Source organism: Orcinus orca, chromosome 14, assembly GCF_937001465.1.
Source record: "Orcinus orca chromosome 14, mOrcOrc1.1, whole genome shotgun sequence".
Classification (NCBI taxonomy): domain Eukaryota; kingdom Metazoa; phylum Chordata; class Mammalia; order Artiodactyla; family Delphinidae; genus Orcinus; species Orcinus orca.
Genome location: NC_064572.1, coordinates 63,089,674 through 63,232,941, shown reverse-complemented (window position 1 = coordinate 63,232,941; position 143,268 = coordinate 63,089,674). Strand labels below are relative to the sequence as shown.

At 50.9% G+C, this 143,268-nt stretch overlaps 1 protein-coding gene across 1 annotated transcript; it reads right to left on the bottom strand.

Moving 5' to 3' along the window:
• Positions 1-31,365: 31,365 nt before the first annotated feature.
• PAX2 (paired box 2) lies at positions 31,366-106,168 on the bottom strand. Its single transcript, XM_033425798.2, is given in 10 exon segments — positions 31,366-32,042; positions 32,541-32,627; positions 34,901-35,002; positions 49,177-49,303; positions 51,504-51,679; positions 76,240-76,359; positions 77,879-77,964; positions 104,996-105,193; positions 105,944-106,134; positions 106,136-106,168. Coding segments are annotated over 10 exon segments (1,242 nt in total). The 3' UTR covers positions 31,366-31,920.
• Between the last annotated feature and the right edge of the window lie 37,100 nt (positions 106,169-143,268).

Here is a 143,268-nt window from a genome sequence, read left to right as displayed (position 1 = left end):
GGTAGGGTCCCTGCCTTCAAGGATTCATAGTCCAATAGAGGAGACAGACGCATAAATAAATGTCATAGGACACTGCTGCACGGATTGCTCTGGGAGCACTGTTCTGGAAGGCCTCCCAGAAGAGGTGGCTTAAAGATAAGAAAGTTTCCAAGTAGAGAAGGAATTGATGGGATTGTGATGTAGGAAGGGCATTCAACCAGAGGGAATAGTATGTGGTGTGTACGGGAAGGCGCGCCTCCCAGGAGGGCAGACCCCAGAGCAAGAAGGATTTTGGGCCCTGCTAAGAAATGTGGACTTTCCCCATATGGTACTGAGTGGGAAGTAACCCTGCCAGGTTTGTGTGTTAGAAAGCCTTCTTTGACTGCTGTGTGGAGGATGGATTGGAGAAGACAAGGGCCAGAGGCAAGGAAACAAGTTACAACCATTGCAAAATCCAGGGGAGAGATTGTGAGGGTCTGAGGGAAGAGGGAAGAGAGAACAGATTAGGTGGAATGGGCAGAATCTTGGGAGGGGGGTAGGGCAGAAAGTACTGAAGGTTTATGAGCATCTTGGTAGTAGGTGATTCCATAAAGGGAGATATTGGAGGAAGAGCAAGTTGGGAGAAAGGGTCTTGAACTTGTAGAGTTTAAGATGAAATTGGTTATCCAGGTTGGGGTATCCAGCTGGCAGCTGGATATGAGTCTGAAAGGTCAGCAGAGAGGTCTGGCCTGGAGACAAAAAGAAAAGAACCATCAGCATGTGTGGGTAGCAAACAACGCCATAGGAATGCATGAGACTAGCCAGGGAAAGTGTGGAGATCAAGAAAAGAAGAGGGTCAAGGACAAAATCCTGGACATCACTCATGTATATGGGACTGGAGGAAGAAAAAGAATCAGGGAAACATGATGAAGAATCAGACAAAACAGAGGAAAACTGAGACAAAGTTAGGAAAGAGAGGAGAATGTTGATGAGAAGTCGAGTTCAGTTTTGGAAACGTTGAGTTTGAGCTTTGCTATGAGACATCCACGTGGAGGTGTCCGGGGGCAGGATTTAGCACTCAGAGCTCTCAGCATGAGTGAAACCTTGGGGATGTGAAAGTTTGTGATGGAATCTGGTATGGCAGGCATATAGGATGAGTGGATAGATATAGAAGACGATGAGACTGGAGAAGTGAGTGGGAGTATATAGGGTTTTGAATACCAATTTATGGGTTAGTAGTTTAATCTGAGGGCAGGAGTTTTTGCCTGTCTTTAATAAGGCAGATGACTTGATCAGATTTTAATTTTAGAGATATCACTCCATATCTAGAGATTCCCCCTAAGTCAGAGCTTGAGACAAAGACTTGGGTGAAGGTAGTTTACTTGGGAGAAGAAAGCTAGTGGCCACTGTGGGCAACTGGTGCTCAGTCCTGGACCCTCTCAGTAATCATGTAGAATGTACTTCAGAATTGTCCCTCTAAAGGATGGAAAGCTGGGCATTTATCTACTGACTGACTGGTTGGAGGTTGCCCCCGGGCCATTACACTCCCTGATTGTTTGACCCGTTGGTTGAAGGTTGCCCCCTGGGCCATTGCATTCCCTTTCTTAGGCAAGCTGCACTGAAATCAGAAGTGGGCTGAGGGGAGGAGATGCTCAGAGCAATAAAAGCATCTGCTTTATTCTGATAGTTACTTGGGAGATGGATTGAAGAGGGAGAGGTTAGAGGTAGATATACCAGTGAGATGATTGCAATGTCCAGACAATCAGAGATGAAGAATGTAGGTAGGAACTGATGGAAGGATCATCTTAGAGGCATCAAATTAATAGGATTTGAAGATAGGGCATTTGGGGTTGGTGGTAGGCAGAATAATGGCCCCTCGATATCCATATCCTAATCCCAGGAACCGGTGAATATGTTGTGTTACATGGCAAGGGGGAATTAAGATTGCAGATGGAATTAAGGTTGATAATCATGTCCAGGAGATTATCTGGGTGGCCCAGTGTACTCACAAGGGCCTTTATAAGTGAAAGGGGAGACAGGAAGGTCAGAGTCAGAGAGTAGCTATGCTACTGGTTTTGAAGATGGAGAAAGGGGCTATGAGCCAAGGAATGTAGGCAGCCTCCAGAAGACGGAAAAGGCAAGGACACAGGTTCTCCCCTACAGCCTCCAAGAAAGAATGTAGCTTTGCCAGCACCTTGGTTTGAATGCAGTGAGACTCCTTTTAGACTTCCGACCTCCATAACTGAAAGACAATAAATCTGTGTTGTTTTAAGGTGAGTTTGTGGTAATTTGTTACAGCAGCAATACAAAACTAATAAAGGGTCCAAGCAAGAGGACTCTCAAATGATTTCCAAGATTTCTAGCTTGGGCCGGATAGGGAGGAATTCATTGAGAAAGACAAGAAAGTAAATTTGGGAGAGAAGCTTCTGAGCTATTTTAACCATGATCTTTGTGTGGCTGGAGGGGCTTCCATGTGGAGCAACCCATATGAAATATGAAGCCAGGGTAGGGAAGATTGGAGGTTGGGGGTCTTCATCAATGTAGTGATATTCGAAGCTGTGGAAGTGGATGAGGTTACCTAGCAGAGGATGAGGACAGAACATTGGGAACATGCCAATGAGTTGAAGTTGATGAAACTGCTGCTGGTGGTGGAGGTCTGTTTATCTGTTTCCTCTTAACGAGCTCTTTGAGTTCCAGTGTGTCTCTGTGACCCCTACTCTTCCTCCTCCACTCTCCCCCACCTTTCCTAGTCCCTTGGATTCTCAGGAGGTAGCCTGTAGGGCCACTCTGTACTGTTGTGCAGGTCGTACATTGCGCAACCCTAAGGGCATCATTTGCCTAGACTTCAACATGAATATGCTGCCCTCTTAGAGTTGTCAGTGTATAACCTTGCCAAAGGTCCATGGAAGCGTGATTGGCCTGTTTAAAGAGACAAGGAAAGAGACTCTTCTTAGCCTCTAATTATATACCCAGAGCCTCAGCCCTGGCTTGAATCCAGGATGGAAAAGAGGTCTCAGGAGCAAGGCCCAGACATAGAATGGGAGCAGCATCAGGAAGGGATGGGGCCCTCGAGGCAGGCTGTCAGGTGTCCAGGCCTGGGCCTCTTGTCAACCCCCATTCCTTGGGAGGACAGCTCTTCCCTCTTCCCCTGGCACCCCACCCCTGTTGACTGCCTTTTGATTAGAATGTGGGCTCTAACTTGGAATTAACCTGATTAATGTAATGAAGGCAGGGCCGGCTCAGCACCGCCTGGTGATGAGGGGAGCTGGATTGGGAGCGAAGGCGCTCGGATGGAGGCGCGGCCGTAATTGCTGCGTTTACTGCTACCTGCCTCGCTGACCCTGCTGTTTAGCCCATTAATGATGATGCACAAGCCTCACTTTCCAGAGATAATGACAGAGGATCTCGGGGGAGGGGATAGGAGGAGGGAAAGGGAACTGGGGGTCTGGGGTCTGAGGGAGACATGGGTCTGAGAATGGGTCCCTGGCGAGGGTGAGAGGATGAGGGGCCTGAGGCACAGAAGCATACAGGGAGACAGAGGGTGCAAAGGTACAAGATGGGGGCTTCTCTAGGCTCCTGCCCCCTTAGGATAATTTAGGATAACTGCCTTGAACAGAGGCTGCTATAGCTGGCAGGGCTCTCTGACTGGGCGGGAGGCCGGCCCCACTGCCTCCTCAATTCAGGAGGGCTTCCTGAAGGAGGGGCCTTCGGAAGAGGAAAGAAAACCCAGGGAGCTAGACAAGGTCAAGCAGTGCCTTTCCCCTTGCCTCTAGCACTGGCCTAGAGCAGGGAGGAAAGCATAGTGGGAGGTCACGCAGAGTCTTAGGGCGTGGTGTGGACATATACACGTGCATTCATGGATTCAGCACAAAGAAATCTGTGTATCAGTCAGTGGGAAGACTTATCACTTTGATTAACTCCTCTTTGATGCCTCAAAGAAGATGAAATGGATGTTCCTGATCTCATCTGCTGCCCCTCCATGTACTTTATCCTCATTCGTGTACGTCATTCATTCATTCATTCATTCTTTCAAGATAGTCAAGGGTTGTCCTGGTTCTGATGCAAACTTGCTGACCCCACTGAGCCCCTTCCCGCTCTGGTCCTCAGTTAGCTACTCTGTAAATGAGGGAATGGAGCAAGTGGTCAGCCCTGACATGTGATAATGCAGGGATGCAGCCTGTCTTTATTGACACCTGTAGTCTGTCCCAGAGTCCCGGTGGGTGGAGGGCCCTCTCAGAGCAGCCCTGAGGACGGTGGGAGTGTCTTTCCTGCCTCTGCTGTACTCCGCCAGGGCTGCGCACACCTATGTCCTAGCTTTTTAGTAGTTGCTTTGAATTTAGTAGTGGCTTTGAGAACCCACATTAAACTCAGGGCAACAGCAACTCCCTGCTTTTTCTCACAGGAGCCGCTGACAAACCCTGACTGTCTCGATGCACTGGGGCAATCAATTTGTAACACAAATCCAGGACTTCACATTTATCCCTTAAATTACATTATGTTAATTTTGATTCATTATTCCAAGCTGTCTGTGAGGCCCTAAGTTTTTCCTCTACCATCTAACGAGCTTTATATCTTCTGATAATCTGATGAGCTTGGAGGTCATTAACAAAAACAGAGAGTAGGAGGGCCAACGGTGGAGTCATGGGAGCAAGCTCTAGAAATTTCTTTTCAACCTTACACCCATCTACTTTTTCCTTTCCTTTCTCCATTTTGACTACTGGTTCTCGGTGAGCCTACCCTGCTTATTACTGTGCACGAATGTTCTCTGTTTAGTCCCCATGCACTGTCAGTAATGCATTTCCCAGCCAGAGTACAAACCCCATGAAGGCAAGGACCACATTTGCCCTGTTTATCACAGAGTCTCCAGTGTCTAGCTCTCTGAGACAGAGGGTGCTCAGTACAGAGTCACTGAGAGAATAAATGACTCTTCTGACAGAAATGAGGGTGATGCGACGGTGCGAAGTGTTAGGAACTTTAGTGTGTGTTACTGCCCCCAGGCACCCACCTTCTGGCCTCTGCCACCAGGCCTTTGATGTGAGGGGGTGGAGAGGAGAGGGAGATTTGGTGGAAAATTTTAACCAAGAACTCCGGGGTACTTCTAAAGAGAGAGAATGTGTGTGTGGAGGTGGGGAAAGAGAGCAAGCAAGCAAGCACGCTTCGGGCAGATTTGGCTTTGAAGTTTGCTTTAGTTATTTATTAGCTGCATAATTGAAGGCTATTGCTTATCATTTCAGAGCCTCCGTTTTTCATCTGTAAAATGGGCATAATAATATCTACCCCCCTCAGTTATTGTGAGGAGTAAACATGACAGAGACAAGCGCCCCCCACCCCCATCCCCGGCTGAGTCTCAGCCCCGTGCCTGTGAACAGGGGCCCCTCCCCTCCCCTCCCTCTTCCTTATAATGGAGACTGAAACTCTCAGGGAAAAAGAGAGAAGAAAGAGTGTGAGGAATGTTATTTGTGCTCCAAAATATCTCTGTACGATTACCAGAGTCTGGGAAGTCAACCTGGACTTGTTCTTTTTTTAAAGCTGTTTTCCCTCATTATATGGGTTATGGATGTTAACCGAAGGAAAACTGGAAAATTCAGATGCGCAAAATAAAACATCACATTTATCCTACCACCCACAAATATGTGTGTGTGTGTGTGTGTGTGTGTGTTTATGGGGGAACAGATTGCACTATTTAGTTTTAAACACATCGAGTTGGGGTTGCAGGGGAGGTGTCCAATAGGCAGATGGACATGTGGGCCTGAACTGGGGGACAGTGAGCCGAGCTGAAGATAACAGGTTAGGAGCTGTCAGTGTGTCTCTGTGACCTTTGCAGCTGTGGGAAGGGCCACGGTGCCTGAGGAGGGGTCTGGGCTGAGGGCTAAGGGTGGGACAGCGGAAAGCACCTTCATGTGAGGGTCAGGTGGAGTTAGAGGAGCCAGTGATTAAGGCTGAGAATCACCATCAGAAAGGCTGGAAGAAACCAGGAGAGTGTCGGAAGCCGAGGGAGAAGAGCAGTTCAAGCGGGTGGGGGTGGGCAGCAGTGTGACCTGCTGCAGGGATTTCAGGCAGGACGGGGCCTCAAAGAGAGCCTCATGGTTTGCAACGGGAGGACATAAAGACCTTGGCTGGCAGTGAGCCACAACTACTGAAGCCTGCGCCCCTAGAGCCCATGCTCCGCAACAGGAGAAGCCACCGCAATGAGAAGCCCGCGCACCGCAATGAAGAGTAGCCCCCTCTCGCCTCAACTAGAGAAAGCCTGAACGCAGCAGTGAAGACCCAACACAGCCAAAAACAAAACTGGAAAAAATAAAAATCAATATGAGATTAAAAAAAAAAAGACTTGGCTGGAACAGTTAGCCTGGGGTAGTGGGGACGGAGGCCAGGTGACAGGGTGGAGAGGGCTGGAGGTGGACGAGGAAAGTAGCAAGTGAGGGGACTCTTCCAGAATGAGTGGTGATGATGGGAAAGGAGACCGTGGGGTCCTGGCCTGGGGGGAGGCAGGGTCAAGAGAAGGTAAACTTATGTGGAGGCTTGGATGGGTGGAGTGAGGGAAGGAGATGGCAGAGAGAGAGAGAGAAGAGAATAGTTGATGCAAAGTCATTATAAAGCATGGCTTATGGTTTGTAAAACATCTCTGCATCTTCCACAAAGTCTGTTGAGGACATTGTCCATTCTGTAGTCCTGTGTCCCTTTCACAGGGAACCATGGGAGAGGCAGTATGGCGTAGAGGTTTGGAGCACAGTCTCTGGGGTTTGCAGACCTAGTTTTGAGCCAAGGTTCAGCCACTTACTGGTTATGGGCACTTGGGCAACCTCTCTGGTCCTCGATTTCTTCACATACAAATTGGGAAAATAATATCTAATTTGCATGATTGCTATGTAAATTAGATGAGGTACCAGACGGTTAGCCTTTCGCCTGGCATCAGGCCTATAGACCTAAGAAGGGGAAGTTATTACATTACTTATGTATCATAAGGAGTTCAGTTGCAGGAAAGGGATTTAATACTGGGAATGTGGGACCTCTAGGCTGATTCTCAGGAATGACTGACTCCCAGGACCATGAAGCTGAAGTGGCCACCAGACCAGGGAAGTGGGAGAGACAAGAGCTTGTGTTTCCCTGACTGAGGCTGTCATGAGCTCTGGGGGCTGGAAATGTAAACTGGTGTCTCTACTAAAGGAGAAGGCAAAAAGGTTAAAAGGTCATCTCGCTGCACTCCTTCCTAGGAACAAGGAAGGAAGGAAAAACTTGGTAATGAAAAGATTCTGAAAGGGAGGCAAAGCCAGGGTGAAATAGCCAACGAGGAGTTGACAGCCCGCACCACCATCACCGAACAGGTGCTAAGAGAGGAAGTGTGCCAGGTTGTCTCACGTAGGGAAGCTCAGAAACAAAGTAGGAAGAATCTTGGAAATTTCCCTCAGAGTAGGTGGTGAGTGACGTACTGGAAGTTCCCTGACAGCGATCCGGAGGACCTTCTGGGGTTTGCATCTGACGTCTGGCAGAACCCTGCCCAGACACGTTCAGACTCTCAGATGGTTTCCGTAGAACTTAGTGGTCCTAGGTAAAGACCCTAAGGAAAGCTGGGTACCCTGGGCTGTGTGGGGAATGAGTTTTCATTTCTTCTGGCATTTGGAGCTCTGCTTCTGGAAGGAAGAATGAAGAAGAGATGTGAGCAGTGAGCTTACAGATGGCGTTAAAGAGTGGGATTTGCTCTGGGAGTGCTGTGCAGGGGTGTTTGGAAAGTTTGGGGAAGAGACCTGCTCCTTGATTAAAAGAGCCATAAACCATAAGTTGATAATAAGCTGTCAGGAAAAGCAAAGTGGAGATAAATCTGTAGAAATGGATGCCACTGGAACTCATGAAAGGAGGAAGGCTCTGTGGTCAGGAAGACCTGGCTTTGAATTTTGCCTTAGTCATTTATTAGCTGCATGGTTGAAGGTGATTATCATTTCAGAGCCTCAGGTTCTCATCTGTAAAATGGGGTGAGTAATATCTACCCCCCTCAGCTGTTGTGAGGATTAAATACAATGACAGAGACAAAGCCCCCGGCTGAAGCTCAGCCCTGTGCCTGTGAGTGGGAGCCTCCAACCCTTTCCCCTCCCCACTTCTTTCCCCTCCCCTTCCCCCCACCCCACCCCCAGCCCCTGTCTTCCTTAGACTGGAGACTGGGACTCTCAGGGAAAAAGAGAGGAGAGTGTGAGGATTGTTACTTCTGCTCCAGGATAGCTCTGTACAGTTACCAGAGTCTGGGACGTCAATCCTGACTCTTTTTAAAAAAGCTTTTTCCCCTCATTACGTAAGTTATGAATGTTAATTGAAGAAAACCTAGACAATTCAGATATGCAAAATAAAACATCATCTGTCATCCTATCACCCAGATTACTACTGTTAACATTTTGGTGTATAGCCTTCCGGACTTTATTTTTACGCATATAATCATTTTTTTAAACAAAATGGTATTATATAATGTTGTTTTGGAAACTTTTTTTCACTTAACAATACATATTCAGGGACTTCCCTGGTGGCGCAGTGGTTAAGAATCCGCCTGCTAATGCAGAGCACATGGGTTCGATCCCTGGTCCGGGAAGATCCCACACGCCCCGGAGCAACTAAACCCATGTGCCACAACTACTGAAGCCCATGCGCCTAGAGCCCGTGCTCCACAACAAGAGAAGCCACCACAATAAGAAGCCTGCACACTGCAAGGAAGAGTAGAGTTGCTGCAACTAGAGAAAAGCCCATGCACAGTGAAGAAAACCCAACACAACCAAAAACAAATAAATTAAATAAATAAATTTTTAAAAACCCCAAAACATATTCATGACAATAACTATAGTTCTATAATCTATACCAATGTCGTTAATGGTTGCATAGTAGTCTACTATAAAGGATAATAAAGGACAGCTTTATTGAATAATCTGTTATTGATGGACACTTGCATGCTTTCTGTTTTTATAAACAATAACGTAAGGAACATCCCTGAACATGTATCCAAGAGAAGTATGGGAGAATACAAATGTGACTGCCTGGGAAGATATCTAATGAGGTCAGATTGATAAGGCCTTGCATACAGCCTGGAAGGAAGGAAGAGTGACCAGGGAGAGGGACACCAGATTGGCAACACACTGTGAGAAGCACCTGAAAGGTTAGAGCTTGAAAAGAGCGAAGGTTGATAATAACCCCTTTGTACATCTATCCTATAGACAACCACAGAGGGAGGCATTGCCAGGTACTGACACGGGGGCTCATCAGGTATATTTTTGAATGAGAACAGCAAGTTACAGAACAAAATATTTGTCATTTGTGTATATAAAGGCATCATACCTCTTTGTTTTTCAAGGAAAATAAAAAGTTTAAGAAGGTAAAAACAAGATTCTCCCTGAATTTCTCCGTATGTCGCAGGACTCAATATAAATAAGAATCTTGGTGCTGAAAAGTTTTAAAAATATATACCTTTCCTTTTTTATTGTGGTAAAAATATGTATAATTCACTATTTAACCATTTTAAAGTGTACAATTCAGTGGCATTAATTATATTCACAATGTTATGCAGCCGTCACCACTAACTATTTTTAAGATTTTCTCATCATCCCAAACAGAAACTCTGTACCTGTTAAACAATAACTCCACATTCCCCTCTCTCGTAAGCTCCTGGTAACCTCTAGTCTACTTTATTCTGTCTCTATGAATTTGCCTATATTTCATATAAAAGAAATCATACAATATTTGTCTTTTTGTATTTGGCTTCTTTCACTGAGCATGATGTTTTCGAGATGCATCCACATTGTAGCATATATCAGAACTTCATTCCTTTCTATGACCGAGTGATATTCCATTGTATGGATATACCACATTTTGTTTATCCCTTTGCCTGTTGATGGACAGGCATTTTCCCTCTTAAATCAGAAATCCATTTATTCAAATCAAACATTCTTTGTGAAAATACTAACTAGGAGCCTGTTTTCCATTATTTAAAATGGGAAAAATTGTAACAGATTATGGGTCAACTTGAATCTCTTAACAGATTTCCTAAAATGTAACTAAGTCCCAGTAAATGCCTATATAGAATTAACATAGTATGACGTTAGGATGTAAAATGCTCAGAATATTGCTTCCTGGTTACCAAACAACAAACAAGTCTGTAATGAACGGTTGCTTTGTTAGCAATAATACGGCCTCTCAGCGTCAGCCACACTCCAGGCTCACATTCTCTTTGTTGACCCTTTTCAAAATGTCATGTGATTCTGACACCTTACCAATTCTATCTGAAATGTAATTTGGGATTTTTCCCATCCATTATTATGTTTAGAATGCCATATTGAGCTTTGGGGATGCAAATACTGTATATATTTTCCCTATATAAGCAACAACTGAGAAACATTATTGTGAGATACACGTGTACTATAAAGTTTGGGTACTAAAAGCCTAGAGATGTTCTGCCAGGAAAATGTTAATGGGGAATATGTTCTACAGGATATGCCAACACAGTTAAACAAGAAAACCAAAGTATACGTTCTTTATGTACATATATGTGTGTAAATGCTTAGAGGAATATACACCAAGCTAATAACAATAAAGAATGGGCAGAGACCTAAAGAGACATTTCTCCAAAGAAGACATACAGATGGCCAAGAGGCACATGAAAAGATGTTTAACATTGCTAATTATTAGAGAAATGCAAATCAAAACTACAATGAGAGGGCTTCCCTAGTGGTGCAGTGGTTGAGAGTCTGCCTGCCATGCAGGGGGCATGGGTTCGTGCCCCGGTCTGGGAAGATCCCACATGCTGCGGAGCGGCTGGGCCCGTGAGTCATGGCCACTGGGCCTGCACACCCAGAGCCTGTGCTCTACAACGGGAGAGGCCACAACAGTGAGAGGCCCACGTACGGCAAAAAAAAAACAACTACAATGAGATATCACCTCACAGCAGTCAGAATGGCCATCATCAAAAAATCAGCAAACAGTAAATGCTAGAGAGGGTGTGGAGAAAAGGGAACTCTCCTACACTGTTGGTGGGAATGTAAACTGGTACAGCCACTATGGAGAACAGTATGGAGGTTCCTTAAAAAACTAAAACTAGGGGCTTCCCTGGTGGCGCAGTGGTTGAGAGTCTGCCTGCTAATGCAGGGGACACGGGTTCGAGCCCTGGTCTGGGAGGATCCCACATGCCACGGAGCAGCTGGGCCCATGAGCCACAACTACTGAGCCTGCACGTCTGGAGCCTGTGCTCCGCAACAAGAGAGGCCGCGATAGTGAGAGGCCCGCGCACCGCGATGAAGAGTGGCCCCCGCTTGCCACAACTGGAGAAAGCCCTCGCACAGAAACGAAGACCCAACACAGCAAAAATAAATTAATTAATTAATAAACTCCTACCCCCAACATCTTCTTTAAAAAAAAACAAAAAACTAAAACTAGAGCTACCATATGATCTGGCAATCCCGCTTTTGGGCATATATCTGGAGAAGAACATGGTTTGAAAGGATACATGCACCCCAATGTTCATTGCAGCAATGTTTACAATAGCCAAGACATGGAAAAAACCTAAATGTCCATCAACAGATGAATGGATAAAGAAGGTGTGGTACATATATACAATGGAATATTACTCAGCTGTTGAAAAGAATGAAAATAATGCCATTTGCAGGAGCATGGATGGACCTGGAGATTATCATACTAAGTAAGTCAGTCAGAGTAAGACAAATATCATACGATATTGCTTATATTCAGAATCTAAAAGGAAATATACAAATGAACTTATTTACAGAACAGAAACAGACTCACAGACTTAGAGATTGAACTTATGATTCCCAGGAGGGAAGGGTGGTGGGAGGGATAGATTGGGAGTTTGGGACTGACATGTACATACTGCTATATTTAAAATAAAATGTCTTTCCCAAAATAAAAATAAAATAAAATAAAAATAAGAAATATACAAAATGATTATAAAAAACAGAATGGACTAGAATTAGAACTGATCAATGATAGCTTTATCTTTATCTGTAATATTTGCATGTTAATAAGTATATATTACTTGTGTGATTAAAAATAAATGAATGAATGGATGGATGGATGAATTAATGAATGAATAAATAAGTAAATAAATTTTAAAAAATGTGTTTAATACCCAGAACAACCTTTGGGGTAGAAGATCATGTATGATGTTAACCAAATACAGAGAAAAGAGCTGCTACCTATCCTTTTTCCTTCTTTCTAGAGTGTTGAGAAGAATGACTTCAAGTCAGAAATAGTAGGAAAATTTTTTGATAAAAAGATCCAGATCCAGAAAGGTGTCAAAATCACATGTGATCAGGAATCTGCTTTCAGTGATCTTTGGGGAATCATGGAGGATCAGAGAGGTGCTATGGGATGGAAATGGACAAGTACTACCAATATACTCAGCGAGAAGTACACAGTGGATTTGGAAATTAAAGATTGTCAAGATTGATACTGATTCTTGGCAAAATTCTAGAAATGATTATTATATACGGGGTGTGGCAACGCCTAACAAGGAAAACAGGTCTACCTTTTGGCAAGCCAGCATGAGCTCTTTAAGAACACATGCCAAAGAGCAGAATATCATGCTTCTTTTGTTGATAAGGACACTGAATGAGGAGTTTAGGGGAATGCTGAAGATACTGTTTTTTGCTTTCAACAGTTTGTCATATTATCCTTGTGGATTCAATGAAGAAATGTGAGCTGATGATGACCCTGCTTGGAGGATTCATAACTGGTGACTCACTGTACCCAAAGAGGTGTGATGAGGGTAGGGTTTATATCTTCCCAGTAGGAGGTCTTTGAATCTGTGACTCAGCCCTGGTCATGTGATGTTTCTATCAGTGGCTCAAATGAAGATGTAGGAGCCCAGCTCATCACACTTCCAGATCACACAAAGAGGAGCAGGATCGCTAATAGACTGGATGACAGAACTGTGATTAGAAATGATCTTGACAAGTTGGAACAAGGATCCTACATGAACAAATAATATTTGGAGGAGGGTGGATGTGGAGTCCTACAGGCAGATTAAAAAGATCAGAGGCACAAATATAGGGCTGGGAGCCCTGGTTTAGAAATGAATCACTTGAAAAAGACAGAGTTTATGTGACAGCTATGAGTAGACTGACCATAAAATATTACCTAAACTGGGATACATTTAAGAGTAAAAGAAATTGTCATTGGGGCTTCCCTGGTGGCGCAGTGGTTAAGACTTCACGTTCCCAGTGCAGGGGGCCCGGGTTCGATCCCTGGTCAGGGAACTAGATCCCACATGCATGCCACAACTAAGAGTTCACATGCCACAACTGAGTTCACATGCCGCAACTAAGAGTTCACATGCCACAACTAAGGAGTCCGAGTGCCACAACTAAGACTGGGTGCAACCAAATAAATGAATATTTTTTAAAAAAGAAAGTGTTATTAACAACTGCAATGTATAATAATTTTACTTTTGAGGCATCATTGGAAGAACTGGGACTTTTTGTACTAGAAAAGAAAAAAAAAGAATACTAATAGCCAAATCGCTGTCGTATGAGAAGGGGACTAGATTTCTATGGCCTATTATTTTCTAAAATTATTATTTAAAAACTAATATCTTCTCATTGAAAAAAATTCAAATGATAGCCAACTCTTTTCTGTCAAATGGGGACAATACTAGTATCCACCTCAGACTATTATGAGGATTAAATGAACAGTGCATGGCGTAAGAATTTATAAGATAAAATTAAAAATATAACTGTTTAAAATTAAAAAAAGTTCTCCCTTTTCCCATTACCTTCCATCCCCTATGTCAGTCATGTGCTTCAGAGGTAGCCATATTATTAATTTGTTGTGTGTATTCTAAACATTTGTTAATTTAAAAAATTTAAACTAATATGCTTACATGAAGCAAATGTAGCAAAATCTTGGTATTGGCTAGCTCTGAATGATTAGAATATGGGAATTCATTGTACTCTTCTATTTTCATGTATCTTTGAAATTTCCATGAAAGATAGTTATTTATGTAACTCAGAAATTAAACTAATGCAACGTTGTAGCTTTCTCCTATTAGCTCCCCATAGGCTACCATTTTAAAATTGTTTAGCTACATCTTCTGATATTTGCTTCCCTATTTCTATTAAAATATCATGTTTATCTTGCTTTTTTGACTTTTCATTTTTTAGATACTTTTATTGACAGTCTATTATGGAAGATGAGAATTGGGCTCTCTTATACCACCATCTATATTCATTTTATCTTTGTTCATTCTCTCAATATACTTAATCACAATTTGGAGTAAAATCAATATTTTGTGTTTATGCATATAAATGTGTAAATATTTCTTTTCTTTCTTCTTTTTAAACAGCTGAGTCATGCTGTGACTTTCATTACATTTTATTTCTTGCATAACTTTTTGTTTTTTCTGGAGTTAATAATAGCTTCGGGGGCTTCCCTGGTGGCACAGTGGTTGAGAGTCTGCCTGCCAATGCAGGGGACACAGGTTCAAGCCCTGGTCTGGGAAGATCCCACGTGCCGCGGAGCAACTGGGCCCGTGCGCCACAACTACTGAGCCTGTGCGTCTGGAGCTTGTGCTCCGCAACAAGAGAGGCCGTGACAGTGAGAGGCCCGCGCACCGTGAGGAAGAGTGGCCCCCACTCGCTGCAATTAGAGAAAGCCCTCCCACAGAAACGAAGACCCAACACAGCCAAAAATAAATAAATAAATAAATAGATTTTAAAAAAATAGCTTCAGGTCCTCCCCCGCCCCGCCCCCACCAGTTGTTTGCTAAGTTTCCTAGTTACTTATTCCTAATTCATGTCCAAATTCCCAGCAGAAATATAAAACATTTTATTTTTGTCAAGCATATTTTGTAATCTATTGATACCATATTTTTATTGGTGGCATCCTTTTTGGACCTACAGTTTTTCCATTCAGAGCCATCACTAACACAAATGTCCCTTTCAAGTAAATTTTTTTAAAGGGCACCCCTTCTAGACAGATGGATTGTAAAAAGGAGCTTCCTGGGATGACAAATTACAGAATAGTGCTATCTTTGTGAAGATCAATTAGTAAGAGTGTGTTCTTCCTCTAGGTTTGATGCAGCCCTTCATCACGAATGTGGCTTGGCAAGCAAAGTGCAAGATGGACTTTGGTTCTCATTTATGGCCCCCAAATGAGACATCTTGTGTCAGTGAACAATTTACACAACTGTATGTAGTATACCTGTTCTAGTTCCTATCTGTACTGGTTACTCCATGGATATGTTGTATACCTATCATTACAGATTTTTTCCTTCTCCATCATTTTGGGAATTCCCCTCGCTCTTCTCCTGTGTTACAGCTTTTGCTTACTGAGTCCCGAGTATTCTTCTTTCTTGGTTTAGTCATTCATTTTTGACGAAGGACATTATCCAGTAATTTTTAAAGGAAGAATGCATGGGAAATTTTGGGATATTTGCAAGTTTGAAAAATACTTTATTTTAATCTCACAGTTGATTGATATTTTGGCTGAGTATAGAATTCTAAACTTGAAATCATTTTTTTCCTAAGAATTTTGAAGGTATTGCTCCTTTAATAGTTGCATTGTTGCTGTTGAGAAGTTTGCTGCCAATGTTATTTCCAAATTGTTGTATTTCCCCTCTTTCTCTCTTTCTGGAAGCTTCTCTTTATCCTTTGGTGTTCTAAAATTTTATGATTATGTGTTTTGATGTGGGAATTTGTAAATCCTTCATGCTGGGTATTTGATAGTCCATTGCAATCTAGAAATTCATGCCCTTCAATTTGGGAAAATTTATGGAATTATTTTTAAAATAATTTTCTCATCTTCCTTTTCTTTTTTTTCTGGTCACGTCACCTGGCTTGTGGAATCTTAGTTCCCTGACCAGGGATTGAACCTGAGCCCTTGGCAGCGGAAGTCCAGAGTCCTAACTGCTGGACCACCTTCATTTTCTTTGTCCTCTTTTTCGGAGACTTCCATTAGTCAGATGTTTATACTTTATACTGTATCTGTATACTGTATCTATCCTCTTATTTTTCTTATTTTTTCTTTTCTAATTTTATCTCTGAGGCTATTATTCATTCTACTTTGTGGATATTTTCTCAACTTTACCTTGAAAACCTTCTATTAAATATTTTTACTTTTGATATCATATTTATATCAATACATATACACATATTCATATATGCACATATACATATGTATTAGTTTCTAGGAGTTTAAAAATTATTCTTCTTCTCTGAATGTACCTTAAAAATACACTATTTATGCTTCATAGATATGAGTTTCTTTTCCTATCTGAGGCTATTAATCGTAGGTTTTTTGGGGCGGGATTGTTTTTAGTTTTCTTCTCTTCCCTGAATTGGCTTTGGTTCTTTCAAGCTTTTTTTCTTGTGGTAGTTAATTCTGTCCTTTATTTTTCATGTTAGAAGCTTATTTTAAACCATTAGTATCCTTTCCAGTCCATCAACACACAAAAGTAAAGCAGTAAAAGACTGGAAACTCTGCGTGCACGTTTGGGATCTGTTGATTAGTAGATATCACTGAAAAGTGGGAAGGTGGGGACCCAGACTTTCGTGGAAGACCCAACTGCCAGAATCTGGAGGTATTTTCTTTTGGGCTGGTCATGTCTCCATCCTGGACAGCTAAGCAATTGAATTTCTGAAAGTCAAGGTGGGGGTGATGGCAATCCCCAAATTTATTTAACTAGTTCATTTTAATATAACAATGGTTTAAAATTTTTATTGTTGAAAATTTCAAACATATATAAAAATATGCTACTATAAACCCAACTCTAACAATTATCAATTACTAGCCAGTGTTATTTTATATAGTTCCCAACCACTCCAACCCCCAGATTATTTTATAGCAAATCCCAGACATCATATCATATAATCTATAAATATTTGTTTACATTTCTAAAATAAAATCACTTTTAAAAATGATCATAATATCACTAGCACAGCTAAAAATTTCATAATGTGCAATTAGCGTGGTATTTACATTTCCTTGGTTACCTCATAACTTCTCCTCTTCCTGCTCCTCCTCTTCTTTTTAACTACTTGCAGGATTCAATTATATTGCAGTTAGTTGATATGTTTCTTAAGTCTCTTTTCCCCTTTGCTATTTCTTCATTGAAGAAGCTGATTATTTGCACTAAAGTTTCTCACAATCTGTGTAAACTATACAAGCAAGAGCTTGGATCAGATTGCATCCTTGTGGTTTCTTTGTTTTTTGTGTTTTTTTTTTTGCCGTACGCGGGCCTCTCACTGCTGTGGCCTCTCCCGTTGCAGGGCACAGGCTCCGGACGCGCAGCCTCAGCGGCCATGGCTCACGGGCCCAGCCGCTCCGCGGCCTGTGGGATCTTCCCGGACCGGGGCACGAACCTGTGTCCCCTGCATCGGCAGGCGGACTCTCAACCACTGCGCCACCAGGGAAGCCCCGGTTTCTTTGTTTATAGTATTTTCTGTAAAATGGTAGTTACATCTAAAGGCTTGATCAAATTCAGGTTTGATTTTTTTTGGAAATACTACTTTTAAGGATTTTTCGTTTTGTTTTTTGTTTCTTTGTATTTTCATCAAGAGACACATAGTTGTCTGTCGTTACTCTTTTCGTGAAATTAACAGCCATTGATGATCATTGCCCAGATCTATTATTCCATTAGGTGTTGCAAAGTGGTGATATTCTAATTCTATCCATTCCTTATTCATTTATTAGTTGGAAGACTTCTATAAAGAGAAATGTCCCTTCACCCACTATTTGATTTTCCTGAGGTACAGTTCTTATAAGAAAGGCAGTAGAAATGCTTGATTCTTTCATTTATCAGTTTTCCAAATAATGAGTTAGTTCCCTCCCTCCTCTAAAGAAGATCAAAAAGGTTTTTCTTTTAAGTATAATTATGTACTAATGATTTAGATATATTTGATGAGTTTCAATCAGTTGCAGCTATTATTCTCATTGATGCTCAGTTATCTCATCATTGGTCAGTGGGAGCCTCTAACTGGCACCTAGGTCCTTTTGACATGACCCTTGTAGTCTTTAATAGATTCCTTGCTTTCTGTTATGACAAGATTTCCAGGATCATCTTGTACATTTCCTGTTTCAGACTTGACATCTTCCATTTCCCCAAAGAGTCCTGGTTCCTTTTAGTGCAAAGTGGTATTTAAAGACCACAATCTGGGGACTAGAGGTGCTTACTGCTACCGAGTTAGTCAGTTTCTTGTCCTTTTCAGTGCACAGAGCCAGGAAATGACTGTTTTAAAAGTTAGAATGCATCAAGAGCTACTAGTAATACATCCAATTAAATCCAGGACTATAGGGATTTTACTTCTCTTCCTTGATCTTCCATCTGGTATTGTTTGTTTCTCCCACATCAAAAAAACTCCAAGAATATAAATATCATTACTTATTTGCTTTGTCGGTGTATGCCCCACTAGGCAATGTATATATAGTCAACTACTAGGTTTTAAATTACTTGGAATAATTTCTATGTGGTTATGATACCAGCTCAATAGAGAGTTAGGTTCATTTGTTTTTATTTTGCTTTTGCTTCTTTGGGGATTGCTTATTTATTTACTTAATTTTGTTGTGACATTATGTAAAATATTTACATGGTTCTAAAGTCAAATCTGCAATATGAGATATCAGTGATATCAACCTTCTACCCTGTCCTTTCCATTTTGTTTCCTCCCTTCTTCAATAGATGAACTTAAAAAAAAACCTTCTTTGTTTATTTTTCCATTTTGTAAAATGTAAGTTAAAAAGTATATGCATTCATATTCCTCCTTTCTTAGATAAATGTTTGCCTATTATACACATTTTTATCCACCTTAATATTAGTCTTTTAATAAAACTTATGTCCAGGAATATGTTCCATGTTTATGTTGTGACTCAGCCTGCTCCCTGTTTTGCTTCTTACCTAAGGGCATGCACTTCTTAAAGCAGATACCCAACGTCAAGGTATGGATGTACTTTAAAAGGGAAATGGACCTGGGTTTGAATTCCACCTCTACTTGTTACTTGCTGTGTGACTTTGGGCAAATATGTTAATATGTCTTGGTCTCATTATCTTTATCTGTAAAATAGAAATAATAAAACCTTCTTAATAGGGTTATTGTGGATAATGCAGGAAGAACACTGAGCTCAGTGCCTAGCCCATACTAAAGGTTGGATAAATGTGAGTTGTTTTCAATCATGCTATTATTAGCTCTGAGCTTTCTTTCCTATTTTTGTCAACTTGATGATTCCAAGAATCTTACAATTACTGAATGTGATTTACCATCCCTTTAGTTTCAGAAGAAGCAGATACCACTTGGGCCACGTGAGTACTCAGAGCACTGAATGCTGTCAGGGCTGCTCAGATACTACTCTGCAGTTAGGGGCTGTGTCCTTCGGACCCCAGCCTGGGCCCCTGCATTCTGGCCAGCCTCAGAGAGCTGTGTCCTGGCCTGCAAAACCCGACAGGGGCCACTATTTCTTGCTTCCCCAACTTCCCTTCTTGACTCAGCTCTTTCTTGTCCCAGGCTGCATCATCCCTGCAGAAGCTGCTTCCAGACCTCTGCTGTTTCCTGAGGAAGCTTCTTTTCAAACTTAGAAAGAGCTCTCTCCCTCCATTCTCAGGGCCTTGGGCTCAGGATAAGTGTTCCTCTTCCCTTCCACTGTCCTTGAGGCTTTATTATTGTGTGACATCATCACCATTCTGACGTCACTATATTAGTACAGTGTTACTGAGTTAACATGATTACACTGTAAGTTGGTCGTTTCATTGATTGGTTGCATGGTTTTTACAGTCATTTCAGCCCTAAGGTGTCCCTGATTACAGGGTTACCGCATTACCACAATATAGCCCCATTTGTTAACCAGTAAATCATTTCCTGGTTGATATTAGTAAATTATTGTATGGTTATCCTGTTTCTGGATTACACCATTACAGCCCTACCCTATCACTTAATACCTGGTGACACATCTTTACTGCATTATATTATTGTAGAACCACTTTGTTTCAGTATTATACTACTACTTTGTCACAAAATTACATTGGCTCATCCAAACTAAAATACAAATTTGGAGGATAGGAGAGTGAGAGCAGGAAAGTATATCTCCCAATTCTACATCCCAAAGCCGATTCGCTCCCTATAATTCTGTCTATTGGACACCATGCCCACGTATGTTGCTCAGACGCGTACACTCAGCATACAAAGTCATGCTCATTGTTTCTAGTCCCAAGGTGGCCTCTCTTCTTACCTCTGCTGATAGCCCAATCAGCCACCCAGCTTCTTGGAAGCAGTTATCTTTGCCCTATCTCTCTTCCTCACCTTCAGGTCCAATTGGTAGCCAGGTCCAGATATGCCATCCCAGTGAGGCTGTCACTAGACCTTCTTGGGCAGCTTGATGGAGTCCACTCGGTTCACCTCATCCCCCTCTGTCCCTCGTGGGAGACTTCTCCATCACAAACCTTCCTTCCACAAGTCAATCTCTCTTCCTCATTTCTCATAACTGCACCAGCCTCCTAAAGTTCTCCTTGCCTTAACCTTTCCCTTCAACCACTCTGTCTGGCATCCAGAATTACCTTTGCAAACAAAACTTTGCATCTGGCCGTCTTAAGAAGCAACCAGTGACCCCCTTCCTCATCAAGGGCAGGAGAAAGGCCAAACTTAGCCTGGCACTCATTGCCCTTCACAAACTGGTCTCCCTTTCCTTCATCCTTTTCATCCAATCAGTATCCTCGTCCTGTCAGTTCAAACTTAGGTAAATATATCAAAATCAGTTTTGGAAAGTTCGCTCTCCAACTGTTTCTCCCTCTCCTCCACTGGTCAGCCCCATGTTTCGCATGCACCTAACTCGCTGCACAGGGCATGCTTCTTCCAGATCCTGGGCTTTGCTCTTCTAGCAAGTCCTTCCGGTCATTCTCTCTACCATTCTAACCTCCAACTGTCTGCAGCCTCATCTGAACCCACCCAGCACAGCTGGCTTAAGTCAGTCTGATGGGCTCACAGGTTGACTGAGTGTTCTCTGAGGGTTTCTTATCTTCCCAGCCACCCCAACATGTCTTGGGCTGCCAGGAGAGATCTGACTCTGGGGATCTTGACCCCAGAGTCAGGCCAGGGATAGAGCCAAGACAAGATTAGGCCTTTATTCATTCATTTATTTATTCACCAAGTATTTTCTGGTATCCACTAAGTTCCAGACTCGAAGGATAAAGACACAGACTCCATTCCTGTGAAACTTAACATTTGGTGGACAGAGAGACAATGCACAAGTACGGTGACATGTTGATGAATGGGGAAGTTTGGGAGCTGTAAAAGCACCTCATGGGTTCAGGGAAGGCTTCCTGGAGGGAGTGACATTTAATCTGAAATCTCAAGGATGAATAGGAGTTAGTCAAGTGAGTAGTGAGTGTGGCAAGGTAGAATTTTTCAGGCTTCGAGAAGAACATCATGTGCAAAGGCAGGAGGGGAAGGTCAGTGGGGCTGGAGCAGAGAGAGCAGGGGAAGCGTGCTGGAGGCAAGGCTGGGCTAGTGGCAGAGGTCGGGGCTTTGTGGCTTGTGAGTCAGGAGTTTGGACTTGACCCCCTGCAGGCCCATGGGGGTCCATCAAAGAGTGTTAAACCGGAAGTTAGTGTGTATGTGTATGAGTGTGGTGGGGTACATCAGGATATTATTTGCATTGTAAAAGATAACATTAGCTACAAGAAAGAGCCTAAATCAGGAGAGCAGGCAGAGTCGCTGATGGTGGCGAGGGGGAGCTAGAAGCAGGTGGCCCAGATTTGCTATGTTTCCGGGAGGCTGAACTGACAGGACTTGGATTCTGATTGGCTGAGTGGGATGAGGGAGAGGGAGGGGTCAAAGACGACTTGTGGGATTCTGACTTAAGTAGTTGAGTGGGAAATGGTGCCGTTCCCTCAGATTAGGATCAACGGTTGGGACAATCACACCTTGGACTCTGCACAAAGAGTCACCCAAGATGGTTGAGGGTAATGATGGGGGGCACAGGAAGTTATGGGGCCTAACGCAGTCAAGGGGCCAAAGAAGCCTTCCTGATTAAGAGAGCTGATGGCAAGGCCTTGACTAAATGTGGCTGAGGGTCTAAGACATGAGGTTGGGCCTAGGGCTGGGATCTGGGGGCACCTGGAAGCTGAGGGAGCAGGACGCCTGGAGACTTGGAAGTGGACGTAGAGTGGCCAAGTCCTAGGTGACTCTAGCCTTGGTTGGTGACAGACGGCTGGGCTGGGCTGGGCTGCCCTCTCCTCCTCCGATAATTAATCCCGCACGGGGGCCGCGGGCGATGACAGGGCTGTCTAGCGTGCACTTAAGCATTAAATGACCAATTTCTGTCAGACTAACTTCCCCAGCCTCCCCGTCCCCTCCTCTGCCGCCCACCCCCCGCCTGCACCCCCTCCCTCTGCTCCCTGCACTGAGTTTTTCAGCAACTGATGGCTCCTGGTTCATTTCTGTGGAATTAATTGGTCCCTGAATGAATTCTGTTGACAGGGCAATTTATCATGTGTTTGGGCTGACAGTGTGGGTGTCGGGGGGCAGGGGGGTGGAGAGATGAATCGGGGGGGCTGAGATGAAGGGGAGGAGGGTGTCTGGGTTGGGGTGAGTATTGACCATAGATAGGGACCTGAGAATTGTCAGCCCAAGGGTTTGGGGTGCCCTAGAGCACCCCAATCATGGCTGCATGCTTTGATACACATCCTTGATCCCACAAGTTTGAGAGAAAACACTAAATTGGAGAGGACCCTCCAAACTTTTTCTGACTCCTTCCCGATCCTTCAATCATCTCAGATAGGGTATCTTCATTGGGGGAATTCAGCACCACCCTACCTTAACCCTCTGAAGGCTGGAATGGGGCCTGGGGCTCTGGGAGAGAATAAGGGAGTGTGTGTCTGTATGTGTGTGTGTGTATGCATGCATGTGTGTGTGCATGTTCGTGCACTCAAGGAGCAAAGGGACTGATTAGTCTGGGGGGTAAGGGGGCTGGTCCCCAGGGAGTTGGGCGCTCAGCCGGCCTGGCTAACAGGGGCCTAAGGGACTGGCTAATTAGGGTACTGGAATGGTTTGGGCAGGCGGGGGTGTTGGGAGGAGGCAGGAAATGTAGTTGGCCCCAAATAGCTGCTTCCTTTGTCTCCCTCCCATAGTCCCCTACCCTGCACCCTCAATGGTCCCCACCATTCTCCTAGAGATCCCTGGGCAGATTCTGGGAAGAGAGACAGCAAAAGGAAGTACTGACTCCCAGGTGGAAGAAATGGCAACAAATTAATAAATCCATGCCTCCTTTTGTAGCTTAAAAAGTCCCCCGTCCCCTTCCCCATCTGAATGTATCCACCCCACTTCCACAGAGCTTTCTTGGACTTCTCTGGGCCACAGCGATTGCCAGGCCACCTACCATATACAACTGCAGAAGCTTAGAATGTCAAAGTGGGAAGGAGTCCTAGAGGCTGGTTTTACACACGAGGAAACTGAGGCATGGATAGAGGGAGGGGCTTGTTGAAGGTCACACAGTGGTCTTGTGAGCCAACTTCTGGGTCCCTTCTGCTTTCGGCTTGGAGAGGCCTCCATACACACATGCTTTTTGCTCTGCTTCTAGGTTGCATCTGGGGGCTGAGAATTCCTTAGGGAGGGGGTGGCTCTTCTACCAGGAAATTGAGGCTGAGCCTGGGCACTTGGGGATGGACAGTCACAAAGGTCAGACCATGGGAATGGGCCCAAGGTGCTGCTGGGGTTCAATCAGGTAGGGAGGCCAAATGGAGGAGTGGGATGGGAGAGGGGAGAGCAGTGTAATCTCGGGCCCTGAACCCTGAGTCCTGAGAGATGGAGCCAGCCAGGGTGAGGGGAGCCCTGGATCAAGGCAAGGGTCCACCACCCATGTGTGCTCTCCCTGCTGCAGCCTGGCAAAGTGCTCCTTCTGCCCTCACAGACTACCTTCTAAATCGCCCAGAAAGATTCTTCCAAAACTCTTTACCCTCCACAAGGCAGGGCCCAGCCCTTCTCCCCCCACTCTCAGCAGATAGCAACTGTGTCTCCTGCACTCTCTCTGAGCAGCGATAGGAGCTCCTAACCCCTCATGATCTGCCTCTCCCCGCAGAATTCTCGGCTTCTCCCCATCCCTCACCCCTATGCCTCCACCCCATTCCTTCAGGCTTCTTTCCATAAGCCCCTCAGTCCATCTCTGAACAACCCCTCTTCCCCCGCCCAGTCTCCATCCTCTGCGCAGCCACAGGCCCGCGCACTTAGCCTTAGCCTGAAAGGACCCTCCCTTGATCTCATTGACTGCAGCATCTCCCGACCCTTCTTGTGTTCCCTTCCCTTCCAAACTTTTCTAAAGAATTGTTTACACTCTGCCTCCATCTACTTCCCCAGTTCTCAGCCACCCCTCCCCCTGCAGCTCTCCCTCCACCTTCAGAAAGCACTAGCTTTCTGGTCGCCAGGTGGCCCCTATTCACCAAATCCAATGGTCTTTCCCTCAGTCATGCAATAAAAAAAGCAAAATCTAGTTTATTCATCAAACAATTATGCTTATCTGTGTCAAGGAGCTGGTTGTCTCTTTACTTTTTTTTTAATTTAAAATTTTTAAGCTCAAAACTACATTAAGAAAGTGTACTCACAGAAATCTCACCCTTACCTAGTCCCCATCCACACTGTTCCCTGTTCAGAGATAACCATTTTTTATTAGATTATTAATCTTTTCAATGTTTGTTATGTATATATAAGCAAATGTGGTAAAATCCTTATTTTCCCTCTTTCTCACACAGTGTGTCCACTGTTCTGTACTTTTCTTCTTTTACTTAAAATTCTAACCTTGTTGTGTCTCCAAGTCAGTGTCCTCGCTGAGCTAATCCTTAGCATGGACCCCTTCCTTTTGCCTGGACCATTGCAGTGGGCTCGTACAGGTCTCCCCATACCCACTGTCTCTCCTTGCATCCCACTCCTCACATTGAAGACAGAGAGCTCCTCGAGAAATGAGGGTCTATTACTCCGCTCTCTCTTGCTCAAAAACTTTCCATGACCCTCTTTGCCTATAGAAAAAAATTAAAATTCTTAAGAGGGCATCCATGCCCCCCAGAACTGTTTAAGTCAGAACTTTGGGGTTACAATTGGTAGACACTCAACACATTTGCTTAAGTGAAAAAAAAAAAGGAGAAGGTACTGGCTTACGACCCTGGAAGTCCCAAAGTGGCCTTGCTTTAGGCCGAGCTGGCTCCAGAGGCTTGAATGATATCGCCAGAGCTCTCCTTCTGTCTCCCTCTCAGCTCTGCGTGTCCCTGCTTGACTCTGAATGTGACTGCACTGAGCTCTCAGGCAGGGACTCTCCACATGGTGGGAAGCTGTCCCTAGGGGTCCAAAGCCCTATCGTTGCAGCTCACAGACCAAAGGAAGAAGAGGCCCTCTCTCTTCCAGTCCCCAGTAAAAAGCCTTCTAAGAGGACTCTTCATAACTTGAAATCTACGTGCTTTGAACTGGGATATGGGGTCCCCATTGGCCAGACATAGGTCTCAGGCCCACATCTATGGTCAGGAGCTGATGGGGCATTCTGATTGACAGTCCCATAAGAACTACACAGGATGGGGGAGGGACAGTTTCAAATGGAGGGGGGGTGCGGAGATCTTAAGGAAGTGGGGGAGCCAGTCATGGGGCTGCTAGGGGGAAAAGGCACATCAAGAGCAAATGTCTTGGGCATTCCTGGTGGTGTAGTTGTTAAGAATCCGCCTGCCAATGCAGGGGACACGTGTTCGAGCCCTGGTCCAGGAAGATCCCACGTGCCGCAGAGCAACCAAGCCCGTGCACCACAGCTACTGAGCCCGCGCACCACAGCTACTGAAGCCCATGCGCCTAGAGCCCATGCTGTGCAGCAAGAGAAGCCACTGCAACGATAAGCCCGCGCACCATGCTGAAGAGCAGCCCCTGCTCGCCACAAGTAGAGAAAGCCCGCGCGCAGCAATGAAGACCCAACGCAGCCAAAAATAAATAAATAAAATAATTCATTAAAAAGATAAAAATACTGGATGCTCTTTCTTAAAAAAAAAAAAAGAGCAAATGTCTTGGGACTTCCCTGGTGGTGCAGTGGTTAAGACTCCACGCTCCCAATGCAGGGGGTCCGGGTTCAGTCCCTGGTCAGGGAACTAGATCCCATATGCATGCTGCAACTAAGAGTTCGCATGCCACAACTAAGGAGCCGGAGCAACCAAATAAATTTTAAAAAACCAAAAACCTCAAAAAAAAAAAGAGCAAATGTCTTGAGAATTCCCTGGTGGTCCAGTGGTTGGAACTCTGCGCTTCCTCTGCAGGGGGCACGGGTTTGTTCCCTGGTCAGGGAACTAAGATCCCACATGCCACTTGGCGTGGCCAAAAAAAAAAAAAAGCAAATGTCTTGAGAAGGCTCATGCTTGGTGTAGGCGAAGCGCGGCACAGAGGGCAACAGGCTCAGAGCACAGTGAGCTGGGGGGAGTTGTAGGGGTGGAGGTGGGGTGACAGGGGACACTCAGAACACGCAGGACCTTATAGATCAGTTTTAGCATTCTGACTATGATGGAGAAAGGGAGCCTCTGGGGGGCTCTGAGCAGAGGAGGAGCATGCTCTACTTTACATTTTGGAGAGTCACTCTGCTGATGGGAAGAGAGTCGACTGGGGTAGGTGGGGCAAAGATGGAAACAGGAAGGCCAATTAGAACTTTTTTGCAAATCGAGGTGAAGGATTTTACTGGCTTGAACTGGGATGGTAGAGTGCAGATCACCAGAAGTGGTCAAATTCTGGATCTTTTAAAGGTAGAACTGTCTGGTTTTGCTGGTGGATCAGATATGTGATGGGAGAGACAGGAGGAGTCAGGGAAGATTTGGGGTTTTGGCTTGAGTGACTGGTAGAATGGAGTTGTCCTTGACTGAGAAGAAGAAGACTGGGGAATCCCCTCAGGGCCTCCGTTGGGCTTTGACTTTCATGGTAAATGGCCTCTTTCTCTCTGTACTTCCTAGTTCTGTGTCCTGAGAGAGGGGGACTAATTGGCTTAGCTTGGATTTGTGCATGAGTCCAATTCTAGTAACAGAGTTATTGGTGGATACACGGGCAGGAAGGGATGTGAGTGGGGCAGCTTCCTTAAAGTAGCTGTCAAGTGATGGATACCATTTGGACATTTCTAGTGTCCTGGCTCTCAACTACCTTTAAGCTTCATCTCCTGTCACCTCTCCCAACCCCCTCTGTCTTTCACCAGGCAGCTTATACCTCAGCCACATTTTTTTTTTCTTTTGCGGTATGCGGGCCTCTTACTGTTGTGGCCTCTCCCATTGCGGAGCACAGGCTCCGGACGCGCTGGCTCAGCGGCCATGGCTCACGGGCCCAGCCGCTCCGCGGAATGCAGGATCTTCCCAGACCGGGGCACGAACCCGTGTCCCCTGCATCGGCAGGCAGACTGTCAACCACTGCGCCACCAGGGAAGCCCTCCAACCACATTTTGTCTGGTATATTTCCATGCCTCCATGTCTTTGCTCCTACCGTTCCCCCAACCCAGGACAGTTTCTAACTGTCATACTTGGTGAACCTCAGCTGGGAACTCTGTGGGAGTAGGGTGGGGGGACAGCGCTAGCAGAGTCAGAATTAGGTGAGTTCTGAGGAACAACGAGGCTGGAGAATAGGCCCTGTTTGTGTTTGGGGTGGGTAAATGGGACTGCAGTTAGAACAGGCAACTGGTCAAAGATTGTAGAACATGTTTTGGGGGCCCTCTGGCTGATTCCAAGCAGAAATCAGCACCCCAGGAGCGACACAGCATGAAAGCTGGGCAGTGGTGGTTACTGTTGACAGCGGATCCTCGCTGTCCAATTTGGTATGAAGGAGACCAGAAATAGAATAGAAGGTAAGAAGTTCTGGTGGGACCCAGGTAAGAGGCCCTGGCTCCCAATCTGATGAATTGGGCAGGCCAGGGCTCCCATTCTGGGGGCACCTGGAGGCAAAGCCGGGCAGTTGGGGCCAGATAGCCTACTCTACGGGATGAACGCAGCATTGACTGGGCCAACCCAGTGCCCTGACGACCTCCAGGAATTCACTCGCTGTGCACCAGGCAATAATCAGGAGTTCTGCCATGCTGGATTTCCATGGGTTCTGAGCAGGCTCTCTGAAGTGGGGTGCACATCTTCCAGGGGGAGCAAGATTATTTATGCATGAGAAGAGAACACTGGAATTTCTATGTATTCTAATCTCATCCTTTTTCTATTTTATGTCTTGTAAGATTCATAATATGTTAGTCTAGTAGTACATTTATGGAATTTGTAAACAAGTAACTATACTTATATTGCAAGTACATATTTACTTCCTTTTACTGATAGGGTGTATGATCAAAGAAGTTTGAAGACCACTCTTCTAAGAGACTGGTGATTAAAAGGAGCAGCACTGGGCAGGATGGAAGGTGGGACTGTCATTTGCTAAGATGGGAATAGGGAGGAGACACAAGTGGGGAGGGAGAAGGAAGGGGATGGACTTGATTAAGGGCTTGCTGATTTGTTGGGGGTCCCACAGTGTCATGATATGAGTAGGCTGGGCAAATAGGCTTGGGGAAAGACAGGCCTGTTGGAATCATGATGGAAAGGAGGTGCCTGGGAGACACTGACCGCAGCCAATGGGAAAGGTCATTCCTAGGTCTGCCTCTAGGCTCTGCTTGCAGCTGCCCAGCCACCCCTGGCAGCGCAGAGCTTCAAGAGGCTTTCAACTGGGAGGAGACAGAGATGGAAGCTGAGCTGGAAAGGTTTCCCAGGGGCAGAGAAGGAAAGTATCCAAGGGCGGAGAACAGGTGGAGGCCGTGGCCTTTGTGGGAGGGCTGGAACTGGGAGGCTGCTGAAGGGATGGAGAGCAAACCCCTTCCAAGTATCTTAGAAGCAGCCTGGACAATCACTCCATTTCTCCCCCAAACAGGAACAGAGAGACCCAGGGACAGACACTCATCCTTCACTGGACACCCGGGCACAAGAACAGTAAGGGTGTCTGAGAAAACCAACAGTTCTCCCACTTCCCCACCCTCAGACTCACACAGGGACACGTAGACCCACGCAGACCAACAGAAATGGGAGCCAGCGACCAACCAACCGACCCACAATATAGGCGCCTGTATGCCCTCAAGATACACCCGGACTGCACCAATCCTAGCAGCTGCTCGCCCAGGCCAGGACTCCACCAGAATCAGGGGGTGCGCGAGGTCGCTTGAGCCCTCTGGTTCTTCCCCGGTCTCTGCAGGGCTGGATGCTGTCCCGGCCCGGAAATAAATGAGCAGCGAGGAAACTGGTGGCAAGCGTCTGTGGTATCTGTGCGGCCTGGGGGATAAAAATTGAGGCACGGAGGAGGGAGACAGGACAGCAGACAACCCCCCACCCATGTGGAGAGGACCTCCGACGTCGCATTCTGAGAGCCTGCACCCTAAGTTTGGGTGTGGTTGGAGAGGTAGGGAGACCAAATCACTCACTCGAAGGTAGTCCCAAGTTTTGCAAAGCGAAAACTCCTCGCCCCGAAGGGGAGGTGGGGGGCAGGCAGACTCGTCTGGGCCATTGCCGGCTTTCGGCTGCCGATGAGAGGGTCCGAAAAGGGGTGGGAGGAGGGTCTCAGCAAAGGGGTGGCAGGGTGGTCGCAATGGAAGTGCCCTTGGGAGGATTATTGAGGGTTTATTTGAGATCGAACAGTGTGAGGGAAGGCCTGTCTCAGAGACAGGTAGAGACAAACCTGGAGCCATGGGGAGTGACATACAAAATTTTATTTTTATTATTATTTATTATTATTATTTATTTGTCATGTGCAAAAAAAAAAAAAAAAAAAAAAAAGGAAAAGAATCAAAACGAACCGACGCGCTGAAAGTGGCCAAGGAGACCAGAGCCATCGGGGGATCTTCCGAGGGTTCGGCTGGGTCCTGGGTCTGGGTCCCCTGTCGCGCCAGCCCCACAGGGACTGGAATGGGACGGGCCTCGGAGTTTGAACCTCGGCTCCCTCGCTGCCCGGCTCGGGCCACTGGAGCCTGGCTGGGCACCGGCAGTTCCCTTAACTATTCTCTTCTCTCTCGTTTTCCTTTTCAAAAAAAAAGGCTCCAAGGGAAGAGAGATCTGGGCGAGGACTCCAAGCCTTTTCGGATTTGTTCAAGGATTTTTATTTATTTATTTATTTTTTCACTTTTATTGACTTTGTTTCTGTTATTTCGAGTCGTCACGATCCACGGGTGAGGAGACATGCAGGGCGCATCGCCGCTACCAAGAGAGCAACTACGGGGCAGGGCGGCCTGGCCGCCGGCGCCCCAGGGCGCGCGGGGCACGGCCTCGAGGGGCGAGCCTGGGGGCTGGAGCTGCCACCTCTGATCTAGTCTCAGGGGGCAAGGCAGCCAGGGCAGGGCTGGGGAGAGAGGCCAAGGGAGGGAGCGAGACAAGAGAGACGAAGACTGAGAGAGACAGAGTCAGGGGGAGAGAAGCAGAGAAGAGAGATGGAGAGGGGAGAGATGCAGAGGAGAGAGATGAGAGAGCGAAAACAGGGAATTACATTGAAATAGCCAACAAAACAGAGGCGAGAGGAGTCCACAGGACCATGTTCGTCATTTTGCATAGAGATTTCTTTTCTTTCGTAATTTTTTGTAACAGAAAAAAAAAAGCCCCCCTCCCCCAGGACGTGCTGTGCTTTAGTGGGCGTGTAGCTGTGTCCCCCCCTCCCCCCCAGCGAGCGGCGACTCTCACAGCACAGACAGCAGGGCGTATCTACAGGCAGGACGGGCGGGCAACTGGGACTCTACCCGGCGGGGCGGGGCGGGGTGGACGGGGTGGGGTTATATACACAGGGGTTCGCCTTCACACGACACACACCGTCTTTCTACGAAGCAGCAGCCTGTTGGGTTTTTGTTTTTGTTTTCCTCTTTTGCAAAGACCATCATATTAAATAAATGTAGACTTTTTGCGGCCCTGGTCATTTCCTGCCAGAGGAGGAGGCTGGACGTGGGTGGGAGGGGGTGGAGTGGGCAGCCCCCCACCTCCCACCCCGCGCAGCTCATACGCCAGCTCAGACCCTGCTCCCACCACCTGCAGATGGAGAGTGTGTCGGGGGAGTGGGGGGGCATCAAGCAACCGCTCGGGGAAGACCAGTGCCGCGGCCTGCGGAAACTAGTCCTGAGGCAGGCACGGAAGAGCCTCCGGCGGGGCAGCGAGTTAGGGAGGAGAGATGCAGAGCGTCGTGGGCTGGGAAAAGGACGGGCAGGAGGGGGAAGTGCGAGGTCGGCAGATGGAAGAGACGCTGAGGTAGGGGCAAGGCGGGGCTGAGAGTCTGGTCACTGGTAGGAGATGCCTGGGCCCTGGGGAACTGGTTAATTCAGGTGGAGTAGGGAAGAGCCAAGAGCCGGGCTCCGTGGGTGCGGGCTGCTGAGGCCTGCGTGCCTTGGGTCACAACCTTGGAAACACCTGACAACCCAGCCCCCCCCCCCGCCCCCGTCCCCGTCCCTAGAGCCCGGCCCTCACGCCCCCATTCCATTCCACCTTCTGGGCAGAGGTGGGAGCAGTCCGGTTGGCGCCGGGGTGCGGACTTTTTCCCGGGGACTTGGTGGGAGGCTGTTCCCCCTTCTGCAGAACATCGTTTTGTTCTTAATTTCCTTTGCCCAGCGAAGCCTCCCGGCGCCGGAGCGTCCGAGGCGGGCTGCTCCGGGGCTGGGCCGCGCTGCAGTCCGCGCTGATTGTGTGTCACAGAAACGTGTCCCCCGCGCAGCGGCGGGCCCGGCCAGAGTCCGGCGGTGTGGCTGGTCGACTCCCGGGTCGGCTCGGGCGAGGCGGGGATGAGCTGTGTCGGACCCTCCTCGCGACGCCGCGTTGTCCAGGCAGGCGGGGAGGGGCGGCGGGCGGGATTGGGGGCGGCGGGCCCGGGCCTGAGGGTCCCGCCCGCGGCTCCACCCGTCCTGTCCGGCCTTCGACGGGGTGAAGTGAAGGGCTGTAGGGGTCCTGGGATGGGGTGGGTCTGGGGCGGTGGCCGGGAGGCTTCTTGTCGCGTCGATCCTCCCTCCCTCCGGGGTGGGCGGTCAGACGGGGACGATGTGGAGGCCAAAGCTGTCGGCCTGAAGCTTGATGTGGTCCCCGCGGTAACTAGTGGCGGTCATAGGCAGCGGCAGCAGCGGCAGGGGCGGAGCCCCGGGGGGCGGCACTATAATAATAAGGGGAACCTGGAAGTTAACACAGGAGAAGAATGGGCTGGGTGAGAGGACAAACAGGAGAACAAAAAAGGAAAGAAAAGCAAAGCAAAGACCTCCCCGGTCCGGGGTCTAGCAGGGTCCGGGCAGGGAGGCATTGGCTGGGCTGCGGGGCTGGTTGCCCCCAGGAGAGCTGCATTCACCGGGTGGGAGAGGGACCCGACCGGTGTCGGCCGCCGCCCGACTGCTGACCTTCAGGGGGCCCGAGGGTGGGGGCGGTGCAGAGCCTTCCAGCGACGGGGAAGGGAGCGGAGGGGAGAGTTAGGAAGGAGCGGGAGGCGCGGGCGTCCTCTAGGGATCCCGGGGCCTCAGTGCTGCACTAACAAGCCTGCCGGGCTGGGCACCCAAAGGGCGGGTCGCGGGGAATCGGACCCGCGTCCGGAAGCACTGCCGAGCTGGCCGGGGGGCGGACGGAAGCGCTGAGCCGCCGGCCAGCCAGGTGGCGTACTCACTTAGTAAGGCGGGGTTGCTGAATCTCCAAGCCTCGTTGTAGGCCGTGTACTGGGGATGGCTGTACGGGTTGCCGGAGAACTCGCTCCCTGCGGGAGGGCGAGGGAGTGGGGATCAGACTCGGCGCAACGCCAGAGCGGACCCGACGTGCCCGGCCAGCGGCCTCCCTCGTCTCTCCGAGGTTCAGGTGCAGCGGGCAGGGTAATGCCCACTGCGGGCGGACGGCAGGGTGGAGGCGGAACAATCCACCTGGTCCAAATGGGGGGAGCCCATGGGGTGTGTGTATGCGTGTGCGCGCAAAAGCACTGACCCGCCTCGCACACCGGCGTGGAGGTAACTGCGGGGCGGTGCCCGCCTGGGGCTCCCCCCGCGGAGGCGCTCCGGGCCACCTAGGAAGGGTTTGTTCCGGGTCCAGGAGCGCCTACGCCGCTGCGTTGGGGGCCAGCGTCTCTTTAGTGGAAACTCCGGTTCTAGGAGCCACAGCCCCACAGGGTGGAAGCGGGGGAGGGTGGCGAAGACAGGCCCTCGGGACACTCTGTCCCAGAAAGTCCTGAGAATGGCATCTCAGCATGGTGCCAGTACAAGGGGTGGGGGCTCTGCTGGGAAACACCCCCCTCCCTCCTTTCCCTCTAGAGATTTGATAGGTGGGCCACGCAGCAGGGGAAGGAGGCGGCGGGAGGCAGGTGGACTGCCCGCCGGTTCTCAAGCGGTGAGCGGAGGGCCCCGTGGGCTGGGAGCCGTCGGAAGCTGCTTCCCTCCCTTCGCGGGAGAAAGGCCAGGCCTCCGGGTTTCCCCCTCGCCCTTTCTCCTGTGTGATGACCCCAGACTGTTTACAGTGATCCCTAACCGCGGGTTAAGTAGAGGAGAAGGGGCCCCTCTCGGAGAGGGAGCTGGGGTGGGGGTGGGGGATGCAGCCACTGGAAAGCCTGTTTATTGACGAGGAGGGAAAGCATGCGTGCAGCAGGATAATGAGCTTCTGAGCTCAACTGTGACCAAGAGGAACTGAGCTATCTCCTTCCCCATCGCTAATGAAACAAGTGTAATTTCCTCATCAGCACTAGATTCTGTTTAACGACTCCCCCCTTGCCACCATGAGCTCTCTGAGGCTCCCCTCATCCCCATCCCCTTGCAGACTCCCCCCTCCCTCACCCCCGCCTCTCTAAGACCTCCTCCAGCCTCCACCTGCTCACTGCTGGAACCTTCCCTGAAGAACCTCCTGGCACCCAACACTTCCATTCGCCCCACCCCAAATCTGGGCAGGGATACCCTCACCCACACCAGCAGCTCTCCTTACCCAGTTCCTCCAACTCCCTTCAGCCCCTATTCTACAACACCCAGCAGCAGTCTCCCTCTTGGCCAGCCCCCTACATCCACCTCTGCTTACCCAGTGCTGTCCCTGAATGAACGGTCCAGGAATGGGGCCAGTCACCCTACTCTATCTTCCCCCGCATGAGAGCTGAGCTTCAGGGAAGGGGCACACAGAGGGCAGCCAGCAGGACAGGAAGCAGGCCCAGTGAGTCTCATCCTCTTTAAGACAAGAGTTTTTTGGTGCTTCTGTGAATAGGAACTTCAACTCTCTTTGGCTTCAAGCCCAGCTCCCAATCTGGGGTGAGGGGTTGGGGAGAGCACAACCTCCAGCTGCAGTCACCAGACCCCAAATATGGCCTCTGTCTCTCTGATCCACACAGCCCAAACCCAGCTCCTCTCAGATGGGGACGGGTCAGAGCCCCCAGGAGCAATGAGGGCCCAGGGCTCCTCTCAGGAGATGTGGAGGTGCTCCAGCTTGTCTCTCTCTGAAGCCAGTCTCTCTGGTTCCTGCCACAGTCTGTCTTCTGTTCCTCTTTCCTTAGGGAATAACTCCCTTCTCTCCCTGGGGTGGGGTCGGCTCTCCACACTGGTCTTCCCTGTGGGTTGGTGTGGACCAGGGTGGCTTTGTCTGAGTGACAGACATGCCCCTGGAAATGGTTCTTGGCTCCAAGTTTCCATGGAAACCAGGGCAGACTCTTCCAAGCAGTGTCAGCTGGCTGGGGGTGGGCTGGGGCACTGAGTGTGGAGCTGAGGCTGCGTGCTCCTGGGCACAGACTGGGGTGGGTGGGCACTGCGGAGGGGCCAGGACGTACAGAAGGGTGCACACACTACTGCAAGCACTTCTGCAAGTTCCCTCCCTGGATTACTCATGAAGGAGGATGAGGGACCCCGGCTGCAGCCTCTAGGGAGAGAGAGGGATAGAACAGCAGTGGTTTGCAGGGGAGGAGATGTTGGGTCTCCCCCAGCCCCAGCCTCAGACTACAGACCACTCAGCGGCTCACCCACAGTTTAGCTACTCCCACCTAAAATAGGCAGCTGCAGCATTGTCACCTACCAGGCACCATTCCTGCCAGGGTGGAGGTGGGGTAGCTTCCCTGGCCAGTGGGGGGCACGTGAGGGGGGTAACCAGGCAGAGTGGTGCTCGCCATGTCACGACCTGGAAAAACACAAAGGGGAAGGGGTGAGGCCTGGAAGAGAGGGGCCTGCCTCTGCTCACACAAGGGTACTCCATGGAAAAGAAAGCGCTGAGTGCAGACATGTAGGGGCACACCTGAATGAGAAGGTCCCGGTGTGCCCTTACATGTATCTAAGCTTACCTAAATGTCCTATGAGCAGCTGTGTGTGTGCACCTCTGCTCTGTGTAGCTCTCTGTGTGTCTCTCCGTGCATGTGTGTATGTGTGTTTGCCTTTGCTTGTGTCTCTTTGTAGCCCAAACCCAGATGGAGAAGGGAGGGAGATGACCTGGTTTTACTCCTCCTTCCCAGTGAGATATTCAGCTGTGGTCTATCCAGTAGCCAAATGGACCTCTATCATCTTGCTCACCTCTCCCCTCTTCAACACCCCATCTTTCCTTCAGGCTTGGAGCACACCCCACCAGCACTTGTACAGGAGCTGATGGGTATTCCTTGTCCTCTCCAAGTGAAGCTGCAGGTGCTGGGCCTGGCAGGTGTGAAGAGTGGGGGGCCAGCCAGTGGGCTATTTTGCTGTCAGTGTTCATGGCATTTAAATGATAGAAAACCATCCCTGAAGCAAATCAGGAGCTTTGAGCTAACAGTGCAAATGGATCAGATCAAGTTCCAATGAGCAAAGCCTGCTCTCCCCACCAGCTGCTAGACTTCTGTCCCTGGAGGTGTCCATTAGCTAGAGTGTGGAGAGTGGGAGGAAGGGCTTTCCTAGTATCCTGGAGTGAAGGCAAAGCGAGCCAATCTTAGGGAGATACCCATGGTCCACAGATATCTCTGGAACACAGCTGTACCTGAACGGCCCCCCTTCCTTGCCTGCCCCCTCCATCGCCATGAAGCGGTCACCGCCTTCTTTGCAATTTAGCATGCTCCAATCTCTAATGACAATAAATTTGTCCTCTCCCATACTTCCATGCCCTAGAGACTACTTCTTCCTTTTCTGGGTCCTGGGTCCCCTTTCTCCTCTCCATATTTCCCTTACACTCCTCGTCAGCCAGTGCCACTCTCCCACTCTAGTGCCTCTGTCCAACCCTGGGAAGAGGTGTGGCTGGAGGAAGGCAAGAACTAGGCATCTCTGGCCCACTTTCTTTTCATCAGTTGCCCTAGACCTCATCCTCCCGATGGCTATTCCAAAGCATTTCTCTCTCTCCTTGCCACTCTCCCCTTAAAGTCGACCTCACCTGAAACCTTTCCTGAAACGTGTGAGTTTCCTCACCGCTACCTTAACACATCTGAATGATTCATCCTTCCCTAAGTAGACAGGGATGCAGCTCAGGCTTTTGCATTCCCAGCTGCCTGTGAACCTTTTCATTAGCTGTCCCACTGTCACCTCAACCCTGACAGGAATAAAAGAGATCACCTTCCCCCCAGTCAGTTCTACTGACCTACTTGAAGACCATCAGACCAAAACCTCTGGAGTCGTTCTTGACATAGCACGCCCAGCTTTGAAGTCAGTCGCTGGGTGTTGTCAATTCTCCTTAGCAATATCTGTTACATCTGTCCCACCTTCATTTCCTCCACCACCTCCACAGCTCAGCGCCTAAGCACCTGCCCTGGGTCTGCCACAACAGTTTTTTTGCTTGTATTCCCTGCCTCCACATTCTTCTCCTTCAGTCTATGCCTCACATGGCTGCTTGGCTAGCCCTCATGAAACGCTGCTTTCATCACATCACTTCCCTTGTAAGAGCCATCATGGATTCTCTGTAGTCTACAGTTTGGGTGTCTCTCAGGCAGTCTACACTCTGCCAGGCGTTCAAAGCCTCCCAGGTACTCTTCCCCACCCAGTTTTCTCAGCTCTGATTCTCACCCCTTCTGGATTAGTGTGACTGTTTTCACTGGCTTGGATGCTGTGAAATCTCTGCTTTTGCTACCTCTTTTCTTCTTCTTGCTATAGTTTCCCTCTCCTTCCCTTATAAGCTCAAGGCTTAAAACCCCTACTATTCTACCCATCGGAGAAGTTTCTCTCTTCTAAACTTCTATAGTGTCTGTGCTCCATGGTTTACCACGTCACTACAGTTCATGAAACATCAGCCCTGTTGTTTTCCTCCTCAAACAGATCATAATCAAACGGAGGGCAGGCCCTGTCTTCTGCTCTGTAATACAGTTGAGAATACGGTAGATGCTCAATAAAAACTTATTGACTAATTCTCTATCACTCTATTGGACTTAATAGCCAATTCCTGGTGGATTATATTGTTTTCTGTTTCATATATGTTGGTGTCCTTTGAAGAGGTAAAAGCTGGGCAAAATGTAAATGTTTGAATCTGCTTTTTTTCTACAAATAATTTGAACAATGGATTGTGAATTTTTATAAGATGATGAAAGATTTATACAGGATGATGAAAGAGGGACTCATACGATGTGACTCAGCTTTATCATGCAACAGAATGATTTTCTCTCTACTTATTCATATAGCTAATATCTTACATTTTAAAACTCAAGGACAAGCAACAGAGTAGAACTGTCAAACAAGAGATCATTTTGAACTCCCAGAGAGATAGCAGAGAGAATCTGTGTTTGCTCTGTGTGGGTTTTCTTTCATTGACTTCTACTGTCAACTAAATGTACAATCTTCCTGACCATCTCTCAGTGGAGAGGACTTCAAGTGGACAAGTAAGCAACATCTATCAATTCCTAGAGAGATTAATAATATGGCATTTCATTGTCAAAAAAGGCCTAAGAGAGGAGAGTTAGTGAGGAGGTAGAGGTTTTGAATAGAAAAATACAGAAATCCAATTCTTGGTCTTGTGATCCTAATGTCCACAAAGCAGTCAGGAAGAGAAGGCTGCTTCTTTCTCAATAAACAGGAATTTAAATGCATCTGAATTCTGATTTTCAGCTGCATAGCTCCCTCAGCTTTTCACACACAAATTCCTTGTACTCTAAGGTTGTGTCACACAATCCCTTACTTAGCTTCAGGAGAGAAGAGGAAATGTGGGATGACTAGAAAGGTGTTTCCAGCTACCTGGAGGCACCCCTATTGCAGTGTTTACTTCCACTAGATCTTTCTCTTGCAAATGGTCCAACTTCCAGCATATAGAAACTTTGGCCTGCTGAAAGTCAGCCACAGAACTGTTGACTGAGAGACACATTTCCAAATTCTATTTTAAAAACTGAATCTGGGAAGTGCTATTCAAGCATTTTTTTAAGTGTGAGAGACGAGACCCATGATGAGGAAAAAGCATGCAAGCACACGGCTGTGATTCTGCTGTTGTGGATTCTGTAACATCAGTACAGCATCACTGGATTCTGTAACATCAGTACAGCATCACTACCAAGAGGTGCCCGTTCAGGACCCCTGAGCCAACAAAGGTATAAGCCACTGCATACAAAGCACCCTCAATGGCTTCATTAGCACACAGGTGACACCTGAAGAACAGGAACAAATTGACCAAACTCTTGCCAGAGCCATATATTCTTCTGGAACACCATTGTCAATAATAGAAAGCACACACTGCAGGAAGTTTTCAAATTACTAAGACTGTCATACCATTTGCCCAGCAGCATTCTGCGAGCAAACTTCTTTTAGTGAGTGAATATGAATGGGTAATGGAATCTGTGCAAGGAAGAATCGACAGAGTACTGGGCGTTGCATTACTACCGATGGGTGGACAAAGGGGAGCGGAGACAGACTCTAAAACTGTATGACAGCACAGCCACCTCCTTCAAGCAAACAGGCAAAAGTGCAGAAAGAGGAGAAAAATAGCTTCAGAGCAGAATACATCAGTTATAAAATATGTCATCCGACAGACGATAGGAAGCAGTAAAGCATTTGCTTTGCTCACTGACAATGCCAGGAACATGAAAGCAGCACGAAGAATTACACATGGATAAAAACCCACGTACTACAAGAGGATGGGCATTTCCTGTTGGATAATTGCTTCCTAAGATTACGAAGTTTTAAAGATGGAAGAGCCTTCGAGATGATCAGTCTCACTTCCTTGTTTTCAAGTTGAGAAAATGGGGGCACAGAGAGGCATCGTGACTTTCCTATGGCTACAGAGCTAGTAACTGACAGAGCCAACGTGTGAAGCTAGGTCTGTACCACACTGCCTTTTAATGATAACATGAAGTTAGATACTCCCCAAAAGAGCCAAAGAAAAGGAAAGAGAAGTCATCTGACAAGCAAAATCTCATATTGTCACTGCTGTCATTAGGATGAGGCAAGAAAAACAGGACACAAAGCATAAAATATTGACACTGAAAGTCTGTGGTAAAACCCCATGGGGTGGAGTATCAACCTCTTTGGAGAGTTTTCTGAAAAACAAAGAGGCTCTTCAAGAAACAGGAGTAGCTGAGAATCTAAAGCCCCCAGAAGTGTTAGAAGCACTGTATTTGATGAGGATGTCTTCTCAGTTCAACTGCAGAAGTCCCTGAAGATTCTAAAGCCAATTTCTACAGCAATCACTACATCTGAATCAGACAGTGCACTTTTGTCAGACATTCCTTACCAAATGGGCCAGATCAAATCAACTGTTTCGGAGAATCTAAGTGCAGTTCCTCTTACAAGTACAGAGAAAAGCAAAGTGAAAGACTTTATTAAGAAAATTTCAGTCACTGGATAATTTATGCTGTTTTTTCAGGTCTTAGGATCCAAGGGCAGAGTTGTGTTTCTACTTGCACCTAGACTAGCTAGCATTCACTGAGCACCTACTATCATGCTAGGCACTGTCCTAAATATTTTCTATATATTATCTCACTTAATCCCCATATCAACCTATGATGTTGATCTGTTTTAAATCCCCATTTTATGGATGAGAAACTGAAACTCGGAGGGGTTAAGTATTATATCCAAGATTTCACAGCCAGTAGATGACAGGACCTGGACTACAGAACAAGCCGTATACTTGGGGATGGATTCTAGAATGACATTCTCAAATAATGTAGACCCAGAAAATAGGTATTTGGTCCAGGGAAGTAACCTGGGATTATGCTAAGCAAATCCTTCCTATAACAGAACATCTTGTCACTTCTTGTTTCTTGCATGTTTCAGGTTCTTCCATTTTCTACAGCAAGGCTTTTAAACTGGGGTTCACCGATCTTGTAGGATGTCATGGACGTGCTTCAGGGAGTCCATATAAAACTATACATGTGATGTTACAGATACATATATGTAATATCTAGATGGCTTTTATCATGTTCTCAAAAGTATTCATGACTCAAAGATTAATAAGCAGGGCTTCCCTGGTGGCGCAGCAGTTGAGAATCTGCCTGCTAATGCAGGGTACATGGGTTCAAGCCCTGGTCTGGGAGGATCCCACATGCCGCGGAGCAACTGGGCCCATGAGCCACAGCTGCTGGGCCTGCGCGTCTGGAGCCTGTGCTCCGCAACAGGAGAGGCCGCCATAGTGAGAGGCCCGCACACCGCGATGAAGAGTGGCCCCCACTTGCCACACCCAGAGGAAGACCTCGCACAGAAACGAAGACCCAACACAGCGAAAATAAATAAATAAATTAATAAACTCCTACCCCCAACATCTTAAAAAAAAAAAAAGATTAATAAGCAGTGTTTATAAAAGACCAAAGAACCTTTGTTTTTTGGTGTAAGAAAGACACTGATTTGTTTGAAACTATTTGAATTGGACCAATAAACCAGATCATACAAAGAACAGTCAAATAACATGTGAAGGGTAGGGAAGCTTATCTCAAGTAAGGCAAATGTCAGCATCCAGGAGACCAAGGAAATAATAAAAAGGAAGCTGCCAAAGCAGCAGAGATGCTTTAGTTCAGTGATGGCAGGACAACAGACTTATTAGACACAGATTTATACAGTAAAAGTTATATTCAATCAGTTTAGAGATGCTTTCCCTCAGTATCTTTCTCTGAAAATGAGCACTTTTGCTATGCACTTGACACTATGGAGGACCCTAAGGCCGAAAAACATAACTCTTGTTTTACTATCCTAACCTCAAGTTGTGTCTGCTTCTCATAAGGTCGTGAAAATGAAGACATTAGATTGCTTCAAGGTTGGCAGTCTGTGCCTGAATTTGACACAAGCATTTATAATACTTCCAAGAATACAGTTATTAAATTTGTAATTACTGCCTAAATATACCGTACATTTACCTGTACTACACCAATTATGATCCCTTTATGACCAATCCAAGTTATACAGAATACACCAAAGTAACAAACTTTAAATCTGTAAAAGATGCTTTAAAAGGAGAGGGGAAGAGCTTTCTACATATTTCATTTTATTCCTTATTTCCCGGGTTTCCAAATTCTCCGGAAGTTTTCTCCTGGGGGGCAGAGGCGCCTGTATGAGGGTCCCCAGCCCCAGGCTCTGTCTTGGCCCCATAGCTCTGCATCCCGAGGCTGGCCTGCCCTGGGCTCCGGCAGACGGGGCTGTGCTTGCAGCTCAGGGCGGCTGCACTCCCAGCCGATCTCAATTCCCACCCACAGCTGGACCTTTAGTCCCCGGTGTGTCCTAGGCAGGGATGCTGCCCAGATCTATGTGGGCTCAGTAAGGTCTACACCTCGACAGCCAACCAACTGGACACAACCAGTCATGCTGTTCCTACCCCTTCTCCCAGCACGCAGCCCTTCATGGGCCACGGTAGCCTGCTGGCCTAGGGCCCCACAAGAGGCGCTCCTTCTAACTCAGCTGGACCATGGGTGGAGCTGCAGCCTCAGGATAGTGGGATAAGGATAGGGAGTGTTGGGGAGAATCACATTCTCAGGGCCGAAAGGGAATTTGACTATCCTCTAGTCTACTCCCTCTCATTTTACAGAAGAGGAAACCGGCTCGGAGAGAGAGGAAGACATCCCAGCCCTCTCCGTGGTTCACTTCCCCAGGCTACCCTCTCTGGCTCCACTAGAAAGTGGCAGAGGAAGACTGGAGTTGGGCAGGTGCTGGCACTCTGGAGGCTGGGCCCAGGCTCACTGATGGGCTCAGAGCCCCTCGTGCTGGGTGGGCAGAGGTTAAGCCTGTTTGCACAGTCTCCCGATACTCCAGGTCTCCCAGTTCCTCTCCGGCTTTATTTTGTTCTCTGAGAGCACTGAATTGTCAGCTCTAATCCTTCCGAAAGCGCAGCGTTTTTCAGGCGCTCTGTGTAAGTGAAACCCTAATCCCAAGGAAAACGGCCACTTAAGCTGCCGGAGCATCAGGCGACTCTCCGAGCCTGCCACAGGATTTCCTCTGCCCTGCCCGCCAGCGCAGCGGCCCCCGAGAAGGAGAGGGGAGCATTCCAGGCTGAAGGCATGCAAAGCCCTCTCTGAAGTAACAATAGTGGCAGGGCTTTTGCCTCCCAAAGCTCAGGGTTGAAAAAGTGCTGGCTTGTTTGTCCTGAGCAGGGGAAGGAAGGACTCTGATCACCCGGAGGAGGGTGGGAGGTCTTCCTGTCACCTTGCGGATGGCTGGCTCTCCGGGGGAAACAGGCTTTTAGGTCTTACCTAGGTGACTCTGAGGCCACCAGGACATTTCTGAGCCCTTGGTCCCAATACATACCTGTAACATTCACTGGGACACCCCTCTTTAGGGTTTCTGGTCATCCAGAAAAGGTTGGGTTGGCTGACTTCACTTTTACTTAGCCAACCTTTTCTTCTTAGAAAGTGCCAAGTAATGGAGTAAACAGGCTTAGTACTGGGGGATCCCCCACTTTGGAGAACTCTCCTTTGGGATACCTCAAGCATCTCTAAATATCTACAGCAGCAGAAAGTTTCCCTATAACCCAGCTATCCATGAAAACAGTGCCCAGTGCTTTCTACTGTGCAACACTTTTTTGTAGTTGGCTACTACATGCATTTGAAATAAAGCTCGTTGATTTCTCAAAAATATTTTGATTCAAATTCAAACTGTCCTCTCTCCTTGATCTCTAAATGAATTAGTGATTCATTAGGGGGGCCAAGCACAGTCCATTTGGCGTGCTCAGCCTTTGGGTCTCATGGACAGAGGGAGGAAATGAAGGAAGGAGTCAAGAGGTAAGGCCCAAGGTAATGGGCCAAAGCTGAGCTCAGCTTAGAAGACCACAGAACTACGTCTTTGCTAAGATGCCCGGGTACCCTTCATACCTTCCTCCTGCTCCTCATGCCTCTCCTTCCCTCTGTAGCTCCATTAGCAGCCTCACGTGCTTCTGCCCAAGGCACCCTGCTGGGGAGGGAAGCCCGTCACTGCTGGGATGGCTGGTGGGCACAGACATGGGTGTGGAACTGGGGCTGGAGATTGTGGTGGCCCAGCTTTTGTTCTATTCAAATTTGACCTGACTCTCCCAGTCCTAGAGTAAATTAATGTCTTTTCTTTGCAATATCTTTTCCCTCTAGGGGTGGACTGGATAAAGAAGGAAGGGAAAGAGCCCTGATCCAGTGACTCCCTAGGCTGCAGACCCAGGGCACCCACATTATCTGTCAATGTCTCATTGCTATGGAAATGCCCCTGTAATTAAATCAGAGCTGAGGTCTGGGGGCTGGAGGCCCTGGGGGATGTGGCTGGAGGCCTCAGGGATGTTTGGAGGAGGATAGCCTCTTCCCAGTGGGCCTTCTCGGCAGAGGAGAAGCCCTCTGGCTTGGTGTGTCTGAAGTTGCCTTAGCCCTCTCCTTTCAAGGTTGGCGAGGAACTCTGATGTCTGTGCCCTAAATTCCTCAGCTAATCAGGGGCTTTGAGCTGACAGACAAGGCTAGGAGACTCCCAGCCTCCTTCAGAAACATTTCTCAGCCTTTATTGCCCTCTCCTCCCCCAAGAGGCTGGCCAAGGGCTAAGCTGTTTGTTTTATGGAGGGAAATGCAGTGCATTGGAAGGGGGTTGTTAACTACAGGAAAGAGGCACTTCCTAGAGGTCCTCAGGACTCCTAGAGCAGGAGGAGGAGGGTTTCCCAGGGTCCACACCTCTGTCTGCTAAAAGGCCACTTCACTAACCATCCTAGATGTGGGTAAGGAGTCTGAACTTCTAAGAGTCTGCAGCCCTTTCTCAGAAGCCGAGCCCATACTACTCTCTCTAGGCCCCGGGGGCCAGCCCCTGCTTTTCTTTGAACTTTGCCTTACTGGCCTCCTCCACCTCTGCTCAAATTTGCCAACTTCCAGGAGACCCCCATCTTCTGCTCTCTCTCCCCACCGTGGGCACTCCCCTCTTAGGACGCATCCACATCTCCTCCCGGATCTTAGCTACAGATTCCAGCAGAGCTGCAGTCTCCGGGCATCAAGAGAAGTTTCTCCCAAGCTCTTGAATAAAACCACCTTCTCCCCACCAGGATGGGGAAGCTGACAAGGCTTTTTTTTTTCCCCCGTGAGGGAGGAATGGACTGTCCCTGTTACAGTGCTCCAATGTTCAGACATTTTTCCAAAGAAAAGGGAAGACTGTCTGCTGAGACTTAGCAGTCTGGGAACTTGGATAAGCAGGGGAGAGGCTCTACTTTCAGGGCTGCCTGGGGCTCCTCTCTTTCCATGCCTCCGAGTCCCAAAACAATGCGCTATAGGTGCCTTCTTTGCCCTTTAAGATCTCCATTATCTGACAATTTGCTGAGCAGTGGTGGGGAAGGGGATGTGGGATCAAGATCTGTGATTAACATAAAACATACTTCTTTTTTATCTTTTTTAGAATGTTAAACATGCTTACACTATAGTTGTTTTTGGATTGTTCTATTATCTCTAGTTCTTAGGGGTATTAACTGTCCTGTATATTGCTTCTGCTAACTCTCCCTCATGATAGTTTGTATTCATATGAGGTGTGTAATTTTTTATAGTGAGCTCATCTTTAGTGATGGGTTTTTTTTTTTTTTCTGTGGGAGTCCCATGTGCCCTGGATTGTAGAATGTCTCTGCAAGGAAGGTTTGCCCTTGTTCCTGCTGGGGTTTCTGAGTGGGTTACTATCCTAGACACATTTTTATGTAAGTTCTTGGCTGGGGGTTCCTGCCACATCCTCATGGTATAAATTTGGACTCAGGGTCAGGCTTGGGGGTCTCCATTTCTCATGGAGACGTTATTTTCCCTCCCTTGCTTTCCTGAGCACCTGGGATGAGTTTGTGTGTTTCCCATGCATAGATAGCGTTGTCCTGCTCCATCCCTGGCTTTACTCAGGGGAATGCTGACTTCTAGTTTCCTGCTTCTTTGGGGCCCAAGGTCATCTTTTCTGTCTGGTGTGTTACAACCCCAGCCTCCCCCAATTAGGGTCTGCCTCCAGTGTGATGCCAGCAGCCTTTCAATCTGCTCTGGCTTTGGGTCTCCCTCTACTTCTTGCACAAGATGGTGAGGTTTGGTTGTGTGGTAGAATTCTCATTGTTATATTTATCCAGCTGTGTTTTGGTGAGTTTAGCCTGCCTTGTTTCTAGATATCAATCTCATTCCTCTATAACCCCTCCGGGACTAAAATGAGGATGGCGAGGACTACACTTGCACAAAGCTCTCCCAGTGCTCGGCAGTGAGCCTCACCAGAGGCCAGTGAAGCCTGCTCACTTGGTGCAGCAGCTCTGGGGCCTGGTGCATCCCTCGGCTTCTAGAGTGAGCATGGAGAACCACTGTACCATCCCCGACTTCCTCCAGCACTGTCTCGTTCCATTTGGGCTCCAGGGCAGGGAACCCGCTCTCATTATCAGGGTGGATTTTCGCCAGGTGAAGGGACTCTCAGAATTCTCAGAAGCATCTCCAAGTGACTTTGGGACTCCTGAAACTATTATTCATCTTATTCTCCCAGATCAACATCACTGCCAAGGTCCCCTCTATGGCTGCAGAGCTGGCCAGGCACAGGAAGGGAGGAGTCAAGGTGAGGAGGCTATGAGGAAGGGGGGCTCTTTTCTACCAGTGACAGGCGACTTGAAGGCACCAGCACACAGTTGGAGTCAGAGTCCTCACTGAAGAGGCCCTGACCCAGAGGCCTGCGGGACCGCTGAGGGGTTGATGGCAGCCCACTGTGGGGTCCTTTGGAAGGGTAAGAAGGAGGTAGAAGGTACCAGCCACAGCCAGACAACCTGAGGAAGCCTGGGGCCAGAGTGCCCCCAACCCACTCTCTCATCTAGTTGGTCCCTTTTTCCTTATCACTTAGGAGAGACTCGGCTCCGTTCCAGACCAGCAGCCTAGAGCAGTGGGCTGGAGAGAAGAGACGCTGCTGAGCTAGAGCAGCCCGGCGGCGGAAGGGAAAGTGGGTGATAAATTTAAATAACCAGCTTGACTTGGCAGCTTGCTGAGTTGTGATGCAGTGAAATTAAAATCTCGGCAGAACTTGCAAACACTACTCAGAAAAACCAGTCTCTCTCCTTGGTTCCGTGAGAGAAGGTGGGGAGGGGAGGCTTTTGGGCCGAGCCCCGGCCTCTGGCAGCCTGCAAAGTGATTAGCTGTGTCCTGGCCCACTGGGCCCCACTCTCCCCTCTACACAATAGTCCAGGCTCCTCTCTCCTCTCAGTCCTGACCTTGTGGAACAGCTGTATCAAGTGGCTGGTGAAGTTTGAAATCAGCCTCCAGTGCCAGGAGGTGGCAGGAATATCAATAAGGTCAGGTTGAGCTAGGGTTTCCTGGGCTGGTTTCCTCAGGACTCATTCCCAAAGGTTTGCAGCCTCAGCTGCCTGTCCCTGGGGAAGAAGATGAGCTGGGGGTTTAGGATGTGGGGGATGAAGAGGGCTCCTTGAACATCTTGGCACACTCAAGCCAGGCTGTGGCCACAGGATGCCCTCCTGCTCTCTCACCTGTAGCACATACCTGGCCAGAATCACCTGCCGGAAAGTGCCTCCCCTTTTCCTCCTCCACCAAAGCCCTTCATACTCTCCAACCAAATAAGCTCTTAAAGAATCTTGGAGGGCAATTTTTACAAATACACCAAAAGCCCCTCCCATATCCCAGCTATTCTTGGAGCCCAGTTCTAGGTGCCAACATCTTTCTAGAAAATCTCACCTGAAATCCACCTCTCTGGTCTGCTCTCTACATCACTGCTCACCACTACCCGCAAACTCCTGGCCCGAAGGCTAATGTGCTGGACCCATTCCTGAGATGATCCATGAAGCCTCTGGGCACTGCCCTGTTTCTCACCCTGACAGTACCTCCAGCAAATTCTGTTCATCCCCATAATAAACACATCATGAATCATTCATCTTTAATAGATTATGCAAATTAGGAGGACGTAAAATCAACAAAGATCAATAACTGCAGCCATTTAATTGGCAGCAAAAACATTTTAAGAATGAGCATAATCTGTAGCCCTTTCTCGGGTAATGGCACCATTAATCCAAACATTGGATCTTGGCCTAAGCGTAGAAAAATCATTCCCTCCCCCCTCCCCCCACCCCTCCCCCACTTCTCCACACACTTCTCTCTTTTTGGTAATTTCCAGTTTCTGAGCAAGTTTCCCTGTCATTACCACTGGTGAACAGCTCCGAATGTTAATGGTTCTGCTTTTGTTACTCCTGGCTCGATTGAAATGTCGCATACAGATTGAGATGTTAGTGCTAACTTGCCACCTGGGAATGTCAAGCTGGGTCTGAAATGAACTTTTCTCACACTTGGATCCAGATGGATCAGCCGGAGATGTTCCCAGGCTGAGCTGGGACCGTTCCAGGGCCATGGGGGGGAGGCGGGCGGGGGATGCTCAAGGTGGAGGCACTTTTCTGCACCAGCCTGAGTTCTCCTGCTGCAGGAACCCTACCACAAAGATCCTTCTCTCCACCCCAGGAAGCCTCTGCCTTCTAGACTGTGGCCCTGGGCCCAGGGAAGCACAGTTGGGGTTAGAGAAAAGTCTCCTGGGCTCTGTTTTGCTGCTGCCTGGGGTGGGCCACTTTTGGGAGGTGACCAGTGTGACTCTCAGCAGATCAGGAGAAACATGGCCTGACCTGGACCATCACTCTTTCTTGGGTCAGAACACCCACAGCTCAGAGAGCTTCTGAACCGGGCTATGGAGGGTTCTTGCCGAGGGCCAGTTGATCATAGGCTGTATCCTGACCCAGCTTATGTTGTCACTCCCAAAAGCCCATCTAGGTCTCCGACACTTCCAGAACTCAACCTCTGATTGCCTAGCCAAAGAGCTCGACTCTGTCCAGGCCGGAAACAGCTGTACCAGGACACCCCTTAGGGAGAATCTGGGAAAGCTAACAACAGGGCTCTCCCAAGCCCCCCAGGTGGAGGCCAGGTGGCCACTCGCAGCCCATCTCAGACCTGAGCCGTGCTCAGAACAGCTCCAAGTCAGAACCAGTGCGCTGTCCTCCAGTGGGGCCATGCCCGCTCCCTGTCTTTGGTGACGCTGGCTGCTGCCAGGTCCCCAGGCCGCCTCCGCTCGCCTTGTCGGCAGGTAACGCCTCAGTGTCTCCCAATCACCACCAAGACCCTTCTCAATCATTCTTTCTCCCAAGGAACAAACGGCACATTGGCTTTAGTGTCTCCAGAATAATTAGGTGAATTTTAATAACACCTCAATGTGTGTCTCTCCCACTTGGGCACTTTCCTGGCCCGGAAACCCTTCTGCAGTGCCAGCCGCCTTCCACAGCCCTCAGCTCTGGGGCCTGGAGCCTCATCAGCTGGGCTCTACACTGCACTGCACCTCAGCCTTCTTCCCCTCTAGCTGCGTCCGCTGCTCCTCTCTCATCCATGCCAGCACCTGGATTGGGTGCCCCCTCCCCCTGCCTTTTGACTGAGGGACAGGCCGGACCCTGCCTGGCCTTGAAATCAAGCCTTGGTCTTAGTGATTTCTCTGGGAAGCTGGAGAAAGGCTGAAATAATTGAGCTTACCTATAACCACATGGCCAGATGCCACGCTCTGAAGCCCAAAGCCACAGCTTTGGCACACCAGGCTGCCCAGAGGAGAGGAAAGCAGGTCCCCCAGGGGCCTCGGGGACACAGGAGTGTGGAGACTTGACACTGGGCACTCATGCTCCACTCTTGCCAGCCCGGCCTATTTGCTCTCATTCTCCTGCACACATCCTAACAAGAGGCTCATAATTCCGGCCACCTTGGTGGAGGCAAGAAAAAAGGCAAAGGAAGAGGCAACAGGATGGGCAGAAAGAACCAACCCTAGCCCTTCCTGGCTTTGACATTTCCAGGCTGGAGCGTACAGAGACCCTGACCACGGTTTTTTCTCCCACATCTGCACACATCTGTTCAGGAAGCACCCTGGTTTCTGGAGACTCACTCTCTCTACAGAGATCATGGCAGGGAGCCCGCTTGTCACGCTGGGCCCCAGATGGCATGGGCTGAGGTGCCCCCCATTGAAAGCAGTTTCCCACCCTCCTGGAAGCCCCCTTACCGGTCACAACGGGGTATGTCTGCGTGCCCGACACGTTGCTGCCCAGCTCGGGGTTGGTGGATGCAGATAGACTCGACTTGACTTCATCAAGCCCAGGGGTCAGTGCTGGGAGGGAGTACTCGTTCCCCTGGGAGGAGAGAGAAAAGAGACAGCTCACTATTGACGTACACATGCGGAGAGAGGGCTTGGTGTGCAGATGGGGAGGAGGAACAGGGAGCCCTCCCAGATGGGGTGGAAGGAGATGGCCAGGCAGAGGGCGGGGAGTGTGGGAGGGGCGGGCTCGATGGATGATGGAGAGTTGTGCGTGGGTGGGGGCAGACCTGACTCTGGGAAGCTGAGGTACAGCCTGTACATTCTCAGTGGGCACCCCAGCACCCTTTACATCTCTGTAGCATCTCTTGTCTAAGAAGCCCCAAAGGCGGGGTTTAGCAGTGGGAATCCCCCTGCTGAGAGGCAAGTGGTGTTTTAAGGTCCCCCGGGGGTAGGGAGTCTTGGGGAGGAGGGGCGAACCCTGACATGATGGCAGAGGCAGTAGCTGGGGGAAGGGCCTAGTGGGGCCTCGAGCCTGGCACTGCTGGGCTGGCTGACCGGGTGCTGGAGCCCCTTTTTAAAAAACAAACAAAGACTGCCTCACGGGCCCCTTGCTCTCTGCCTGTGCACTGGGGTATGAAATTGGGGAGGGGGAGAGTCCACATGGCTAACAGAAGGGTGGGAGGGGGCCAGTCATTGACTCTGAAAGGGTGTCCTGCCTGAAACACTCGGGTAATTGCCTTTTTATTGCAGCCACCGCCAAGCCAGACCCCAGAGCTGGGCTGACCAGGAGCCCGCACGAAGCAGGAAAAGTTGCTCTGATTAATATTACGTTAAATTAAAACTGATTTTCTGCTCTTTCGGGTCCGTTTTTTTTCCCTTCCGCTTCCTGGCCCCCCCAGAGGGCCCCCTCCCCTCCCTGGCTGGACAGGATTGCCTCGTCATTTCCAATTCCTTCTCGTATTGATCTTCCTGTAGAAATCAGTTTTGTAATTAGCTGCAAATTAGGCCTTCTACTGGGGGTGAAGCTGCCCCCTGATTTATCACCAGAGTAATTCGCTGTGATCGGAGAGAAATTAAAATGAACTCAATTAGGCTTCGGATTTGCTTTATGGGCCCTGCTCCGAGTTTCAGGGGGAAAAATGACTGTGCTGGTGTTTAATAGTCTAATGAAAGTAAATAAAGGTTATTCATTGTAATACAGCCGGGGACTCGGGGAGGGTGCACCAAGCCGCCCGCCTCCGCCGGCTCCTCCTTTGTTGGTTTATGGCTCAGGGCACCTTAAAAAGACTTTTGATTTTTGTTTTATGAAGACAAACAGCTTACGGGATAAAAGGACGGGCGGGGAGAAAGGCGAATGGCTGGGAGCTGTCGGAGTCCTAGAGTGGAAGTGCGCTGTGCAGTCTGTGCGGTTGCGCTGGTGCGTGTGGGTGTGTGCCCGAGTGGGCACACGTGGCAGGCTGTGCTGTGCTGAGGCCGTGGGCCTGGCCTGGGCTTTAGCGTGGGGGGGATGGGTGTGTGCTCACGCGTCGGAGTGTGTACACAGGGGGCTGTCCTGGTGTGTGCATGGAGGCAGGCGTGGAAGTGCGCTGAGCTGGTGGTCTGTGGGGCGTGCACACCTACTGGCTGAAGGGCTGTGCTATGAGCCCTGTGGGCTGGGTGGCGGGTGGGCAGCAAGCAGCTGGGTGGCGGTGGTCTGTGAACACATGCACACAGGTGAATGGGAGCAGTTAGGAGATGTGTTTCTATGCTGTGTGATGTGCTGGTGTGTTGTGGGCTGCATCCCATGCTGTGTGTTCTGGGTTGCTTCATCTGTGGGAAGTATTGGGTCTGAGGGGTAGGCTGTCAGGAGGCAGGCACAGCGGGCTCACCTCCTGACGCCCCAGGCTTACTCAGACTTTCTGTAGGACCCTAGGGGCATTTAGGCAAGGGACGTTCCTGAGTACTCTATGCCAGAAGCACAGAATGGCAGGGCTGGAAACGACCTGTCAGTTCATCTGTCCAAGCCCTTCATTCTACAGACGGGGAAACAGGATAGAACTGAAACTGAAATGGGATTAAGATTTACCTACAGCCATACTCGCGCCCAGAACTCACCCTTTCTAACTACCATATACTATGACGATTTTCTTAGCTCTGCTATAATGTCCCTGTGTGAGCGTGTTCACACAGCGCACCCAAAGGCAGCACACACGATGCTGGGTGTGCGTGTGGCTGACCCACGTGTGCACGTCCTCCGGAGGCCTTGCTCTGCCCAGTCCCTTTCCACTTCTGCAAGCAGAAAGCTCCTTCCTCACCTGCTCTGATTTGATGTGCTCTGATGCCTGGAAGACGTCAGGGTAGGAAGGACGCTCAAAGACCCGATCCAAAGCTTCTAGCTGCTGCTGGGTGAAGGTGTCAGCTCGCAAGTGCTTCCGCAAACTGTCCACGCCACTCTGGGAATCTCCATTGGGGACTGAGCCCTCAGACACATCTGGAGGACACAGGGACACTCGGGGCATGAGTGCAGGTCAGCAGAGGCACACAGTGGGCAAAGGTGACGGGCACCTGGCTCTGCCCCCAGGGCTTTGCACCCCTGCTGGGACCCCTTTTCCCCAGTTTTCAGGCTGGGAGGGGCTGGCCCAGGGGCTGGCCATGCCTCAGAGACCTGGCTGAGAGAGCCAGAGCCCCTGAATGTCCTGGGAAGAGAAAGGGAAGCTGTCACAACTCGGGGGCGTGGGAAGGACTAGGCAGAGGCAGTGGAGCCAGAGGGATTCCCAGGGGCCATCTCCCCAGGGCACGTCTCCCCGAGCCCCTTCTGTCCCCCCCTGCCCCCCGGCCTGGATTGGCCTGGGGAAGGAGCTGGGTGTCTTGGGCCAGCATTACCCAGCCTGTGGAGAATTGAACTCGGCTCTGAGATGAATTTCAGTTCCACTGACTCCAAGGGTGGAAAATCATCAAATCTCCGAGGCTGAGTGTAACATGGAGACTGGGTGAAGTAATTAACTTCACCACTGAGGGAGGAGGGACTCAGGGCCCAGCTGAGGCCCAGCTTGCGTTGTGCCAGGCCTGAGACTGGAGCAGACAGCAAGTGGCACGTGAGTCATGAAATGCAACCTGGGCAGAGACTGAAGACTGGGTCCCTGTAGATGCTGCTGTACCCGGGCCACCCTCCACAGCTTGTCCCTGACCTGGACTCCGGCGAGGCTCCGCCAGAGGCCAGCTCCTTGGCCGCCTGGTTCCTCCTGCAGTCTCTGCAGGAAGCTGAGACTCGCCCCATGTATGAAAAGCCACGGTGCAGCCACAAAGTGCCCGCTCCCTGGGGCTGTAGGCCAGTCCTGTCTGTGTACTGCTCTCCCCAGGCCTCCCACCACTCTGCTACCCTTCCCTCCCTGGACCTGCCCTCTATCCCGGTCCACTGGGGTTTTCAGAGTTCACAGCGGGCCAAGTACCTGCTGTGCCTACACTCCCTGACCCCACACCCTGCAACTTCCCGGGCTCAAAGCTGGGTCCTCCCAGCCACAGCTTGGCCACTCCTTGGCTTCCCTAGCCCAAGATCAGCTGGGGAACCTTGGGCCTGGGGCCAGCCCATGCTGTAGGCCCCAGGGTGTTCCTCTGGGACTGTTATATATATCAGTTTATAGGTGATTATACGATATGATATAATCAATATTGCATTATATACAGTAACACCGTACAGTATCATTCAGGAGAGCATAGAAAATATTACGTATTGATTAACCTCAACCTGCAGCCATCCTCTCTTGCTGGCCTCCCAGATGGAGCAAGGGGGTCTGCTTTCCTAATGGGACTTCCTGTCTTCACTCGATCCTGGAGGGGGTGGGAGAGCAAAGAAAGGGTGTGTGTGTGTGTGTGTGTGTGTGTCTGTGTGTGTGTGTGTGTGTGTGTGTGTGAGACAGAGAGAGACAGAGAGAGACAGAGAGAGAGAGAGAATGAGAATGGAGACCAGGATCGTGCCTGAGGTGGACAGACAGACGCAGGGACAGCCTTGATGATATTTCTATGTTCCCTATGTTCCTAAGGCCACAAAACTTGGTTGTTGTGTTTTTTTCGTGTAAGCTTCTGGAATGATTTTCTGTCTTAGAGGCAGTGTATGCATTTCTCTATATGAGTTAGGGTGGGACATATTTATTTTTCCCTTTTGTGTATTTTCTGTATATATGCATTTCTACACGAATAAGCATCCAGATAGATAAGCGTCTGGGAATGTGTAAGTGACAGTCCAGGAACCTTTCTGAAAAGGTGCGTGTGTACGTGTGTGACTGCATGGGGAGTGTGAGCCCACGTGCCCCCGTGTTTCTTCTGTGCCTGCTTCTCTCTCAAGGATCTGCCATCATCTTAATGCTACCCCTTGGGGCTACTTGCATGTTTCATTGTGTCTAATTCTCTCTTGCTGGAGTCCTCCTACCTTTTTGGGAAGCACTTCTGTCAGAGCAGAGGGAGACAGCAAGTGTCTTTGTGTGTGGTTACTGCAGTGTCACCAGTGAGTCCTGGCAAGTAAAGTGCATTTGTCTGCGAACACGGGCTCACATGTTATGTGCATGGGTGTGTGCACATGTGTGGTGAGACTCATACTATGCCTCTGTGTAAATTTGTGTGTATGCCTGTGTGTGGCTTGGCCCAGCCCGCGCGCGCGCGCACGTGTGTGTGTGTGTGTGTAGGGGCTGAACTGAAGCTTTGTCCTCAGGTCACTGGCTGGAGGAGTCTCTTTTCCTTCATTTATTCAGGGCCTCTTCAGATCTTGACAAATCTGTCACTCTAAATTTGCGAGAGATTACGGTGCTCTCTCCCCAGCCCGCAGAGAGGTGATATATGATATCTGCTGCCCCTATTGATTGCCTGATCTGGTGGCAGAGGCCGGCGAAATGAACTTGAAATGAACATCATGCCTCAACTCATTGTGCGTATAATACACTACTTAATCCCACATTTTTCAGCCGCTATGGAATTCAATTGATCAATCATGTTCCACTGATAGTACTGTTTTAGGGGTTATTGCTGCTCCCTCCACTCACTGACCTTTTTATTTATTTATTTTTGGTATACTCAGGCCCTGGTGATAAAACAGGTTACAGAGGCAGCGATGGAAAGGGGGAGGGAGGAAGGAAAGGCAAAAGGATGGCTGCTACTGGAAGAGGTGGCCGAGGGTCCGGGGAAAGGGAGGAAGAGGAGAGGGAAGGGGGGTGGGGCAAGGAAGAGACAGAAGGTGCTAGAGGAGCAGAAAAGCAAACTAGTCTGATGCAAGTAGGAGAGAATCGCCAAGGGAGGCTGCAGGAGGCTTGAGGAAACTCCTCAAAGGAGAAGGAAGGTGATAGGGAGGTGGGAAAGGCAGCAGTCATGATGAACGGCGAAGGAGCACAAAGAAAGTTCTGGGGAACAGGGAGGACAGCCACAGGGGCAGGGAGACGGCAGTGGCATTACTGGTGGGGGACAGGGAGGCAGTGTCCCCCAAATCAGCCAGAGGGCCCACAGGCTCTCCCAGGCTCTCCCCAGAGGCCAGGGTGGTGTCCTTCCCTCAGCTAGAGAAGGAAGGGAGGAGTGAAGGCAAGGAGGAAGGGCGGGAAGGGAGTGAGGGAAGTAGGCCGGGAGAAGCCTGGGCTCAGAGGTCAAAGGAGGAGAAGCTCAGGGAAGAAGGAAGCCCAGAGGCAGAGGCAGGGCAGAAAGGGAGAGAGGAAGAAAGGGAAGAAGCTTCCTACACCAGACACCTCAGGAAGCACAGGCTGGGCTGAGGGCCCTTGCTACAGGAATAACCCAGCTGGTTCTGCTTTCCCGGAAGCCTGTGTATCCAGTGAGGACGGTAGCCCGGGGCCTGGACGGGGGTGGGGTTGGAGGGTAGAGGTTGGAGGAGGAAAGAAGAAGAGAGTAGAGGAAGAGCAAAAAAGAAAAAAGAACATGGAAGAAGAGAATTGAAAAGGAAGAGAAAACGAAGCTGTTGTCAGTACTACCCACTTGCAGGGACCTACTCAGGAGATGGAGAGAGAGGGCTGCGGGGGCGGGTGCTTCCCAAGGTAGAGTCTCAGCGGTGGCAGCAAGGGAGGGGGATGGAGCTGGGCTATGAGACACTGCCAGGCCCAGGCACTGAAGGGCTCTCTGGCAGAGCTGGGCTAACATGGAGGAAGAGGCAGAAACAACTCCTGATCTGGGCTGCAGAGTGAGTAGCAAGGAAAGTAATTAGATAGCACCCACCCCCTTGTGCCAAGGAGCCAGGCTGGGAATTCCCTGTGGGCAGGAACCATGACCGGTGCATCTCTGTAGATCCAGTGCCAGGCATGGAGCTGGGCACAGACTTGATACTCAATGGATGAATGAGTGAATGAATGAATGAATGAACGAGGCTCTCCTGGGTGGCATTCAAAGCCAGACTACTGGCAGAAGGCCTCTGGACCAGCCACCTGGCTGGCTTAGCATCCCAGGACACCCAGTTACCTGTCAGGCAAGTCCCACACATCCTTAGCTGTCAGAGGATATGGGAAGACCCACGACAGGCCCCTCGGTAGACTCATGCCTTCTTCACCTGCCCCACTGCTTGTTAACTTCCAACAGCACTGACTCTGGTCCACAGAGGCCCTTCCCACTCTCACCAACACCTTCCTGCCCACCTATGGTACTTCTACCCAAGGACAGAGCACACCGTGTTGCCAGTTAAGAGTGAAACTTAACCTTGGAGCTGCAGAACTGCCATCCAAGGCAGCTGGCAGAGGCTGCTTGAGAAGTGGGCCCAGAGATGGCCCCTATGTTGGACTCACCACACCACGGCCCTGGTCGCAAAGAGTAGGATAAAGTGGGTCTATCTGCTCATTCTTGGTTCCAGGGAAGGCCTTTCCTAAATGACAGAGCAGGCCCTCAGCCTTCACCTTGATGGGAAAACCAGCCCCTACCTTGTCAGGGCTCCAAGAGGAGGGCTGGAGTATGATGCCGCATGTCCTGGACTTTCTGGAGCAGTTCTGATTTCCAATATTCTTTCCCACTCTCAGGCCACATTTTCAGATTGAGGTTGGAAAATGTGGCTGCAAAGGTTTAGTAAGACTTCCCAGAGCAAGGAAGATACCCTGTGCTCGTTGGTCCCATATGTGGAGGATTCGGTCCTGTTCTGTTGTCCCCTGCCCAGCCACCATCCATTAGCAGCTCACAGTACTGTGAGCTTGTTACATGCCATTTAATCCTCCCAACAACCCTGTGAGGTAGGTGCTGTGATACCTATTTTAAAGATAAGGAAACTGAGGCAAAGAGAGGTTAAGTAGCTTATCCAAGGCCATACAGCTGGTAAATGACAGTTGGGATTTGAATTCAGGTCTGTTTGACTCCAGAGCCTGCTCTCCACATCATTTCACTCTGCTGCCCGGGTGCCAATCCCAGGGGACCCAGTTGAGGGCCACTTGGCCCCACCCAGGACACTGCATCCCTCCCAGCATCCCCCCTTTTCTACTTTGTACCCTCCCTACACTGAGGCTACCGCCTATGGCCCCTGAGCTGGCCGAGCCCAGCCTACCGAGAATGATGAGGGGACACCTGGTCCAAACTCCTCATTTTAAGGTAATGAAAACTAGCAGGGTGGGTGGTGAGGTGGGGGAGGGGAGGTGACCAGTCCAAGGTCACACAACTGAGTAGTAGGACCCTCAGAACTGGAGCCCATTCCAGGTGCTTTGTCCACTATGGCATGAGCCGTAGCATCTCTGAAGGAGAGTGAGCTACCATAAGTCCTTTTCGGAATGAAGCAAGATATAAATACATTAATTAAATTAAACAAACTGCTGAGTTAAAACTTTGACGTAGATTATTCTTTCAAAGGGAACAAAGGTTCATATTGTCTTCTCCTCTGACCACTTCATATTTGCTTGCAGTTAACAAAAGCTTTCATAGACCTTATGTTATTTGGGCTTCTTAACTACTCTCTAAGGTAGCTAGAGATTATAATCCCCTTTTTACTGGTGAGGAAACTGAGGCTCAGAGTAAATGAAGTGTAGCATAAATGAGGGTAAGTGGCTAGGTCAAGGGCATATCTACCAGGGAGCCTGGCACAGGGAAGATGCCTGTGGACAGTTGCGGCCTGAGCCCCAATGAGGAGCAGCAGCTGCCTGCCCAGCCCATGTACAGAGCCTGGGATCCAGCAGTGGGGCCCTGATCTCCGTGCAAAAGAAGAGAATTGTAAAACCAAAGATCACCTTGACTGGAAGGAGAGCCACCCACAGGGTAACAGTGATTACTCCCTGATCGTGAGCAAATTCTTTTCTTCTCATCTAAGTTTTTCTGTATGATCCAGGCCTTGTACAGGAAGCACATACCACTTCTAGAATCATTAATAAAAATGGCTTTTACTCCTCAACAAAAAGATGTGATTTCCTCAGTCACTTAACCTTGTCACTCCCCATCCATTCCTGGGCCACCCTGGAGCAGAGCCCTACCTCCCACGCCTCTGACCCCAGGCCAGAGCCCTCTTGCTGGCCAATCATGAATAGGGCTGGCCGGTGAGGTCTCAGCAGCTTGGGGAGGGGGACAGGCACTGAATACCACGTATTAGGGATGAGGGCTAGAGACAAGGGACAAAACAGAAGTGTTCTGTCTTCCTTGTGTGTTGACACTGTACCTGAATCTCCAAAGCAGTCCCTACTAGGGACAAGAGAAATCTCGTGTGCTGACCAAAAGGTAGGTGGGGGTGATGGTAATAGAGAGAATGAAATAATGCCATTTCCTTGGTCAGAAAGCACCAAGGCTCATCAAAATCAAAGTGGAATGAATAGGGGCTGCCCACCAAACCCCAAGAAGTAGGAATTAGGCATTTGAGAGAAATTCCTTTAAAGTATAGCAAAGAACTATATTAACTTCAGTTTTCCAAGCCCAAATACACACATCTACCCATCTATGGGGAAACTGACAATATTAGGGCTTCCACCTACACTCATTAAATCCATTCACTTTTACGAGGTATTTACTATCATTCTTATCTTTCAGATGAGAGGCAAAATTATTTGTTCAATATCATCCAACTAGAAAGTAGGCAAAGGCTGGATCTGAACTCAGGAATGTCTGACTCCAAAGCCCTCTCCACTCTATCAAATTTGCCTTCCCTGTCAAAGATCATCATCACTGTCATGTACTGAGCACTAACTATGTACTAGGCAGGCTCCAGGTTCTTTATTACACATTATCTCTAATTCCCACATAACACTTGCAGAAGAGCTACCATTAATCCAATGTTACAAAAGAAGAAACAAGCCGAGGGAGAGTGAAAAACATGTGAGTGCTTCACACAGCTAACAAGGAGCAATCCCAGGGAAAGTCAGTCTCACTTCACCTGTAGACCAAAAATGACCTGAAAAAGTGATATAGGAAGAAAAATGTGTGGAGGAAGTGGGGACAGTAGGTGATGGACCTCAGCCTCTAGGGGGCTTCGGGGAGGAGGAGGGGTCGGGGCGCTGATCCGGGTGGGAGCTCTTTGTTGCATCCCAGTCTGACCAGTGGCCTCTGCCCCCTCTCCCTGTCTTAGCTCCTCTAACGCCACCTTCCTCCTCTGAGGGGTTCACTCCCAGGCCGCCCCCAGTCTCCCCAGCTGCCAGTTGTTGCAGTTTCAAACTCAATTGTTCTCCTCAGTGCTGAGGCAAATGGAGTCATTAATTACCTTCTATCGGCTGGGCTGAGTTCAGAATGCGATCAATATCCCCGCTTGTCATTCAGGGCAGCCTGCCTGTGCCGCTCCGGCCCCACCCCCACGGTGGCGCAGGACCGCGAGGTCTGGGCTGCCACCCTGGCCTCCTATCTGATTGAGAACGGGGAGAGAGGTCGGGGATGCTGAGGAATGGGGCTGCTTTCCGGACTGGGAGAAGAGCGAGGATTAACAAAACGGGGAGGGGAGGGGGCAGAGGGGAGCGGGAAGGAGAAAGGAAAAGGAAGGAGCATGAGGGGTGAGGAGAGAAGGGCAGGAGACAGAAGGAGGAGGGAGGAGGAAATGGGGGAGCCATGAGCTGGGAAGAAGCTGATGCAAACACTGTCTGTCCAAGGAGGTGGGATGACATTCCCCATGGTCTCCTGTCCTTATACCAGACGATCTGTGGGACTGCCCTGGCCAGTCACCCCAAGCCACGCTCAAGAGGAGGGCATGAAGAAGTCCTTGGAAACCTGGCCCGAAGCTTTGGCTCTGAGCAAGACCAGCTTCTGCCCAGCCTTCCAGCCCCGGAGAACCTGCTAACCCTGACCAAGCCCTCCTTCTAAACACTCCATGAGTTCACGGTAGGGTGGAAGGCAGGGGCATGGCTACCTGCCTGCCTGACCTCAGTCTTACTGGGCCCATCTACACCCATGTGCCTCTGGGGACACTAACTACACTAGTGGCCCTAATGTGACACTGAACTAGGAGTATCATCTCCTGGGTTGAAATCCTAGTTTTGTCCCTCACATGCTATGTGACCTTGGCCAAGTCCCTCGAGCTTTTCTGGACTGAGTTTCCTCACATGAACACCAGAGGGTTGCTAGCTCCCACATCAGCAGTGTTCACTTCTCTTTTCTCTGTGTTCCAGTAGACATCTATCCAAACCGCTGTTGTAGAAATAATAATAATAACTAAAATCGATCCAGCTCCTATAATGGTACCAGACACTATGCCTAACGTAATCCACTGATTCAATCCTTACAGTAACAGCAGCTCACGTTAAGCGCTTACTATATACAGGGCACTCATCTAAGAATTTTACATATATTGACTTGTTTAATTTTCACCAGAACTTAAGCAGGAAGCTCCTATTATTATCCCCATTTATTTTGTAGGCGAAGAAATGGAAGTGAAGAGGTTCAGGAACTTTGCTGAGGTTACAGAGCTAACACGTGATGGAGCAGTCAGAAGCAAATCCAGACAATATGCCTCGGGCAGTTCAGCTCATAATCTGGAGAAACCAAGGGCTACACAGGCTATGCAACTCGCCCCGAAGTACTTATTCCAGCCAGTAAGTGGCAAAGCCAAGTTTAGAATCAATATGTATCGTAGTTATTACTATCATTATTTTTTTGGTCACATGGCGCGGCTTGTGAGAGCACAGGGTCCTAACCACTGGACCGCCAGGGAATTCCTACGTCGTTACTTTTTAATGTTTGTTTTCTTCACTAAACTGTGACTATCTTAAAGGCAGGGACCCATCTTTTTCATGTATGTAAACTTGGCCCAGGGCCTGACACATAGTAGGTGGCAAAAAATGTTGGCTGATTTGTTGCATAGAATTCCCAAAGCAAAGATTGATCCATTCTTTACTTGCCTTGCAGTTTACCTTTTAGAAGGAAAAAGAAGCAGTGTAGGACATTGCCACTCTGGATTCAGTGTTATCACATTTTATAGCTAGAAAGTGTCATGGAGATAATTTAATCCGTTCCCTCTTAGAGATTTAAAAAGAAAAAAGAGGCTCAGAAAGGTTGAGTAATTTCCCCATGTCACACAGCAAGTCATCGTTAGGATACAGAGGTTTCTCAGACTCGTGCCCTTTTCCGCTACCCCAGGCTGCTTAATTCTGACCAAGAAAGAAAAAACTGATAAAAGGGAACTGTTGGGGATCTGGGGAGAAAGCACCCATGTCTAGAGGTGACAGTAGCAAAAGGAGGGGGCATTGCACAGAATCTGACTTGAGAAAAGCAAACTGCTATGTGTTGAGGGAAAGAATGGTTGTGTGATCCCATGGCAAGAGATTCTAGAAGGGAATATAATTCCATGAGGACAGGATGCTCTAAAAATGAAATTCTGCTGCTACAAGCTCAAATAATCAACCTGACAAAGTAAAGGGAGTGGGAGTGGGAGTGGGGGAAGGGTGGAAAGAGAGGGTCTTGAAGGGAAATCATTGTTGTTGCACATGAATAAGCTTTAAAATATGATGAGCCTAGATTTTAAAAGAACATGTACATGGAACAGTGGAAGATTATGCAGCCATTAAAAATCATGTTTTCAAAGAATATTTAATGATATGTGAAAATGGTCCTATATAATGTTAAGTGAAGAAAGCGAGACACAAGCTGTATATACAGTATAATCCAATTCTGATAAAATTATGTATATACTTAACTATGTATACACAGGGAAAAAAGACTAGAGAATATGCCAAAATTCTAAATCTCATCACCAAAATTCTCTTGGTGATGAGATTATGGGTGATTCTTTTTTAATTTACTGTATCCTCCAAATATTTTTACAATGAGTATACATTACACTTATTATCAGACAAAAGTTATTTTTTTCCCTCTTATAAAGGACACACACAACAGATGGAAGGAGGGGACCATAACCAGGGATGGATATGAGAGTAGCAGGAGCCTGTCAGGAAGACAAAAGCTCAGAACAAGCTGAAACAACAAAAAAGGGGCTTGGTAGCTACGTCTGGAGAAAGAACAAAAAGGAAGGCTAGCTTAAGCTCAGTGCTCAGGAGAGGATGCAATGCTGAGAGAGAAGGCGGAACTTCTCAACCCCTGGCTTGACGTGGTCTTCTCCATCAAAGAAAAGGATCTTCAAAATGGGACCAGGAGGAGTTGCCCAGGTCAGGAGGAGGCCAGGCAGGTACCTCTTAACCATTTCAATTGAGTTACCTCTCCCAGGCCCAGATAATTCATATATCAGAACTCAGGTGAGGCAGGGTGGTGGCTGGGGGGAGGTAGATAGCATCCTAAAGTTTTTGTTGATAATCCTTGAGTGGTCACAATAAAAGGGCAACACAGTGACAAAACCAATGCCATCGTGAAAAGGGGAGAAAGGTAAGCTTATGCAAACAACAGTCTAGTACATTTAATATTAGGGTCTGGAAATCTTTTAGAAGAAATTATCATGCCGTTAATGTGTGGGCATTAGAAAAGAAAATGGTAATACTGTGGAGTCTGCATGCACTCCCCAAGCATACGTGGTAGCACATTAACTAGTTATCAGTGCTCAGATCAAATGCCATCCCTACAAAGACTTCCTCAATCGCCCTGATGGGAAGCAACTGCCCCCCGCTTCTTTACATTTATCGTAGCACTTTATACCTTGATCATAGATCTATCACATTCTGCTTGTGTAATGGTGTGCACATCTATCTCCCTACTAGATTAGAAGCTTCCTGAGGTCAGGGACTGTGTCCTTCCTATTTACCTTTGTAGATCAGTCCTGCTATGCTTTATCCATAGCAGACATTCAATTTTCTCATCAACTTATATTGGATTTTTAAAATTGATTGATTAAGGAAACACTGTGGGTATAGTGAATGGTAACAGAGAATTTCACAGAGAGTCTTCCTAACTTTATGGACAAGATGAAGGACAGTGAAATGGCTGATGGCTGTTGGGCTCAATGGTCCCTAAAGCACCCAGGAGGGACGTCTCCACTGGTGGGCCATGTGGCTTTCCTTTATTTTAAAGGAAAATAACTCTTTAAAAAAACTACTTGGGGGACTTCCCTGGTGGTCTGGTGGTAAAGAATCCACCTTCCAATGCAGGGGACATGGGTTCGATCCCTAGTCGGGGAACTAAGATCCCTCATGCCGCAGGGCAACTAGGCCCGCGGGTCCCAACTACTGAGCCTGTGTGCCTCAACTACAGAGCCCACGTGCTCTGGAGTCTGTGTGCCACAACTAGAGAGAAGCCCACACACCGCAACGGAGATCCCGCGCTTGAAAATGAAAGATCCCCCGTGCAACTAAGAAGATCCTGCGTGCTGCAACTAAGACCCGATGCAGCCAAATATTAAAAATAAAAAATAAAGTAAAATAAATAAAAATAAATTTAAAAAATGAGTAGGAGATGTCGGACAAACAAGAAAAAAAAAACTACTTGGATGATGACATAGAAGACATCCTTATGATCTTAACTGGGTGGAATTAAGAGCCCAAACCAACAAGATGAAATTCAACAGGGATAAATGGAATGCCCTATGTTTAGGTTTAAAAAAAATCAATTACACAAGTGTAGAATGGGGTAGACCTGGCTTGATAGCAATTGATGTGAAAAAGATCTCAAGGTTTTAGTTGACCACGAACTCAATATGAGTTTGAGTCTGACACGGCTGCTAAAAAATCGAATGTAATCTTAAGCTACATTACGGATGCAGAATCTCCAGGTGGAGAATGGCAAGCGTTCTACTGTACTCGGCTTTGGCTAGACTGTCTCTAGAGTTTAGTGTTCATTTAAGAAGGACTTTAACTGTCAAGAATGAATTCAGAGATGGGTAACCAGGATGGTGAAGGGCCTTCCACAAGCATAGGGACCACACCATGTGAGAAACTGAAATCCACTCAGGGCTCAGCCCGGTGTTAGGTGCTCAGTAAATCAGGTGGAATGAATGGAAGGGAGGGAGGGAGGGAGAAAAGAGGGGCTGTTGCGTGGAGATCTTTACCACCCCTCTATGTGGCAAATGTTGTTATCTTATTTTAAAGATGAGGAAACAGATTCGGAGAGATTATGTAATCAGCCAAAGGTCCCAAGGCAAGCAAGGAGAGGAGATGGAGCCCAATCCAGACATCGGGATTCCAAGTCCCATCCTCTTCCCTCAACACCACGCTGACTCAGTATAAAGGCAGTGCTGCTAACAATGACAACTGTCCATCTATGTCCTATGTCCAGGCAGGGGCTGTGACCTGTCAAACAGAACTGCTAGAGGGGAGAGTTCCATGTGAGTGGCAGATAAAACCAGATGACCTTTAAGAATCTGACTCTCTTGTCACCAGCCTTAGCCCAGCCACTGGCCTCCCTCCATAGGCGAGATAGCCCTGGAGACAGCCTCTCCAAATCTCAGCCAATTCCAGCTTCAAGTCCCATCTCCTGCCTGCTCTTCTAGCCACTTCCCTGGATTCCTACTGAACACTCAGCCACATGGTTCAGCGTTCAGTTAACAGCTTATTGTCTGGTTTGGGATAGCCTTACCTCTTCATAGACTGTAAGTTCCATGAGATCCACAACCTGGTTATTTGCTCCTCTTACACATCCTAACACAGTGGGAACTTGGGCCCACAAAGATCCCCAGAGAGATCAGTGTAAGTTTTCTCAATATCCCACCTGTTTACACACTGAAGCAAAACCACAGACCCTCAGCTCTCTGAAATGGTTTATGGGAAATCAGCCCAAGGACAGAGAGATGGCCTGAATGATCATTTAGGGCCCTCATATTTTCTAACCAACCAGGGGAGAAGAGGGATATATGAGGGAGACCTAGAACCCCAGAGAATTACATCCACACTGTCACTATACCCGTTTTGAATAAGTTAGCCCCCAGTTACCTGTAGAAAAGTGGGTCATGGGCGCCTACTGCCAACATGCTGCCAGCGTGGTGGCTGTGACCCCTACGTGAAGAAGTAGAAGGACGGCGAGCAGGGACAGATGGCGGAAGGGGAACAAACAGGTAGTGGGGAGAGAGGACCGCTGCACAGAGGAAGGGGAGGGGTGAGCATTGGGTGGGTTTGGGTGGATTCCCCAGGGTGATCAACCTTCCTGGCTGAGAGCATACGCTGAGCCTTCCTGCTGGCCTGCAGGCAGAGGCTGGGGCTCTGGGCGCACTGGCCGCTGGCGGGGAAGGAGGGCTGGCTGAGGGTCTGTCTGAGGGGGACCTGAGTCCTCCTTCACTCCTGTCTGGGCTCTCAGGAGGGGCTGCGGCCTTCTGCCTGGGGCCGGGCTCCAGCTGGGGCCAGAACGAGTTAGAAACCTCTCTGGAGCCAGAAGGCAAGGGGCCTTTGTTAGCTCAAAGGACACAAGCAAGGCGAAAAATTACATACCAGGCCGCTCTAAGTATGCTTGTTTAGAGAAACTGCTTGCATTTATGAAGTCTTTGGTGCGGAAAGCAGGGTTGCAAATGACTGCATCAGAGCGACAGTAAAGGCCATTAATTTCCTGTTATGTTTTCCTGTGTTGGGGGCTTTATTAATTTAATTTTACACTGTCGAACAACAGCGAGAGCTGACACTGCCACACCGCCACGGCTGGGGTTTTCTTTTTGTGTGTGTAGCAAAGCTTTGCCTGACATGCAAATCAACGCTATTACTGGAACCAATAAAGATGTGTGGAGGGAAGAGGGGAGGGATGAGGAGGGGGAGTGAGGGAAGAAAGGAGGGAGGAAGAGAAAAAAGAGGAGAGAAAGGGCAAAAGCCATCCCTGGGCAGTTTCTGCCTCCCTCCATGCCTTGTGTCTCCTGGCTTCCCAGAGCATCCTCCACAATCAATTTCCAGCCATCCTTCCCCTTCCCTTGTACCCTCTCCTGCTTGACTCTCTGCCTTCAGATGACTCTACCTCTGTTTTCCTGCTCTGTCCCAGCTCCTGGAAGAACCTGAATAGGGACACGGAGTTCTCAGGAAAAGGTGGGAGGTAGGCTTCTCCCCACTGCCCGTCCCCAGCTCAGGCATTTCATGGGGCAGGAGATGGATGTTGCCACCTTGCCCTGGGCAGAGAGAAGGCTTTGCTATGTATTTCCCTTTCCAGTCATCTTTCTTCACACTCTCCTTTTGTCTGAAGTCAAGGATTCTGGCCCACTTACATATTATTAGTGAACACACACATGAACCCAAGTGCTGGTGCACATGCGGAAGAGTCTAGAAAGGCAGTTACTCCGCCTTGCTTATAAGTCCGTCTGAGAGCTCCCATATCCTAACCTGGTCAACTATTTAGTTCCTCTGAATTCCCAGAAAAAATACTGTCTCTGATTGCTTTTCCTTAAGAGACTCCTTAAATTTCTTCTGAAGGACTGTCTTCAGTAGCTGTGGGGTACCTGATTGGTCTAGACCAAGGTGCCAGACAAAAATGGATCCCCAGCATCAGAAAAAAGGCAGGTTCTTGGGAGACCACATTCTGGTCCCTTTTCCTTCCTAGACCTCAAGACCACCTGCACTGCCCTTTTCCCAGAGCAGCTTCCACAAGCTGGTTGCCCCAGTGGTCCACACTGCAAAGGAGATGGAGATGCGGGTGGGGAGGTAAGAGGGAAGGGAAGCTCCCAGGGTCCCTTCTACCAAACACTCTTCTGCATCCCTCCATCCCGGGCTTTGCAGTCTGTTGGGGCCTAGGGAGATCTGTGTGAGCCAGTGACAGAGAGAGAGAGACAGAGAGACAGATTCTGTGTGTGTGTGTGTGTGCGTGTGTGTGTGTGTGTGTGTCCGTGCATCTCTCCCTCTGCCACCGGCTTGCTTGCACTCCTGCCTGCACTTTCTGTTTCGGGAGCTGTCTGGCAGGCTCCAAGAGGCTGTTGGATGGACTCCAGCTCTCCCCAGGAGGAGAGCATAAACTTCATAAACTGCATTTACTTTAATGCAGGTTCCTGGGGCTGCCTTCCTCCTGCTTTTCTTCCCTCCCCTTGTCTGCTCTGTCTCGATCACATTTTATCCCTGCCCTTGTGTGCACCCGGACACCACACACACACACACACACACAAAAACACACACACACACTATAGCTCTTGAAAAAGATGAAGCCTGGGCAGGAGGATGGGTGGGCAAGGTGTAAAAGCTTTGTCTGAAGGAGGAAGCCTCAGCCCAGCCCTGGAAAGACCCCCGTGAGATGTCCACACGCTTGCCTCCAGAGGAGATGAGCACAAAGGGTGCTTTGAGGCAGGCCGGCGGGCACCTCAGGGAGGGAGGGATGCTGACATTTCGCTCGGATGGCCAAATGAGGAGCCACCTGGAGGCTGGGATACGGGCTCCAAGGAAGGGAGGGAGAGAAGGCGAGGCCTCCATGCAGGTTGAGGTCTGTGAGGCCTCCCTTGTCTGGTGCTGTCAAGGTCAGCAGGTTTGAGTTCACCGAAGGGTCAGGATGGTTTGAATTACTGGCTGTGCTGCAACTACTCGGCTCTGAGGCTCGTGATCCGTCTCCCAGCCCTCCCCCAACCCTCCTGGCCCTTCCACCCCCACGGGGGAGAATGGGGAGGGTCCCCCCTGCCGGCCACCGGGGCCCTGAGGAAGGCAAGCAAGGGAGGGGCCCTCCCTGGGCTCTGGGGCCCCTCTTGTGCAGCCAGCAATGGTCGGGAGGCTGCTGGGACCCATTCCTCTGGCAGGCGGCACTCCTGGGTCTCCCCAGCTTACCTTCTCCCCGACCCTTTTTCTGAGGGGTCCTCCAGGCCCCTGCCTGGATTTCTCTCTTGTAGCCCTTGCCTGTGGGGGAAGGAGGACGACACCTACCTGCAGGGCTGGAAGGTAGTTGCCAAGTGGAAGACAAGGGGTTGAAGATGTGTTCTGACACGGTGGGTGTGCATACACGTGCACAGGAGCGCACAGATGCGGGAGTGGGGAGGACCCGAGGCCTCTGCTGAGAAAGTTATTGCTATTCCCACCCCAATTTCCAGTGGTGGAGGGTCACACACAGCCCCTCCACTGCAAGTCTGTACCTCCTCTCCTGGGGAGCGGGGTCAACCCATCCATTCTGACTTTTTGGCACTTTACGAAAAAAATATACTCTTTTGTGCTAAATCTCAACATCCTTCCTCAGACAACCAAATATAACTCTTTACCCACAACAGCATGAACTGGCTGGGAAACTAAGGGGGTTAATGACGTGGCTACAGTCTCTGATATAAACGCAGGGATTTAGGTACAAATTCACACACCTATGTCAGCTACACACAGCCATGGCTAAACCCTGCTATCTCTCTACAGAAAAAAGTAAGTCCAAGTGTGCACAGGGCGCAAGGCAAAGGTCTCAATAAAACCTTTAAACCTAACTCTGTATAATGACATGGTTGGTGTTCAACAGGCTCGTAGCCAACATTACCCTGAGAGTTAGGCTAAAATATGTGATCCAACTAAGATAGAAAAATTCCCCACTCAGGTATGAACGGTCTAACTTCCCACGTTACTAGGAAGATATACTCATAACAATGAATGTGTGTTCAGCAGTGGGTTTTGGGGGTTTGTGTGTCTTAGCAAATACTGACCTTTAAAACTTAGTTTGCTCTTGGGCTGGAGTGGACAGTAGCCAGGGTTTGAATATTTGTTGGAAAATGAACATAGGTTGAGCTTTGTTAATACAGTTAAAGTTGGGTGCTTGTCTAGACAGATGACTACCTCCATGCAGATTTTGTTTCTGAACTTTCATAGAACCTGCCTCCTTAGGTTCAGAGTCTGTGACCTGTGCTTGGTAGTATGTAATGTTTGTGAAATAATATAATTCTAGCAATAACCCGCAGAGGTACTTTCCTTACAGAAACTCAAACTCCACTTGGCTTCCCTCTGCCAATATACTGTCCTCATGCAGTGCCTGGCCGGGGCCTGGAGGAGAGTAAAAGCAAAAATGGCTCTGCGACATCCTGCCCACGATGCAAGCGCACTCCAGAGGTCTGAGAGCACAGCACCCCGGGTCCACGCTCCTGGATGGGTCTTCTCTAAGAAAGGAGTTGGATGGCTGGGAGTGTGTGTGTAGGGACTGAGTGGCAAACAGACATAACTGCTCCCAAGTGCTGGGTTTAGGTTAAGGAATCAGTGCAACCTCCTTTTGTTTACCCAACATAGTGCAACCTCACCTTGCCTCTGGGCCCTCCTCTGCACCCCTCCCAGCTCCTTCAGGCTGCATCCTGTCCCACTAAGATGATGTGGACTCAGCGAAACTTCCCTAAGCATTTCCCATGCAGGGAGCGCTCAGATCCCTCTCTGCTTCTGCCAGCCCCCAGCCCCTGGACCAAAAGGCCACAGAGAACAGGCGCTGTGGGCCCCAGAGAGTCAGGCTCTGGCTCCTGCCTCTGCCTCTAAATGTCCACCCATGCAAACCTGCGAAGGAGCGCTCACCTGCAGATCCCCCCAGCAGCCTCCTCCAGGACCGAAGGTCCGGGCCTTGAGCACCAGAGTCCCAGCGCCTGGCAGCTGGCCAGCGGCGGCCTCTCCTCTTTCCCAGGGTCCTCCTTGCCTGCCTTTTCTGACACCAGCACTCCTCCTGCTGCCCCTCCAGAAAGAGAGCAGGGAAGAGAGCCCGGTGACCAGGGCATGCCTGGTTTACACTAATGAGATACACCGAGTGTAATCCAGCCATGGAGGCAGCCTACAAAGGGAGGTGATCTCGGGCGGCCAGGAGCAGAGCTGCTCAGGTAATTGGTTTATCTATCTGGAAGCAGGGGGAGCAATCTCAGCACAGACAGACTAGCAGTAAAGTCTCTTCCTTAAGGCTATTTCCTTTGTCTTTTCAATTGCTTGCACATCCATGTGAGAGAGGGAGAGAGTGTTAAAGAGAGAGGGAGAGGGAGAAATGTTAATTTGTGAATTAATGGCTTTTCTCAGCGGAATTGTAAATTCAAATGTCACCTCACACGGTGACACCACGGCTGGTCTGCTGAAGAAGCAATGATAAGATCCCCCACCTCCCTCGGTGCCCCTCCCTCCCCAAAGATAGCTGCGGAGTGGAACATGCTACTTTTAATTTGCAATAACAACACAACAGAGGTATGCAGTAATGACTGCCTTCTTCTCCCCTCCTCCTGGCTTCCTTCCCCCCAGTCCAGTTGGCTCCCCACTTCCTCCCTCCCACCCCTCTGCTCTTCTGAAGCAACACCTCACCTCACCCTGGCTGCCCCCTACCCCACCCCAACCAGGGCCTGATCACATGGGGGGGTGCCTTTGGAATTGATGCTGCAACCCTCTCTTCTCCTTCAATAATCAGGGAATTAATGACCCTGAAGTTAAAGTGAGGCTGATACCGAGGCCCTGCCCAGCGTTGGGAAAAAGCCTTCATTGTTTTCAAGCAGGAGGCGGGCAGCAGCGAGGGAGATTCATGGACGGAGATTGAATATGCAATTTTCTTTCACCTTGCCAGGAGCTGCCCCTGGGCTGTGCCTGGCCTAAATTTTTCCTTTTACCATCTCTGCCTTATCCGGCCCTCCCACCTCCCTTCCATTCTTTCCAGAAAATTACCTTCAAAATTGATTTCCACTTTTACAAACAAATATAATGGGAACACAGGAAAAAACTTGGGCCGTGATGAATTAGGGCTGTCAGGTGTTTCCAGGTCTCCTTTGCTTTTGTTTTACTACCCGATCTGCTCTTTGTTTTTCCAAGGGCTGGAAAAAGTGTCTCCCATCCACTGAGGGCCTGACCCTCCAGGCCACAGGGCCTCAGCCCCCAAAGCCAGCAGTAGCCCAAGGCGGAAGTGAGCCAGGCCCTGAGATTCTGTTAGCCTCTTGGTTTCCCAGTGGAATCCTGGGCCACCTCCTCCTATTCTGCTCTCTGGCCCTTAGGAACCCACTCTCTGAAGACTCTCTAATGGCCACCCCCGGCTCTTTCCCCTGGTCCCCGCACCATGTTCCCTCTGGCCCCCATACCTCTTAAAGTCCAGACCAGATGCAAACCTCCACCTCCTCTAATGTGGGCAGGATCAGTGTATACCTCGACTAGAGCAAATAAGAGACAGACACTGAGAGATCGCGAAAGACAGGCAGGTTGAAGACCGGGGAGGGGGGAGAAACCCTGAGGTTGGGAGACCAGGTTCCTCTGTAAGGGTTCCCAGTCTCAGTCTCCCTTGCCTTGGGAGCCAGTCCACCCATGGAGGCAGGATCAGGACAGCCCATCCTTTTGCCAACAGAATGCAGGGTGATGCCTACAGGGCCCTTTGGGCAAAATTCCATACGCGAACCTATGCCTCAAGACCATGCAGCCTTAGCACACCCAGGCCTGGCTTAGAGCTCTCCCAGCTCCCTGGAGCTGCTGACAGGGACATGGACATGCACCTGCTCACATTTGAACATCTCTTCGCGTGCATACACTACCCAGAAAACTGCATGCCTGCCCAATGCAGTTCTGCATCCCCTTTCACCCAACGATCTCAGAAAGGTAGAGAACACACAATACCGACATTTGCATAACCCATGTAGAAAAGCACATGTGGCCACAAAACAAACATACATTTCCCAAGGTAAATAAATAAATTTGTATGTGGGAACAGAAATACACAGCAATGGATAGAGGGAGGGATGCCTCCATGTTAGAGAAGAAGGGGTCCCGTATTTATTTACCCACATCTAAAATGCCTGTGGAGGCTAATAAGAGATGACATGCGGCCCAAGTGGATAACCGCAGAGCAGATGAGCAAGCAGAGATGGACGGAGGTCCTCCCAGTCACACAGGGGAGGCTCATATCTTTCCCCCACTGCCCTGGTCCCATCTAGGTCGGTTTATCCCAGCATCAGCTTCCCTAGGCTGCCCTACGTAAGAGGAGCTGCACCACGATGAGAGAGGCTGTACCTAAAAAAGTTTCTTTCTGACACAACTTCATTTCCCCTTGAAACATAAACCTGCCAATTACGCCTTTCTCCCCAGACACACAGCAAGCCATCTTCCGAGACGGAGTCGGCTCAACTCCATCTCCATGATCGCGTGTAGTGCTCCCCACATCCCTGTGAAGTAAGTACCGTCTCCGTCTCCATTTCACAGAGGAGAAGACTGAGCTGATGAAGGTTAAGTGACTTGCCCAAGGCACTAGGACTCAAAGCCGGCTGCACCTCCCTCCCTCCAGACCCCTTCCCCACGGAGCCACACTGCCCATCCCTGCTGCGCTCCCGGGACTGCCTGTTGGCCTCCACCCGAATCCTTCTTCTGCGTGGGGGTCTTTGCAGCCTTCTCTTGCCTGAAGCCCAGGCTCCTAGACAGAGCAGGTGCTGCTCCTTCCCACAGCCTAATCCCCTCACTTGCTCCAAGTCAAATCTGAGCAACACACTGGGGGACTTTTGGGGAGAAACTAACTAAGGAAATAAACCACTTCTTGAAGTTACAGCTTCATCCAAAGCAGAAGGGAGCTATTAAAGGCAGTGACAGGTCTCGGCTGTTTGCAGCCATGCAGCCTGCCCTACCTGCAAACGTACAACTGCACCGGCCTGGCACCACTCGACTGCACAATTCATTGTGCCCCTAATTAATGGAAGGCAGAATCACGGCCCCCTGCAATCCCACACATCAAAGGATGATACCAACACACCTCCCCTCACACAGATCAAAAGACTCACACATATGACTTCATTCAGATTTTTGGACAAGTTATGTAACTGCTCTGGCCTTCAACAACACTGATGGACGGCAATGCTTTAGGCCACAGCCAAAAGCAACTGGGTGAAGCTAAAGGACTTAGGTCTTTCAGCCTAAAAAGAATACAAGAGTCCCTAACCTGCAGCCACATACGCCAGGGCATGCAACATTCGGGGAAGCAGTGTTCCTTCAAAGGACCCTAATATACCCACCCATAATTGTAGCCAAGAAGAGGGAAAGATTTTAGCAGGGTACTGAACGGGGATCTACCTTCTCAGACGGATGGACAGCCTGTCTGCCGGGTGCTTTGTGACATAACTTCCTCATCTATCCCTGGTCTGTCTACCTGTCTCATTCTGGGACCTCCTGGACTCTTGTGGGGAGGGGAGGTCAAAGCTTCTTGACTCGCATATTTCTTAAAGGCAAGTCTGGGGATTCTTCCATGCTTCCAAAGGCCAAAGCATGAGAGGCGTCTCAAGCAGGCTCACAGGCACTGTCAGTTTCCTTTTTCCCCAGAGTCACAGCTGATTGGCCCTTCACTAATGTCCCCACAGATCTGATTGCTGCAGATACTAATAACGCTGTCCATGTTCTGAGTACCAATGCCAGTAACGCTCTGGGTATTATCACTGCGAACACCAATAACTACTGCTGAGATTGTCTCCAATAATGCCAGCGCACGCTGCAGTGACTGTCCTCGCTAATGCCCACCACCGTTACATTGTTAGTGCTGAAGAATAGGCCGAACCGTACCCACAGGCAGGAGTGGGAGTGGCTTCCTTGAGGACAGAGAGGCTCACAGCTCACCCCTGGGCTATGACACTTCTAGGGAGATGCCCCAGTGGGTGGGGCCAAAATCGAGCCAGCCTGGCAGGGGTACAGGGTCCACCTGGAAACAGACCTGCCCCTCCACTCCCTCGAGGTCTAGTCCCTTGACATGTATCCCCATTCCCATCCCAGCGTCCCTCATCGTCTGAGTCAGCTCTCTCTTTTGCCTGTGGTGCTGGCCCAGTGGCTGAAGGATACACCTGGGTGTCTGTGCAGCCCATGCCCGAGGCTGCCTCCTGCGACCGGCCTGCCAGCTGCTGTGCTACCTTGGCCTGACTGCAGAGTTGGGCTACATCATCTTGACACATAATTATCTCCCCTATTCTTAATCATCTGAGCTGCTCCCTAATGCAAACTGGGCCTGGCTGCTTGGAGGCACCCAGAATGGGGGAAGGGGGGAATGGGCTGTGAAAGGTCTGCCTTTGCTCTAGCCTCTCCTTTCCCCTCCCTTTCTACCTGGGTCCGATGGATCAAGTGTGTGTGTGGTGGTGTGCGTTTGGGGTAGGGGGGTGGTCAGGGAATACTGGCCTCCCTAATAGGCTCTGGCCTCCACCAGGGGAAGGACAGCTCCATCTGGCCTGGGGTTGGTCAGAAGGGGTGTGTCAAGGCAAAAGAACCCTCTTCCCCCAAAAAGAAGCAGGGTCTCTGATCCTTCTTGCCAACTGGCTAGGCCTGTGGTAAGTATTTAAGCAGCAAGAGTAAACTTAGAGGCTGCCATTATCCCTCACCCAGAATTCAATTGCTTCCTGAGATGCCTCCCCACTGCCATCACCACCACCCTCCTGGAGGAGGGTCTTCCCCAGCCCAGCCCTGCTCTTGTCCTTTCCTGCCCAGACACTTGCAGTGGCTTCTCATGTCTGCAGGAAAAAGTCCAAACTCCTTATAGGGCCCCGTCTTGGCCTGCTCTCCTGTGACCCTAACCCCTCCGCTCAGCCTTACTGCCACGACTTCCCCTCAGGCCCTTTCATCCCAGCCAAAGCACCCCTGTGTTTTCAGCACAGTGTCTTCTGGGCACAAGGCTCAGTCTGTCCAATAGAATTTCAACTACCGTTGTCTTTGAACCGTGCCCCTTGTCCATCCCTCAGGCCCCTCCTCGAAGAGCAGCCTTTCCTGGAGGTTCACTGCCTCCCCACTTTGAGTTCCCATGGCCTGCAGCCCAGACCTCCATCACAACACAGATATCTAGATCTCTGATGGGCCTTTCTGCTCTCTGGACTCACGTGTTTTACATGCCCCACTAGACTGTAAGCTCCTTAAGGACAAGAATCATATCTTGTTCTGCTCTGGGATCCTACAGCACCAAGCCTTTCTTGCGACTGATGCCCAGGAAAGGGTGACTGAATTGAATTGACTTGAAACAATGAATGTGATCAATTGCTCAGAGAGGAGAGCACTCTGTTCTGGGCCAGCCGGGCCCGACCTGCAGTGGCCGCAGCCTCAGGCCAGCGACTCTCTAACCCCAGCTCCTTTCACGGCCCATAGGAGCCCAGGAAGCAGAGGACACGCTTGGCCCCAACCGCAGACCAATAGGGGAGAGGACAAAGGGGGTCCTGGTCATCTCACAGGTGCTGGTGGTTAAAGGAGAAATCCTCAGGTTCTGAGGCAGAATCTTCCAGATCACTCAGAGTGCCAGGGAGCTTGGGGAAGGCCTGAGTGTGGGAAACCCCCAGAGAGAACTGAGACTTAGGCCCTTTCATGCAGCCACCCCCGCTGCCCGTCAGTGGCTGCCGCCAAAACAACCACAATGAAATTTAGTGAGTGGCAAAGGCCGTGGCAGCCAAATGGGTTTGGATGTTTTGGAAGAAGGAGAAATAGAGCCAGACAAGCTGTTTTCCTGTGAAACGAGGCCATTAGGGCTTCTGGAAGGAGGCCAGCCCCAGGTCATCCCTGTCTTGCCAGGCCCAGGCCTCTCCTACATGCTGTCCTTTCTGCTGGAGGCCGGGGCTCTCACACTCTCTTTTCCCTCAGCCTGGGTCTAGGGAATCTCAGCTTTGTCTCTTTTCTCTGTTCCTTACCCTCTAGAGCTGCCCCAATCAAGGGCTTGTCTGCGCTTGGGATGACCACATGATTTACTGTCCAAACAGGACATTTTTGAGAGAAAAAGGAGACGCTGACTGGCCAAGACGCAGAGACAAAGGCATAAATTGGGACTGTCTGGACTAATGGGATATTTGGTCACCCCCCTATGTTCATATTTAGAGGGTTCTGTCTATGTCATGGGAGACCCTTAAAATCATATGCCCTTCCTAGACCAGGAAGTTACTGTCTCCCCAGCAGGGACCATAAGATCAGGGCAGAAAGCAGGCTCCAGACACTGGTATCTCCCTTTGTCTGGGCCTCCAGCCCTGCGCCCTGGCCTCATGCATCAAAAGAGAACCAGATGGGGCTTCCCTGGTGGCGCAGTGGTTGAGAGTCCGCCTGCCGATGCAGGGGACGCGGGTTCGTGCCCCGGTCCCGGAAGATCCCACATGCCGCGGAGCGGCTGGGCCCGTGAGCCATGGCCACTGAGCCTGCGCGTCCGGACCCTGTGCTCCGCGATGGGAGTGGCCACAACAGTGAGAGGCCCGCGTACCGCAAATAAAAGAGAACCAGATGGTCACCAAGGGACCTTAATGTCATAATATTTGAAGAACACCTTCTTCCAAGTTCATCTCCACCACTCTCTCCTCTGAATTCCTTTCCCTGCTCCTCCTCTTCATCTCCTCACCCTTTAACTCCCTGCCTAACAGCTAGCTGCACCCGAGGAATTACAGGGAATGAGGGGAAGGGCCAGAGAGGAGCCTGGGGGGTGTCTCCTCCTATAGAGAAGAGCAGAGAGGGCCCATGCCCAGCTCCCCAAGTGGTCTGAATGGGCACAGGGTCCACGTGTTACAGAGAAAGGACACAAGGGTCAGCTGCGCATGACAACACTCCCCCATCTCCTGATGGGTTGAGATCAGAGGAGGACAAGTCAGGTTGGCTTTTCATCCCCAGGTCAGAGACCAGCTGTCCCCCAACCTCCAAAACCTTCCCATAGTCCATGGCTCACGCCTTCCCTCCTGGCATCTCACCGGGATGTTCGGGATGAATCCCAGCGGAAGGTGAGGCAGTCGGGGCTGCTGAGCAGATGGTGAAACTGATGGCCCCACCAGCAGCCTGCCTCCCTCTCTCCAGGAGCCAGCAGGGTAGTGGGGGGACCCAGGCTTTGCTACTAAAACTGATCTCACAGCAGAGCAGCTGCGAGGCTAGGCCGAAACCGGAGCTCCGAGTCCAAGGACAAAAGCATGCACAGGGGAAGCCAAGCCTCTTCCCTCCTCCCTACCTTCATCACGTTTCCTCTTCTCGCCATTGGAGCGAGGGATCCCCAGGATCCCATTGATGGAGTAGGATCCCACCGGATCATTGGAGGTGCTGGAAACAGGAGGGGAGGCCGTACTGGGAACTGGACGAGAGTAAGGAGGAAATGCCATCAGGATAGCAGTTGTGATCGCAGGCCAAAGCCCCAAGGCTGGGGGCAGAGAGAAGCAGAGGAAATGAGGAGGGATGGGGAGCCCACAGTCCCCTCCTTCCTCTGAGGTTTAAGGGGGAACGCATTGCTACATACAATTTAGGCTATTCACTGCTGTCCACCCTGGATTGAGTGGGGACCAGTCAACCCCAGGCCTTCTCTGCAGACCTAGAGATTTCACTCACTATAGATTGAACCCACTCCCTGAGTATATGGGTTCAGCAAACAGCAAAAGCTGACTCAACCTAGAAAGCGACTCAGCGGTCGTGCAGAGAGCACAGCTCCTAGGATGCCTCCTTGCACAGCTCATCCTATCTGATCCCCACCGGACAAATCCTTCTAAACAAACCCCAGGCCATTGTTTCTAGTCTCCTGGGCGGAGTCTTTCCCAGTCCTGATTTAGAGTGTGGCTTTCTAAGGTCTATCTGAGTCTCTCAGAGACACAAGAATAGTCCTGATATTCCCCGGGAGTGTGGAGCTCCTCTCCCCCAGTTGCTCCTGGTCTTGAAATCACTTGAGAAGTTCCTAATTTCTCCTTCAGGGCACAGAGTAGTGAACACATTCACTCTGCGGTGATCAGCTCAGGTACAGCCTGGCCCAACCCTCCCTCCCAGCACATGCTGTAACACAGGCCTAGTAAACAGCACTCCTGCCAACTCCAGGGGGGCTGGGACCAGCGCTTTCTACTTCCTGCTGGTCAAGAGAGCGGGGACAGCTGCCAAGAGGGGCAGCAGGAGAAGTTTAACCACATCCCAGCCCCTAAAGCCCCAGACCTTATCTATGGCTTCAGCAGCACCAAGCGCCCTTGGGCCAAAGGGAAGATAGTGTGTGTGGGGGATGGGGGCTGTTAGCAGGTGTTCTGGTGGACCTGGGTCATGTCTCTGTGAGGCTGTGAGCGAGGGTCAATAAAGGAGGAGGTTCGAGAGGGGCAGACAGTTACTGAGCGGATGAGAGAGACAAACAGATCAAGAGACACTGGTAAAGAGGAGAGAAGCCGTGAGGAGGGAGGGAGAGAGACAGAGGAACAGGTCCAGGGCCATATGGACAGAGAGGAGAGGAAGGAAGAGGAGAGAAGAAGGCAGAGGAGGGGAGAAGAGAGGAGGAGAATCTTAAAAATAAAAAAAACAAAAAATGGAGTAAGCAAGTAGATATGACAGAGGGACAGGGAACAAAAGATGGAGAAGGAGGACGGGAAAGAGAAGGAAAGTTAGAGGGAATAGAGGGAGAGAGACAGACACACAGACGGATAAAGGCAAGGCAGCTCTGAGGAGATGCTCACAGGAGACAGAGAGCAGTCCTCGTGAGCTAGTCTCCCAGGAAGATCCCGAGCCTCTAGGAGCCCAGGGAGAGCACGGCCCTTGGACCTCAGACAGGTGGGCATTTCCCACGGGCAGAGCCGCTTTTCCCAGCTCTCAGGGGGATCAGCTTCCCCCCCTTCCCTGAGCCCTCTTACCGATGGTGTGGCCAGGGGCAGTCACTCCGGTCCCGGCTCCATCCGGCGTTGGGTGGAAAGGCTGCTGAACTTTGGTCCGGATGATCCTGCAACAGCATGACAACAGCATCACACATCACATGCCCTCTCCTGCCCTGGTCACCTGCAGCCCAGTCCTGCAGAGGCGCTCCCCTGAGCTCAGCTCCCTCCTCACCCATCTGCTCCCTGCACCCCTGCCCTCTCTGACTGCTGCAAGGCAGGAGCTTGCCCTCCTGTTGGCTCTGTGATCCAGCCTAGTACAGCCCTGGGCAGAGACAGTCTGCATTCTGTCCTGCTGTGTGATTCGTGAATTGCACCTTGATGTTTGGTAGCGAGGATCGGGCAGCAGAGTGAGTGGAGCACAGCATCCTTCCCGTTTCTGGGAGTGGGGGCTGCCCTGGTGACTTGCTGTCCATCCTTCCCTCCTCAACCACACACATCTCCTCCCGAGAGGAGTCTGGAGATCATTTTGGAGCTGGCTTTCCTATTGGGACTGTATCACAGTCCTCCAGAGCCGAGGGAAGGGGTGAGATTTCCCCATTTCCTGAGCTAAAGAGAAGTAGCCAGTGAAAGGGCTGGGTCGCAGGTAATCCTTTCATCTCCAGGATTCCAACACAGTACTGGTCCCTCTGCCAGGCCCTGAGCAGCTCCTTGAGCCCGCTTAGGGCTCTCAAACCTGTCAAAGCCCTGTCCCTGCCGCGCTCGCTGGCCCGCTGGCCTCCTTCTCAGAGGCCTTACTTGGATCACACCTTCTTTACCAGACTAGGTGAAAAGCCTAGTACCTTCCCTACGCACTCCGCTGGGGTGGAGTGGGGGGAATCCAGACCAAACGCCCCAGGGCTGGGGATTGGTAGTGATCCAAGGACGCAGGGCTCAGCGACACGAAAGACCAAGCCCAGGGCCAGGACCAAGGAACACCCTCCTCCACCCACTGGTCAGTCAGGTGCCCTTGGAAGCCACTTTTCTGGAGGCGCTGCTCTCCCTGCAGAGAGGCGTGTGAGACAACCAGCCAGGTGAGACCCAAGCCGTGCGTGGACTGGAACACTCACCTGCAGGCAACCGAGACAAGGCCCCTGCCTCCCAGGGCCGGGAATGAAGTCGGGCAGGGAGGGGACACACCCCGAGAAAGCTAAGTAACCCAGAGGGGGCCAGGCAGTAAGGGCCAGGAGGATGTGGGGGAGAAGTCACCCCCCTTGCAGGTGGGGGAAATGGGAAAGAAGTCACTGAGGAGGTGGAACTTGATGTAGATCCTCAAAGCAGAGTAAGGCTGAATATATATACACACACACGTATAGGAGCCAGAGGCAAGAGGATAGTGGAAAAGTCACTGGGCTTCATGGCCGAGGCCCCGAGTCTTCCACTAAGTGGCCACATAGCCTTGGTCTCATCGTTCTCCTTTTCTGGGCCTCAGTTTCTTCAGCTATAAAGTAAAGAGGTTAGACTACAGAATCTCTAAGGTCTCTTTCCCCAGTAAAAAAAACCCAGTATGATTCTAAGATGAACAAAGAAGTGGAGAAGAGGGCATTAGAAGCAGATGCTGGAGGAGGGTAGAAGCAAAGCACAGGAGCCGAGTGGTCACGCTGGGTTAGGGGCTAATGCCTAGGCCAGGAACGGTGGAGGGATGTAAGGGAGTAAGAGGAAATAAGGCTGAAAACTTGGAAGTAATCATGATACTAGCGATTTTCCACTTATCAAGCATCTATTATATGCCAACGTTATATGCAATTTATATTACTGTATATATATACTACTGTTAATTCTCACAGTTTTATATATATATATATATATATATATATATACATACTACTGTTAATTCTCAACAACCTCCAAAGCATTACTATTATCCTTGTTTTGCAGACTGAAAACCAAAGCTGACAGAGGTTAAAGAGCTTACTCAAGGGCTTCCCTGGTGGCGCAGTGGTTGAGAGTCTGCCTGCCAATGCAGGGGACACGGGTTCTAAGCCCTGGTCCGGGAAGATCCCACATGCCGTGGAGCAACTAGGCCCATGTGCCACAACTACTGAGCCTGCGTGCCACAACTACTGAAGCCTGCGCACCTAGAGCCTGTGCTCCACAACAAAAGAAGCCACCGCAATGAGAGGCCCGGGCACCACAACAAGAAGTAGCCCCCACTGGCCACAACTAAAAAAAAAAAAAAAAAAGAGCTTACTCAAGATCACATTGCCAGCTAGGGCAGAGTTGGAATTCAGTATTTAAAATGTGTGCTTTTTGTTACTTTGTCAGACTTCCCCCAGTATATAGGAACCAGGTTTACAGAATCTCAAGCCATGAGTGATTTTTAAACTAAAGGAGACATGTGCAAACCGATGCAGGTAAAGCAATAGACAGGCACAAGGCCATAGGTAGCTAGCCTCAGAAAAGAGAAGGAAGAAAAAAAAAAAGGGAATTCCCTAACAGTCCAGTGGGTAGGACTCCATGCTTTCACTGCCAAGGGCCCAGGTTCGATCGATCCCTGCTCAGGGAACTAACGTCCAACAAGCCTCGCGTCGTGGCCAAAAGAAAAAAAAAAAAAAGAGAAGGAAGAATTTGTAAGGTGGATTTGGCAACTAAATGGAGTCAACCATGGCTCTAAAACCCCAGTTCTGTGTAACTGGAAGTCTGGTGGTTTGTCCCACTGTCAGGAAGAGGGATGCAGGGAGGTGACTGGTTGGTCCTTGACGTGAGCATTTGAGGAGGTAGGTGAGTGTCCAGGTGGATGGCCGTGCACCAGCCGGCAGAGTAGATATGGATTTAGGAGATTATCAAGGAAGGAAGTGTTGGTTGGGATGAGAGGACTAAAGAGCAGACCCTGGAGAACACCCACTATCAGAGGCTGAGGAAAAGAACCTGACCTTACACAAGGGTCAGAGTTGGTCACACAGGAAATGGCAGAACCAGGATCAGGCAGTTTTAGCTAAGTGAACAGAGGAGAACATTTCCAGAAGGAGAACGTAATCCACAGCATCCGTGGTGACATAAAGATTGAAGGGAATTGGGAATAAGAAGAGGCACAGATCTGGGAATTTTGGTGACCACTAGTGACCTTGGGAGAGCGGCCTCAACAAAGCAACTGAGGCAGGAGCCAGATAAAAAGAGGTTAGGGAGTGGACAGCAGGAGAGGGAGGCAGTGAACGTAGACTATTGCTTCAGAAGTGTGTAGAAAAGGAGAGAAAAGTGTGGAAGCTGAGGATGGAAGTGGCAGCTAAGTAGAGGGAAGGCTGTTTAGGGGAGGAAGGACCTGGATAAGTCTGTAGGCTAAGGAAAAAGAACTGGTGAAGAGGGAGAGGCTGGAGTTGCCTGAGAGAAAGTGGATGCTTGCCAGACAAGGCAGAACAAGGGGAGAACGGAACGGCGGCCACGGGGACGAGGCAGCAAGAGATGGCACGTGGTGAGGTGGCCCAAAGCTTCTGGGTCTGGAGCATGATCACAATGGGAAAGACCTGACAGTCGCTAAGGGCAGTGTAGACTGGTCTACACGAAAAGTCTAGAAGGAGGCTGAGCAGCTCAGAGCAGCTGCTCCTAATTCATTGCAGCAAAAGGCTTCTGGGATCTCAGTGGGCCTGTGGGTGGATCTGACTTGAGAGCTGGTGGACTCTGGGCTCTGGACTGAGGGAACCCCAAGACTGAGGCTGGGTGAGACAGACAACTGGACGGCCTTGTGGAGCTGCTGTCTTTGTTACCCACAGCCTCTGACCCCTGGGGCGCTGGTGCAGTTTTAGCTGAGGCAGCAAGTGATGGAAAATCACTACTCCCTGACAGCGGCTTGGTGGTGCATGGGAGACGAGCTGGGCAGGGTGCCTGCTGTGAGTTACTAATGCTCTTGGTGTCCGTCCATGCCCCCCAGGAGGTGGACACTTACCAGTCCCCAACGGTGATCTCAGGGAGTTTAAGAACCGGGATTGTGGAAACGTTATGGTCACCCATTGCCCCTCTGCGTCCCATACACAAACCCACTGACTAATAGGAATATCACTAAGGGTTAAAAGGATAAAGAGGTTGCTTTGTGTGACTGCCTGGTCCTATTGCCTCCTGTTCCTCCTCCTCTTTCTCTAATTCTTTTTCATTCTTGGCCGCAAAAGACAGCCAGACACATCTGTGGCCACCACGGCCCCCCACAGGTTTGGCCTGGAGAGTCAAGTTCCCACACATGCATCCTTGCAGGGCTACAGTCAGGAGCCCTGGGCCCATTTACCGGGGGTTGGAGGTGCCATTTCCCATTTCCACAGAAAGGCTGCCCTGCGAGGGTGCCCGCTCCCCACTTCTCCTTCCAGCGTGCTTTCCTTGACAGGGACGCTCTTTCTCCCCCACCTCCACCTTTCCAGAGAACCTCCTAGGCTTTGCCTTGCAGGCGCTTAGAACCTCACACTCACAGGAGTATGAGAAGAGCAAAGGCAAGAAGGGGATGGGCTCTGGGCTCAGTCTGCCTGAGTCTGAGTCCCAGCTCTGATACTTTTTTTTTTAACATCTTTATTGGAGTAATTGCTTTACAATGGTGTGTTAGTTTCTGCTTTATAACAAAGTGAATCAGTTATACATATACATATATCCCCATATCTTTTCCCTCTTGCGGCTCCCTCACTCCCACTCCCCCCATCCCACCCCTCTAGGTGGTCACAAAGCACAGAGCTGATCTCCCTGTGCTATGCGGCTGCTTCCCACTAGCTATCTATTTTACGTTTGGTAGTGTATGTATGTCCATGCCACTCTCTCATTTTGTCCCAGTTTACCCTTCCCCCTCCCCCTATCCTCGAGTCCATTCTCTAGTAGGTCTGCGTCTTTATTCCCATCTTGCCCCTAGGTTCTTCATGACCAATTTTTTTTTTTTTTGTAGGACTGTTGTGAGGATTAAATAGGATAATTCATGTAAAATGATCAGTATGATGCTTGGCTCAATAAATGCCAGCTATAATAATAACTACTCGTATTATTATTCCTATGGGTGATCCCCAGGACTGGCTGCATTCTTTGGAGGGGCTGGGCCAGGTGCAGACAAGGAGGCCTCTCAGGCCAATATGCCCCAGCCTGGTCAATGCAGCTGCTTCAGGGACCCTGGGAAGAGCACTGAGAAGACAGGAAACAGCAGCAGCAGGTGTCATAACCTGACCCCAAAAGAGATGCATCAGAGACTCTCGGGAAGACGGACTGGGGACCTCTGCCTGGGGCACTGGGAGGGATCCATAGGCAGTGTGAGCAGCAGCTCCCTCAGGACCTAAGAGATGCCAGGGGCCTGTGGCAGAGCTTTAGGGTAAAGGATGACAAGGCAGGTGAAGTCACTCCCTCTTTGGTTAAATTCCCCGGAGGTCTCCACTCCCCACCATGCTGGAGATCAAAACAGTCTCATCAGCTCTGTGAGTTAGCATGAAAGCATGTAATGAGTCTCCTATTAACAATTTGTTAAACTCAGGAAGAAACTGAGGCACTCTCAATTCTAAGAAAGCACTGGGGAAGGTCTTCACTCCTCTTCTGGTTTTCCCCCCCGTCTCTCCCCCCGTCCTCTCATCCTTCCTCTGTGTTTCATTCTCTCCCCTTCCTGTCTGTCTCTGCCCCTCTCTCTGTCTCCCTTCCCTTTGTCTGTCTGTCTGTCTCTTTGCACCCTGAAGTCCCACTGTGGCTGTGTGAGCTTATTGATTCCTGGGAGCTGGGGGAAAGTGGGAGGCAGGGCTGGGGTGCAGGCTCGGGGATGGAAATAGAAGGCTATAAATTATTTGTGACAGGAAAGCAATAGTGGCAGAGTGCTGAGCACAAGTCCTGTGTCACTATTAGATTCCTTTTAGCCTGATGACACTGTAAAAAAGGTTAAGTGTCTGCTGGAATCGTACACCTGGGGGGCCGGGGCAGCCTGGGAGCAGAACAAGCCACTGAGAGCAGGTATATCAATTCTCCAGGCCAATAATATTCCTCTCATTGATCGCCACGCAAAGTTCAAAAATCTCATTACAGCCAGGCAGACCGGGAACTTTTTACAAATCAATAGAATGATATAATGTATGTATACTTAGTACAAATGTATCTATTCATCTATCCATCCATCCACTGTCTGCCTCAGGGTTTCCAGGTTAACCTACCCATCATATTATGTTATGTTATGTATGATATTATATTGCACTATATTATATGATAATAAATGATGTGCAAAAACTCCCCCTGAGGTGGAGACAAGAAGAGGTCCTATGAGCATTGAGGTGACCTCAGACAGCTCACCTTGGAGGGAGTCAGGTGGCAGCATTTCCAGGCCTAGGCTGGTCAGGATTTCTAGAAGCAGTGCTTCCTTAGCGGAGGCTGCAGTAATAAAAAACTATTGTCTACTGAGTACTTACTATGAGCTAGGCAATGTCCTAAGCGCTTCAAACAAATAGTTCATTTAATCCTCCCAACGACACATTTTGAAGATAAAACATATAATAAATTGCCTAAAGTCACTCATTTAAGAAACGGACAATCTGGGGTTTGCATTCAGGCAGACTAATCCTAGGGCCCATACCCTTAACCAGGAAACCACACTGCCTCCAGGAGAGAGATACCCAAAAGCCCAGAATCCAAACTCCAGTATTCTATGGTTCTATTCTCTTGCTCTATTGTGTTCTGAGAAACAAAGGATAAGGGGCTCCCTGAGCTTCAGCATTCCCTTCTATAAAATGGGAGTATACCACCTGCTGGAACCAGCTGCAGACAGCGTGATATCCACATGGGATCTCCAAGCATGTCCCCATGAAATCCTGTCCAGCTGCCTAGAACAGACTGCCTTCTCCACTTTGGAATTACTTCCTAGCAGGCTGGCCTCAGGCCCAGTCATATCACTGGTTTGCTCAAAGAGTCTTTGGGGCAAGAAGTCAAGTATTAACATACATGTGTTGTATACATGTATGAATCAGTTTAAATTGCCTACTTCTAGAGTCTTTGCAGAAAATACTTAATCTCTGGTATGGGGAAAGTTTTTTTTTAATTTATTTACTTTTGGCTGCATTGGGTCTTCATTGCTGCACAAGGGCTTTCTCTAGTTGAGGCGAGCAGGGGGCTACTCTTCATTGCAGTGCTTGGGCTTCGCATTGCGTTGGCACGGGTTCTAGCGGTGCACAGGCTTAGCTGCTCCGAGGCATGTGGGATCTTCCCCGGCCAGGGCTCAAACCCGTGTCCCCTGCATTGGCAGGCGGATTCTTAACCACTGCGCCACCGGGGAAGTCCAGGGAAGTTTTTCTTGATTGAGTAAATCAAAGGAACTCCAAGGTGGAGAATGTTTCAGACTAGCTGGCCCCACTGCCCATTAAACAAGATGATGGTGGGAGGGGCCTCTGCCAGTGACTTCCGGCTGCCTGGGTATTATAGGCTGGATCATTCAAGAGGACAAAATGATATTTGCCTCAGCAAAGGATATTTTACACAAGAATGCAGGTAATTGCTTTAACTCAGGCCTCTGAGAGCTGCCTAGTCAGGCACGTGTCCCTGGCTCTGCCCTGAGGCACATCAGAGCTACAAAAACAGCTGGAGACTTTTCATGGCAGAACCTCAAGTGAGATCTCATAGATTATTCAGGAAAATTTTCCTTCTTCCCAAAATGGTTCCTACCTCTCCCTACTCCTGAGAACTCTAAGGAACTGAAATCTCCCCTCTGTACATCCCAAGGACTAAAGAACAGTAATTTACCACCTCCTCCTCACAGGAACCGAAAGGAAGCAGGAGCCACCCAGCCTTCCCCCCGGCAGCCCGGAAGTGATTCACATGCACTCTGTTTTCCTAGGCCCCGGCTCTACGTTTTGTGCAGAGTTTAGAGCTGTTTGCCCACGCCCACTCATGGGGTTCAGTTTGGACAGCTGACCATATGGCAGGCAGGGTTCTGTGCGTGAGGATGGCTGCCGAGGAGGGGAGGCTATGGGCAGGACCTTCCATTCTTGCTGTAGCAGGATATAACTGGAATACACAGGTTCTGAGGTTACCAGGGTTCTCCCCAAACATGTCAAGAGTTTCTGTCTCTTTTGTTGCTTCTCAGAGGTCATAACTGAGCTCTAAGAGATGACAGTCCTACCTAAAAGTTTACAGAAAGGTGTCCTCAAACTACTGTCCTTGAGCCACTTGCATTAGAATCCCCTGGGGTGCATGCTAACATGCAAAGCCCTGGAGCCCCCTTCAGACCTTCTGCATTAGAATTTTTAGTGGGGCCCAGGAATCTGTAGTTAAGCAAACTCTACAGATTACTCTTAAACTCTCTAATATTTGAGAAAACTAGCTTAAGCCAGGGGGTAAGAAAACCATCCTTGAGAGAGTTGGGAGAATGTCTTAGTGAGTTACAGAAGGTTCCTTCCTCATATTCTATCAACCCACAAGCCCCGTCTGCTAACCCTGACTCTATCTGACACAGTTACCAAAATTCAAGAGGCTCTCAGTTCCTCTGTGGAAACTAAACTATAAGCCACAAATAAAAATAATTTCAAGATAGTTTTTGGTACCTTCCAGGCTGACAGATTTCCAGTGGGTTCCTTAGATAGCAGGAATACTTTCTGCATCAGTTTAGCCTTCTAAGACTGGCACTGAGGATGATAATCCTTCTGCCACGTGTCCCTGGGAGCCCAGGCCAGATACAATTTACCAGGCTAGATGGGCCATGGGGCTGGCCCAAGGGGGCAATAGCGATGGTTTATATGATGAATGGTAAGCATATGGATTGATTTAAATTCAAGATATGCATAGGTTTAAAAATTAAGGGGCAATGTGTTTAACTAACCATTTGGAAACCAGTCTGCGGTGCATGCCAAGCCCAGAGCGTGACCGGACTAGCTCCTCTCGCCACCAGCCCTGCCCTCATCTGTCAGGGCTTCTGGGCTAGAGCTGGGGTCTACCAGCTGTCCACCCCATGGTCCAGAGGCTAGAAGACTGCCTAATATGATGGGGAAAGTGGTACTGCTATAGACTCATTGCTGGGACAAGTCCTCCCTGTCCATTCTCCCCTTCCCTCCACAGGTACATCTCCCTCTGCAAGCAGAAGGGAGCCTGGAGGGAAGGGGTCCTCAGCAGCAGCCCGGCTGGGGCCTGCTAGAGGCTGCCTGGCCTCCCTGCCTCTGGCCCCTCCCACCTCCCACCTTCTTGCTCCAGTATTCAAAAACAATCCATCCGTCTCTCTGTGTCTGTTCCTGAAAGAATGCGATGTGGCTAAAGCCTACAATTGCTTCCTATTACCTACAGGATAAATTCAAAATTCCTCAGCCTGGCCTTCAGAATCTTTCCCAATCTGGCTCCGCCCTGGTTTTCCAATCTATTTCTCTCTGTTCCCCTCTTCCACTTACAGTCCAGCACAGAGCTGAAACCTGTTTTCTTGCTTACTCAATTCACAGTGAGTCCTCCCCTGGACTCTGACCTCTGCAAGTGCACATGTCATGGTTATTTTTCTCACCATTGTATTTCCTGCACCTAGCAACAGGGCCTGGCATAATATAGGTACTTAAAAAGTATTTGTTGAATAGTAAATCAATGTTATTACTATTAATAATAACAATAACAATCTTAAGGGACATAGTGAACTAATATATGTTCACTATGTGCCAAGGCACTCTGCAAAGTACTTTACATGGATTATTTATTTTTCACAACTTCTTATGAAGACTATTATCCCTGTTCTACAGAAGTGGAAGCTGAGGCTCAGAGAAGTTGAGTAACTTGCCTAAGGTCACACAGCTGTTAAGTATCAGAACTAGGATTTAAACCTAAGAGGCTGACTCCAGAACCCATGTTGCTAACCACTGGGTAGAATAAGTCAGTCGTAACAAGAACAGATGGTAGAATCTATGAGAAACTGGGTCTGAATAGAAGAGTTGCATGTAAAAATAGTAAAAGTAATAACTATCATTTATTTCATATTCATTCTATGACAGGTGTTATAACAAATGCATTTTCTCATCCAAATCCTAACTACAACTCTATCAGACAGGAGTGTTCTCTATTTTACTAAGGAGACAACAGAGAGGCTAAGCAACTTGTCCAAGGTCATGTGCTTAATAGCACTGGAGCCAGACTTTGGGTCTGTGACTCCAATGTCTGTAGGCTGAACCATGTTACCTCTTCTGGAAATTTCTATATTAATATTTCTTTGTGTTTATTACCTATTTGGGCATAAACAATTTTTTTCTTTCAGTCTTTTCACATCCATGATCTGGACAACTGTGCAAATGTACATGTAGACAATGAACAGAGATTGCATGTAGCTGTGATTCTAAACATGCCTGCCCTCTCCTGTGCACGTGCCATAGCTGTATTTGATAAGCATCATGTCTGTGTTAACCTCAATTTTAGGTTAAGTGACTATGGTTTCACTGTATTTTATATACATTGGTAGGTTTGGGGGATAGATTTTCTAAATTCTCTATATCTATCTATCTATCTATCTACTTTCCAAATCGTGTACATGATTGTGTGGCAATACTGAATACAGACGTGTTTCTCAGTTTCTAGAAACTATTTCTATGACTAGTGTATCTTTATATTCATGTCTGCTCTAATGCATTGATTCAAGATTTATAATACTGGATATATTTGTCAAAAGTCCCCTCATGAATTTCTGCCCAGTTATGCCTTTCAAATCTGTAAGCCACAGTCATACATGACTCCACACTCATCACTGTTTCCTTCCCAAGGTGTTTCAGACGCTCACATCACAACTGCATTTCTATACTGGTCCGTGCACCAATATTGACATACATAAATGTGCATTTGTATACCTGTGTATCTCTCTGTCTATGGCCAGGATGGGGTGGGGGTGGGGGACTGTGGAAATGAGAGAATTGTTAAATGCCAAGTAGATGTGCGATAAATTCCATTGATTTTATAAACTCCAACTTGTCTTCAGTCTCCTTCCATTCTTTATCCTGGGGGCATTGCAACAAAAACCTATTTTAAATACCTTTACTCCCCCCCCCCAAAAAGTGTCAATATTTTATTTGGATTTTTAACTTCGCTCCATAACAGTTGTTTGACCTCCTGACTCGTGCGAGTCACATAAATTCTGGGACTTTATTCAGGAGCCATGTTCCTGCTATTGAATAAGCAATTTGGGAGGGTGAATTAATGACTTGTGCTGTTGCTGGAAAGTCCCTGAAGAAATATTAAAATTGTTTGCAGACTGAATCGATACTCAGTGAACACCCAGCAAGAGGGCTTCAGCTCTGGAATGGCCACAGAGGGCAGTGCTTGGTGGAGGAAGGGGAATTCCTGCACCCAGCTTGGTGAGCCCCCTCCCAGGCCACCCACCCACCCCCACCCCCCCGCTTGCCCTCCATCCCTGGAGCGCTGTCATTTTCAGTAATGGCGAAGTCTTACTAAACCCCCAGCAGGAAAGGGCTGATTTGTCCTGTCTCAGGAAGCAGGCTCAGGGGACAGTTTACTCTCTTACTAGCAACGAGAGCCCAGAGGCTTTATTGGAGGTGATGGTCTGGACACATCCGCCTGCTGGAGAGATGGGATGGCGCTGCTGCTTTCTGGCAGGCTGCACTGTGCTGGGGACCAGGAGAGCGCTGGGTTTGGGGAGGCTGTGGCAGTGATCCTTTTCTGCTGGGTATGCAGGAGGGCTGGGTGTTGCACTGCTGGCTCCATCTCTGTGGATGCCTGACCAGTGTTTACTATCGCTCAGGTGGCCACATGATTTCAGCCTTTGGGCATGGGTGTGCCTGTGGGACGGAGCACTTGAATTGTGTTGTGTGGTACCATGTATTGCTGACACATTCCGGCAGCTGGCTTAAGGTCTGTTACCTGATGTTTTGTGGTATTGTATCAAGGTGACTGCACTTTGTGTAACACTGAGTTGGAGGAATTTGAGTATTGTTTGGTGGCAATGTCTGTGTTTCTGCTTTGAATTATTGTGTTCGTTGATCATATCAGCATCTTTCTTTTTCGTAATGTATGTCTCAGAGATTAGGTTAATGGGTGTCTCCTTGGTGATGTGGGTTGAGTAATGATGTTGGATCTGGGTGGTGGTGTATGATTCGGTAATTGCTTTCTTGATGTGGCTGTGTGTGAGAAGACCCATCCTTTAGCTTTTTTAGCTTGCTCTGGCTTGGTCGTTTGCACTGCTTCTTTCCAGAAGGAGGATTCTAGAGATGGAGGACAAATCTCTTCTTGACGACCATTCGCACAGTTCTATTGTTCTTGCAAGCAAGCTGCCCCTGCCCTATGGAACAGACCTGACCTTACCACAGCGACACAGGTTCTGGTGCCACCCTCCCCATATCTGCCTAATCTGGAGAGTTAAGACCCAGGGCCAAACCCAATGCCTGTCAAAAGTCTAGCTCCCTGGTGGGACTACGGGAGGATGGATGGGACTAAGCTCCCCAATCCCAATGGGAATAACATGAACTCTAGTTCTGAGAATCCCCAGTTCACTCTACCCTGTGGCTCTGGCCATCAGCATCTTCTTCCTTCCCAGCATCCCCAGATGATGTGGCTCAGCTGTGGCTTGTACTCACAGGGCCACAAACACGCACCAGGAAGAGTACAGAAGCTCGTACTAGGCATGACTTTCTAGTAGGTGCAGTGTCTCTGTTCTGAGCTTGTAAGTACACGTATACATACATGTACTCCCTGGCATGAGACTTCAAAATATATAAAGTTGCTCAAGAGATCACACATTCCTGCACTTCCTTTGATCCAAAGTTGATATGAAGTATGGAGCAGTGGAAAAGCACATGGGTTTTAGAGCCAGTACTGCAGGAGTTCAAATCTTAGTTGTGCTACTTAGCCTGTGACCTGAATGAGTTATTCAACTTCTCTGTACTCCAGTTACCTTATCTATAAACAATCCTATAAAGTCCTATGGGGTTGTTTATGAGGCTTAAATCAATTAATATACTTAACATGATTATAACAGTTCCTACTGCAGTAAGCACTTGTTAGCTATTATTGTTATGAACATAAGGACTTACTAAGTAAAGTGGCCATAAGATTGGCCTATGTGTGTGTATAACCACATGTGTTAATGTGAATAAAATCTAAGATAAATCAAGTTGTGTGTGTGTATGTGTGTGATTTAAGCAGAGAACTGTAAAAATTGCAGTCAGGTAGCATGAAGGCAGGGGGTAGTTTTCTCCTTGGGCTTCTGTCCATGTGGACAGTGAGGGGGGGTTGGGGGTTGATAAGAATCCACCACTACCCATCTCCATACAGAGGGCTATACCCAGCACTGTGGTAATGAAGAGGCGAAAGAAAGATGGTGGCCCTAATACATTTGCAATCATAAAAAAAATATATTGGGCTTCCCTGGTGGCGCAGTGGTTGAGAGTCCGCCTGCCGATGCGGTGGACACGGGTTCGTGCCCCGGTCCGGGAAGATCCCACATGCCGCGGAGCGGCTGGGCCCGTGAGCCATGGCCGCTGAGCCTGCGTGTCTGGAGCCTGTGCTCCACAACGGGAGAGGCCACAACAGTGAGAGGCCCGCGTACCGCAAAAAAAAAAAATAAATAAAAAAAATTTAAGGATGATTGAGCTGTCAGGATTCAAATTTAACTCATTAAAAACATTTACTTTCTAATTTTAAAAATCAGGACCTTTATCAGCTAATAGGTGTCAATGAGGAGTAACAGAATATAGGCATTAAATTGAGAACTAAGGAAGAGATAAGAAAGGAATAGGAGTGAATGTTAAGGCATTTGGTGTGGAAGTCCATTGGGCTGGACTTGGTTACATAACTAGGCCCAAGGGGCAGGGAGAACTTGGGGCCTCAGCCTTATTCCACAAGCTTTCCCATAAAGATGGTGAACCAGAATATACTGTCAGTTTAGGAAACGTCCATTTTCATCTTTGCTCATGGGCACAGATTAAATAGGAGAATTCACAGAGCCCAGTTACTTTGAGCCATTACACTGAAAAAGTGAATTTTTCTCCTGAATTTTTTAAAAAATATTTTATCCTTTAGCAATGGAATAACTGCAATGACGATCAATCTCCCATGCTTCCCTGGAATATCCAGATATGCGGGGCCACAGTAGACAGATTTGGTTTGAATCTGCCAAATATTTGCTCACTTCCTCCTCTCCTCTTTCTTCATCCTTTACCCTATCTCCATTTTCTCTCCTCTTTTCCCCTCCTCTTTCTGTTTACCTCCCTGTCCTCTCCCCTCTATGACATTTAAGCATCAGAGGAACACTTCAAACCCATCGAATAAGGATTTTTTTCCCAATACCATTTCATTTTATCTTTTAAAAAAACTGCAAAATGCAAAGCACCACAACGCATGAAGATGCCATGAAGCCCAGAAAATGCCAACCTTCAGCTCCTCAAGCAATCATAGCCTTATCCCAGAGAAGGAGTGTGCGGTCATAAGAAGTATACATGCACACATGCACACGCACACACACGCACACACACACAGGCTGGGCTCTCAAAAACAGTGGACAAAGGGGGTAATTATCTAATTCTGTTCAATGGTCATGTAACTGAGTCATAAAGTTTCCTTTTTTTTTTTTCTGGAAGTACAAAGAGCAGGCCCCCTTCCTAAATCCAGCTGGGCTCACAGTGGACCATAATTCTCACTGGCATTCATGATACACAGTTCTGTTCACAGAGTATCTTTTTGGCTCCTCGAGCTTTCTTATTTAAAAGATTTCAGTGTTTATGCATGCACAAGCCAGAACTCACCTACGCTGGCAGACACATAACTTGATTATTACTACTGCCATAATAATAACTAACATTTATTGAGCACTTGATATCTGCCAGGTTTATGCGGAATAACTCATTCAACCTTCATGAGAACCTATGACAGAGCTCTAGCTACATGATTATCCCCATATTAGATCAGAATAAGGAAACTGAGGTCCAGAGAAGATATGAGATTTACCCACAACCACATAGCCAGTGAGGGAGGAAGCTAGATTCAAACTCTGGCAATCACTTCCCAGAGCCCACTTTCTTATGTTTTCTATGCCACACAGGTTTATGTCTGGCACATAGTAGGTGCTCAGCAAAGGTTTTCTGAATGGATGAATGAAAGAATAAATGAAGGACAGACCATATCTATTAAGAACACTGATACTTCCTTAAGATAGCAAAGTGGGTTCCCTTATGAAGCCAGGCCTATCGGATAGCTTAAGCTTTCTTTGGACAAAGTGATTTGCCCTCCCAACCAACTTTCCGGGGAAAGAGTCTATCAGCCATGCTTGCTCAGATACTAAGTGCTCCCAACCACCAGCTCTCCACTTGACTTTCAGGCCAAGCCCAGCCTCCCTTTAAACCAGAAATGAGACCCAAATACATCAAAGGTGCTTTCTAACCACAACATTTTGTTTCCTAGAATATTTCCCTCTGAAAACGGGTGTCTCCCAATGAAATGAAACACCAATGAAATGAAAACAGGAGTTGGTTTTGTGCCTGGATAAAAACTAAGAAATTCAATCAATAATGTGGACATCTCTAAATCCCCAGATATTTGGCATCATACTGATAATCTCTAGAGATGATTGACTGAAGGTTTGGGTTTTCATCCAGATGTTTGGGAGCTGCCACAGTCATTAACCTGTTTGTCAGCAAGTGCTCATGCATTTCCAAGAGACCTAAGTGAACACTAAAGAGGAAAAGAATAACCCAGAATAAAACAGACTAAAGAGGACAGGGGTAGCAGCTATTCGACAAAACCAGTCAAGCAGACTCCGTTCTGGGAATGGGTTGCTGCCTTGGAGATTCATTAGAACGTGGATCCAGCTCACGAGAGACTCATGTGCTCAAAGACCTTTAAAAACCGCATAAGGCTGTATCCTTGACTGTCTACAGAACCCTACCCCATTAGATCGCAGTGTGGAGGAGTTGACGGATCAGTCCCGGCACCAGGCACAGACAGCTTACACTGTGGTCAATCCACCTTCATACCCACATGGCCTTATCCACTCTCCGGATGCCTCATGCCTGTGTGCATAGTATGTCTACGCACTGTCAGTCCAAGCCGTAGATTTTGCAAGGCTTGGCATAAGTCTGGTTTGCGCCTTTGTCCATGTACCCCTGTTTGTGATTTAGTGCTCTGCCTTTTATCATCTCTCCTACCTCCATTTTCTTTCCCTCTCTACTTTTTAATGCTATTTACAACTTCCCTAGCCATAGTGCAGCACAGCGATCTTTCAGTTCCTCTACTGATAAACCCAAATGATTTTTCTTGCCCAGGTTTTCTCTCCACTCAGCTTAATTTACATTTTGGTAAATAGGAACTTTAGATCGTTCCATTCAATAGCATTTAGAGTTACCACTTTTATCAGAGGGATCACGCCACTAAAGGACTCCCTGCAAGGGACATTTGTTTATTCTCATGAGCGATCGGCTCTCTCTACGTTCGAGAAGGCTGCGTGCGTGCGGGCGTGCATGCACAGCGTCCTCAGTTTGAGCATCTATGCTCCACTGCCCTGTGTCAATGCTGCTTGGCACTGGCAGGAAAATCCCAGTGAAGCCATTATGCGGACAGCAGCCGACCCTCAAACTGCTGGAGATAAATCCAGGCCCTGGGTCCTCTGTGCTGATGACCACTCGGTTCTTTGAGGAGCAAGCCCACATATGCCTGGCAGGGCTGCTTCTCCAAACTCTCCCTCCCACATCCACCCTTCTTCCCTGAACTGCAGGAGAGGCTTGTGGTGGCATTACTCACAAGCAAGGTCTGGGGTCCCTTCTCCTAGAGGTGGGAGTTGGAGGAGGACGGTAGGAAGCCAGGACAATGCCTCTCTCTCTATTTCTGGGCCATCTGTTGTCTTTTTCTACTTTTTTCAATTCTTTCCACACCTTCTCCTCTATTTCTAACTCTGTTTGACCTTGAACTCTGGCCTCTCCTTTCACACCAGAATGTGTCCCAAGGGGGACAGAACCTCCAAAGAAGCAGTTACCTGGCCTGACAGGCCTGGAGACCAGTAGCCAGGGGGCCAGTCCATCACTCCACTCCAGGAAATAAATCCCATTGTATTTGCATTTTAATTTTCCACATAAACAAAGGCCCAGAGTACTCGCTTGGGCAGCATCACTGGACGAATTTAATTAGAAATGAAAAGTTTATAGGGCCCTCTTTAATGCGATTAATGCTCAGTTAACATTTATCACATTCGTATGCTGGAATCGCCTTTTTAAAGTAGCCACTGCCATGAAATGAATTTCTCTCAACTTTTTTTGTACCTAACCTGGGAGGTCATCTCCTGAGGAGTCTGCACTGCCCTCCAAGCTGTCTTCCTGGGGCCTCTTCCCCCACCCTCACTTCCCTTTAACTTGGCTTTGAAGAGACAAATGTGTGCTGGGATGGGAGGTCAGAGGGTGTGAGAGTGAGGGCGAACACGATTTCTAGGAGGGCTGTACCCTCTGCAAAGAGCTGAGTGGTCAGCCCAGCAGACTGGCTAAAAGACTTCAGAGCCTCTTCCCTAAAGAAAAAAAAAAAAAGACACCCCTCCCCCCACCTTCCCAACACACACAGCCGATCCATTTCTGTGGCCAAAACCAGGCTTTATCTGGGGCTGGATGGTGTCAACCACAGCTGGCTCTTGCTTCTCACCTTCTGTCTTTGGCCATCTCTTTTCTACCCTTTTTTCTCCCTCATCCTGGGCTCTCTTAGACTTTCCTTCCCAGGCCCGCGGGGACCAGGGAAAGGAGCCCACGCCTCAAGTCTGGAGACACCTCCGTTTCTCTGGCTCTCCCCGTCCCAGCCCGTGGGAAGGCCGCCTGTCCTGGTGTCAGCTCCTCAGGGAAGCAGAGCGGAGTGGGGGGAACACAATACCTCTTTTGGTCCCTAGAGGAAGGATGGCCTTCCTTATCTTAAATTCTCTTCACTCTTCCTTAATTGGCCTCCTAACCCAAACCAGCTAACCTGGGTAATGATGAGGAGGAGAGAGAGAAAAGAAAGGATAAGGGATGTGGAGAGAGGAGGGGAGGTATGCATTCTGCAGATGATAAGAGGAGAAAATAGCCTGACATTTGTCCCTACCTAAGTGCACACTCCCTATGAGGACCTCAGCAGACACAAGCCAAACAGCTGCTGCCAGTTTTCCTAGCAGCATGTCACACACATGCACCACCCCGGCATTGCACACAGCTCTACACCCTCGCCTCTCGCAGAGCAAGTGCACATGTGCCTGCACCAGACTAAACGAGTTGGGACCCTCTGTGCACCTGACAGGACCCCCACTCATCCACCCACTGGGACGCTGACCATCCATTCAACCCCAGGCTTTCCAGATAACATGTGCCAGCACCTCAAACAGGCGGGCCATCCCAGTGACGGCAGATGCTTTCATCCTGGGACCAAAAGATGCCTTCAGCCCTCTGAATGGCCAGCTACCAGTTTGCCGTTGTTCGCTGGACAAGACAGACGACTTTTAAGAGCTCCCTGTAATGCCAGGGCCATTTAGACAGCTTCCTAGGGCCTGAATGCCAGGCTCACCCAGATACCATGAACCCACACACTCTTCCCCAAACAGAGCCACACGGAGGCTCCCAACACAGAGGCACCAACCCCTCTCGGTACCACACATAAGGGGCGGGCACCATCTTGTCCTCTAGAATTAGAACCAAAGGTCACAGGATAAAGGGCAGAATGAGGGCCTCCTCCCTGACCATCTCTGTGGCCTGTCAGGCCAGAGGCTGTCCACGAGGCTCCTGCTTGCCTTTGGCTTCCTTCAGCAGCCCAGCAAATACCCTGGGGCCACAAGGGAGCATGTGGACCAGGGGCAGCCGCCCCAGTGCTCACGCCCATTTGTTCAAGCTCCAGGGCCCCTGCTGCTCTCCCTTCTCGCCCTCCTGCCCTCTCCAAGTCCTCTGAGTCCTTCTATTTCCTGACCCGACTGTGCCTACAACGTGGGTACAATTCCTCTTGCAGCCTGCTGCCCTGTCTCACAGCCCTTTCTCTTCCTCCTGCCAGGAGCTGCCAGGAGCCACCCGGCACGTCCTCTGGCTTCCTCTGTTTCTGGATGGCTGCAGAGGGAGCTCACTGCAGAGGAGTGCATGGCAGGCTGAAGGCAGGCAGAGGAGGGAGTCCGGAGCAAAGTGGCCAGAGGCTCCTGGGTGGAGGGGGCTCTAACCTGGAACACCCAGGAAGCGGGGCCCTCCCTCCCTTCCTCTTGGCCTCTCTCCCACTCTCCCTTCTGCCAGGCACCAGGCTTGAGCGACTGCACTGCAGCAGCGCCACATCCACTGCCGGCCTGCTTTGCGGTGCTCTGCGTGGTACGGGTGACCGTGGGCTCCAGGTCTTGCGACTTGACCTCCCATGCCACTTCCTTTGCTCTGCCACCTTTCTCCTCCCTGGCTGGCCTCCCCTTTTCTCCTTAATAACCTTCTGAGAGGCAGCCCCACCAGCCTGCTGTACCAGCCGCCCAGAGCTCTGGTTCCCTGCAACCTTTTCACATGCTCCGTTCCCAGGCAAGCCCGTCCCAGCTCCCAGGACTCTGCTTTTCACCTCTCCCCCTCATCACCTCCTTCCTCACGCTTCCTCCCCATCCTTACTTTTGTCCTTCCCTTTCCATGTGCATCTCCCCCTCCCCTCCTCTAGCTGTGGGGAGTTACACCTCACCCCCACTTCCCTTCCTCGGGGGCTTCTGGACTCAGGGGCTCCGGAAATGTCACATCCCCTGTACCTGCACTGAGATTACTGCTCTGGTCTGAAGCAGAGAGATAAGTTATGGGCAGTTACACAGACCCGGGGCTGCAGACCACTGGCCCATGAACTGAATCAGGCCTGGAGATGTGTTTTATTTAACCCGCACAGAGTTTTTTTGTTTTGTTTTTTTTTGCGGTACGCGGGCCTCTCACTGCTGTGGTCTCTCCCGTTGCGGAGCACAGGCTCCGGACGCGCAGGCTCAGCGGCCATGGCTCACGGGCCCAGCTGCTTCACGGCATGTGGGATCTTCCCGGACCGGGGCACGAACCTGTGTCCCCTGCATTGGCAGGCGGACTCTCAACCACTGCGCCACCAGGGAAGCCCCAGCACAGAGTTTTAAAAAACGAAATCTCAGTGCCTCTAGGCTGGGCCTGTGCACTCCAGCTCCTGTTTGTTCAGTTCTCACCACCTCTGTCTCAGCATCGTAGGTTCTCCTGCTAACCTTCCCCGCCGGGGTCCTGGAGGCCTCTGTGCTCACGACCCCCTGCAGCCACACGGCAGCTCCACTAACACATTCTCACCAGTCTGGACTTTGGGGCACTACTTTCCTCCCCCTACAGCCTACAACAAACCCGAACCTCTCCAGGATGCCAACGACTCTGCCTCTCTCTCTCTCGCATGAAAGACACAAAATATCTTCTTATTGTATTATCTCTCAAAAACTGAAAGAAAGAGTCCAGTTATTTTTGTGGTTGGTGAGGATGAACTACAAGACGAGCCTGGCTCCATGGCCTCTCCCGTCTCCCTCCTACATGACTTCCCCTCCTACCTGAGAGTTCCCAGGTCTACATAGGGCCTTGCTTCTTCTTTTCCAGTCCCAGGTCATCCTCTTCTGGTTTCCTACACCCTCAACAGCTCCCCTATGCCCAGCCCTCCCCAGGAGACCGCAGGCCTCTGCCTCTGCCATCATGCTCTACTTGGTCTGGTGTCCAAGCCTTCTCTAGTTCCCACGTGTTCCTTGCACCCAGCTTCTTCCTTATTTCCCTGGCACCTGGATTACTGGGGAAGGATTTGGAGGCTGAGCCTGGGGCCTGGTCGTTGGGAGAGCTCTGACAATGACCGTGTCCCAGTGCTGCTGACATGCCTCCTGCTGGGGGACCCGCAGGTCCCTTGGTGGGCCACTGCACCGGAACTCTGCAGGAAGGGGGTACAGCAGGAAGGCCGTCTTCTTGGCTGCTTACGCAGTTGGTCCCTAACTAGTTCTGCCAACGGGGCTGGGACTCAAGTGTTGAACTGAAGATGGACAGTGGATCACACAGCTCTCTATCACAAAGGCAGCATCGCTGCAGCAAAGCCCCTCTAATTGGGGCCTAACTAGACTATGGAGTGTTACAGTGCAAATAAAAATTGAAGAAAAATTTGGCCCCAATTTTCCCAAATTATGAAATGAGAACTCTCCAACCCAGCCCTATTATTGCTGCCCAAGGGCCCAATGACTGCCTCACTGATTGACCTGATGGTCCCAAGGACAAGGTCTCCAGCCTTTGTCTGTGACTGCAGGTCTTCCTCTTTTTCCTCCTCTTGGCCTCAGAGCCCATTTACCTAAGAGCAGACGCAGGTAGGCACAAACACACACAAATCCACACACCCTGAAGATATCAATCTCTGTGCCCACAAACCATCATGAATCGATTCAAGCTGCACCTTTAGAGTACCAAAACAAATAACTTGCTCAACAGGAGAAAAACATTTCAACCCAGTAGTTTAGTGGTAGACAGATAAACCCACAGCGATTTAACTTTCCACCCGTTTAATATTTTACTTGTTATTAGAGCATTGGTTGTGAGACCACAACCAATGGTTGTTATTAGGGCAATGGTTGTGAGACACCGCTGCCCACGCCTCAGATTTATCAGGGCCCCTTCTCTCTTCTCTAGGCTCACCCACGTGGCTGGGTGAGCAGCACTGGGCATAGCTTCCCCTGCATGAATCTGAACTCTGAATGCAAGAAACTTGCCCTCCGAGAATCTGACCTGGGGGTAGGGGTGCTGAGATGAAACAGCAGGGATTCAGAGAAGTGGCAGGCCATGTTCACACCCTTTACTGAATTCTTTTAAAGAACAGGAAGTGAGAAAGGAATTCTTTCCAGCATACAGTTTCCTCTTAATATAAGAATTCCAACTCCAGGCAGCAACGAGGAAGGGCCAAGGACGGACCTGAACTTTAAGAGGCAAAGTTGCAGAGTAGCTGGAGCTGAAGGTCTAGGGAGCTGGGGGCAGACAATGGAGCCCCTGGTTTAAGGCGCTCCTTTGTGGGCTCAGAGGGAGCCCCCTTTTCAGCGTGCAGGCTCTGGTGTAGTGGGGTTTGATTCACCTTCTGCACCAGTTACTACTATCGCAATTCTTTCTATGGAAGCATAATATTCTTGCCCACAACACACACCATCACACATACAACCACACTATCCCATGGGTACTGGAACAAGCCCACTTCCCAACTGCTCCCTACCACCCCAACTTCCAACGGTGCCTCTGGTCCCCCGGATCTACTTTGCACAATAATTCCCACCTTGTGCCAATATGCACACAAAGCCATTGCCCCATCTCCCCCCCTCCCCAATATTCTCTTCTCCAGGCACCCCGTTTCCCTTCTCTAGGGGCTGCTCCTGCCTGGCCCCATCTCCACTTGGTTAATTCCCCCCGTGGCCCCTGTATTGAACTGTTGTGTTGTCCATTTCCCTGTGACAAGGGCTCTGGTTACAGAGTTATTGATTGGTTTTCATGCAGACAAATGGGCCCTTCCCGAGCTCCCATCGAAATCCCTGGCTGTATGGGCTGATTGTTGCCTCTCGGGGTGTAGGATTGCACTGGAGACCACCCTCCACGCACCTCCTTTGCCCAGACTGTGGACGGTAATAAATGGAGGCAGCCTGAGCGATAATAAAAGCAATTGAGTAGGTTACCTGTGCAGATACAAGATTTATGCCTCTTCATATTTGATGTGATTGTTTTATTGAGTTCTCAGAATCGTTGGTCACACTTTATTTATTTATTTAGGGTTTTCCCCTCTTGTTTCCTCTTTGCATCACCCTCCAAAACCCACCTGGAGCTTTCGTTAGGGACAACCCCTCCTGCCTTCCTCTTTCCTAGAGTTGCCAGTGGAGGTAAGAACTCAGGGCAACCAGCCATTGCTCTCACCTGAAAGCCATTTTGTGGCCTGCCCGCCCACTCGGAGCCTGGCCGCAGGGAAACAGGCCGATACAATTGCTGGCCAAGAAGTCTAAAATAACTAAGGGAGCAAAAATGGCTTTTCAGGGGGACAACTCCAGCTCATTTTAAGAAATAAGAAGGCCAGCAGTCATGACTATTTCACACATTATTCTAACGACGGGCAGCCTCAGCAGCAGGAGATGCTCTCTGGGGAAGGACAGGTGAGAAAGGCTTTTCAGACAGAAACTGGCATGTCTGTCCACTATAGGCGGCCTGATCCAGTAGGCCCAGGGCCACAGAAAGCAAGTTCTCTATCCTTACTTCTCCCTTTCCTCTGTGGGGAGAAGTCTTCTTCTTAACCTACCAACTTGCCTTGGCTCTTTGCCACTAGACCAACAGCCCTGACCACCAAACAACTGCAAGGGTACGGAGATGGGCAGGCAGCGCTGCCTCTCTGGGCCAGCTTTGTGCCAAGGCCGGTCCAAGAGTCAAATGTGCAATGTTCTAGAACCTGTGTCTGAGAAAGGGACACAGACCCCCACCGTGAACATGTCTTCAGCATTCCCTTGGCTGGGATGAGTGGCTCCCAGCTTACTTGGAAAGGCCTTTGAATGAACAGCTAGGCCACTGTCACCCCAGTGCCAGATTTCCAACGAAGACCTGCAGATGACACGAGACGGAGCTGTTCAACAGCCCTGGGGCTGGCGCCTTCTTGAAGCCAGTGCTGCCACTGCTAGGAGAGTAAATATGCTCACTTAGAGCCCAACAGGCTAAGAGAGAGTGTGGGTAGCAGGTGATCGGGGGGAAATTGACTCTGGGAGGGTCCACTCCAAGGATGAAGGAGCTGAGAGTGCCTTGATCCCAAAGAGTATAGGGCAGGCTGAAAAAGTTAAGAGAGCCAGGGCCTCCTTGCCAGCTCAGTCCAAGACAGTGCCCTCAGGGGATCTTCAGTAACCCTAGACTGTATCTGGAGTTTGCGCCTGTGCCTTCAAAGGAGCTATATTCCCTGCCCAGAGCAACAGACAAACCTGAAGACTCTGGCATATAATCAGGAAAATCCTTCCTGCCCAGCCAATTGCTCAGCAATGTAACTAGGTGGCTGTTTCCCTTTCAGCAGCTTGGATCTCCCTCCATCTCCTCCCCCCTCCGGGCCACTTCCCACACCAGGTTTCAATCTCAAGTCACCTGTTTATAAACACCCGCCCTCTACAGCAGTGGTGTACAAGCTGGAGAGCTGGCAACTCCAGGCTCAGCGATCAGTAACCCAATATTGAGAGTCATTCAAATAAATTCCGCACGCTAAGCAATCTAGTCAACCCTCCGGATTTTTGACGGTGGTCTCTGGGGTGAGGGTGAGGTTGGGAGGCCTCTCTGACCTACTCCATTGGCTCAGAGAGGTATTTCTATGAGGATTTGCCAATGGAGAATGCGGGCTGGATGTCCAAGCCTTTATCGCGACAGGATCAGAAAAAGCCCAAACCATTTTTAAAGCATGAAAAGCAATTTAGTTTATAACCATAACAGTATATTTCAAGTGTGGCAACAGCATCTGTTTGGGGAGGAGAAGATGAAAACCCTCATGATTTGGCTCAGGTGGATAAGCATGTGTGGATTTCCTTTCTTGCCAACGGCCGGCACGGGCACATTCTTACCATGAGGGTTATAAAGTACCCAACACAAGTGGGCACCTCACCAACAGTAAAGCGCTAAACTCAAGAACCACCCGGTCCCCAACGCGTCACACTTTCTACACAGAGGAAAATCTGTAGGCTCTTCCTTACAGCAAGTGAGATTTCACAAAGTTCCTGGCATCAGCGGCGCCAGCAGAAATCCCGCTTTCAGCAGGTTTTAGGGTTGAAGCAACGCATCTCAGATAAACCCTCCCTTTCAGAGCAAAGCACCTCGAGGGATGACACTAAGGGCACGGGCCCAGATGCATCCCTCCAGTCCTGACTCGGCAGCACACTGGGAAGCCCCCAGAATTCTTTCCAAAGTATGAGTCACGGTAGGATTCTGTCCCAAAGCAAAATCAAGAATACCCTGACTGTGCCTTGTTGACAAAGCAAGCCAGGAAGCCTAGCTGCAGACCCAGGGCTGGCTGCCCATGCTGCCGGTGGCTTCCCCGTTCTCCTCCCACTCCCTTGCCATCTCCAGCAACACCTGTCCACAGATGGCTATTTTCCCACACCCAAAGGTAGCCTCCGTGCCCCTCAGGTGATAGGGCTCCGTGCTGAGCAAATTCTGCTCTCAGAGCTGTCAAGCTGAAGCCGTTCTTTCTCCCACTCTCATCCCACTAGCAGCTCACGCTTCTACTTTCTCTCAGCTCTGGTGAGCGCACCCAAGGCCTCTGGAGCTTGATCCTGGGGTCACACGTCCCCTGCTCTCCGTGGCTTGTCAGGATGAGAGTATTCCCCGACTTTTGTATAAGCCAGCTTCCCAAAACATCTCGGCCAGTGAGGGGTATATGTTGGGGAGAGGGGGGGAGAAGGGGTGCTAGACAGAGTGCTAGGCAAGGGGCGCTGCCACCACACCTGCCTTGACTGCTCCAATCCTCCACACATCAAGAGAAGCACATTGCCTTTGACCGAACATATCTTGGGTTCCTCCACCGGCTTGCAAATCCTATCACAACAACAAGATTTCTACCAAATGTTCTCCAGAACACCAGCACCCAGTCCCAGCAACACTGCTCCTCAGCAGGGCTGCTCTCCTCCCAAGACCTCGGTTCCAACTCACTCCCAAGACCAGTAGCCAGCCTAGAGGCTGAGAGGAGACAATGCTTTGGCCCCTTCCCATCCCTCACCGCCACTCCTGCCCCAGCCCCAAAGCTTCCCCAGCTTCCTCCTCTGGCTTTTAAATGCAAAAGACTCATTCCTCTCCCAAACCACCAGCAGAATTTCTCCAGCTCCTTTGGAAGGTATCTGAATGTCAAACCACTATGCTCTCAATACCTAGCTGAGCCAGGCCCAGGGAGCTGGAGAATTTTCGGAGGGTGTATAATTAGCTGATCAGTATTATGGTACCCTGTTCATAACTGAATAACCATTTTATACAGATGGCACACACTGGGATAATTTCTGGGGTCGCCTCGCAGTACGTTACAGCACGAGTGTGGCAGAGGGAATCTTCTTTAGCCAAGGTACATTCTACCAGCTAATTTTACCTGCTGTTTTCAGCATGACTTGGGATAATTCCATTTCATTTGCAAAATATTAAAAAAAAAAACCCTTGATACGCGATGCCAGTTTCAGAAAAAGGCACCAGCTGAATTATTACTTGTCCTGATAATGAGCCTATGAAGAGTGTAAAGAAAAACAAGGGTATGAAACCCTCAGCCTTCTTCTCATTTGGGGCGTTGCCCTACAATGCGCGGGGCGGGGGTAGAAAAGCTGGCCAAGGCTGTCTGGAATTTGCACAGGGTCTCTGCTGACATCAGGTTGTACAGTTCTGTGATGGGAAAGCCATCTTGGGTTCCCATGTCCAAGTGCTCTTGTTATGTGCTGTACCTGCCACATGTGTACACTGGCCGGGGGCGGGGGGTACATACATGGAGTGTGCATGGGTCCCAGAGAGCACACTGGAGTGGCTCAGAGATTGGGAGACTGACTATCTTGTGCTACTATATGTCGAGCTGAATCCAGCCTGAGTTGTCCCCCTGTGCCTGAGCCTGTCATCAGTGCAGACTTAGGTCTGGACGTAGGTACTCTAGGTGGTTGGAGGCATCTCGTAAGGTTCAGTCTCAGGGTCCAGAGCTCTCCCTGCTGACCTGGCATCCCACTCCAGGTCTAGTTCCTCTACTCCCTGCCAATGGCTGACTGGTGGTTGGCATTTGCTCTGCAGGCCTGGATACTGGTGGTAACAGGCCGGAAATTTGTGAGGAGCTGGCTAGCAAGTCCTGGGCTCCCGGGAGGCCAGCTTTGTGGGAGTCAGCAGGGATGGCGGGGGAGCCAGGACAGGCGGCTGCCCCTGCGGAAGGGAGCATGCCTTTAGAAAGGGAAGTCTGTTTGGAGGCAATGAATAGACACTGGTCATTTTAAAGGCTTCGGCTGTGGGCTGTGATTGTCTCTAGATACCGAGGCGCGTAATCTTGGAGTCTTAATTACCACAAACACTTGGATTCATTTCCAGGACGCCAGCGGGAGAAGCCTGGCAGGGAATACCCAGCCCTGAGCTGGAGACAGCCTTGTCTGTCTGTCTATCTCTCTGCCTCCCAGGTCCCCTCTCCCTGCCCAAAGGACCTGGGAGCTGGGAGCAGGAGCAAGGGCAGGCAGAGGCCGAAGAAAGAACGGAGACCGGTGCTAAGGGAAGCCCTGGTGGGCAGGAGCTAGGAGCTGGAGCCCCACCCTGCAGCCTGGCATGGCTTGCTCACCTGTTGATGGAAGAGACGCTGGGCACTGTGTCATTGTCACAGATGCCCTCCGCCAGGAGCCGGTCCCGGATCTCCCAGGCGAACATAGTCGGGTTCTGTCGCTTGTATTCAGCAATCTTGTCCACAACTTTGGGTGTTGCCACTTTGGGCTTGGAGCCGCCGATCACTCCGGGCTTGATGCTGCCGGTCTCGTAGTACCTGCGCCGGGAAGACCGGCGGGGTCAGCGAGAAGCGGGTGGTGGCAGGGACAGGGCGCTGCAGGCGCCGGAGCCGCTGAGCCACTCTCCTGCCTGAGGCAGTGGCATGGAGGGAAAAGGCCCAGAGTGTCTGAACCGGCTTCCAGAGTCCACTTGGCTAGGGCAGGGACGCAGTGGAGGATGAGGGGAGGGACACCAGGGGCGCTCCCTCCCTGGAGGTGGCCATACCAAAGGCTGCACGCACAGCAGCTGGAATCAATGCCCCTGGGAGTGGAAGCCCGGCCCCTCATTTGGGAAGAGCTGGGGGGGGGGGGGACAGTACTTGGAGGCCTCCAGACCTTTCCCACAGAGCACAGGGACCCTATGGGAACCAGGACCAACCTTCTACCTCCCCAAGCTGATTTTTCTCTTCTCAGGGACCCATTTTTACCTTCCACCCTATTCCTCCAACCCTCCCTTCCAAAGGGAAGGGCTGTCCTTCCGCTTCTGAAGACTGGAATCAGGCTATCTCCCAGTGAGGACCCTGGAGCGGGGCAGGTGCCGGATGGCCCTGCTCCAACCTCGCTTCTGGGGCCACAGTCACCACCTGAGTGCCCTCTCCAAAAGGAGCGGCTCTCCAGATAGCCCCAGTCAGGAACCTCCCTCTCCCACTGGCGACCTCGACTTAGCCAAGCCCTCAGCTGGAGACCCAGGGCTATCCAAACAGGGAAGGAGACAGGGCAGCTACCAGGGGCAGCTCCGAGGCCCTCACCTGCCCAGGATTTTGCTGACACAGCCGTGGCTGACCCGCAGCTGCCGGGAGATGTCGCAGGGCCGCACACCCTGGTGGGCCAGCTCCACGATGCGCTGCCTCACCACGTCGGGCAGGGGCCTGCCATTCACAAACACCCCCCCAAGCTGGTTCACACCCCCGTGCCCTGCTGGGGAGAGACAAGAAAAAAAAAACAACACCCCACACACAGCAGGGACCGGGCATTAGTCAGGGTCCACGACCCAGGACGTGCAAAGGGAGCAGGCAGGGCGGAAGGGCATGTTCCCGGACTCGCGGGAGAACGAAGGCCGCCGACCACAATGCAGAGGATTAGGGACTGGAATCTGCGGAGCTGCAGAAACGCGGAAGCGCAGATGCTGGGCGGAGGGCTGGGAAAGAACGGCTCTAAGACCGGTGCTACGCCAGGGAGAAAGTGAGGGAAGGAATGGGGAAGCAGGGAGAGAGGGAAAAAAAGGGAAGAGGGAGAGAAAAACAGCACAGTGGGAATTAATGCCAGCAGGAAAGAATGTAGGGAAGAGAGGACAGGAAGGGCCGGGCGGAGGACGGAACCGGAGCGGTGCGGAATCCCGCCTGAGCCGCAGGCAAGAGGGAGTTGTAGGAGCCTGCTTGGAGGCGGATGATTCTGGGGTGTTTGGGTCCGGTTGACTCTGTACATAAGGACTCCAAGCACAGAGGGGGCCTACGTCCCTGACATCCCCCCTTTTGCTCCCTACCTCTTTCCTTGTATTTATTTTTAATTGGAGTTAGAGTTTTCCTGCCTCTTTCCCTGTGTTTTTGTTTTGTTTTGTTTTCTGATGGGAAGCTTTTCTTTCCTTTATGTTTTCTATCTTTAGATATTTGGGGAGCCATATTTACCCTTCGCCTCTGTAGTGTTTAAAGTTCAAAGAAAGCCAAGTGGAGGAGGGAAGGCTGAAGAGGCAGGGGCCCAGAATCTGCTGCGCTCGGAGACGGGGAGGCAGTGGAAAGCGGCAAGGTGCGGGGGTAGCAGCCACAGAACACAGACTGCTTCGGTTCGTCCGCCTGCCGCGCTGCACTAGGCTTGCGGCCCACGGCCTCGCTCAGGACGCACGGTACAGGTAGCCCAGGCGGGCTGAAGGCGCACGGGGCACCCTGTGCAGCCAGCCCGAGCCAGCTCGTGTCCATCTGACCTTTTAGACCTCCGCAGCCACTCGGGAAGCCGGGCAGTAACGGCGTTTGCTCTCCTGGGCAAGAGGAGGGTGCTGGGTCTCCAACCAGACTCCAGCGCAGGCTCCCAACCTCGGAGCCGAGGTGGTCGCCGGATGCCAGGCCTGAGGACGCTGCCTGGCGCCCCATTCTCCCTGGCTGACAGGAGTCTAGAAATCCTGCACCCAAAGCCATCAACCTGCAGCCGCAGTTACTGAGCAATCTAACCGCAGAGAGTTCTAGCGGCAGAGTCCGACCCGACCGGGCCAGCAACCTGCAGTCCCTGTCCTGCTAGCCTCAGGCGACTTTCGGAGAAAGCGGGGACATCTGCACCCGACTTGCTTCTCTCCCGTTCCCTTCTGGGGGACCGAGAATAAGGGCCGGCGAAACCCCTGGGGAGAGGCCTCTGATCTAGAGGTTGGGGGAGGCCGGAGCCTCTTATTCTACCCCTCATCCTTGCTAGGCTCCCTACCTCTAGCCCCGCTCCTCACCCCTCCCCTCCCTCCAAACCCGACCATCAATAATTTAGGCCCCGGGAGAACTCGCGTTACCGGTATGAAAAGGCGGCAGCTGCGGGCAGATTAAAGATGAATAATTCAGCCTCCTCGGGCTCCGGGCCCGGCCCCTCGACCCCAATCTAAGGGGTGGGTAAGGGAAGGGGGCACGGCGGGAGTCCAGGGCTGGGGCCGAGAACCTGCGCTGAGTCGGGCCTGGAATGCACCACTGCCGCCGGCGCCGACTCGGGCTGCCGCTGCTGGCCGGCCAGCCCGCCCGCGCCGCGGTCTCTCCCTTCCTCCGACCACCTTCGGCTCGCCTTGCTACCCTTTCGGTTTCAAAGTGGCACCCAGTGGGCGGCCAGGACTCGGCAGATCCCCCGCGGAATCGGCAAGAGAGGAGAGGCAGCGGGGCCAGGAGGCCGGCGGGCTGGGCGAAGACGGCGTGGTACCCCGTTCCACTCCCTCCGAAAAGGAGTCAGGATTTCAGGCTCGGCTCCCAGAAACCCGCGGCAGCCGGAGGCCCCTGGCTCGGATTTCCTGTGCTTGGAAATTATTTAGGGAAATATATTTTGTCACAGGAGTATTTTTTAAAGCACATATATATATATATATATATATATATGCGCTAAATATATGCTTAGAGAAAAATACAGCTCTCCCTCCTAGGCTCTCTTGTCCGAAGCACAGATCCAAGCCAGGTCTAAAAAGTTTCCCTGTGAAAAGTTACAAATCATCCTTGATTATTAACCTACAGAGAAGGGGACGTTTTCTATTTAGAATCTATTTATCTTTAAAAAAAAGAAGGCGGCAAAACAAAACAAACAAAAAATACCTCTGAATTGTTTTCCAAGCTAAAGACATATGACAAGAATTAGATAAATTCAAATTTCATTAAAATAATTCTCTTTTCCTAGTTTTAAATTTCTTTTCTCCCCTTCTCCTTTTTCCTGTAACATTTTTTTCTGTTTTCTGGCTCTTCTTTCCTCCCCCTTGTTTTGATTTCTCTCTCCTTTCTCCCCAGCTTTGGCATTTGCCTTCCTTTTGTTCTCCCCACTCCTTTTCTCCCTCTTTTCCTATCCCCTGGCCAGGTTACTGGCTGGCCCATCCTTACCAGGGAGTGGGAGCCCAGCAAGGAGCCTCCAGAACTAGAAGCAGAGCTTTGCTCTACCCAGGGATCGCCTGGAAGGCTCTTCTACGTGATCTTTCACAGACTTCGATTTCTTGGAATCCCTCTTTGTTTTTAGAGCATCTCCCAGGGAGAGGCAGAGAAAGATGACCACCACGTCCTGCCAATCTCCGACTCCCAACTCCAGGACAAGAGGGGAAGGAGTAGGATGGAAGGTAGGAAAAAAAAAGAAGAGGAAGGAAGTATTTCAAACCAGCCCACAAGAAGCCTTGGCTGGGCTGGCAGGGCCAGGAGGTGCTGGGAGCTGAGGGTCAGAAGGGGGCACCCCACCCCCACACTCTTCAGCCTGATTGTCCTGACACTGAGGCTGCCCTTGCTGGGAGTCTCCTCCTGGACCACCACACTCTAAGTTCCAGAAAGGTAGAGATGAGGGGAGGGAGGAGGGGGAGACAGAGAGAGAGAAAGAGAGAAGATAAAGAAAACAAAAACACAACACAACACAAAACCCTGAAAACTGCCTGTCCATTAGTCCCCCAGCTCCAGTCAAGAGGGTGGCCAGGGAGTAGAGTGGTTGGAGCCAGGGTCAGGGGCTGTGGATCCACTACCTAAGAAAAAGCAGGTGGAAGGAAGGAGGGTGATGGGCACCAGGGAGGTATGAAGGCAGGTAGAAGTATGAGCGACAAGGCAGAAGGGAGAGAAACTGGGGGCTTTAGAAACACCAGGAAATGAGGAAGAACTAAAGGGGTGACCAGGAGAAGCCAGGGTGGCCTCCAAGATGGGACCTGGAGGCGTGGGGAGCCAGGGCCGCGCCAGGACGGGACAGGGAGGGACGGGGAGCCCCGAGCTGGGGCAGGAGCCGGGCGCCGGTACTCACGGTGCATCGCGGAGAAGGGGTCTGCTTTGCAGTGCATATCCATGGGGAGACAGAGGAGCGGGAGCAGCGCGGCCGCCGCCGCCGTGTCGCCTCTCAAACTCAACTTCAGGACTTGAGGAAAAAAGGGAGGGACGGTGGGGGGGGTGAGCGGGCTCCCGGCTGCGGCGGAGCGCTCGGGGGCGGGGGGGCGCCGCGCTGCGCTCCCCGCAGGGACTCCTCCCGGGCCTGCCGGAGCTTGCAACCGCAGCGCCCGGAACTTCCCACCGTCGGGGCGCGGGGCTGGGCGGTCAGCAGAACGGCCCCGGGGTGGCAGGCCGGGCCGGGGGGACCTGGGGTCGCATGGCGCGCGCGGCAGCTGCGGCCAGGGCTGAGGCTGGGCGGGGGAGACGGCTCGCTCAGCTCCCCTGGAACCCTTTCATCCAGTGGCGGCAGTCGGAGTAGCCGAGGAGCAGGGGCGGCCCGAGGGCGCCGGGCGGGGAGCCGGGCCGCTCCAAGTGCCGGTGAGTTGGCGAAGTTGGCAAAGAAGTAGCAATCCTCGGGATGTCCGAGCGGGCGCCTTCGGGAGGGGAGAGCTCGAGCCGGGCCCCCGCCCCCGGAAAAGGCTGGCGCGCTCCGCCGCGGCCGAAGGGCCGGGAGGGAGGGAAGAAGGGAGGGAGCCGAGGGACGCCGGCAGCACTGGACTGGCCCCAGGTGGGTTGCGTTTGCGAGAAGACTCGGCCAGAGACTGGAGCCTCGGCTCCCGGTGTGTGTCTCTCTAAAAGCTGCAAAGCCCCCTTCAGACCCCCTCCCTCTCCCCGCGCTGGGAGATGGATGACTTGTCAGACAAAGGCAATAGATTCCACCACTCTGTGATTCGCCAGCGCCGGAGCCCCGAGCTTCGGCGAGGAGGGCCCCGCGCCTGTCACTCCGGTGCCGGCGAGGGGAGGGCAGGGGAGGGGGAAACGGGAGGGAGGGAGGAACGGGTGAAGGGGGAGGGGGAGGGAGGGGGAGGGGAAGGGGAGGGAGGGGGAGGGCAGGGGAGGGGAGCGGGCCAGGGGGAGGGGGCAGGGGAGCCTGGGATTAAAACTACATTGAGAAACGAAACTCGCCGATAAGATAAACGTTAGATAAGGATAAAGAGCGGCCAGTCTAATGAATATTCAGGCAACGACAGAGGGTCGCAGAACGCGCCACGCTCGGAAGCCGGCTCGAAGTCCCAACTCACCCAGCCCTGCCATCCACTGGCCAGTGCCCGCATGAGCCACGGGGCCCCGAGCTCGGTCCGCAACCCTACTTCTATCTCCCCTACTCTCAGCTCTCAGTTCCCTTCCGTTCCCCCTCGTTCTTCCTTCCTCTCTCTGGTCCTTCTCTTTCGTCTGTCCCTCCTGAGGTAACTCCCCACCACATACCCCCAATTCTCATTCCGGGGCAAAGTGTCCGGCGGTTTTTCCTCTCTCGTCCCACGCACGGCTGCGCGCAGGGCTTCCCTCGTCCCCTTGCCTAACGGGGTCTGGACAGCCCAGAACGCTCGGTTTAGAATCGAGACCTCCGGCGGGGACCCACCTGCCTCAGTGGGACCCAATGGACGGTGCGAGAGCCCGGGGACTTGGCTCCTGGACCCTCGGGTGGCCGGGGAGGGGGCTTGGGGAGACAGTGCAGAACGACTGGTCGCTGACGGCTGAGGACGCGGGAGACCGAGGCTCGGCTCGCTCTCCCCGGCTGGGGAGAAGAGGCTGCGAACGAGGCTGAGCGCCGCCCGCTGCCAGCTCGGCGGATCCAGAGCAAGCGCAGGAGGCGCAGCGCGCTCTGCCCGGACCCGCTCCTGCCGGAGCAGCTGGTCCAGCCTCCGCAGCCCTCCTCCGCACTCGCTCCCTCGCTCGCTCAGGTCCGCTCGCACGCACCAGGCAGGAGAAGCCCTTTGTCTCCTAACTGGTTAAGTACAGAATATCCGGGAGATCTTTATGAAATATTTTCCCTCGTCTCATAAATCATCTTGGCACTTCAGCTGATGTTTTAACTCTCCCTCCTTCGCTCCCTCCTCCTCCCTTTCTGGGTCTGCGACAGGGCGGCTGAGGGAAGCCGGCGCTGCGCTCTTGCAGCCGGTACTCGAGGAGACTCTAGCCCCTGCCTGCCGACCCTGGCGCCCGCAGAAGCGCCGCGAACTCGCGCCGCTGTCCCTCTGGCCAGCGCCCAGGCGGCAGCTAGGTTGGGGGCCGAACCCGCTCAACTCAGGCAGGAGGAAACTCCTACAGGGCCTCTTGCACCTGGGTTTTCAGAGCGCCCTTCATCCTCGGGTGGGGTTCGGGCCAGGTTCAGCCCGACAGGGTTCCGAGCTTCCCACTCTTTAGGAAGCCGGATCCGCTGGGATCCTGTCATTTGCTCTCCGGAGCCCAATCCGCTTAATCCACCTGCGAAGTAACTTCTGGGAGGAAAAATCCCCCCCTGCCCCCTCCCTCCCAGCCCTCACCCCCACTTCCTTTGGGCGGCCAAGCTGGTTCTCTCGGGCTGTAGGTGGAAGGCGCAGGGTCCAGCCCCAAAGGTCAGTCTCTTCCTCTCGAGACCTGCAGATGGCGCTCCCGGGTTTGCTTTGGCCTCACAACCCCACGAACACGCACTAACTTGGTGTGGGGAGCGAAAAACGAAAACAGTTCCGGGCAGCCTAAAGGAAAAGGCTCCCGGGCCTGGGAGCAAAGGGCTCTCAGGTGTTATTAGCTGGTACAGCCTTGGGCTTCTTTCAGGGAGGTAATTAACCCAGAATTGGGATGAGGGGGCCACATCGAGGAAGGGTCGCTACTGAGAGGAGCTCAGAACCGAAGGAGCCCTTTGCTCCAGGTCTCCCTATGTTGGTCTAGGATGTTGTCTTAGGGAGTCTGAATTCTTGGAAAAACTGGACTGTGGGCAGGACCCCTCTCCACACACAGACTCAGATTTTTCTAGAATCAGCTAGACATGTCTCTAGGTTACACATACTACGAAGAAGTGTGGGTGCAGACAACAGGCATTTTTTACATACTAAGCAAGAGGGATTTTCATGTTTTGTAAAGAAGAGGACTTAGTGCACAACGTGTGCTGGAAGTTGCACTCACACACCTATACGACACATGTACCCCATGAAGACACTTCTGTGATAGTCCAATTCCCAGGTAGCCCCTGAGATTCCAGAACCCCACTCCCCCTGCTCCTGGGACACTTTCCTCAGCACTGCATTAGCTGGACATCCACCCTCCCACAAAGCCAGCCCCTGGCAGCTTCCTCCTTGGCTCCAGCCTGTTCAAGTGTCTAGAAAATCAAAGAGCAATACTCCCCGATGATTAGAAACCCTTTTAGCCAAGACTCAGCCTTCTCCCAGGGCTCCAGCCTGAAGCGCTGGCCTACAGATTTCTCTCCAGAGGTGCTGCCCTCTCCCTCTGATGCTCCCTTTCCTGTTCTTCCCTTTTTTCTCCTATAGTCTTAGTAGAGGAGAAAAAAGCCAGAAAGGAAAAAAGGAAAGAAGAAAGAAGAGGAAAGAGGAAAAGAAAGAGAAAGAAAGAAAACAACCCAACCCCAAACACAACCCGGGCTCCGACCTGTCAGGGTTGGTTGCTTTTCCCGTCTGCCTCTAAATGAACCTTTTCTCTCTGGTGTTTTCAAAGCAGCCCTTCCACCCCCCAACCTAGGGGCATTTACACTTCAAACAAGGCGCCCGCCTCGCTGCGGAAATTTAAAGGCAAATAAACTTTTGGGGAGTTGCTCTGATACCCATCTCGGGATTTGCTTCATTAGCCGCCTCTGTGCATCTGATCTGCCCAATAAATCTTCCTTGTGGATCTCCGCTCCTTCACCTTCTCCGCTCCCTTCCCTGCCAGGCTTGCCTGGCGCCGGGCACCCCCGCCCTTGCCTCCTTCCTCTCTAACGATCTCCGGCCACCAGGCTCTCCAGTTGTCTCCCGTCTGCTTTGTCGGGTGTAGGTGTCCGGGAGGCCTTGGTCGCCATTGAGCTGCTCTCTCCTCCTCCACAGTATACACACGCAAAGTCACCCCAAGCAAGCCAAGAGCGACTAGCACCCTGAGCTCCCAAATGCATTTCTGTGCAGGCTGTGCATGAAGTGCTCGGTAAACCCTTTCCGGTGCCCCCGATTGCACCCTCTCCCTGCCCGACCCTTCTGCTCCTTTTCCGTTTTCCCATTCCCTGGCCCAGTGCTTTCTACCCTGGCGAGGAAAAGCTGAGTCTTGGCTGCCTACCCTCTGCAGGCAGGGCCCTGACCTGGGGCCCCAGGCGCCTGACCTGGAGCAGTTGAGGAAGGCGGCTGGGCCGCGAGGGGGTGGGGGAGGGGGGCGCCTGGTGGGGGCCCGGAGAGCATCCCAGCCAAGCCCCTCCCTGGTGGCCTGGGCCAACCTTCCTCCTTCCACTCCTTCCACCTCCCGGGGAGCGGCAAGGGGAGCCAGGGCCGGGGCTCTGAGGGAGGGGATTAGAAATTCCGAAATTAAATGTATCTCCCTAGGAAATGCTCCCCACAGCGCGGACCAAATTAAACGCATTAAAGTTCAGGGCGGGGAAAGCTGTTTAGAACCAAGGGGGGAAAAACAAGTCCAAAGGGAAGAAAAGCAGAAACGGAGGAAGGAGGAGCGGAGGGGTAGAGCAGAGCAGCAGCTCCACAGCCAAGCTTTTTTTTCAGAATTATTCCCAGTTTTGGAAGTCACCACCACCAGAAAAAAAGAAAAAGAAAAAAAGTTTGTCTGACAATCCAAGTCCGGGACAGCTGCGGCCCACTCGCCCCAGGGTCCCGGCGTGCACCCCGGGGCGCATTCTCTCGGCGACCAGGTCCCAAGCAGCCGGCGCACGCACGCTGGCCCCTCTCCAGCTCGCCCTGACCGGCTCCAGCCCGGCCGGCCCTTTCCCCTCCTCCTCCCCATTCTCTCCCCGCCCCTCCCCCTTCCTAGCCCTCTGGTCACGTTGGAGGATGGTTTTTTTTTTTTTTGGAAGAGCTTCTGGTACAATATGGAGCACCATGGGCTGCAATTTCACACTCCACGGCACATTCCCCCTAAAGCTACTTTCTTTTTTTCATCTAAGACCCCCTAATTTCTGCTTCCTCGCTCCCTCCCTCGCTCCCTCCCTCGCTCCCTCCCGCTCTCACTCTTTTCCCGCTTTTGTTCCCAATATTTGGGCTCCCTGCGTGAAGCCCGGGGGGCCTAGCTCCCGGCTGGCCCCGCCCGCTCTGTCTGTTGGTCCTGAGGAGGCTGGGCGCACGTGCTGCGCCTTCATCTTCCCCGGCCCCTCCTCCTTTAACCCGGCTTCTCCTCACATGCGGTCCTAGCGACCTGCCGGCCCTTCACAGCTCCTTTGAGGGGAAAGGACAATGCAAGCCACTTGGCCACCAAAGCGGCCTCTTAGCCGCACGGGCCTGCCAGGTGGCTGCCACCGGTGGGCCACCCGACTGGGGAGCAGAAAAAAATGGTCAAGCCAGGAGAAACTGGGCCAGCAATCTATAGAGTAGGAGTGGAGGGCTCTGTCCAACAGAGAAAAAGCTAGAAGGAGGTGAGGGAGGCACAAGAGGCCCGGTGAGGCTCTGGTACTCCTGGACACAGCCTCCCCCACGCACACTTATGGACCTCTGCACGGCTAAAGGGGCCACTCACTCCAAAGCCCAGGGAAGGAGTAATAGCCTCCACATGCACAGTCCCTTTGCCTCTTTGAGCTTCAATTTTCTTACCTGTAAAATAGTGATAATTACACCTGTCTTGCCTCTCCATGGAGCTAGCCAATAGGAAAGCGTTTAAAAAACCAAACATTTCTATAGTAGATAAAGGAATAAGTGCCTAATTTTCTGAACCCCTAACCATCCACAAAGAGGGAAGGGAGGGATTTGGGCACTTAGGCGGGGCAGGGGGTGGTTTTCCCCATCCCACTTCTACCCTATAAAGGTAACTAGAGGATTCCTCACTGCTTTCCTTTCTGTGTTCCTCCCTTTCAGACTTCTTTTCTTTCCGTTGTCGATACCACACCCTGTCCATGTTCATCACTCTGCTGTCTCTTTCCTGCCACTCTTCCACTCCCACTTCTTGCACCCCTTGTCCCACTGCACCACCGCAACTGCTAGAGAATCAGTTAAATATCACCCCGCCCCCTGCGACACCCGGGTTAATTGTGGCCTCAGGCGCAGTCGCCTTTGGGCCAGTAGGCCAAAACCGTTGGGAGGAGCTGGCCCGCTGGTGGAGACTTGGGGAAGGAAATCCCGTCCAGTTCGGTTCCAAACAAAGAAAGTTGGTCCTCCCAGGACCTGCAGTCAACCTGCCAAAGCCAGAGCGCAGATGAGACGGCGGGGAGAGGCCTGACCAAGGGGAGCTGTGGAAGAGGGGAGAGAGGAGGAAAAGAAAGGGATGCGAAAGGCGCTGCGGGACCAGAGAAGGCACTTGTCTCTGGAAGGACCGAAGAGGCTGGTTTAGGCTAAGCCGAGGTCCCCACCTGGCTAACTGCCCCCTCCCTTCCTCCCCAAGGGTGAGAGAGTCCCAGTGAGGCTGAGGGTCCATGCGAGTAATGATTAACCTTCTCAGCCAGGCCCTGAGCCCTGAGCTTGACCTGGCCGGTGAAGGGAGACAGTGCCGGCGGGCCTCCAACGTCCCCAGCGCTACCCTCCACCGTCACCTCGAAGAAAGGGGCTGCGGAGGAAGGGGGCAGACAGTAGCATGGGGCAGCCCGAAACGGAACGGAGTGCAGGGCAGGGGGAGCGCAACTTCAGATGCTGGGCAGACCAGGGGAAGCGAAATAGCCACCGCCAATGTACAAGGAAAGGAAAGGGCCAAACGCGGGAGAGGGCGCGCGGCTCTGCGTCGCTGAGGAATAGTTGTAGGGGGCGGGCTGAGTTTTCCCGGAGTTGCGAGCAAGCACCAAATCTACTCTCTCGGATCCGTCCGCGGCGCGCCCGCCCTCCCTGCCTCCTCTCCCAGCTGCTGTGCGGACGTGAGGAGCAGGCGGAGAACGCGCCAGAGCCGGGAGCGGGTAAGGAAGGCAGGGGGAGCCCCGCCAGCCAAACAGGGAAGCGAGGGGCAGGGCCGCCCAGGCGGGGGCCAGGCTTTTCGGCGCCGCGAATTGGCCGGAGACAAAGGACCGGAGCGGAGGGGAGAGGGGATCACGGGGCGGGGAGGGGAGAGGGGGATCACGGGGGGGAGGAGAGAGGGGATCACGGGGGGAAGGAGAGAGGGGATCACAGGGGTGGAGGGGAGAGGGGATCATGGGGGGGAGGGGAGAGGGGATCACGGGGGGGAGGGGAGAGGAGATCACGAGGGGGTGTCGAGCGAGGCTGATGAGACAGGGAGAGAACCAAGGAAGAGGGGTCTCTCTGGGGAGCGGCCGAGGTTCGTCTACTCCTGCCGCCTCCGCCCACCTCGGCCTGGAGCCGGGACGTCCCGGGGGTTCACTATCGCTTGGGTTGCTGGCCGGAGGGCCTGTGGCCTGAGATCCGGGCAGAGGGGTGTTGCTGTGGCTCTGGGGCCGTGTGTGTCTGTGTGTGTGCGCGCGCGCGCGCGCGACAAGGTTTAGGGAAGAGGGGGAGGGGAGGGGAGGGGAGGGCCTTCGCTTTGGGGTTAGACCCCTGCCCCACGCTGCTGCAAGCCTCCGCCCTCCACTTTCCGCGGTCGAGAGCCGTCCATCCCCCGAACTTGAAACAAAAGGGCTTAACCGAATCTCTCAGGAGTCAGGGCACGGGCTCTTTCTGGAAAAAATGCTTTGGTTTAAGACTTTAAGGGTTACCCGCATCCAGGATTATTTCTTAACTTTCTGCAACTGTTCCTGGGGGTGGGTGGGGGGAGATGCAAAGTAAATCTCACACAGAGAAAAGGCTCAGGTCCCAGTAGTTCGCTCTGCTCTCCCTGAGCAGGCCGGTCGTGAGGTCTAGACCCGCGGATAACGAATATAGTGAAGAGAATGAATGATGGAGGGAGGAAGCCTCTTTCAATTTCTAAATCGATTAAGGAGAATTTCTGATGTGTCTCTTTGGGGGCTGAACGCCTCTTGGTGAAGGGATCATGTGAGTGTGTGAGTGTTGTGAGGGTGTGTAAAGGTGTGTGTGAGCGGGGTGCAGTGAGTGTCTAGGCTGTGTCCCAGGCGGGGCTGAGATAGGAGTTCAGGACCCATATCCACACCTCCTCCTCCTCTCTCCGCCCTCAGCTGAGGCTGCACCGAGGCCAAGGCCTCCCCAGCCTCTTCCAGCGGGGCCGCCAATCAATCCTGCCGGTCAACACAGCAATTAATAACGGGGTGAGGAGGCCTGGCAAAAGAGGGCGGGGAGGCATAGGGCTGTGTCTCCCCCAGGCCCTGAGGACCCGGCGTCAGGACAAGGGAATAGGGAGGGGTCTCCAAAGGCATAAAAATCCCTGGGAACCCAGTGTGGGCCCAGGACCCCAGGAGGGAGAGGCAGGGGACCAGCGACAGGGAAGCAGAGAGCCAGCTGGGACAGGCCAGTGGAGTACAAGGAAGGTCATCAAATAAAGGGCTTATTTTTATGGTGCTGGGAGTAGGGGCGTCGATGGCCAAAGACCACAACTGACCTGGTAGCCGATTCTCTTCTCTTACCCTTTCCCTCGCTTTTTCCTGGTCTTCGCTGTTCCCGAACGGGCTCAGCGAGACTAAATAAAACCCGCATCCTTCGCAAACCCGGCTGCGGAGGCTGCACCAGGGCGTCCGCAAGGCACGCACGCTCGTTCGCGCGTGCGTGTCATTGTCATTTTGAACCAGCTGGGTGGGTATAAAAGGGGCGCGGGGGCCCTCTGGGGCACGCAGGGTCCCCGGGGGAGCTGTGCCCCGGCCAGAAGTGTATAAGAAAGAGGTGAGGGCCGAGGGGCCGGGGCGGGGGGAGCCGTGAAAATAAGATAGAAGGCGGCTTGGAAGGGAACGGAGGTTTCCTTCTCTCAGACCCAGCCCTGCCCAGTTCCACAGCTCCTCCCCACACTTCCCCAAGCTCCAGCTGGGCTGGCGGGCGTTTGATCCCCGCAAAAGCGGGGAAAGGAGGGAAAGGAAACGGATTGCGGTGCGCAGCTGCTCTTCCCGGCCGCCCGGCCAAGCGTGCCGGGAGAGCAGCTCCCCGGGCAGACGCAGGTAGGCGCAGGCGCCCCTGGGTAAGCGCCCTCGTCCCTTGTGGAGTATCCCGAGCGCCAGGAAACTTGGGATGAGAGCCCGGACAGGTGCTCAAGGATGCCCCCACCGCTCTTCCTTCTCTTTCCCGAGGCGCTGGGGAGAGGGCCTGGCTACGTCTTCCGGGAGATTTGCAGAGACTGGGAACAAGGTTCACACACCTCAGGCCTGCGAAGCAGTGAGAGCCGCCTTCCAAGAGGGAAAATGGCAAAGTGGGAGTGTCGGGAGCCTGAGCAGACAGGACGGGGAAGGAAGGAGGGGTGGGGTCAGGAGGCGGCAGGAGTCAAAATGAATAGATTCAGGCAGAGTGAGGGAGAGAGGAGCCCTGTGCATGAGAGGAAGAAAGGGGGAAAGAGGTTCCCAGGAAGGCCCAGCCATTAGGTCTGTCCTTGGGCTGCATATTTATACGGTCGAGGGGGTGCACAGATGGGCTCTCAATTGAATTCCATCTTCAACACCATCAGAGATTGATTTTGTACTCGCTTTTAATTTTGCCATAATTAATTAGATCATTACAACTGTTTGCTATTGATCTCCCTACTTAAACCTCTGATGTGGAGGGGTGGCCCAGATCCCTAAAAGCCGAGGAGGTGACAGTTGACACTCCTGGAGGCCCAGATTCCCCAGTGAGGACAAGGCCCCCAAGGGGGAATGGAGGCAGCCGAGGGACTAGGCCAAGAAGCTACAGGAAGGGCAGTGCTGAGGGTGGAAACTGGATTATCAGTTGAAAGAACTAGAGCCTGAGCTGGTAGGGGATGGGGGGAGGAGGGAGAGGAGGAAGGCTATTTGGAGAAGGAGAGAAGTGAGGCAAAAGGGGCCTGGAGTTAGTCCTTGACCTCTGTGGTATTATTTGAAAAACTCTTGGAAACCTGATCCGACCCTCTCCCTTCCCAGCAATCCAAAACTAAACTTGGGTCCCTGGCTTCCCACCCCTGTGCTATACCAGGACACCTAGTGGGCAGATGGAGTGGAGTTGGCAGGCCTGAGGGAGGGGTGGAGGGGAAAAAAAGAGAGAGAGGAGCCCTCCACTCCCTTAGCAGCTTCAGATTCTCCTCCCCACTCGGGTCCCCTGGGGCCTGCCATCCCTCCTCTTGCCCCAGGCCTCTCTTGAGTCGTTTATTTGGGGAGCAGCCTTCTCTCCACTTGCATTATCTACACCAGTGCTTACACTTTGGTTCATACTCAAATACACAAGGCCCTCACACATATGCACACAGACTTGTGCACACAGCCTGTCCCCACCCACTAGCACACATGCACACGCATCCATACTCCAACCCCACTAGAAACTAAGGCCTTCCCAGTGCTCCCAGCTTGGAGGCAGTCAGGCAAAATATTTTTACACTGAAGGAAGGTGGAAAGATAAAGTCCTAAACGCACAACAGAGAGCAAAGCCCAGGTTCTGCAAAGTGACCAAGAGAAGTTGTAAAACTCACGTTTTCTGGGTGGAAAGTTTTTAGTTGATTCAGAGGACACTGGGACGGAAGGCCCGGAGGCCTCAGAGGTGGGAAGAGGCCATAGAGCCCCAGTCCCCAGCCCCGCCGCCAGGCAAGCACAGAAAGAAAGAGGAGTGGGGTCCCTCGACTTGGCCGCTCCCATGCCTCTCGGTCACCCGCACCCCCCTTGCCTGTGGCGCCGACGGGTCCTCCTCCCTCTTACCTGCCCGGCCCGAGAGCTGTTCCATGCTTTACTCCCCGCCGCTGCCGTCTGGGCCTGGGTTTCGCTTCTCGGCTCCTCCGCGGCCCGACAGCGCGTCTCGCCTTTGCCGCCGCCGCCTCGAGATCTGGGCGCAGTCACCCAAGACCGAGCGGCTCAGATAACCCGGGCTTGCCCGCCGCCTCGGCTGTGCGTTCCGCTCGCGCCCGCGCTCACCCAGCCGGCAGCGCTGAGGCACAGCCACGCGTACAGGAGCCCCGGGCTCTCCGCCCCGCGCACACGCGCGCACACGCACCCCGGCCCCGAGCCCGCCGCAGGCAAGCAGCCGCCGCGCTGCCGCAGGCACCCAGAGACCGAATCCCCAGCCTAGAGGCCGGCGCACCCGCTCACCCCACCCCCTCTTCCTCGCTGTCACTCGCTCCCGTCAGTCGACAGCTTCACAGGCAGGGGCGTCTTCACTCTCATGCTCTCCCCAACTTTGTGCGTTCCCCTTCCCCACGACTCTCAGCGCTCGCCCCCTGCTACTTTCTCCACCAGCACTTGCTCCACAGCCTGACACACACGCCCGGATCTCAGCCCATGTTTTCAAGATTCCTACAGACGCACCCCAACTTTCTTGAGCAACATAGTCATTCCCTGTCGCCAATACATTGTGGAACTGCTCACTAAATCCCTCACAAGCCTTTCCTGCTCCAAATTCTTTCCTTTTCTTTTCTCTTCTTTCCCTCCCTTCCTCCCTCCCTCCCTCCCTTCTTTCCTTCCTTCCTTCCTTCCTTTTTTAAAAATTCAGAACAAAAGGAAAAAGTCCTGGCTTCCTTGCCTTAAGGAGATGACACAGGCCCTGAGGAAAGGGAGAATTACCAGACCCCTCCCCAGCTCTGGCCATGCTGAGAGGCCGCCCATTTGAACCACACCATTCCACAATATTCTGGTCCTCTCACTGCAAGTCTCTTGGACCCTTAGATTGACACCTCCTCCAAACACACTCACGCTTTCATCCCCGATCAAAGGCTCACTTGAGCTTTGTCCCACGTCGTGCTCTCCCGATCTGGAATTTACACCTCTCACACCTTTGTCACAAGTTCTCCCTCAAACCTCTGATACACCACTTTGCTCATACCCACCTTCTTGTACTCCTCCTTCTTACACACTCACACACCTCTCAAGCACAACTGCTCCCACTTCTACCCCCCACGTACCCCTTTCTCAGCTGCCCCACTTTACACTCCCACTCACTTGCTTTGGGCCTCCCACTCTCGTGCAGCCTTGATCCCACATGCTGAGTAACACTGAGAGGCCATCAAGGAAAGTACTGGGTAAGCCCCAGTGTGCAGACAGGGGTCTGTGGCTGTCCCCATCTCCTGCACATACACCTCCAGGCCTCAGGCACCACAGCAAGGGTCAATGCCCAGGTCCACAGGGCCTACTGAGCCAGCTTGGGTTAGGAATGGAAGCTCTTCACTGGGCGTCTCAGACACTTCAGCTGAAGTTCCTTCAGATAAATTGTGCAACTCAGGACTGGAGAGGCACAGGCTCCCAGAGGCAAAACCCTTATCGTGGTTCCCCAACTTAAATTATTTCTTTTTGGCCACGTGCATCTTGCAGGATCTTAGTTCCCCGACCAGGGGTTGAACCAGGGCCCTCGGCAGTGAAAGCTTGGAGTCCTAACCACTGGACTGCCAGGAAATTCCCTTCCCCAACTTAAATTTTTAAAATCTTCCCACAGGAGCATGAATCTCTACTCTTTCAGGGAAATCATGGCCAAATTACTGTCTTATGTGATCACAATATGTGATTTAAAGCCTCAGACTTTGCTCGTGTTTCTTTGCTTTCTTACTTCTTTTTAAAAATCAAACAATGATTTTCCAATGTAAGAGTACGGAAACTTAAAAGTAAAAAAAAAAAAAGTTTTTGCTTTTTGTAATACACAGAACACCATTCCCAAGGACAAGGATGGGAGAGCAATGTGCATAAATGAAACTCTAGTCACACACACACACATACACACACCACGTTCTCATGTGGTTATTCCATTACACACACCATGTGAGATGTTCCCACACATAGTTAGCCTCTGTCACCTACTCAGAACCACACACATGGGCCATGACCTGCTGAGTCACACCTCCACTGCAGGGCTCTTTGTGCCTTTGTTACCACTGCTTTAAAATAGTGGTTTTAATCCTTGCCCTTCCCACAGGTTTCTCTTGAGAAACTTGGGTGGAAGTGATTGATAAAATGTGAAGTGCTACCACAGACATATTCATTGCTCTTATTCCTGTGTTTTCAGAAACAGGAGTTGAGACCCAGCATTCCACACACACACATAGCAGGGAGGCACCCACTGGGGAACCAGGTGGTTTGAACTGGGGACACTCACAGACTCAGCTCAGTGTCCCTGCTGCTCCTGAGCCAGCTTGTCACAGTTACCTGAACACAGGGCCCAGGGTTGGGGCAGTGCCAGGGCTGGGGCCTAGGCCCAGGGGAAGGCAGCTGAGGCCATTGTGCTAAGCAGCCTGTCGAATACCAGTGGGACCAAGAGGAGGAAGGAGCTTTCTTAGCTCTTTGCTCTGATACTTTTGGAGCCTTGGGGACTCTGGAAACCTGCAAAGTGATGCCAGTCAAAGGGCAGGCCCTGTACCTCAGCCTCCCTCCAGCCTCCTCCCTTAGTCTGTGCTCCTCTTTGTCTCCCAGCCCTCACCCTTGTCCCACACTGCCTCTCAGGGCCCTTCTGCTCATTGCCCGCCCCATTGATTGAAAGTCTCTCTCAGCTTCTCCAAGGAGTCCCAGGAAAAATGATCCGCCAGCCTATTGATTCTTCATTAGAATTACATTTTCACGTGTGCTAAATTGGTTTTAAAAGGTTTTTCTGTTGTTATTGTCTTGTCAGACCCTGCGGTCCAGGGCAAACCAAGTTAAAACGTTGTGGCTTCCTAGGGAAAAAAAAAAAATCACCGGGGCCAGGTCTGTGATTACTCGCTCTCCTGCCTTATTGTGGTCATGATGACAATTGTGATTTGGTTTAAGTATCTTTAGGAAAAGGGCCCTGCAGGAGGCCACTCAGGTCAGGCTGGGGCTGGCTGGCAAGGTGGACGTGTGTGAAGAGGGCTCTGAAGCCCCTGGAGGAAGGACACCAGAGTAGTTTTTCTTTCCTTGAAAATTAAATTTAGCACTCGAACCTGTATTAATTGATTCTGGGACTTGAGGAGAGGTGAAAGTTTTAAAAATCACTTTTATTTTCTCCATCCCCTTCCAGATTGAATAGAGAAATAGAAAACGCAGCCTCACTTATTCTAGCTCCCTCCCCTTTCCCCTAAATAACTGGGGAGGGGGTGTCAGTCTTTCACAAAGTGCTGAGGGAGAGGTTGCAGCCTCCTGCTTTGTAGCAGGTCAGAAGCCCAGTCACAAGGATGCTTTTAGTCATTACACTTTGTGCTACGGGAGGAATGAATGCAAATGAGGGTGGAGAAGTGGGAAGAGAGAGGTAGGGACTCCCATAGAGAAAGGGGGGTTGGGGGGCCAGACTATCAGAGAGAGAGAGAGACAGACAGACAGACAGATACACACACACACACAACGCGGAGTCAGTCTGATGGGCTGTTCTTTGCAGAGAAGCAGAGGACAGAGAAGAATGCAAGGGAGAAAGAAAGAAGGAAGAAGAAAGAAAGAAGGGGAAAAAGAAGAGGGACTGAGAAAAAGAAATGTACAGAGGAAGGGAAAGAGAAAGAGAGAAAGAGCACAAGGTAGGCAGAGGAGCAAGCCCCCGGGAGCTGGCAGCCCCTCCAGCCCCCGCCCTCCTCCTGGCCTGGCAGCTGGCGGGCAGTGCTGGGGAGTGGGCACAGGGCAGCTGCAGAGCCCAGGCAGGAGAGCTGAATGTCTCCGTGATGTGTTTATCCCCTAATCAGTTCATTAGTTATAAACAACATGACATTAGAAGTTAGGAGGCAGTTGATATTAATTTTTATTTAACTAGTTGATGTTTAATCCGTCACGCCAGGCTGGGTAGCAGCGAGAAAGATCTTCCTGACACAAAACCAGTTAGAACTTCATAAGGCGCAATCAGTGTCCCCGCGATGAAACAAACAAGAGAGACAGAGACACAGAGATAGGGAGAGACAGAGGCAGCCTGGCCGGAGATGGAGCCGGCGAGGCGGGCGGGGGAGACAGCTAACCCAGGGCAAAGGCTGGAGGGAAGTAAGCTAGAAAGGCTGAGAGTGCAGAGGACGGCTCGGCGAGCGGCAGGCAGCCCTGAACTGTGGTCTCCAAGCCCAGCGCGGCCTGCAGTAGTGAGGGGCTGGGCCCGGCGCCCCGGAAGGCCCGGCCCGGGCAGCGGCGGGGCTATATCCGCCAGGGCCCTGCCAAGCCTCGCGAAGCCTGGCCGCGGCAATCACCAGCCTTCCGCCGTGGAGCGCGTTGGGTGTCCGGCGGCCTGGCGGGCGGTCAGGGGCTAACGTCCCATCCAGGCGAGGCCTGGACTTTCCCAAACTGTCCTCGCCCAAGTCCGGAGGCCCAGAAATCCCTCCTGTCCTGCTTCAAGAAGAGCCGGACGGGCAAGAGGAAAGGAGGCAAAGGCGAGGAGTCTGTGCCCAGCGGCTCAAGTTTGACAAAGTTTGCAGCGATCACAAGCCAGAGCAGCGTGTGTGTGTGTTGGGGGGTCTCGGCAGTGGCAAAGGGGGAGGAACTGAGGGACAGTCTGGAAGTTCTGCAGTCGGGAAAGGGCTTTCCCCCGAGTTTGCCAACAAGGGCGTCCCCGCGTGCTGGGCTCCGAGTAGGGACCAGGCTGTGTTGGTCGCGGGATCCTCGGGTGGCCGTGCCCGGTTAAGCTCCCCCCTCAACCCCGCCCCCAAGCACGAGCCGCTCGGCTTTTTCCACCTTCACCCCGGGCACCGGCCGGGCAGTGGCTCGGTCACGGCTTCGTGCCCAGGCACGGGCGGGGGAGTGGGGTAGCTCCGCTGTAGTTTTCCGCCGTCGCGAAGGACACTGCTTGGAGGGGCAAAGGCATCCTCACCCGCGCGCAGACTCAAGCCGAGCATCTCACCATTTGCATGTTAATCTGCCTCCACCGCGAAAAGGAAATCGCTGAAATTCCGAAGAAAATTGCCTCTCGCCGGCGGTTAATAGTTAACTCAGACGGGAAAGTTCCCAGGGAAAGGCGAATGCTGGGACAAGAGGCACAGGGGAGGCGGCCTGGGAGGGCTGCGGCCAGGCCCCGGCCTCTCCCCTCGCCCGGCGCGCTGAGCCCTGAGCGCCTCCCCTCCTCGGGCGGCGCGTCCCCCACCCCGTAATTAGCATCGTTTAGTTCACAAAACCCTTCCTGGGAGAAATCTGTTCTCTCGTTCCGGGGCGCAGTTCAGCACCTGATTCCGCCGGGTGAGGCGAATAAATCACTGCGGCGGCGGCGGCGGGGGAGCCGGACCCGAGCCCGCCAGACTGGGGCCGCCGGGAGAAAGAAAAAGTGAGAAAGAGGCGGCCGAGTCAGGAAAAATGATGCAGGAAGATGGCGCAACCCTAGCGCAGGGGCAGCGAAGGGTCCGGGAAGGGAGACCCAAAGAAAGACAGGGACTCAGAGGCAGAGAGGGGGCCAGAATAGAAGCAGGAGATACAGAAAAAGACGGAGAGAAGCGGGTCAGAGACAGTGAGAAAGAAAAGCGAACGAAAAAAAAGGGGAAAGGGACGTTAGGGAAGAAAGAAGAGCAAGGAGGGAGACTAAGAAGGAGGGGACAAAAGAATAAAGAAAATAAAAGAAACTCAAAAGAGCAAACTCTTTTGTTGATCTACAAAAACTCCCCTGCGAGGCTCAGCAGTGGAAGCGCGCCCCGCGGCGGCCGGGGCTCACGCTCAAGGGCGGAAGACCCGGGAGGCCCGGGCGAGGAGCGCAGTCTGCGCACTCCGCGCTCTAGGCCGTGTCGGCGCAGAACCAGACTCCAAGTTGAAGTTCCAGGGCGCGAAGCGCACAGGAGTATCTGCCCCTGGAAGCAATGGACATTTTGTGTGGGATGTCATCCTGGATCCATGGCGGGGAGAGGATGGGTAAATAAAAGGCGCACGGCTCTTTCTTGGGCGCGCACTGGGCCGCTGGAACTTCCTGCCCCAGCGCGAAGGGAGGCAAGAACCCGGGGAGGACAGGCTTTGGCTGATTAGCGCAGAGCCCTCAGCTTTCCGGTAGCTAGAAGCACCACCACCACCACCCCCGCCCCCGCCTTCAGCAGGGTCTCGGAGACCATCCCTCGCGTACAGATTCCTAGCGCCCAGGCGGGCGCTCTGGGGCACAGCTGCGAGAAAAAAAGTAACTCAGCGAGAACCGCGACCCGACGCCAGCGGAGGGCGCATTTCCTGAACCGCCTCCCCGCGGCGACTGAGAGGCGAGGCGCAGGTTCGGCTCGCTCTAGGGGCCAGGCTCGGCACTGGACTGCGCAGGCCAGAGGGTGGGGAGGAGGAAAGGGAAAAAGATAAAGAAGCGGGGGAGGGGACAGGAGCCGTGCAGAAGAGAAGCAGAGAGAAATGAAAAGTGGAGATGCGGACTGGAGGGCAAGGCAGAGCAAGGGTGTTAAGGAGCATCACCCCTTGGGTCTGACGAGGTCTCTGCGTGGACAAAGGTGGGAGCGCTCCCTCCCAGGTCTCACTCATTTCAAGCCCCCGTGCTCTGGCGCACCCAGGATGCTGGGCTGGAGACTGAGACCCCAAAAGGCCTCTGTGCCCGTGGGACCAAGGTTGAGGAGAGGAAGGCTTTCCTGCCCCCCACGCAGACCCTGGGATGACAGGCGCCTGGAAAATTTCCAACCTTTGGGACTTCTGGGTCAATGTGGTCCAACCCACTTTGCTCTTCCTCCTGGCTTCTACCCCTCCCTCCTGCCTTGTTTGTCTGGCCTGGTCAGCCACAGAGCTGGACTAGAGGAGTGGGGGGTAAAATACCTACAGGAAGAAAAGGGGCAACTCAGGCAATTCCTACTTTTGCACAGAGACAGGAGAAACTGATACCTAGACCAGAATTCTTTGGGCTGCGGAAGGCAGGGAGGCAGTGACCAAGCTGGCTCAGGTGGGAGGGCACTGGTCAGTCAGTCAGTACGCCTGGGCCTGCTCTGTGACGGACACTGGGGTTATGTTACCTAACCAAAGTTCATGGGCCCAACACACAGCGAGGCCAAACAATACCGAAACGTCGGAGTTTGGAGCAGAGAAAGGTTTATTGCAGGGCCATGCAAGGAGAAAGGGTGACTCATACCGCCCCCCAAACCCCAAACTCCCCAAAGTGTTTCAGCAAAGCATTTTTAAAGACCAGGTGAGGGAGGGGCGTGGCTGGTTGTTGCAAATTTCTTGGTGTTGGAATCCTTTGTTCTTGCAGCTCTCCATGTAGGTCAGTTCCCTGTAAGCCTCCAACAAGAAAGGCGTTATTCTCTGTTCTGCAACTTTTAAAATCTCAATATGAATGGAAAAGTGTTACACTCTTAAAGAGCAGAGCCTTGAGAATGGGCTATCCTGTATATTTCAGGCTATAGGCAACATTCTTAACTCAAAGCAAAAGCAGTAGAATACAAAGGTTGAAGTAAAAGAAACAGATCTAATATGGAGTCAGATTTGTTCTTCCCTATTACAGTTATAGAGGTATATCTGACAGTGGCCCCACTTTTAAGGAGGATATTACCTGGTGGCAAAGAGAAAGCTTTGCCAAGAAACTCCAGAAAGTGTCAAGATATGGACTGGAAGGGTGATTGAGACCCAGGGAGTGTCAGAGAATGCTTCATAAAGAGGATGAGGTCTTGAAAGATGATGAAGTGTACACTAGATGCAGGGATACCTGGGCGAAACATTCCCAGGCAGAAGGAGATCAGGAGCAAAGACATGGGGAGGGGGCAGCAACCCACCTAGTTGGGAAACTGCAAAGGATTCTGTGAGGCCAATATGGATGTGAGAGTTGAGGCAAGGGGAATAATGTTGGGAGGTAGGCAGGGCCTAGATCAAGGAGCACTTTTGCTAAGGAGTTTTGATTTTCTCCTTTAGGCCATGGGATGTCATTGGAGGATTTTAAGCAAGGAAGAGAAAAGATCTGATTTGGAGGGGAAAGACCACTCTGCAAGTGTAGACAGTGAGCTGGAGGTAGAGAGAGCAGCAGAAACTGGGAGAACAGTCTCAGCAAGAGAAGAGAAGAGGTCTCGGAAGAAAAATGTCTAGGAGAGATAGATAAGAGAGGGTAGATGTGAGAGATGGAGGCAGGATGGTCAGGATTCAGGAACAGATTGGAGGGTGTGTGTGTGTGTGTGTGTGTGTGTGTGTGTGTGTGTGTGTGCGCGCGTGCGCGCTGTGGGGTGAGATGATAAATTAAGGTCTGTTTAGATCTCTGGGTAACTTCAGTCTCAACTCTGACCCCTCCCCTCCCCTTGCAGACTCTTCCCCATTAGCCATTACAGAAGTGGAAACCCCATGTATCATGTCTGAAGGCAACTTTTTTCCCCTCATCTCATGCACCCTTACCAGGCAGCCTCATGCACACTACAGAAGAGGAAAATTTCTCACTAACTCCAAGACAAAGAAGGCAGCACCCAAGAGTGAAAAATGGAGCCAGGTGGTCCTGAGGTAGACCCACCCCCTTTCTCAGTTCCAAAACATACCAGTTTTGTGATCTTGGGCACATCCCTTGAACTCCCTGTGCCTAAGTGTTCACATGTATAAAACAAGGATAAGAATTTTGCCTTATGGAATTATTGGGTGGTATTAAATATGGGGTATAGTAACCACCGATACATAGATGCCCACCCCAGGCCCAGATGTCTCCGCATGCACTGATGGAGCACTGTCTCCTGCAGAGTCACAGGGTGTCAAGGGTAGAAAGAGCAGTGATATAAAGATACTCCGGGGAAGTTGTTGATCCATAGGGAAGGCCAGGTGCCCCATTGGAGCAAGGTTAATAATAAAAACAACTAACATGTCTGAGGGCTTACTGCATGTCAGGCATTGTTTTACATGCTTCACATATATTAATTTCATTCATTCTGCCTACTATTTATTACTAATCCCATTTTAAAGGTGAGGAAACTGAGGCACAGAGAGTTTTAGTCACGTGTCCACAATCACACAGCGAGTAGGTGGTAAAGGTAGGATCTGTACCCAGATACTGCCTCCATAACCTACACTCCTAAGCACATGCTATGCTAAATATTCCTAGTGCCCAGAGGGGAGTCAGAGGGAAAAGAGACACTAGTTGTGGCTCAGAGGTTGAATGGGTCTGAGAGGATTCCTTCAGGGCATCCAGCTGGTGAAACCCAGAAGCCTTTCTCCCCTTTCTCTTCCAGCGCCTCACACCAGTCCCCTTTCACCATCTCTACGCTCTTCCTTCTTCTCTGCTCAGGGCCTCTGAATCTGGAAACTCACAGTTGGCTTCTGTGACCAGACCAGCCAATTCCGTGAGGCTGCAAGTTCACCAGCCCTCAACCAGAAAGCTGGGAGCCCCACCTTAAGAGTTTTCCAACCAGGCCTTGTCCCTTCCCATGGGCCCTCAGGCTTTTCCAGCTTTCAGGCCTGCAGCCTCAATATAGGGTGCGGGGCTCCCCTCCACGCCTCACCCCAGCTGGGCTCAGCCTCTGATTGGGCCTCTGTGGATCCTGATCCTCAATGCCAGCCACAGACAAGAATTCCCTGGACTGAACCGGATGCCCTCCCATCGCAGGCCTGACTCGGGTTGTCCCATATGGCTCCCCATCAAGGCGCCCTGAGAACTACAGAGGAGTATGGAGGGTCCTACTCACGAGCCCATCCTCTCTACTGGCTCCTCTGGGTCCACACAACAGGCCCTGTGACAGGCACCTCAGAACTGACCTTACTGTGGCCAGAGAACCGCCCTCTCCTATATGCTGGAACCCCCCTACAGTCTCTCCTTTCCCTAGGCCCACAGAGGTCTGTCTTTTCCCTCTTAGGTCAGGAGTTATCTTTGCCAAAAGACAAAAGTTGAGGAAGCTCTGGAATGATTCAGGTATGTGGAAACTATCTTTAACCCATCTAGGAAGAGTGAGGCCGAAATGAATGTTGTGTGTATGGGGAGGAGGGGTCTGGGCCTTTTGTTTGGAGGGGTCTCATTTTTTCCTGGAATTTAACCAATTCCCCACCTAATACACCAAATGGCCTCTTCTGAATGACCTGTGAGTTCTTTAAAATAGTCACGGTGGCCAGGCAGATATTATTCCCAAAGCGCCGGCACCCGTGGAGCAAAACCATTTATAGACTTCTTTTAGGTGTCTGCCTTCCCAGTTTGCAGCCTAGTCTTTTGAACATCTTCCTCCCAGATGGACAATGTATTAGGCAATATGCCAAATCACTTAGAGCAGACACTAGGGATGAAGGTGACTGGACGGATGTGAATTAGAGAGGGGAACTTTCTCTTTTGCTGCCCCCTTCCTCCCCCGCCACCCTTGGTCTAGGGAAGTTGTCTGGGGAGGGGAGGGGTGCAAGGACAAATTACTCTCTAAGTCTTAGTTTCCTCCTCTGAGAAGTAGGGAGACTTATCCATTCTGCACGGGGAAATTAAAGCATTAAAGCACCCAGCACAGCTCCTGGCACACGTAGGGTCTCCCATAAATGCTATTGTTATCGTATGTCTTTAAAGGAGCCCTCACTGCGTCAGTCACAGGCTTGGGGTTCACGGACACTCCTCGACACCTGTGGGAGCTGGGAGACGGGAGGGTGCGCTTCCTGCGGCAGAGCCGCGCCTCGTGGGCCTGGGGCGGCGGACCCACTTGTCTCCCCGGCAGAGAGCAGGACGCTCGGCTGCGCAGGCGCACGGGCCAGAGCTAGAGGTTGGACCGCTGGTCGGATTGGGGGTGGAGATGAGCGGTGCGGACTGCGCTCAGAGTCCCCTGAAGCCCCAGCCAGTGTGCGAGGTGGGCCTGGCCGCCGCCGCCGCGGAGCCCTCCGGGCTTGGAGCTGCCCCGTCCTCCGCTCTCAGAGCGCGCTCGCCCGCGGCCCGCCCCGCCCGCCGAGAGCCGGCACTCGATTAATAATCATAAACCCCCTGCTCACCCTCCTCTTAAAATTAATAACTCTGTAATTAGAGTCATTTCAGAAGCCTCCTGAGCCGCCGAGGCCGGCCGGGCCGCCGGCCGCCCCGCGCCTGAGCAGGAGGGAGGAGGAGGCCGAGCGCGGCGGCCGCGGCATCTGCAGGTAGAGAATGAGAATTAAAATCGCTCTCAACAATCCAATACACTTTTTATCAGCCATCTTTCTGAGAGCCGGACCCATTCATCATCCGAGGCATTCTCCCTGAAAACAAGACCCATTCAGATTTTATACAAATTATCATATTTATCATCGTCTCCAACTCCGGAGTAACATCTCCGCCAAGTGTCTGCCGTCTCCCCGGGGAGCCATGCGGCTCACAGCGCCCGAGCGCCCGCCCGGCAATTCCCCCGCTGGGCCCCCTCCCCTCGCCCCTTCTTCCCCCTCCCCACACCCCACAAAGCGGGCCCGGTCTCTGGCCTTTGATCCACTGTCTCTGCTTGCCCCCACCGCTCTTTTCTCCCCACTCCGCATCAATCTCTCTTTCTCTCATCCCTCTCTCGCTCTCTTCTCCCTCTCATCTCTCCCTCTGGCCTTTGACCACTGTCTCTCTGCTTTTCCCCTCCCCCCGGCTCACTTACGCTCTCCCCGCCCCCCCCCCATCCACCCCCGTGTCTCCCACCGGGTCTCTGGGGCCTGGTCAGGTCTTCCTTCTCTTCCTATCTTTCTCTCTGTTTCCAATTCTGTCTATTTCTCTGGGTCTTTGCTTTCTCCCCACCCAGCATCCCCATTGCCCTGCCAGAACCAAGAGGCAGGAAAGGCCGTTTGTGACAACAGCTGGAGCCTCCCCTCATGGATGGAGGAGGTGTTTCACAGTGGGGCTCCCCAGGCTGATTCCAGGGGTCAACTCGGGCCCACATCCAGGAGCGTTAGGAAGCGAAGCAGGGCTACAGGAGAGACATGCTCATGCCCATCACACAGTACAAATACCCGCACAACCCACAACACACACACAGCCACACACACTACACACACCGCACACATGCACACACACAGCCCTCCCAATACACACAGCCCCCTCACACCACACACACAGCCCCCAATACACTCACCCCCCCAGCACATACACACCACACACACACCCCCTAATACACGCAAGGCCCCTACCACACACCACAAACAGCCCCCAACACATAGCCCTAATACACACTCCACACACACGGCCCCCAATACACTCACCCCCACCACATACACACCACACATACACCCCCTAATACACGCAAGGCCCCTACCACACACCACAAACAGCCCCCAACACATAGCCCTCAATACACACTCCACACACGGCCTCCTAACCATACTCATGTAGCCGATCTCTCTGTACATAAAGCCCCCCTCATACCACACACAGCCCCCCAATACATACACAGCTCCCTACCACACACGGCTCCCAATACATAGAGACACACATAAGTGCAGGAATTCACACACATTCTAAACACACAGGTGTCCACATTGTCCGCTCCTGTCCTCTTACCCAGGTTCTCAGCCCCTGTGTTCTCTCTCCTCTCTCTCAGCACATATGTACACTGGAGGTCTAGGCAGGAACAGATCAGGCACCAGAGCCTCTGGAACACCTCCTGGCTTGGGTGTGGGAGGACTCAGCTGCCCCATCTAGCTACTGGAAGTGCTCTGCCCTGACCCCCAGGCGTTAATGAGATCTCCCCAGTTCAGGCCCACAGACACTGGGGCATTTCAGAAGGGGCTTTTATTTAGATTCTAAGGACGGAGACCTCACCAAAAGTGACAGCAGGAATGTTTAGAACACAGGTTTCTGACTCAAATAACCATCCATGGGTGACTGCTTCCTTTCTAGGCCTCAGTCCTGGGGATGACCCTGCTGGCCTAGCTGGGAACAGCCAGGCTCCAGCATTACATTGAGGTCCCCTGTGCCTAGAGCATTCTCAGTTTCCCCTCAAAAACCTGCCTCAGTGGGGTGCTGTGGAGGAGCCTGTGGCTGTATCCCCTGTGGGCCATTGGTTGGTTGATTCATTCATTCCTCAGTCATTAATTCAGCAACCATTACTGAGTGCCTTCTCTGTGTCAGCTCTGAGCTTGGCATGGGATCACAACTGTGGACAAGAGATACTCAGCCCCTGCCTCCATGGAGATTACAGTCTAGAGCAGTGCTGTCCAACAGAACTTTCTGTGGTAGTGCAAATGTTCTGTATCTGCACTTCAAGATGGTGGCCACTAGCCACATGTGGTAGTTGAACATTTGAAGTGTGGCAAATGTGACTGAGGAGCTGATTTTAAATTTCATTTATTTATTTAGGTAATTCCCTGGTTGTCCAGTAGTTAGGACTCCGCACTTTCACGGCAGAGGGCCCCGGTTCGATCCCTGGTTGGGGAACTAAGATCCCACAAGCCAGAAGGTGCAGCCAAAAAAAAAATTAACTTTCATTTTATTGAATTATTTAATTTAAATGTGGCGAATGGCTACTGTACTGGCCAGCACAGGTCTCACAGGCAGGTTAGTCTTCATTTCGTTAAATGGAACAGGATCTATGTGAAGGAGCTTCCTCCCTCCTTCCAGAGCTGTGGAAGGCCGGTGACTGTGAGCAAGGAGCCTCTGAGCATGCCTCCTCTTCCTGTTTGGACCACCAGTTCCCCACATGCAACAAGAAGGCCACCCATCCACACATGTGTGAATGTAAGAACCTGTGCTCCTAAGACAGGCCCATTCAAAAAAACTATAGAGGAGTAATTCCCCATGAAAGAGTAACAATAGCATTTCTTGGCTACCAGACACTATTTCCATACACCGTATCATGAGTCTTACCAGGGGTTCCTAAACACAGCTGCCTGTGGGGCAGAAATGGCTGGGAAGACAGCAGGGAGGGGGGTTCTGGGGCAACTGGAGAGGGCAAAGTTCTCTCTAAAGGATAGGATTGTCATGCAAAAGTGGGGGCCAGTGATGGCTAGTTGTTTGAGTTTTTAAGAGTAATGAGGAATCTTGTTTTTTCTTGGAAATTCATTGTAAACTATCTAAAATTTTTTTTAAAAAGCACGTGACCAGGCAGATGACCAAATAATGGATGTGTAAGGAGAGTCATTGCAGTTTTGTTTGCAGAGTAGAAGTAATCTAAATGTCCACTCTTAGGAGCCTGGTTAAATGACATATGGTACATCTGTTCAATGGAATACTATGCAGCCTTAACCAAGAATGAAGTGAGTCTTCATATATAGATAAGGAGAGATCTCCAAGGTGAACCAAATAAAAAAGTAAGGCATGGAACAAAGTATAAGTTACCATTTATTGAAAGAAAAAGAGGCACACATATATACATGCACACATTGTTCCTGTAGAGACTAGCTCTGGAGAGATATGCAAAAACTGGAAATAGTAGTTGCCTCAAGGAAGAGGGCAGGGGTGGAAGGAAGACTTATTTTTCCCTGTATACCCTTTGGCATGTTTTCACTTTTTCATTAACTGCATGAGCTATGTATTTACAGTGTAGGCTGAGCAAACCTAGCTAAAGGCCAGCTATGGCTTTTGGGCCACGTATTTATAAACTCTGATCCTCATGGGGTGTCCCTTTGAGGTAGATATTACTGACCCTATTATACAGATGAAGAAGCTGAGGCTTAAATTTGCACAGCTGGTGAAGTTTATATAACTGGTTAGCAGTGGAGTTTCGATTCTAACCAGGTCCCTCTGGCTCACAGGCCACAACACCACACCACCTCCTCCAAGAAGAGGGGAGGAATGATGATGCCAATAACATCATTGCTGTCAACAACAGTGTTTATTGGGAACCTGTTATATGCCAGGCACTGTGATAAATATTTCATGTCTCATTTAATCCTCACAACAACCTTATGAATTAGACATCATTATTATTCCATTTTGTAGATGAGGAAGCTGAGGCAGCGAGATTAACTAAGCTCCCAGAGTTACACTGGCCAGAAGTGGTGGAGCTGAGCTCCCTGCCTGGGTATGCTAACTCCAGAGTTCTGTGCTTAACCATCTCAGTGCACAAAGAGAACACTCCATCCTATTTTTGTACCCCGGGTGGGCTCATTCCCAGAAAGCTCTGTCACATCTCCTTGGGGCCTTCCATGAGTGTACACTGACCCCTACAGTGTGGACCTATGGACACATTTGTTTGCTTAAACACATCTGCACAGCCCTGAAGCAGGTGTCCTCGGGGGACAGACTTCCTGTTATCTTCTGTGGTGAGAAGAAATGGATATCTAACTGCTAGCAATGGTCCTTCAGATTCCTTGTGACTTGCCCTTCCCACTTATACCTTGGCACTGCCCCATGCCCAAGAGTGGCTGGAGTTGCCTCTTTTCTCCAGGAAAATGTGTGTCTGGCTCCAGGGCCCAGGCGCTGACAATACCAAGTGATCATAGAGCACGTTCTCTTTCAAGTCTCTTAACATCCAGTGAGGAAGGCAGGAAAGGGTTACTATTCCCTTTGTGTGGATGAGGAAACTGAGGGTCACACATCACACATACACACACATGTGCACATACTTGTAAGAATGAAAAATATATTGCGGTACAAATTAATCCACTTATTCCATTATCTCATGGCAATGTCTCAAAAGTCCCTGTGCCCATCTGGGAACCATGGGAGGATCATTCCCCAGGGGCCCCAAGCTGGAGTTGGAGGAAGACAGCAAAAGAAGCAGAGAGCTAAGGGAAGAGCCATGTCCTTTGAGCAAGAACTCCCCCCATTGGTGGCTTGAGTTGTATGGCTAAAATTGTGGCCAAGTGTGACCAACGATCTAGCGTAGCTCTCTGTGCACAAGACCGTGTATATACTCCACTGGCTCTTCAGGCACCGACTTCCCACACAAGTTTCCCTTCCCCCACAACAACCCTGTCCTACCGAGATTGGTCCAAAGAGCAAGTGAATGGGAAGGTCTGAAGATTCTCAACTTGTCCCCTGAATCCCCTCAGCCACAGGCCTAAATGCATGTGCTAGCTCCACCCACAGTGCATGATAAAGGAAGAAGAAGCAGGCAGGTATTGAAGGAGTATTCCCTCCACCCCCCAAGTTGTGTCCATGGTTATGATGGCAAAACACAGGCTCTGGCAGGATCCAGAATCTTGGAGGGTCCAGGGTAGCCAGAGGCAGCCTTAGATGTGGGTGGCAAATCTGGCGACTGAGAAACTAGGCCTTACCTAGGGCCTCAAGCATTGCCTCCAAGGAATTTATTTAGCAAATACTTATAACATACATGCTACGTACTTGGCACTTTTGTACATACTTTTACAAGCGTGTTAGTTTCCTATTGCTGCTGTAACAAATTACCACAGATTTAGTGGCTTAACACAACACATTTATTAGCTTACATTTCTTGAGTTCAAAGTCTAAAATGGATCAGCAGGCTGTGTTCCTTCTGGAGGCTCTAGGGGAGAAATAGTTTCCCTACCTTTTCCAGTTTCTAGAAGTCACCCACATTCCTTAGCTCATGGCCACATCACTCTGATCTCGCCTTCTGTCCTCACATCTTCTTTGACTGATACTCCTGCTTCCCTCTTATAAGGAACCTTGTGATGACACTGGGCATACTCCTATAATCCAGGATCACCTTCTCATGTCAAGATCCTCAACATGATCACATCTTCAAAATCTCTTTTGCCATGTAAGGTAACATAATCACAAGTTTGGGGGATTAGAATTGGGGGGGCAGCCATTATTCTGCCTACCACAGCAAGTATTAACTCATCTAATCCCAATAACAACTCTGTAAAGTAGGTGATATCACTATTACCATTTTGCAGATGGGGAAGCTAAGGCAACTGGAAGTTAAGTTTGCCCAAGGTCGTATACTTAGTACATGACAAAGCCATAATTCAATCCCAAACAGCCTGTCTTCAAAGCCTGTGTTCTTAACAACCACACTACAAGTATTTGGGTGCCGAATAGAAGCAGATGCTCTGTGACATCCACAGACACTTCACATACTCAGACATCTCACATGTCTATGTATTTTCACACACATGTAACATACACATGCACATGCCCTTCACATATATGTACTCTGCTCACATACATACACTCTATAAATACTTGAATATACAAAAAATACCTGGACACACACATTCACAGACATCCCCTCTGCTCACATGCACTCATACTGCACACATATACACATGCCCTAAACACATACATGCACATTTATGCATACTATCCCATACAGAGCCTACTTTCTATGCTATTTGCACACACAAACATCCTGTGTTCACAACCACATAATGCCCTGTGATAATATACCTTGCACATGCAGGCCCACCGAACCAAGCAAACATATATCTTCTTTAAAACACATCTTGTAAAAAGACACATTATGTGCCTGTGATAGCATACATATCCCATACCTGAATACACCATGCACTCACGTATACTCAGCAAATACCTATCCTGTCTAGACACATATCTTACCTGCACATAGATTCTATGCATACAAACCCTACACAGAGTCTCACTAGGCATATACACGTATTATGAACACACACACTCTGAACCCCAAAGCTCTATGCTCTGCATACCCTACCTACATACACATTTACATACCATGCATATATTATCTACAGAGGCCCTGGGTACACACATCCTGCACATGCACACATAGCCCACCCGGAATGTATATATTCACACACACGTACAATCCTTTCTTAATATATTTTATATGCACATCTTGCAGTTACAGAAATGTATGTCCTATTCAGCGTGACTAAATCCACAGTGAACTGTCTGCTTTAATTAGCACTTCACACACAAAAATAACCTCACAAGTGTACAGCCCCATCAGACGTTTTGAGGTGCTTCCTTAGGTACTCCCCAACGCTTGATGGGGGCTGTTACCCCCATTTTCCTGGGGAGGAGGCTGAGGTTGGGAAAGGGCGGGGCTATCCCAAGGCCGCCCCGACCCCTCCCGCGGCTGCCGAGGTGTCATCAGCCGCCGGCTCGCATGCATCAGCCCCCGGCTCGTATGCCTCGGCCCCAACAGAAAAGTAGTTCCAATACCATGTTTGTTAACTAGGTTATCTAGGCTGTGGAAGATTTTAATGTTGAATTTTATAGCTTTACCACGCTCTGCCGTCCTTGTGAATATTGTAATATTGCATTTTTTACAAGTTACTCTTCTGTTAATGTTCCAGCTAGTAACTTTTATAATCCTCCTCAATGAAATTTTTTTGTATTCTTCCGCACCGTTAACCCCAATGGCGGCGCCTCGGCCCCTGGCAGGAGGCAGATACGAGATGAATTCCTCTTTAATCAGAAATAATAATAATAAAAACACACATGCGGCTCGGCTGCCTCTCACTCCGGCTTCCCTCGCCGCCGCCTCTCAGGGCCGCCCGCCTGTGGGCCCTGCGGCCTAGGCCCGGGGCGGCTCCGACAGGCGGCGCCCGGCTAGGGCAGGACCGGGCTCGCGGCGGTTCGCCCCATCCCAGACCCTCGCCCTTTGGTGTCTCCCTCCCCGACGCTGCTGCTCCGGCTCCCGGAGAACGAGTCTCCACTCTTCAGGCCCCAGCGCACCCTCCCTCTTTTCTATCCCTCTTTCTGTCTGTCCGTCTGGGCCTCTTTGGCTGCTTCTGCCAATCACTGTTTCTGCCTCTTCTGTCTTTACGTCTGCCTCTGTTCTCTATTTCTAAGGCGCTCTTCTTCCGTTCTCTGTGCCCTTCTCTGACCCTCTTCTTCCAGTGGTCTAGGTTTCCTCGCAGGCTTTTCTCTGTTCCACCTCTTTATCCTCTGCATTTCCAGTCTCCACATCCTTCCCTTTTTTCTTCTCAGAAGACCAGAAACCATTTGGGTTGGAGAGTGGGGAGATTCGGTGATGGGATGGACCCTGTTTAGTGAAACGGGGCTTTGGACTAGGTTGGGGCTGTGTTGGGATTGGGGGTATGTTTGGAACCACTAGGGAACAGGAATATCAGAGAGGGTTACGGTGTCTGTGGTCATGCAGACAGAAGGGGTCAGCTGGGGGCAGGGAGAGGATGTCCAAGAGTCACGGGAAGGCTAAGTCAGAAGGTCCTAGCTTCTGGGGTCTGGGGAGAGAAGGCAGCTGGCCAAAGAAGCCCTAGCTTAGTGTCAGACATATCTTGCCCTGGGGTCCTCTTCTATCTAATGGGAAAGACACGCCATGGAGGTAGGGGAAAAAATGGGCTGTTTTCTAGAAAGACAAGGCCTGCAGTTTGGGAAGCGTCTCCATAGAGGGGGATTGTGTGTGCATGTTTAGGAGCACGGGGTGAAGGGCCTGTCTTCAGTGATAATAGCACAAGAAAATATTATCCAAGACTACAGCAGACCACATGAATGCCTTCATTCAGTCAGCAGATATTTATTGAGCATCCACTGTGAGCACCTACTGAGGCCCAGTGCTAGACCGAGGGAACACAATAAGTAAAAACACAGTCCTTGGCCTCACGGAACTTACGGGCTACTGGAAGTCACAGATATTAATCAAATAATCACACAACTTGCAAACTGGGATCACTGCTTCCTGTGGCTTTCGGTGATCCTTTAGAAGCTGGCGGGAGCGAATTGGCCTCAGGGCTTGATAAGGACTCCAGGGCTTCTCATCTTCCTCCTCCTGCTCAAGCTCCCAAGAAGCGGGAGAGACTCCTACTCCCATTTGACAGAGGGCACTACTCCCCTAACTGATATGAGGTGTTTTCAGCTGGTCTTCAAGAAGCCACCCCGTCAGATTTCCCTAGGGACTCCCAGATCGAACCACGAGGTACTCTCCTTCCTTATCATGCAGAGGGGAGCATGGTCCCACACGTGAAAACAGAGATGCCCAACATCTGGAAATAGCCCCAGCGCAGCCGAACATCTGGAGCGCTAATCGCAGGAGCCGCGAGCGGCCCCGGAGGTGGGGTCGGGGAATGGGACTGGAGGTGGGACAGCTCAGCCAGCAGGGCACTCGATGCCCCGCTCCTCGCGCCCCCAATTTGGACCTGGCGGGGAATTCGCCTCAACGCAATACTGAAGGCCGCCCCCTCCCCGCCAGTGCCCCTGCGTCACCAGCGGAGCCCCAGCTCTGCTAGCAAGGGTTAACGGCCTTGCACCCCGTTCCCAGCTCCACCTCGGACCAGGAGCATGCAGGTGAGGGGATATCTTTTAACCACGACCTGGGGGGTAGGGGGAGGCGAAGAGGGACCGGAGGGGGAGGGGTGTGAGCTGGCAAGGCGAAGAGGGGCGGGGGCGCCCCGCGCGCCTGTGCGGAGCGCGGAAGCTGAGAGCGCCGGCGACAGTAAAACATCTGTAATGTGCCATTCGCCGCTGCTCGCTGATTGCTCATGGATTAAAGATTAAAATCTCGGCTTTGGCAGATGGGGAGAGAGAGGAAACTCTTACGAGCACGTTTTGCATCTGCATTTCATTCTGCTCGGTTCCCTGCGCCACGCCTGGTGGCGCCCGCCCTACCCCGCCCACTCCGCTCCCGGGTCCCCAGGGGCGGACCGCCTGGGCCGGACCTCTCGGACCTTCGGTCGTCTTCCCACCCTTCCTGTCGCTCTGAACCCTGGGCAGCTGGCCCCCCTCGTCTCATTCTCATCTGGGATTCTCGCCTCTGATCCAGTGTTGGTTCCCCGGCTCCCACCCAGACTCCAGGCAGGGCAGAATGAACCTCCCTGAAAAGGGGTACGCTCCCTACCACGGGCTGGGGGCACCGCCCACACTCCCACCGTACCTGGCTGCCTACCCCTGGGAGGTAGGCAGGCCTAGGAGGGCTGGGGCGTCGGAGGTGGATCCAGTGGTGGTACTCCTGGCCCTTGGAGACGGTGAAAAGTAATTATGAAGAGTAATTGCTCAGCTGGGTGGATGTGTCCTCTCTGTTTTTCACACTGAGCTGCTATGGAGGCTGGGAGTGAGACAGAAGAGACAGGGACGGGAAGACTCTTAGCAGCTCTTAGGGCCGGGAGGGCTACTTCTGGAACAGGATCTGCTTTGGCTTTTGGATAATCCCTGTAAATCAGCCTGGTCCTGGACCACCAAGGATTTGAAACGTGTGCTCATGTGCTGAGGCACCTGGGGCAGATCCACTGACTTCCTCATTTTCCTCTCTCTCCCAGAATGTGTCCCTGGCATTAAACTTTGTTGCAGAGGGAGATCCAGGCAGAGAGAACTAGAGACAAAGGGCTGTCAGAAAGACAGACAGGTATTAGAGAAATAGAAAAAGGAACAAAAGCTGCAGAGTAGGAGGGCAGATGTGAGCACCTGCATCTGGTGGTGGGGGGAGAAGGCTGGGGAGATGGTGGGAGGGGGCCCTGCCTGGGTTCTCAGGCCCCAGCTGGGAGGAGGAGGTTGGTTCAGGGTGAGCAGAAGAAAAGCTGAAGAAGGATGAACGAGAGGAGTGTCGGTGTGGCAGATGTAATTAATTACTGCATATTAAAATGTTTGTTTACAGAGATGAACAGCGGCTGGAGGTCTGATAGTAATTAATTCACAGCATTTTCCAGCCTTCTTTCAGCCCAAACCCCTCTGGGGGCCTGGGGGTGGACCAGGGTGGGTAAGATGCTGGCTGGTTCTTGCCCTCCTGTCCCCAGGGACTGGAGCCCAGATTGCGGACACTGCAGGGAACCTGAGACAGCACCTACACAAGCCCCATCCCACTGCACACAATCGGGGAAGCCCAAGCCAGAGTAAATTTGTGACTAGCGGTTTGCTCAAGGCCACGAGCTAGTCAGTGATGGAACCAAGACTGTAGTCCTTGTTTTCTTGCTCCTGGAAATGTGTTCAAGGGACACTGAGGGGATGGTTATCTTGGGCAGAGATTATATAACAGAAAGGGCAGAAAGGGAAATTAGGACCAAAGAAAGGGCTTGGGAAGAAGGAGGTAGACTTAGGGCCCATGGTGGAGAGGGGACCAGAGGCCCCCTCATTCTGGAGAGGTTGGGTGGGGCATCATGGTTATAAGGAAGCAGCTCCACCCCCTGCCACTGCACTAGCCTGGGCCATGAGGAAGGAGGGAGACGCAGCCAGTATCCTTGGCCTTAGCGTCTGCCACTCCCAGCCTTGTGACCTTTCAGAAATAATGTAACCTCTCTGAGCCTCTGCTTCTTTATAAAATGGACACCTCCCAGGTAGGTTAGTTTGGAGGAGTGCAGTGGCTGTTCGTACTCAAGCAGAGGGATCAGGCAGTGGCACTTACCCCATGTAGCTGCCTCTGCTCCCACCTCCTCTTCATTCACACACGGTCACATTCAACACCAAGACAAGCCATGTTCACAAACATCCTTTAACTCATTCATTCGTTCATCAAGGAATACGGCTGAGGGACTGCTAGGCAGGTGTGTGGGGTAAGGGGAATGCAAGAGGCAGTCAGGATCTGCCCTGTTTTGTAGGAGCTCACAGGATTCACAAGCATGAAGAGAGAATCAAAGGTGAAGGGGCAAAAGGACTGTCACCTGAGTGAGGGGTAAAGTCGGGGGATAGGAGTCCCAGGGGGAGCCAGTCTTCAGGAGGGGAGGCTTCCGGGGAATCTGGGCCCCAGGCTAGGTCACAAAGGATGGGTAGGAGTGAGGTGGGGGGAGTAGGAGTGGAGGAGGAGGAAGGCTCTGTGGTGGGGCTGGGCAGGTCATCATTTCATAGGTGGAAGGCAGGAGGGGCCTTGCAGCTCAGCACCAAGAAGTAAGAGCTTAGGGGAGAGGGAGAGGATAGCCTGATGGTGGGGAGAAGGTTGGGCTGAGGTAAGCAGCAAAACAGCTGGAGAAGGATGAATGAGGGCGTTTGAAGTGAACGAGGGCTTCACTCCCTGAAGGGTCTGAGCTGGAGGAAGGATGTGAGCAGGAGGCCATGACTGGGTGGTGTTCGGCGGTGGCTGTGAGGGGCAGGCCGAGTGTGTGAGTACAGCAGGGCCACAGGTGCTCCTGTGAGCGCCTACCTGTGCGT